Consider the following 143,505-nt stretch of genomic DNA (forward strand, 5'->3'; position numbering starts at 1 on the left):
GCTATATAAGATGGTTGGCTTTTATTGTCACCATGAAAAAAACCGAGAGTCACCTGGAAAGAGGGAACCTCACTTGAGGGTTCATCCCCACCAGATATGAGCCTGTGTCTTTCCGCATTGTACTTCTGAGGCTAGGAGTTAGCTTGAGTCTCAACCCACCTTACATCTTGTTATCACACGACCAGAATCGTTTTGCTAGGTATGGCAAAAGACACAGGGATCCCAGCACTTGGGAGGCTGAGGCAGAAGGATTCCCCAAAGCTATGGGGACCCTGTCTCAAAACAGGCAAACAAACAAAAAGTAAGCCCCTAGACCCGTACAGCGTCAACTAAAATCAATTGAGATTCCTTACAGCAGAGACCCCCGCTTCTCCACAGAGCACACGCTTTGGGGAGAGACTGCTGCACCTGAGAATGGGCGGGGAACTTGTATTATTTAAATTTATTTAAAAGTAAAAACAGGGCGGTGGTGATGCACACCTTTAGTCTCAGCACTTAGGAGACAGAGGCAGGTGGATCTCGCATATGAGGTCAGCCTGGGCTACAAAATGAGTTCTAGGGCAACCAGGGCTACATAAAGAAACCCTGTTTCAAAAAGAAACAATAAACAAAAAAATACAAAACAAAACAAACAAGCAAAACCCAAAACATCTATTTTATGGACACAGTAGCTCACACATGTCTGTAATTCAAGTACTTGGAAGGCAGGGGCAGAAGGATCCTGAGTTCAAGGCCAGTCCAGTTTTCCCAACAAGGCCCCCCACTATGTAACCTACATGGGTGGCTGAACTTTAGCCACCGGGTTCAAATGATCCTCCTACTTCAACCTCTTGAGTAGCTGGGACCACGGGCCTGTTCCACTGTCCCCAGCTAATGCAATGTTTATAAACCTTGTATTCAGTTGTCATGGATACAGAATGAGCAACAGCAGTTGTTGGCTTTGAGCCTCATTAAAGAGTCCCGATATTCATGATCAAGAAGCTTGGAGCCTGGATCAGTGAGCTTTACCACTGACCCCATGACCAACAATCGTCACCCATAACTTCCCCAGCTCAGCTGACCACCTGTGGACTTCAGCTCTGACCATCCAGAGCTCAGCCGGCTGGGATTGGCCTCTGGTGAGCTTTCAAGACTCAGGTCCTTGCAATGCACTTGTGTGATTGGCCCCACCCTCAGTCAGCCAGCATTGTTTACCCATGTGTGGCTATTTCCTGGGAATCGAAACGTCTCCTCCTGGAGGGAGGCTGTAATGTGCAGAAAGTGAATGAAATTTAGAAGTCAGGAGACTCCTGAAACATAGAAGCTTCCCAAGGCCCTACCTCAAAGCTATATGAGTAAGGATCTGAGGAGCTAGAAGGTTATCCAGCAAGTCGTGCAGAGATCTCCAGGGGTACAGTCTTCATGAGTCTTGAGCTGATCAGTGAGGCCACTAGCCAGACATGCTTCTCCTGCAGGAAATCTCTTACCCACAGTTCTGCTGGTGAGCCCAGTAAACTCACTGGTTGCTAAACTAGATATGTGGGACCCATTAGGGGCAAATGATATCTGCCCATAGTCATCTGTCCAGGGAAAACCACCCGGCACCCACATACCCCTGGGCCATGCTGACAGGTCCTAAGAACTGTGTGTTTCTGACTTCACAGACTGACCTGCTCTCCAGTGCACATGGCATGCACACACACAAGCATACACGCTCCACGCTCCAGCACCGCAGAGCCAGGGGGACCGGTTTTATTTATTAGGTTCCAGCAAGACTGCACAGCATGGTTTTATTAGGTTCCAGCAAGACTGCACAGCACGGTTTTATTAGGTTCCAGCAAGACTGCACAGCACGGTTTTATTAGGTTCCAGCAAGACTGCACAGCACGGTTCCATGCAGAATAAATGTGTGCCTTTGCCTCCCCAGGAGGGGAGCTCTTCCGTGGCCTGCTCCTTCACGGCATTTCAGGGGAATCAAGGGGATCCCTCAAAATATTCTGCATGGGGAACGGTTGGGATCATGACTGGGGGTGAAGGTGAGACTGTGGACAGCTGAGGGCCTCTGGGACCTTCAATCTTCAGAGGGTCAGGGGCTGCAGGACCTTGGTCCTTTGTTGGGGCTGGCACCAGGGGATCCTGACCCTTCAGAGGTACTGGGAAAAGTGGGTCTTGATCCTTTACAGACCCAAGGACCACAGGGCTTTGATTCTTTGGAGGTTCTGGGACTATGGGACCTTGATCCTTGGCTAGTGTTGGGATAATGGGGTCTTGGCTCTTCACCGGCTCAGGGGCCACTGGACCTTGGCTCTTTACAGGTGCTATGAACACGGAATCATAGCCCTTCATCTGTCTGGGAACCACGGTATCTGTACCTATACCTTTGACTGGCTCTGGGTCTGCTAAACCTTGCTTCTTCACGGACTCAGAGACCACAGGGGCTTCATTCTTCAGAGGCGCCGTGACTGTGGCGTTCTGGTCCTTCCTACGCTCGGGGGCCATGGGAGTTCCCTCTTTCCCAGGTTCGGGGGCCATAGGACCGGTGTCCTTCAGAAGTGCTGGTGTTGGGGAGCTTTGATCCTTAGCTCTGACTGGAACCACGGGACTCTGATTCAAAGGGCTTTGGGCTTCGGCTGGTGCTAAGGTGACAGAATCCTTGTTCTTCAAAGGCTCGGATGCCACGCGGTCTTGATCCTTGACTGGCGCTGGGGCCACTGGACCTAGATCCTTCACGGGCCCTGGGAGTACAGCACCTTGATCCTTTGGAGGGCCCAGGGGTGTAGGGCCTTGATCCTTTAAGGACCCTGGGACCACGGGACCTTGATCCTTTGACAGTTCTGGCACCATGGGGCCTTGGTCCTTCAGCGGCTCTTGGACCACAGGACCTTGGCCTTTCGAAAGCCCTGGGACCACAGGCCCTTGATCCTTGCGTGGTTCTTTGGCCACAGGCCCTTGATTCTTAGGTGCATCACTGGCGGGTTGGACCCGGCTCCTGCGAAGGAGAGAGAGGCGGTCACTGAGGGTCAAGTATTGGCCAGGGAGAGGGCAGAACACAGATTGCCTGACGAGACTCGGCCTTGTAGGGCCTGGGTAGGGTAGCTCTTAGCGGAGAATCAAGAGGAAGTTGGACTTCTGCATCCAGAGGGGGTGCAGGGTGGGAGCAGGGCAGCCCAGGGAGTCAGTTGTTCAATGTGTTTGCCAATTGATTATAACCTGCATGCAGCAGAGGGCACGGTGCCTGGGAGACAGCAGTAGTAATGCCCCTAGATTTGAACTGCCCAGTGGGTACCACAGCAAGCCCCCCCAACCCATACTCCATCCAGTCCTACTTCTTCCTATACTTCTGGGTCCATCCTTGGAGCCTCCTCTTAACTATCGACTCAATGCTTATGGAGACCCAACGGCTTTGTCATTTTCCTAGTCTTTCCCAAGGTTCCTTTTCTCCCCTGACCCTATTAAGGGGTGGTTACTGGCAAGGACAAGGGTTTATGGCATATCAGGAAAGGGTGGTTAAGAGTATCCTTCTTACCCCCTCCCACACACACAAGAGAAAGTGTATTTAATCATTCACGTTTAGAACAGTCCACACGTGGTAATAATAAAAATGAATCATTTAAATACCTGCTCAGTTCTCTGCATGCAGCGTACCCCACATTGCCTGCACCACTCCCCACACCAGCCCTCAGCAGACAATTCGGGGCTCCCCTATCCAGGCCCCTGGTGCCCTTTCTCTATCCGCACTTGCATTCCCTTCCCAGACTTTTGCATTCCTTGGTTCCAAGGCTCCCGGGTTTATTCCCCAAATCCAAATGTCCAAACCCCTCCCTAGAGCCTTACTGAGATCCTTGCTCTATGTGACTGACTGCAGTCTCCCACCCGATCCCTCGGTCCACGCTCATTGCAGAGCGCATGCGTGAACGCCGCCACCTGAGGGCAAACATCGCCAACTCAGACCTGGCCATTCTGGAACCTTCCGATCTACACCGCAAACACCTTCCTTGTAGGCCAGGCTGAAAGACGCCGCTCAAGACTGGCATTGCTCAGCTAGTATCACAAACCCTTGCACACTCAGGCACATTCCACCTGCCAAATCACTTCTTTCTACGGCTCATGCTGGCAAGACAGAAGCCCTCTGAAACACACGGGTGTGGGACAGACAGCAAGGGCTACAACACCCTGCTTGTTCAGCTCAGAAGCTGAGGTCTGGAGACAGCAAGTGAGGAGGAGGTGAGGTACCGGCAGGAACTAGATCCTAGATCTTTCTGCTTCTGGGGCCTGTGTGCTTTCTCTCCAAGGGCCTGGCTCACAGCAGTCTTCAGTACAAGACACTTCTCGGGTATTATTCATTTATACTTCATAACAACAAAATCTGTAAGGTTAGACCCAAGTTAGCATTTTAATAGACCCTGACAGGTTTATATATATACATATACATATATTGTCTGCGTGTGCATGCGTATGGGGTGTACATGTCTATCACACGTGTGTCATACCCAAGGAGGCCAGAAGAGGGCGTCAGATTTCCTGGAACTGGAGTTGCGGATGGGTGCACGCCACCTCGCAGGTGTTGGGAATCTAACCTGGCTCCACCCGAAGAGCAGCAGATGTTTTAACTGTTTAGTCAGCTCTGCAGGCCCCCTAGTCAGGTTTCTCTTATTTTGTTTCCCCTTTTCTTCTTGGTGCTACTGGGGCTGGAACTCAGGGCTTTTGGTCCTATAAAGTGAGTGCTCGGTGTACCACTGAGCCACATCCCTGAGGATGACTTTGAACTTCTGCCTCCTGCCTCTACCACTAGAATGTTAGGATCATAGGGGTGCTGCTTTTTTGTTTGTTTGTTTGTTTTCATGCAGTTTGAGAACGGAACTAGGCAAGTACTCTCCCTACTGATATTTTGCTAGCCCTTCCCTACCTCAGGATATTTTCTCGGCTCATTACAATTTAGCCCTATGGGCCTCTGGCTTCTCATCTATTCGTTGTTTGTACTGACATTAACGCAGGAATATGTAATAATTGGCAGGCAGGGACACAGAGCGTGTTGAACCACGGTTGGCATTAGGCAGTTGTATGAGTCTCTCTATTTAAATAGAAGTCAAACACCACACATCCCTCTTATTTTTACTCCACGGTGCCCACTTATCTAGCAGCTCACTGCTGTGTTTAGGATCTCAGGTTGCCTGGGGATGGCTGTCTCAGCAGATTGCACAGTTATGTTGTAAGTAGCCTGTCTCTCCTGTCCCCGCTGCTATCATTGAACGATACAGTGGCAAGAGAAGGCAAGTTCAGCCTTCTGGCTCAGCGCCACATGGAGCCTAGCTGTCCTGGCCAGTCTGTCACTGTAGAAGCTAGACTCTGAGCAGAAAGCAAGGCAGGGCTGTGAGAGGGGTGCGGAATCCAGATGTGGCGCTAACGACCCTCCAGCGTCAAAGAACTTAGAAGGAACCCAAGCAGGAGCCCTGCTAGATTTGTCTCTTCAGATCTTTGGGTGATCTGGGTGCCATCTTAAGGAAGCTCAGGAAAGAGCGGCCAGGCCAAACTTCATCTCAGGACCTCCGCTGCAGGTCCCATCCACGGGGCATTGGCGCCCCCTGCTGACGCAAAGTTTATAAACAAGGGCAGCCCTCGAGCCTGGGTGCTTGTAGCCTTGGCTCTAAGCCTGAACATTCTCTGCCACGTTTTATCAATACGGCTCTAACCCCATATTGATCTGTCAGTAAACTTTTACCTTAGTAGTTAAATATTTTTAATCATGAGTTTTAGGATTAAGATTAGAAATGGTGGCCAGCAAGATAGCCTGCTTCCAAACGTGACATTCTCTTCATTCTCTCGAACCCACAAATTGGAAAGAACCAACTCCCACAAATCCATTCTCTGACTTACATATGTGAGCTGTGGCATGCATGCTTTGCCCATATACATGCATGTGCACACCCACATAAATAAATGTAATTATAACTTTTTAAAAAAAATAAAAAAAAGGGCTGGAAAGGTGGCTTAGTGGTTAAGAGCATTTGCCGCCCTTCCAGAGGATCTGAGTTCAGTTCCTAGCACCCATGTGGTGGCTACAACTGATTGTAACTCCAGTTGCAGGGGATATGAAACCTCTTCTGATTTCAGTAGACTCCTGCATGCATGCACAGAATACACTCAGTCTCTCTCTCTCTCTCTCTCTCTCTCTCTCTCTCTCTCACACACACACACACACACAGATACACACACTGCATATTTTTAAAAGATTAGAAATGGGGACGGAGAGATGGCTCAGTGGTTAAGAGCACTGACTGCTCTTCCAGAGTTTCCAGCACCCACATGGCAGCTCACAACTGTCTGAAGATCCAGTTGCAGGGGATCTGACACCTTCACACCAATGCACATAAAATAAAGTTAAATAAACCATAAAAATATTTTAAAAAATTAAAATGAGTTAAATAAACCCCAAAATATGCCTCTTTTCTTTCTTTTTTGTTATTAGCTTTAGGAAATCTGTTTAGATTTAATTCAAAAGTTCAAGTTAGTTTGGTGAATTAGACTACCTAATTAGCTTATTACTCCAATATAAAACATGTAATGAAATAACTAAGTTACACTTATAATTATTTAACTCTTTTCATACGTAATTTTTGCAAATTCAGTCAAGACACAAACAAATAATTTTAAAAACTTCTGGGGAATTGGGGCTGTCACTCAGTTGGCAGCCTGTTTGCATGGCATGCACAAAGCCTGGGTTCCATTTAAGAACCGTATAAACTAGACAAGGAAGCCAGGCCTGTAACCCATCACTGGGGAGGAGAAGGAGGGGTGGCAGGACCTTTTAGTCCATTTAGAAGGACCATGAGTTCAAGGTTATCCTTGATGACATTAAAAGCTGGAGGCTAACCTGGGCTGTATGAAACCTTGTCTCAAAACACAAAACCCAAACCACCTTCTGGCTTATGACACTTGTAAGGAAAACCCAAGCATCTGTCTCTGACAGTTTATCAGAAGTAAAATCTGGGAATGAAAGCGGCTCTGGGGAACGAGTCATTGATCAGCCCGTGGACGGCAAGCAACACTGGGTCTTTCGGATACACAGCCCAACAGCAGGATGCTGTTTTCCCCCTATTGGCAAAAGGCAAAAATAAACTTCTGTGCTGTATCCTCAGCACTTCTGGTGAGTGCCACACGAGAACAACCGGACAATGCCAGGTGTGGAGGTGGCGCACACCTTTAACCCCAGCACTCAGGACGCAGAGCCAGGCAGATCTCTGTGAGTTCGAGGCCAGTCTGGTCTACAGAGTGAGTGCCAGGTCAGGCTCCAAAGCTACACACAGAAACCCTGTCTCTAAATACATACATACATACATACATACATACAAGCAGATATATACATTTGAACATTGTTGAATGGCTGCAATTCCCGGTGTCTGGTGTCCTTCAAGATGAAGCAGAGGTAAGTGTATCCCTGTGTGTCTGCTGGCTTTCATGGGAAGAGAAGTTTCTGGCTCAGGCCTGGCCCTGCCAGTGGCACATTGTTTCTAAGTCAGCCATTGTCTGTTAAATGAGACATGTCTTTTAACGTTAAAGAACCTGAGACAGTTTTACAAAGTTGATAATCAGAGACGGAACATTTATAACCTACCAAGCTACCGGATTCTTGTACTTAACTTAAATTATAAATGATATGGTTTGAATTATTTAGAAGGATTGAATCGTAAATCTTCATTACAAAGAGGCTGTTACTTTTTGCTGGGTGTTTGGTTTTCTTACTTTTATAGGTTAGGCATTGCTTTTGAAAAGCAGGTTGATTTTGACAGGGTTTCCTGTGAGCAGAACCGCCATCATGGGTATCGTGATCCCTCACTGTGTCTAGGCAGATGCATCTTTGCCGTCTCTGCCAGCCTTCCTCTGTGGCATGTGCCCACCACCTCTAGGGCAGCTGGGGTCACGCTAACAGTGCTGTTAGCAAGGGACAAAGGGCCCTCCAGTGGAAGCTGGGAGGGGAGGGGCTAGCAGAGAGAGTGGCTTCAGTCCCTCCAGGCTACGGGCCACCACGGTGCTCCTCCCCTTGGGCACACATAGTGTATACAACTTAGTCTGCACTCTGGGCCAGCGCCAGATCTCCCATGATATGTCCGTTCTACCTCCCAGCCTGGGGGACCCCCGCAGCGCAAACCCGCGGAAGTGAGACAGCCTGGCTTGATCTCCCCTTCTGTGCTCTCATTGCCTGAGAGGTCTTGGACAATTACTGAACCGCATGGGTCTCGGTTTCCTCACCTGTAAAATAGGATACTGGTTATCAGGGGCTGCTGTGGCAGAAAGAAAAGGACCATGATTGGAGAGCTGAGCTATGTTTGTGTGGTGCTTGGGTAAATGACACAGATACAGGTGTGGCTGTAATAGTGGTTTATGTCCTTCAACTCCCATGGGTCCCTGGGGTAAGGGGGCCTTCCTGTGACCTTTGTCTTTGTCTTCTCTGATTAGCGCCTCCTAGATGCTGCCTAGGCCTGTGGTTTCTGCTTCCTGGGTCATATACTCTCCCCTGCCTGTCCCTGAAGACTTGGATGTGTGGGCTAAAGTTCCTCACAAATTTGCGTCTCTCACACATATCACCTGTCTCACTCACTAGACCTTCAGTGCTGGAGGGCAGGCGCAGGCCTGAAGAAGATCCCCTCTCCTGCCGGTGGGTCCCACTCCCGCCACCGGCTCCCCTCTCCTGTCTGTGGGTCTGACTCCAGCTGTCTGCTCCCCTCTCTTGCCCATGGGTCCAACTCCTTCCCATTTTCCAGGTTTCACACTAGCTAAACCTCCCCTCCCCCACAACATTCCCTTCCCTCTTCACCTGGATAACACTCACCCTGCACCCATTTCTCAGCTCACTGCAGCTGCCCTAGAGAACCCGCCCTGACCCCAGTCATGGCCCCAGGGAGCCCACCAGCTCTCTCTACCCGTTTCTTTGCTTTCTGGATGTGTCCAGAGGGCGGGGTCCTGTCTTTTTGCTCACAACTGTATCTTCTGCATTTTACACACCATATCACCCACGGACACAGCCAAACTATAGGGCTGAGTGTTTGTCCAGTGAATGGATGAACTAGAATCTTTTCTGCATTGGGCTCTCTTATTTCAAATGAATGTTTCAAGGCTGTGTGAGACATGGAGTCTCAGATGAGCCACTCTCTGCCTCTCGTTTCCATGGAGACAGTCAGTGCCTCTAGAGTCCAGGGACACTGGATTCATTCTCCAAGAATCTGGGAGTGAAAGTGGGTGTGCCTGTTGTCCCAGCACTTGGGAGGCTGAGGCAGGAGGATTGCTGTGAGTTCAAAGCCATCCGAGGACATGCATTAGGACAGCTTGGGTCACAGTGAACTCTTGTCTCAAAAAACAAACCAAAACCTCATCAAAACAAACAAGTAACAATCCCCCCCCCTCTCTCTCACACACACACACACACCAAAAAAACAGAATCTAGAAATCAGGCTACTGAGTCCTGCCATGAACTAGCTGCCACTGGTTCCCGCCCTCCCTCCCTCCCTCCCTCTCCAAAAGTCTAATCCTCTTTCTTCCTAGATTTCCTCCATCAGTGATGGGCAACGTGCCTGATGGCATAGAGTCTTGTCCAGAAAAAACCCGGAGAGAGAAAAAGACCTTCGCTAACTGAGCAATCACTGTGCCAACTCAACATTGCTTCATGCAACGTAAGAATCAAACTCCGGAGGTAAGCATGTACGGGCTGGCTCAAGACCAGAAGAGCTGGGCTCAAATGCTGACCCAGCTCCTTCCTAGCCGTGGGCACTTAATTCTTCAAGCCTTGCTCTCCTAATCTATCAAAGGGGATTGGCTGGTAGGCTGCTCACAGAGACGCCTGGAACACAGGTTGTGTTTGGTAAATGGCAACCCAAAGAGAGACTCCCTTATCTGGTGAGGATGGACAAGCAGTCCCTCCTATAGCCTTGCAGGCCCCAGACAGCAAGCTGGGGCTCAAATATTATCCTCCAGCACCTTGGTGACTGGGGAGAATTGGACACAGTTGGAGCAAGGACTTGAAGGGTGGGGGCCAGGCCAACCATGCCACAGCACCCTGCAGTTGGTGGGCAGCAGACAGACTGACATCACAGCTTGGTCTTTTCACCGCCTGCTCCAAGGGTTCCCACAGACAAGCTCGCGTTTCCTGGGTACAACAGTTACAAACTCAGAGATGGGAAATGCAGCCCCCGAGGGGCCTTGCCAGGGAGACTATCTTTGGGAGACTCCATGGAGATGGAGAGGGGTCTCCTACTCTCTCTACCACGACATGGTGGGAGCCTCCACTTTAGTAAGCATGTTGTTTGGCAACTGTCTGCCTCTCCTGCTAGACTGTGGGCTCTGCTTTGTTTACCTTTGTTTCAGGGTATCTAGAACAGTGTCTGGAATACGCGGTAGGACAATAGCTGGGGTGTGACTTTTTCTCTTTGTCCTCTGATCAGCCGCAGACATAGGCTCAGAACACGACGTCGCCACCAGTGAATGGGAAGCATACCAGCCCTGCCTTGCCCTATCCCTGATTGGCCTGCGTTTTTTTCCCACAGACTCCACGGTCTCTCTAGGATCAAAGACATGACTTTGCCGGGAAGCCTTCCTTCTCTGCTCCATGAAAACACAGCTCCACACAGCCTGACTGGAGGTACCCGGGGCCATCAGACCTCCTGACTCTCTGCTGGCATCTCCCTGGCCCTCACTGCCTTCAGTGCTCAGTCCTGGGTCCATAGCCCTTGGTGACACAGTCCATGCCTTGGTATCTCAGTGGTTAGACCTGGACAATCACTTGGGTTTGACACTCGGGACAACCATACTGCCTACCCCAGAAGGGACAGCAGTCATGTCCTCGCCCCAGCTTCTCTGGGTAGCATACACCCCACAGCCAAGAACTCAGCTGCCCTCACCCTCCAGACTACTGTCCTGCATGGGTCTCGGTCAGCTCGCACCACTCAGGGCCAAAGCTCAGAACGGAAAGCTAGGCTACAGACGCAGCCTCCAGACAGAACACACCCCTGCCATTCGACCTTCCTGCTCTCCTTGCCTGCCCGGCTAGGAGATCCTCCTCAGGTGAAGATTCAGTTCTATGGCTGCCTCCCCCAGTAAAACTATCTGTGAGTCCCACTTCATGCCCTTGGTCCCCCGCAGCTGCCCTTTGCCCTTCCCATCGGGCGGCAATAACGAGGCTGTAGCTGTCTCCAGAGTGGGTCCTGTAAAGGTGTTGCTGATGCTTGCTGCTCCCCTCCCTTCCTGATTTCCCTCCTTCCTTCCCTCCCTCTAACATTCCACACATGCCTTCTGAGTGTGTGGCCACTGGATATAGTTGGGAGCCAGGGAACTGCAGCGCGGGCTGGCACTCAAGAGAACTGGCATCTTAAACGAGGAGCTAAAACTAACTTGCACGAGATCAAATCCTAACGACCACACGTATAAGACATCCATTTTCCTAGCTATGCTTGCCTCAGGGTCTCTGGTTCTCTTCACCCTGATATCTCAGAGATATCTTCCACACTATACAGCCTTTGGATTTCAAACGCACAGGCCCCGCAGCCTGGGATGGTTCTCGCTTGTATTTTCCAGAAGAGGAAAGGAGGCTCGGAGGGGAAGTACAAGCCGCCTAGTGTCACAGACAGGACAAGCAATGCCAGGGCTCCATGGAGGAGCTCGCTCCTCTCGTCACACATAGAACACATGCATAGCCTCAGAACCAAGTTTGGCTTGTGCTGCCGCTGACTAGTCCTGGCTGGCTCTGGAGACCTGTGCAGGCCCCAGCTCTGAGCTCCCAGCTTCATCTCCTGAGAAAGTCATCTTCTAGAACAGATCCTAGCAGTGGCCAACTCAGTGGCCCATCTTCCCAGCTTTCCTGAATCCACCACGCCAGATTGTGCCATCCCCACGTTTACCTCCAGATGGCAACGCACCCTTACAGAGAAAATAGCTCCAGGAAGCAGCAGCTTCCTGGCCCAAGGGCTGGCTAGCCCTGTTAGCACCATAAGCCCTACCTGAGCACAGTAGCAGTGGGGCAGAGTTCACCCATGGTGGCTCAACACACGGCAGAGCAGCTGGAATCACAGGTAGGAAGGGAGATGCTGCATCCACAAGGCTTACCCCCAGGTGAGTGCCCCCACCCTCCCCGTTTGGCTGAGAATCTGAGGCCTCTGTGTGGAAGGTCACTGTCCCTGAGAAGGGGACGGGGTGTCGGGGGGAGGTTGCTTACAGGAGAATGCAGGTGTTCTGCCATAGCAGGAATTCAGGCTGCATCCAGGGGTCAGACCCAGAATGAGCTGCAGCGTCAACCACTGACTTCAAACCCAGGTTCTTGCTCAGTCGTGGGATTTTTATCATTTAATAAACTGAGTTTTCATCTCTTTAACAAGTGGTGTAAGATCCAAATCAGTGTTCGTTCCTGTTCCTTTCCTGTGGGCTGGGCCAGCTCTGCAACTTGCAAAAGCCAGAGTCTTGGGGCAGATTCCTGGTTCCCAGGGCCCTCTAGAACTGTGGGCCTGCTTCTCTCCGTGTGGGCGTGAGTTCCTAAAGTCAGGTCAGGCTAAGCAGCTAAATGGCCCTATAAATGTATTTACTCATTTATTTAAAAACCATTAAACATCTTTTCTAGATTTGGCTTTCTAAGAATGGAATAAATTCCTAGTTGTATATATAAGAAGTATTATAAAAAGCATATTTGGTTGTGTTAACTCTAAGAAGGCAAAGTCAAGGGCAGGGTTGATCCTCTGAATGGACTGTCAAGAACCTAATAATACTGTTAATGACCCTTTAAAAAAATATAACGCATGGGACGGAGGGAGGCTGCCAGACAACAGTGGCTCAGCTCTTATCTAACGCCGTGTTCTTGGGAACTTACAAATCAATATTTTAGTGCTCCCCGCCCCAAGGTAAAGCAAAGGATCTTCAGCAATTCATCAAAGTCGGTTCCAGGTGTTTAGAGAGGATCGATATAAAAGAATTTATAATTGCAAGATTGGAATCTCTACGGGTGGTTTATGGAGGCACACAGAGAGGAGGGCATCTATGAAGGACTGGAGAGGGTGGGGCTGTGAGAGCCATCTCTAGATAGTACGGATCTCGGTCCTGCTGTGGAGGGAGCTGCTTTCCCTCAAGTGACTGCAGCTGTGTCTCAAGGCGGGCAGAGGGAAGCGGTAGGCAGCAAAGCAGCGGGAATCAATCTATTGCCAAAGGCGGCCTTTCTGCCTTTCCGTTCAGCTACTCACAAAAAGCCAGGGCAGAGGTGAACAGAGACAGGTGGCAGGCATCCTAGCTATCAGCACTCTTCCTGGCTGCCACCTCCAAGCTCCCGCACCAAACAGATTCCAAGACCACACTATTCCTGGCTGGCCCGACTTGCACTTCCTGAATTTGGGCACCACGTCCATTCGGAGGGTGAGCAGGGCAGACTAGTATTGCCGTCTCTCTGAAGCTTTATGAAATTCTGAGACTCGGTCACGTCACACAGCTAGCAAATGGCAGAGCTTTGATTTGAAACCAGGGCGGCTCGCCCCAGCTGGGGAAAACTCTGAGCCACCTGGAGATTGGGAGGACACCAAAGAAAAGGGTCCTGCTGTGAGCAGGGAGTGGGACAAGGTCATCTCTTAAGATTACTCTGTGTCTGAGAGCGCCTGGTTTTCTGAAATCATGAAATGCCTATGAAAAGCATAGAAAGGGGGGCTGGCTGCATCAAGTGCCAGGGGCTGGTGACCCAAACAGAGGCCAGCATAAAAACGGCTGCTCTCTGCTTCGTTGTCGCCGTGACCTGTGTGTCACAGGCCACTCCTTTCTTCAGAGCAGGGCAGTTATCAGGCAGAATAAAGAAGCCTTGTGGAGGCGCCATGGCAAATGTGGGGCACGGTGATTATGGTCACTCACCCACCCACTTACTCGGTATTCACTCAGAAAACACCAGACATTCACACATTCTCAGTGGTAGACGTTGGGCGGGGACATAGATGACAGAGGAGCTGACCCTTCCCCTGGAGAAGCACAATCCAATGGGGGCGGGGCGGGGCACACACAGGCATGAGCCCATGACACAGGACATGTGATGAGTTCCATGATGAAGATACACACAAGGGGCATCTTACCCAGCCTGGAGGGTGCAGGCAAGGCATCCTGGAGCGGTCCCCTGAGCCGAGTCTCGAAGGATGAGTTAGCCAGGTGAGAAGCAGGAGAAGGGCATTCTGGGTAGGAGGGACAGCGTGGGGAAGGCATGGAGGTGAGAAGCAGCATGGTGACTGAGGAGCTTCCGCAGGCCGTGGGAGCCGGAGCCGATGGTTTCAAGCAGGGGGTGACATGGTCAGGCTTGCAAGCCTCAAGAACCCTCCAGCAGCACCAGCCCGCAGCAGTGGCAACAATTTAACTTTTCTGCGTGCTTGAAATATCCTTGGCCCCAGCGAAGACGCCTGAGGCGGTCTGTGGAGACAGCTAAGTGTGATGCCTAGTGGGCAAGTGGCCAAAACCACACACAGGAGGACAGAGACAGACATTTCAGCTCGACTCCAGGGTCGGAAATAAAAAAAAAACACCAAGGAGTGGCCTCCAGTCTGCAGTAGCAGATGCTGGATCCCTGTTTTATCTTGGCTCATCCCATACCAAAACGTGTTGCTTAGGAACGGAATTTCGTCTGGATTCGTCCCACAGTTTGTAACAGGAGTGCAAAGACCTGATTTTCTCCAGTTTGCATCAGATCCCAGTATCTAGAGGAAGTGCTGGGCAAGCTCGCTGGAGGGCTTGCGATGGCCCAGCCACAGTGCGGTTTCGAGTGCTTTAGTTGTAATTGTCCTTAAGGGTCCCACTTGTTGGGAACCTGATTCACCCCAGCAAGCCCTAAGCTTCCTGTTTTTCAGGCTGGGCCAGGCTGGCCAGCAGGGCCTTCCCCTCAGAGCTTCCTGCCTCATGGCACTCATAGGAAAAATGCTATTCAGTCGACAACTGAAGCAAAAAGCGTTGGGCGCTATTCAGTCCATGGGCTCCAAAGAATCTAGTAGCTGGAATTCTCTCAAAGCAGTTGTTTTTGGAGTGCCCTTGAAACCACCATGAAGTGCTGCTGGGGTCCACGGCCTTTGTGAGATGGGACTGATGCTGGGTGCAACTGCACTAAATGTATGTATATTTGAAGCAAGAATTGAAACACATTTCTAACTAATTTGGCAATGGTGGCCTGTTTAAAACTGCATGTCTGGTTTAGCTGTTGGTTGTCCTAGGAGAGTGATATGAATAAGACATGTGTAGATGTGTTGATGACGTATAGATTCCCCTGGGCAATAGCAGGAGACACAGGTGTGTGTGGGGGTCACCTGGTGGCACAGATCCAGCCTGTCAGGCCGTCCTACCGGCCACCTCCTCCCTGGGACAGTTCCTGACCTGGTCTGGTTCCGAGTGCATCTCTTCTCTCGCTGTCTGGCTTACTCTTGGTGTCCTGATGTGTGTTTGTAAATCTCCTTTTCTCTCCTTGGCCTCCATTTGCACCTCTATCCTTCCCTATTCCGTCTCCCAATCCCAGGTGGTCTCCCTTAACTGAGGGGAGAGATAACTAACACATATCTCTGCCTTTATTTACTGAGCAGTTTCTGTGTATCCTGCCTCACATGAAATAAACGATGGGAGGAAAACATTCCACCCATCTTGAAAAGAAATATATAGTGATTTAAAATATTAATACACAGATTGATTTTGACACTGCATTCCCAAGCACAGAAGTAGGGCCAGCAATAGGCTAGCAGTACCGCCCGAGGAAGGACCTGTGGCTGTGGCATGGTGAGGCACAAAGCATGATGGCGGGAGCATGCAGGGCATGGGTGCAACCTGGGCACGTGGAATGGAGCCCCAGTTAGAAGCCACCCTTACTACCACAGAATTCTGCACCCTCTGGCCTTTGCACCCCCGCCCCTCCACACTTTCGCTTGGGCACATTCCCTCTGTTTGGCATGCCTTGGGTGTGTTCCCTTCTGTTCACCTGATCAGCACCTACCCATCTGCTGAGTCCTTTCTCATCCATGGAACCAGCTAGAACAGACTCCTCCTTCATGCCCACTGTGATCAGAGAGATGGTCTCAGTCTCCCGGCTCCCCTATTGCCCAGCATTGAGCCTGGCACACAACAGTATCCACTCGACACATGTTGGAGGGATCATGAGAACAAAGCCTTTGTCTCCTGCTTTACTAGAAGGACAACAAAGTGAGCTAATGCGGTTTTCCACTGACCCCATCCCTTCCCCTCCCTGAATCTACTCCCTTGCCTTGAGACCTGCCCCAGGTGCCCAGAGTACCTACATCCTGGCACCCTCCTTAGAGCCCTCCGGCAGGAAACTTCCCACTATTCTCACCCCCACAGGAAAACCTGTTCTCCACTCAAGCGTCCAAGTCCCCTGACTCACTGGGCCCTTGCCTTAGCCACTCTCGTGGCTGTTTTTTTCATCCCCATATCAGGCACATGCACGTCACAGTGAGCCAACCCCTGGGTGCAACCTGTGACACGGGTGTGGATTAAACAAGCAAGCAAAGGCGTCTGTGTCATCCCTGTAGGGAGGAAAGGCCAGGAGCAGCACTGCTGCTGCCCACAGGAAGGGGAGAGTTAGACAGCAGCTTCTCACCCCCGTGAGGCAGTGAGTGGAGCAGGTGGTCACTGTTCCAGAACATGGCATGAAATCGTTACACTACCTTGTTGGCCAGGGCACCTCCGGATCCATCTTCGCCTTTCCCAACATTTAGCTCTGACTGCTTGCAATTAGTATCTGAGAGGCAATCTAAAAGAGGCAAGCTGCATTATGGAGACCCCGGGAAAACTGCAGGGCACAGCTCATCTTGCACCAAGAGGCGCAGATGCCAAAGGTGCTTTCCTATACCTACTCAGCGGGGCCTCACCAAGGAAATGCGATCAAGAAGGTGGTGTTCGTCTTTAGCATTTATTTGTAACTGGAAAAAACCTGTTGGTTTGCTTTCTGAGCAAGCACAGACCACAAGACGCCACAATCAATTGGCTATACATGAATTTTTTTTTTTTGTCATTCTTTAACTAACAGCAGGAACGAAATAGCACCAAGAGAGGTGTGCACTACATGGTACATAGACAATCTGTGATATGCAACAAAACCCGGGCCACAAAATCATAGACACTTCCTCTCTGCCTCAGTGACCCAGCTGGATGTCTAGGAGCTGGGGCTGGAGAAGGGAAAACTGGGCACAGCTTGGGGGAGTTTCGCAGGCAGGCCAAGAAATAAAAAGTTTCCGTGCCAGCCCTCTTGCCCGGGATGAGCAGGGAACAGTAGGGAAATGTACAGAATGAGGGACAGGCGTGGTCACCTGCAGAGAGGCAACGCCAAACACTGCTCGAGGAAACAGTGTTACCCAGCGCTTTTGGGAGACAGAGCAAGACCCGCTGAGTTTGATTTGTAAACAGTAGAAATCAAAGGACGTTTCCTGTCAGTGGAGCGAAACATTCAAGTGTCAAAGTGACTGCAAACAGTTTTCGTGGGTGGGTGTGTGAAAAAGTTGAAGGGGACACCATCCAGGTCATCTAAAGCCTTGGGTAGGGCAGGGTAAGAAATTCAGCCCCTAAGGCTCTGGGGTCCTTGTGGTCAGCTATGACAAACTACAGTGTGCACATCACCAACTCAACTCAAAGCACATGTGAGACAGCCATGCACCTGGTGTCACTATAGAGCCCTGTCTGCCCACCAAGCCTGGCACAGTGCCCGGCACAAGGCAGAACATGAACGGTGAACGGATGATCCCCTGTGCATTGTAAACTCTGACTTACTCGATCTACAAAACACACAGCTATTCTACAGGGAAATCGAAGTGTGGCTAGCCGCAGATCTGGCTGCTGCCGGGGTTTGAGAGGAGCGCGCGCTGGCGGCTACAGTTGGAGCACTTCATAGAGTTCTCAGTAAACAGTAAGGTTGGCTAACAGGTAGCCAGAAACAGTACGGAGCTTTAGGTATTTCTGGACAGGCATTGAGACCTGTGAGTCGTGGCAACGCGACCCCTCAGTGTCTCCTCCCTTCTCTAGCACGCCTCACCGGCGTCTGTTGATGCCAAAGGCTTCATTTCTCGTCTGTTCTGTTAAAATGATGAAGGCTTACACAGCGCTGGTGAGTTAATTTACAAACGTGTCTCAACCAGCCCCAAAAGGTGCAAAGGAAACTTCACTGTCTGCAGAGCAAAACTGAGGCAGAGCTCGGGGGCTCCGCCTTCCCAAACTACAAGGACCTGAAGGGACTTCTGAGGGAGACAGCCGTGAGACCTTCCCTCGGAATCACTTTTACCACAAGAGAAAGCAAACTGGGGTGCACCATCCCACCTACTCAGAACGCTGAGCAAATAAGAACTTCCAGGACAGGAGCAATCTATACGTCACCAGAACATTTCTGGTGGACGTTTTGGGTTCCCTCATAAGTAAGGAGGGTGGGTTTCTTCATAACCACTCCCAAATTCCTACAACACAACTCTAGGGGGCTACTCACACACAGGCAACACTGTAATACCGGAGTACACAGAGAGCTGATTCTAAGCATCCAAAGGCATAGATGCTTGCTAAGCCCTTAGCAGGGCTCACCACCCAGACTCTGACTGGATGCTCAGCACGGTGGCCTCTCTGGGAAGCAGAGCAAGAGCTTGGGGCGGGAGGGGGCATCACTGTGCTTGCTGCCGTGTCTACACATCCCACCTGCACGCCTTAGGAACAGAAAGTCACAAGTATGCTATGTGCCGCCTGCACACCTGACTGTTCTCTGCTAACCAAGCGTTCTGCGACATCTGCCGCATGCTGAGGGCAAACAGAGGACAGTGGGCTCCCACGCCTGGGAGCGCCCTGTACAACATCTACAGCATTCCAAACACTCACCTTCTGCCACTTCTGACCAGCCCCAGCCAGTGGCCTATTACTTGATACACTATTCAAAGCTCACCAATAGGCACGAAACACAGGCACACACTCCTAACTGAGGGTTCCAGGAGAGGGTTACTTCTAGTTAACAGACAGAATTCCATTTCATTGACAGTAAGGCCAAGGTTGGTTTGATGTTCCCTTGTCTTGAACATTTTCACGAATTCTAACTGTCGAAGCCCAAGCTGAACTTGGGTAACATGTAAGCATCTAATGAACTTGAGAAGCAACATTTGCCTAAAGTCCAAAATCCGAAGTGTGGGAGGCACAGGGGAAGGATGCCTTGCAGCAGACACTTCCAGTTCCACCAGGAGCCGCACTTGGCAGCAGTTGAGACCTGGCCCAACCCAGACCCACAGGGAGTTCAGAGCCAGTGCACAATGCTTCCTGGTGTCCTGGGGCCCTTGACTGGATGCTGTGCCACCCATAGGAAGAGGCAGCGGCCTCAGTCTGTGAAATGTGATTCCTCCCAGAAAAAAAATTAGCTGCAGGGCTCCTGTGACACTGGAACCAAGGCAGATGGGAAGTCTCTAAGTAATTTTGTGGCCTTTTTTTGTTTGTTGGTGTAGATAAAGGGGGGCTGGGGGAGGGGGGAGGAAAGTGCAGGGACATTTACTCTTTCGCCTCAGCCAGTTTATTGTTCATCTCTTTGCTCTGCTCCTTGTCGTCGGGCTTGGTGGCACTGGGGCCCTCTGCGGTCTTTTTCTTGGCGGCTTGGCCCGATACCGCCTGCTTGTCTTTGGCCTTCCTCAGGGGCTTATGGCTCGTTGAGGTCTTTTTTGGTTTGGAACTCTGAACACTAGGTTTCTCTACCTGCATGGGGAGACAGACAGACAGAACACACGTATAGAAACACAAAGGGGGGAAGTGGGAGAGGGGTTTAGAGAAAGACATCGAAGCGTTAGCGACAGAGTAACGATAGTGACCGGTGACGGAGTGGGCAGGCAGAGCGGGGGCGGGGTTTCCACCGTGTCTGGATCTGTAGGCTTCCTGTAGCAACACCATCTCACGCTCCCTGCCCTGTTATTCTCCCCCGGAGCAGGCCAGGTGGTGGGCTAGATAGCGGTTACAGAATCTCTTGTCTCTCCTCATTGGAAGGCTGTGCCTCGCTCGCTCATGCAGGCCCGGGCATGTGGCTTGCTGTAGTCAGTGTGCAAGACACTGAGCATCTCCAGGAGGGGCTATGTGGTCATGTGGGCCCTAGACTGAAGGGGGCAGGTATGCTTTCATAGAGATGAACCACAGTTGATCACAGCAACCCGGGGGTGCTGAGTGTCAGCCCGGCAATGGACACTACCAGCCGCGTGCTCATCTCTGGTTGAATCTTGACGGCTTCTCCAGGGCAGTCACTCCAGTCTCCAGGCCCCTTGTCTGGATCTTGCCTCTCATTCTGAAGATACAGTCTTGCCTTCTCTTTCTCAGAAAACTCTGGAGTAACTGGGCTTCCTGGGCCAATATGCTAAACCTTGCAGACCATCCCTAATTTCCCCAATAACCTCTCCTCACTCACACGGAATCTTCTCTCCTTCAACGCTAACCTAATCCTGGAGCCCATTTCACCTGTGGATGGACAGAGCTGGTGCTGGGTTTCCCAGGCTGGGCCAATTACTAACTGATTTGCTTGAATTGAGGAGGGCGATTACCAGGACCACGAAACATTCAGTGCTAAAACTAGACTCATCCCAGACACACTGGGTCAGTCTGTTGTCATCTTGGCTACAAGCTGGTCCTGTCATAAAGGAAATGCCAGCTGAGTGCTAGACTTGAAGACAAAGTCGGAGAAAGGCCAGTTAGGTTCTGGAGTTATTTTGGCCACCAGCCATGTTCTGTTATTACACATAGGAAAGGTGTTTATGTGCCCAGCCCCATCTGGCCTGACTTACAGAGGTGGGCCTGTGAGCCCACAATGCTAACCCTGCCCCACACGCTTCTCCTGTTATCAAGATCATACTGAGATGAAATTAGGTAGAGCATAGTGTTAGCATAAAAACAAACAAACAAACACACCCCAAATCCTCATTCAGAAACTGCTACTTCAGTAATGAATAACCAGGAACATTTCTTGCACTCAGTGTGTTGTGACACACTTGGCACTCTGTTGGGCAGCGCTGATCGCGGAAGAGTGACGGAAGGATGTGTTTCAGAGACTGGGAGGGAAGGACCTTTCCAGGGGTTGGATCAGGGTGGAGAAGGAGCTGCAACCCTGGGCCAGCTGCTCAGAGGCTAGAGCATGGCTCCTTTAGAACAAGGGGATTTGGCCCCCAGGTGAGAGTTTTCTGTTGTTTTTATCCTGCATTTCTCTACAGAATCTGCGGAGCCAAATGTTAAGTTACTTTTATGTAATGCTCCTTTCTAATGTGCGCTTTGAACTTAACTGAGGTACCTGTTGAAGATGGCCCTGGACCCATGTGCTGAGGAAGAAAGGCATGATTAATCAGGAGTTCCGGGGGAGGGGGGCTGGCTAGAGCCCCCCTCTCCCCATTCTGCTTTCTCTCAACTGTTTAGTAAGAGCTGTCTCACCTTCGGGGATTCCTTGAAAGGCTCGCTGTAGAGGCTTCGTATTCTTCTGCGGTCCATGGCCTTGTTGTCAGCTGCCGTGGGCTTACTGGCCTCCCCTTTGAACTGGGCACTGTAGCTGGTCTCGTGAACCATCTTGTCGTCTGGGGGCTTGTACTGGGGCTTGGCTTTGATTGGTTTCACAGGCTTGATGTCTGTCCATGCTCTGAATTCGTTCCTGTGAGTCAAAGAAAGCATCAGTGATGAGAAACATCACAGGGCAGAGAAATGTCCCCACCCTGGCCACACACAAATCTGGCTCCTGATCCACGCTTGCGGTGCTCGCTGAAGCAGGGCTGGGAGTCGGCACCACTGTCTGTCGCCATGAAGACCAACAGCTTGGGGCTGGAGAAATAGCTCAGCAGTTAAGAACACTGACTGCTCTTCCAGAGGACCCGGGTTCAATTCCCAGCACCCACATGGCAGCTCACAACTGTCTGAAAATCCAGTTCCAGGGGACCTGACACCTTCACACCAATGCAAATAAAATAAAAGATAAATAAATCATAAATTAAAAAAAAAAGACCAACAGCTTGCCTTCTCTCAGAGCTGTCCCAGGTGTGGAGCTCAGAGAAAGTGCTCGGGGTCCTTCCCAGGCCCAGATTCAGGGGATCCAGGACAGGTCTCATATGCCCAGTGTCTAAAGGAGGCTGAGATACCCTGCCCAGTCAGTGCTTTGGGAGCTCAGTAAACATGGGATGCCTCATATGTGAGTCTAAAGAGCTTCAGACTCGGTGGAGACCCATGCACTGCAGCCTTGCAGCAAACACCAAGGCCCCCTTGTCACTTGCTGTGTTGGTGGTGGAGATCAGCCCAGAGCCTGAGTATGAGAGGCAGGATCCTCAAGCCCTTCTTTCCCTGCTTCTCACGGTGAGGAACCTTTGCTGTCCAGACTCTTCAGGGTGACCCCTCCAGACCACCAGCAGCCTGGTCACTTTGGATGGGAGTCTCAGCGATGTGCCTTAGTGCAGAGCACGTCCCCCACATCATTCGGACAATAGCCAGGACTTGTGTTGGCTCTGTGTGGTTAGGATGGCCACCGTATGGGTGTAAATGGCTATTATTCTGTCACTTGTGTGACAGACACATTCACCTCCCCCCATTAGTGTTTCTACTCCCAGCAACCTCATGGTTTCCTCTCATCTGACTTTGCTGTCTTCATGGTTCCGGGAACTGAACCTAAGGACTCTCACGTGCTAGGCAGGCAGGCGCTCTCTGGCTCAACTATATTCCTTCTTCTTAATTTTATCTCATTATATTGCCCAGGATTTGAATTTACTGTTGCTCAAGCTGGCTGTGAACTTGTATTCTCCCTCTGCCTCCTCAGTAGCTGAGGCCACAGACCTTCACCGTTCGGCCTGGCTACTTGGCTCTTTCTAATCTGTCATAAAGATGGAAAGTAGGTGGCCCATGAAGTTCAAAACTGTAGGTGCTGAAGGCCCAAACAATCCCCCACTTAGCGGGCAGGAGCATCTGGGCAGCAGCTCTGGGGTTCAAGAGGCCTTAGTCTGTTGTCCCTTGGAGGGTGCGGGTGTTATAGACAGCTGTGCTTGGAAGAAGGGTTTAGTGTGGACAGTTGTGGAACTGTGTTGGTCCAAGGCCCCTCTCACCCTCGGTGATTCCTTTCTTTAAGGCTCAGAGATGAGAACCGCAAACATGGAGGCCAGGGGACCACGCTCAGCGCTGTACGTGAAGCCCAGTGCGCTGGAGGTCAGGGGACCACGCACAGCGCTGTACGTGAAGCTCAGTGCACCTATTTAGCTTCGCCTTTACCTGCTGATGAGCCCTTCCGCTTTGGGCCTTTGTTTTCTCGTTTGTAAGATGAGAGCATCCGGCTAGACTAGGTCCTGGCGAGCTCCGACCTCTCCTGTTCATTACTGGAGCCACTTGCTGATCTTTCCATCTGCTCCCCGAATTTCTCTAGATAATCGGCTCCTCTGTGGAGAGACCATTGTCTCTGGGAGACCCTTGTCAGAGCTCCAGGCCCATCTTTCTGGTGCAGCCTGGGCCTTCATCTGGGCATCTCGCGGGTTCCCCCGGCTCAGCATTGCTGCACTGAGATCCTCCTGTCTTCCCGCCCGTTTCCCTTCTCTTGGACTCCCACCCACAATCGTTCATTCACTCAGATTTTTCCCCCAGTGCCTGGGGAGATACTGAACACTGTGGAACTCAGACAAGTAAAAACAGATGCTGAACTTAAGTGCATTAGGCAGAGGAATTTGAGGTTACTACAGGGCAAGATGGGGCCCTGAAAGAGGAGGGGGTAGGAGCATGGTGGAGCTGCTGCTCCAGCCTGGAAGCATGGGAGGTATCTGGACCAGAGTCAGAGAGGGCTGGAGCTGGCCAACAACTCCATCAGGAGGATGGGAGGTAGAGGAGGGAGCAGGGAGCAGCTCCAGGGCTGCACGGCTCACCCAGGTGTTTCTACTACAACAATCATGGAGAACCTGCTGGCCATGCTAGGCCAAAGCTCTTCCCTGTAACGTGACTTTGCCCAGGGTTTCAAGCCAACAATGTAGACAGATTTAATTTGGAAAAGAACTGAGGCAGAGGTGTGAGTGAGGGACAGTGAAGAGAAATGGCTACTGATGGCCTAGCAGGAGACAGCGACAAACCAGAAAGGAAGACAGAGACTGAGCCAGAGAGAGGCGGGCGCAGGGACAGAGAAGGGACACTGGGTCAAGGGCACAAATGAACATGGGTTGTGGGAAGAGACCAGGAGATGCCAGGAGTCTGGAGTACGGGTGGTTGTGCCCTCGTGTAGATGGGGAATCTAGGAGAGGAAGATAAGGAATGAGGGCGGGGAGCTTATTGTTCCTTCAGTGGCACCCCAGCCCCTGGGAATCAAGGGTCTCTGTCTCCTCCCTCGCCACCTGCCTTAGTTTCATCCGGGTCCTCATGACCTGACTCCCACTCAGTGTGGTGCTCTGTGCAGGTCAGTGTTATTGGTCCAGGGTAGTGTGGTACTCCAGCTGCCACTGCCTCTGGAAGATTCTAGAGACTCCTCCCCCTCAGACAGAGCCCTACCTGCTAGACAGACCCAAGATACAGGCCTGGATCTCCTGCTATCAACACGGTAAGATCCAGCCTCCTCAGCCACGAAGCTCCCAGAACCAGGTCTCAGAGACACGAGCACAGTCCCTAAACTCTGTTTCTTTGTCCCTCCAAGAGTGTCCCGGAAGCATTCCGCGTTTCCTCACAGATCCTGTGACTGCAGAGTCTCTAGTATTAAGCTTGGGATGCGGCCCTGTGAGAGAAGCTAGGTCACCCCCAATCTTGAACACCCTTGGTACATCAGATGAACTTTTAAGAGAGCATCCCATATCGGACTCAGCTGTAGCTCTAAGCCTAAACTCCATTTCCTACGACCACTACTGAGCTCGCTTTAAAATTCTCTTCTAATGAGGCTCTTTGTGTTGGGAAGATTTACTGAGAAGAGGTCAGGCCAGGCCCCCAACTCTAATCACAGAGACCGTTTGCAGACTTGGGGGCAAGTTTCCTGGGTTTTGGACAGCTGCTCGGTACATTCAGAGCAGCCACTAAAGTGTGACTTCTGGGTTTGATCTGGTTTTCAGACACATACAGATGTCTGCCTTCACCTCCTGTCTAGACTTACGCCCCTGCCTGCCCTCAGCACAGCCTTTCCCTGGACCAATGCTTCTGATCACAGTCCTGATGCTTCTCCCTCCTGCTGACTGGCTTGGTACATGCCACAGGTTAAGTCTGTAGTACATATAGAACATGTCTTAGTTCTGTAGTCTGTAGACTGAAGTTTCTGTCTGCCTGATCCTACAGCCATTCAGTTCCAAAGAAACACAGAGACGCTTATATTAATTATAAACTGTTTGGCCTATTAGCTCAGGCTTATTACTAACTAGCTCTTACAACTTAAATTAATCTATAATTCTTATCTATTTTTAGTCACATGGTTTGGTACCTTACTCAGTGCAGCATTCTCATCTGTATCTGGGTGGTGACTGTAGACTGAGCCTTTCCTCTTCCCATAACCCTCTTAGTCTGGTAGCCCTGGCTACAGGTCAATCAGCATTTTATTAAACCAATACGAGTGGCAAATCTTTCAGGGTACAAGAGCATTATCCCCAGCAGTAGTCTGCATGCTATTCCCTACCAAAGGTTCCCACAGGATCAGGTCCACAATCTGCTCCCACAGTTCCCACGTGCTGATTCCTCAGGGTGTCATGTGATGTGGGAGTTCCCTCTGTATGCTGTGAATATGTTTTATTACCACTGGTTAATAAAGAAGCTGCACAAAAACTATATTAATCACAATACTGTTTGGCCAATGGCTCAGGCATATTTCTAGCTATCTCTTATATCTTAAATTAACCCATTTATATTAATTTGTGTATTGCCACGAGGCAGTCAGTGGCTTACTGGTAAGATTTTGGCATCTGTCTGATTCTGTCTTCTTTCTCCCTGAATTCAGTTTAGTTTTCCTGCCTACCCACATTCTGCCCTGATATAGGCCAAAGCAGCTTCTTTATTAACCAATGGTAATAAAACACATTCATAGCATACAGATGGGAATCCCACATCAATCATTTGGTACCAAGTTACCGGCCTAGTGTCGTTTTGTCTCTGCCAGCTATTTGGGGAGCGTTTTGTGCACAGCTGCTGTTCAGGGCTCCTCAGGTGCATTACTGCACATCATCCTCACCTCAGCTCTTTGCAGAAATGCTGGCCTGTTTTAGTAGTGAGATCCCTGTGTCACGCCACCCTTCCCCAAATGCATAATGTACGCCGTCCCTTTCAAACTGCTGAGTTCTGCTACTTCAGTCCACAGTTCCAACTACCAACACCAGCAACCTCCCTTCAGCACCTTCCTCAGCCCCAGGCAGAATTCGGGGTTCTTGGCCCACCTCTCTCCAAATCAGTTGCCAAGCGCCATCTCTCACACCTGGAATTCTGGAGTAAGGGCTGGACTGACAGCCGCTAAGCCAGCTCCAGTGCAGCTGTATTTCGTGTTATAAATGTCAAACGTGGCCTTTGTCCTCTTCTTTTGCATCTTTTCTGCTCTCAGTGTGGTCCTCATCTGCCAGGACAGAGATGCAGCCTCCGTCTCCTTGGAAACTGCTGGACAGGAAGACTCTGGTCCTCCCCAAAGGGGCGGACATGAGCTTACTGCACAAACATCACAGGGCATCTCTGTCTCATTCCACTGTATGCCCCCAAATCCTTTCACATTCTAGCTTAGATGGAATTCAACAGCCCTCCTCTTTAATATGGCTGACTGGGGAGGAAATGGCATATGGTCAAAGTGAGGTGACTTCTAAGGGTGGGTCGATAAAGGTATGGCAGACTCCTCCAGTCTCTCTGGGGACAGCAAGCTGCTGCGTGAATCAAAGAGTCCAAGGGTTCATCAACCTCTGTCAGAGGGAGCATGGCTCGAAAGGATTTATAATCAGCTATAAATTCCAGAGCACCTATAGGCAGTTAAAGGTTGCTACGGGGAGAGACTCCAGAGGTCCCACCCTTCCCTGACAATCTAGTTGGGAAGTGGGAGGGGAGCGTTGGGAAAGGTGGGGGACAAGAGATAGAAAGTAAATATGGCCAAAATACACTATCCACATATGTGAAGATGGCAAGAGACTGAGGTCTCTTGGTTAAAGTCAGGGGTTTGAACAAGCTAGAAGTGAATCCTAGGTCCAAGCCAGCCTTCGCATGATCCTAGATTCAGGCCAGCCTTCGTATGACCCTAGAACCGGAACCATCTGGCCAGTTTTTTCTGGTCTCTAATCCTTAAGCTGAAAGGCTCTGGAGTAATTTGTAGCATAGCAACAGATTCTAATACAGACCCCAGTCCAAAACTAAGCTTCCATGCTGAGCACAGAAACTGAAGTTCCCAGCAGAGTCACAGCAAGCTCCTCTGGAGAGAGCTTACACACTGGTCTTAAGAAGCAAGATGGGATGAGGAGATGACCCAGCCTGTAGCTGGTGTTTTGCAAGCACCAGACTTGAGTTCAATCCCCAGAATCCATGTAAAACAGGCTGGGCATGGTGGTGTGTGCATGTCACCCTGTGCTGGGGAGGTAGAGAAGGGTGGATCGTGGGACTTGGTGGGCAGCTAGCCCAGTTTACTTGGTGAGTTCCAGGCCAGTGAAAGATGGCATCTGAGGAACGATGCTCGAGGCAGTCCTGTGGCTTCCACAGGCACATGTGCACATGTATATATCATACATACACCCATGCAAAAAATAAAAATGAAAACAAGTTGATAGCAGAGCTTCATGCCCAGAAAGCTGATAAAGATAACTCTAGGTCCAACTCACATGAGAAGCAGGGCCACACAGGTTGTCACGGGAAAGCTATCACCTTCAAGCCAAGCTAAACACATAGACACTACTACTGAGCCTGAGCCAGAACAGAGAGGGGGTCTTCAGAAAGAAATCCATAGGCTCGGTGTAAATGTGCCTTTAATCAGCACTCTGGAGTTAGAGGTGGGCAGATCCGCGAGTTCAGGGCCACCCTGGTCTATATAGAGAGTTCAAGGACAGCCAAGGCTATCTAGTGAGAACCTGTCTCAGGAAGAAAGAGGAAGAAAAGGGGGAGGAGGCACAGTCCTCTCAACTCTAGTTCTCTGGCCATTTGTGAAGAATGGCTTCACGCAGGCTGGTTCCTATCAGAGTCAGAAAGTCTGTGGTAGATAATTAGATAATAAATACATTTGGTTTTCATTAAAGTTGTTTATTTAAGAAAAATTATTTCCGGCGCTTTGTGTTCCAGGCTTGAGAGCAGCTGCTGCCTCCCCCAGCATTCTTTATCAGATGGGGAAATGTAAACAGTTACAATCAGATACATATCCAGCCATTGTTACATTTCTGACCTCCGCAAGTCAATACGCTGGTGTGTCTAGGGTGGGCAGAGTGAGGAGAGCAGCTTGGGGAGCAAGCTTACAGCTGAGCCAGTTTCCAGTCAGATTGCACAAAGCAGCTTTCAGCGACCAGCTGATGAACTGAGCCTCCGATGCTGAGCCCACTCTAAACAGATGTGCGTTCTCTTAGTGAAGCCCTGTACCCACTTAAGCACGTTGGCTGTACTGACTCAAGGGCAGAGACTGAAGGAGCAATTACAGAGGGACAGACCACAGACAGCTGTGAGAGCCCTGCCACTGAAGAGTGGGGTCCCAAAAGGGGTGGGGTGGGGTGGGGCAGTGGCTGGGGCACGGGGAGAAAGTGTCTGTGACAGAATAGGATAGAAGCCACTGTTTTGTTTCCAGTTTAAACAGAACTGACAATTACGAGTAACAGTGAAACAGGATTGTACAAGAAACAAGCTCTCCTGCTGTGACGGAAAGCGACTTGTTCCTCACGGTGGTGGGGAGTTAGGATAATGGATTGCTGCCAATTACATCATATAAAACTTTCATTTCTCTCCCCACAGGCCTCAGATTTATTTATTATGTATCTAAATCCTCGGGAAATCAAATTTTGTCCCCCAGCCTCTGCACAATAAAATTTTCAACATTTCCCAGTTGCTTTATTCAGGAAGGAGACCGTACTTAACTCACAATGGTCCCAAATCTTCCTACAGATTTTCATAAGTAATTTATGTTGCCATGGAAACATAGCAAGGCTCTGTTCAGAAGTCTTGTCTGCATTTGCTAAATGAACATGTCCTCCTCGAAAGGAAGCAGGCTCGGTCATGAACCCTGGCACGGGCAGCAGTGAGACACTGTCAGCTGCCAAGCTATCGTCAGGAGGTGGCTCAGGAAGGAGGATTTGTAGATTAAAAGGAAGAGGAAGACTCTAGGACAGGGTTGGAGCAGCTTGGAGAGCCTTTGTTCTCGAGAGGGAAAGGAAGATTGATTCCCGCAGAAACAGCTGGGTCAGGGCAGAGCTTTCGGACCTGAGCCTGGGAGCATGCTGGCACGCATCTCTCAGGATTTCTGTGTGAGCGGAAGGAGGGAAGTGCAGCCAGGGAATACCAGTGCTCGATCATAGAGGATTTTTCTTAACCCTTAACATCTAACAAACTCATTACGCCGTTTGAGTAGAATGCCGTTTGAGTAGAATGCTTTAGTAGTACTCTACACAAGGAAAGAATTCTCTCTCTCTCTCTCTCTCTCTCTCTCTCTCTCTCTGTCTCTCAAAACTATGTCATGCATGGAAGGATCTGGCATGCGTAACAGCTGGAATGATGGGTGTCAAGGTGCCACCGCACTCATTAAGGAAGCGGCATTCCACAATCGCTGCCATGGACGTCCAGTCCCCAGTTGCATGCAGCTTGCAGGCTCCTGGGCACCTGGTAAGTGGTCTCAAACAAAGAAGGCCCATGCTTACAGCAGGCATGGCCCATGAGGATAGGTAACCAAAAATGGAAACCGGGAATCCGTTCAATTCCTCAGGGATCTAATAAGAAGCTGCTAGAAGAATGAAATTTAGCAAGGTTGCTGGAAATCACACAATGTGCAAAAGCCAATATTTTCACATGCTGCACTCGTAATACGCAACAGTAACAATTGCAGAGAGAGATGGAAGAGCTGTTATGAACAGATTCAACATTGGTAAGACGGCGATTACCTAGAGACTGGTCTATAAATTAAAGTAACCGTTATCAATATCCTAGCAGAGTTCCTTATAGAAAATGACAAGCTGTTTTTAATGTGTGTGTGCATATATAATATATATTATTTATGATATGAAAAGAAATTGACAAAGACAGTTTTGAGGATTTATGATACCTGATTTCAAACCTTAGATTGCTATGACAGACCAATGTGTCGCCCACATGAGGCAGCCTCATGGGCATGTGAATGGGATGGGGAAGGAGAGCGCAGACGTGGGTCTTTGCAGATTATGGAGTGCTGAAGCTGACCTGCATTGTCCTATGGAGCTGACAGAGTCTCAGGGACCGGGTGGACTGACTGCTAAACATTTGGTAACTCTCAGCCGCTTGAGATGATTCACATCAGGAAAGTGGCCAACAACACCCATGGGGCCCCTCCTTTGTTCCAAGTAGTTTGGTAAGCATTTTTGTGAAACCACTGGCTTACAGATGTGACTTCCAGGTTTGTTCTGGACAGGAGTTCTAAGGCAATTCAGAGAGAAAAAGTCTCAGCAAACAATGTTGGGAAAGCTGGCTGTCCAAATGAAAGGAGAACAAATCTCTGCTGCTCACTCATGCTGTAGACAGCAAAAAATTAGAAATGGACTATACGTCAAAAAACAAAACAAAACAAATCTCAGAATCATAAATCTCTAAGAAAAAAACCCAACCAATCAACCAAACAACGAACCAAACAAACAAAATAGAAGAAAGTCTTTGTGACCTCAGAGTAGGCAAATATTTCCTAGGTAGGACACAAAAATAAAGAGGTTGGGGAGAAAGCTAAATTCAAATTCATCACAAACACTTTAAAAAGCCAGGTGGCCGGCAGTGGTGTGTCACACCTTTAATCTCAGCACTCAGGAGGCAGAGGCAGGAGGATCTCTGTGCGTTCAAGGCCAGCCTGGTCTGCAGAGTGAGTTCCAGGACAGCCAGGGCCACACAGGGAAACCCTGTTGAGAGCTTCTTGTTGAAACTCCCAGTACCCACATGGTGGCTTGCAACCATCCATAATCCTGATTCCAGAGGCTCCAACAGGCACACACACGGTGCACATAATGAAGGCAGGCAAAACATTGATACATATAAAATAAAAGTAAATCTTTTTTTTAAAAGGCAGTTGTGGTAATGGCACAGTCCCATAACCTAGTACTCAGAGGCAGAGGCACGAGTGGTTCCAGACAGCGGGAACACCACAGTAAGCCTCTATTTCAAAAACACAACAAAGAGTAAAACAAAACAAAGACTTCAAATCAGCAAATGATGAAACTAACAGATGATAATTAAGCATCTTGGTTTTCAAAGACACCCACCGTGTAGTAAATGAAAAGACAAGGCACAGTCTGAGAGAACACGGTGGCTGAACCATATCTGATGAATTTATAAGCAGCCCGATTTCAAAATAGGAAAACTAGGAACATTTCACTAGACAGGGGACATGAAGGGCACACGAGCACATGAGAGATGTTCAATACTATGAATCAACAAGAAAATACAAACTAAAGCCACAAGGTGACACTAGTTCATGTTCACTAACACAGCTACGAGGAAGAACACAGACGACGTCCAGTGTTATGGGGACTACTGGGTCTCACACATGCTTCTGAGGAGAACAGACAATGGTGCAGCTACTTCAGGAAAACGTTTCTTTTTCAACTTCACCGCACATGTAGCATGTGACCTAGCAATTCTACTCCTAAGCTGCAAAAAAAACGTATGTGTGCAAACAACCTGTACATGAGTGTTAAAGACATGGGTGTTATTCATAGCAGCTCCAAGGCCAGACACAGTTCAAATGTCCATCAACTCACAAACAAGAAAGCAAACTGGGTCTGTGCATACAACATGGCTCAGCGATTAAAGGAAGCGACCCTGAAGGATACCAGGCTGACTGAAGGGCTGAGGAGAGGGCTCAATCAGCGGAGTGCTGCACAAGAGCCCGAGTGGGGACTCTCAGCACCCAGGTAAGTCTGGGCGCAGCAGCACGCGTCAGGAGATGGCTCGGTCAGCGGAGTGGGAGACCCTGTCTCAACAATGATGGCAGAGAAAGACTGAGCACCTAGCTTCTACATGAACATACACACACGTGCTTGTACACACACATGTGCTTGCACACACCACACACACATGTAGCATGCACATTTGTACACAGCACACACATACATACACCATGCGTGAACTCATATACACATAAATATGCTAAGTGAAATAAAACTGACAGAAAACAGTACGTTATATGATTCCATTTGTATTAAATTTCTAGAAAGACAAAACTGTGGAGACAGAAAGAACACTAGTCGTATAGGTGTAGAGTGAGAAGAAGCTGTCCTTGGACACAGTTGCAAATGCTCACCACACTTTATCCAGATACATACAAGGGGCCCTGGAGATGGCTCTGTGTGGGTCAGAGTACCTGCTACTCTTGCAGAAGACCCGGGTTTGGGGCCCAGAACCCACATCAGGTGGTTCATTTGTATCTGTCTGTGACTCCGGTTCCAGGGGCCTCCACAGACATGAACATGGTATACACCCAAACAAGCAGGCACACACGCAGACATATAAACTAAAAAATTAGCCAGGCAGTGGTGGCGCACGCCTTTAATCCCAGCACTTGGGATGCAGAGGCAGGTGGATCTCTGTGAGTTCGAGGACAGCCTGGTTTACAGACCAAGTTTCAGGACAGCCAGGGCTACACAGAGAAGCCCTGATTCAAAAATAACAACCACAAAGTTCTTCTCGACCCCAAAATGACATCAATATTTATTTATAATTTTTCTCTGCACATTTATGAATATCATTTACAGCCAGGTCTTTAAGCTGCTAGGAATGGTCACTGTGCTCATGTAAACTGACTGACAAGGAGGAAGAAGCTTAACAGTGTCTACCGCTGCCTAGGAGGAGGGGAGAGGCACCATGGGGGCTGTGGGGAGCTGCAGGGGACCCAGTGCATCTGGGTCATTACTGACTATTTGTTCAATTTGTGAATTCACAGATAGAGCTTTTCACATTGCTATCCTCTGGGCTGGCAATTCTCCTTCAGGAACTCATCTTAAAGAAACACCTGGACAAGACAGCACATACTCACATATCACAAGCTCCGTGTCACGTGACTGCTTAGAAATGACTACCTTCTAAGCCCGGCAGCAGGGACAGGACTCAAGTTCAGAATTTATCCCATAGTTTTGAATGTGATCATATTAAAATGGTGACCCTCCCAACCCCCAAGGCCATTTTTTTTCAGCTTTAATTGCTGGAGGTGATTTCTATTAAGTTCTACCTCTGCCTCATCTCTCATCTGAGGTGATGGGCCCTCCACTTCACAGAAAGTACAGCCTGGTGCTAATGGGCCATGGACTCTGGGGAGTGAATCAGACATCTTTGTTAGGCACAAGAAAGTTTTTATGACTTAATGCCTTTCTTTTTCTCGGTTTTTCTTTCTACATAGCAATTCCACTTCTACTCAGTTTTCAGCCTCCTGTTCACTCTGAGAGAAGTAGCGGACATACTCCGTGGTGTCAGCAGCTGAGGAGACGCGTTGTGAGGTTTTGAGAAGGGAGAGGCGAGGGAGTTCAAGAGAGAGACATTGAGTTGAATCATCCTCCAAGTGAGAGATTTATTAACATCATGGGGCAGTACTCAGGGAGTCTGAAAACAGAGCGTCTACTTTATGTTTCCAGGGAAAAGGGGAGGCCTTATACCATGAGGAGGCAGGTTTAGTAAACATGTGACCTGCTATACTATATGGTCAAGGTGGGAAAGCGGGATGGATATTTAAGACTTAGGTTACATGACAGGGGCCACTCTTTCTCTGAGTGGGGGATGCATGATTCATTGACTAATGTAGGATTCATTCAGCATGACGGTAGTCAGTCCCAGGTTTCTAGGTGGCAGGCGTGTGTGCATGAACGCAAGCATGCTGAGCGTGTTCTTGCCTTGGTTGAAGTCCTATCCATTGGGCCTGTATAACTTGAAGGCTTAGGTTCTCAAACTTTTCCAGCCTTTTTGTATATATCTAAAAGAATCAGAAAGGTGATTCTATAGAAGAGAAGGTGGGGGGGCCTAAGGGATTGGTGGGTGTCGGAATCAGTCCAGCTACTTCCTGCTGAACTGGGGCGCTGTTGGGTTTGGAGACCCCCGTCTCATAGTGGGTAGCCAGGTGGTGGCCTTTGGGGCAGAGGCTGTTTTCTGTGTCCTGCATCAGGAGGATACTGTCCACTTGTAAAATCATCTGGAGTTGGGATTTGTTGGCTTCTGAAAGATATGAACTGTAAAAGTTTGTCAAGAAGGGGGGGGGGGCCGAGGAAGGAGAAGAGTGACAGGGAGAAGGACATGCGCCATGACAGGAAGGAGAGGCAGGGCATATGAGACCAAGCTTTTGGCGTATCAGCTCCCTGGAGGATGTTTTGATAACTAGGGAAGATATGGTTGTGAGGGAAATCAACAGGGTCTCTCTATGTAACCGTGGCTGTCTGGCACTCACTGTGTCAGCTCTGAACTCACAGGGGAGGTCTGCCTGCCTCTGCCTCCCAAGTTCTGGGAATAAAGGCATGTGCCACCATACCTGCAGTAAAGATGCTTTTGAAATTGGGTTGTCACAAGTGTTTCTTTTTCTTTTTTAAAAATTTTATTTATTTATCATGTATACAGTGTTCTGCCTGCATGTATGCCTGCAGGCGAGAAGAGGGTGCCAGATCTCATTACAGATGATTGTGAGCCACCATGTGGTTGCTGGGAATTGAGCTCAGGACCTCTGGAAGAACAGCCAGTGCTCTTAAGTGCTGAGCCATCTCTCCAGCCCTGTCATGAGTGTTTCTAAGGTTACTCCAGTTGAGCGATTAGACAGATTGGTAGAGATTAATAAAGTTTTCCACCTGTGGTCAAGAGCCTTTTTTACTGCATACAGAGAAAGAGATCTTGAGAGCTGTGTTGCAGGTTGAACAAGTGAGCAACCATCCACTAGGGAAGCGTACATCACTGTTTGTGGCTGCTTTAGGAATGTATGGCCTTTTGGGTATTTTCCTAAGTCTGTTTCTGGGCCAGTAGCCCCCAACTAACAAAGCACAGGAAAGATTGGCCCCATGCACTCCTTGGAAGACGGTCCTCAAGCCCATCTTTGGGCAGGATGCTGGAGCTCAGGGTCAAAGTGTAAACAAATAGCAAGAATGGGCGAGATTCAGGGGACAAGCAATTCGGCTGGCTAGGCTAAATGCAGCGGGTTCTTTAAGCAGTTTTAGTGTGGGAGGGAACTGAGGAGTCAAAAGAAAAATTGTTAGGAAATTCATGACATTGGAAGGCATAGGATCCCTGTCATTCAGAAGAACGACTCCACCCTGAAGGAAGTAAGGAGTCTCTCATGCAAAGATTGGGCACAAGAAGGAGCGGAAGAAAAACTGCCACCCAGGAGGGCGTGTCTCAGAGCTTCCCCATCTGTCGTCACTTATCTGTTTGGTTGGGGTGTCTTCTGAAGAGGAATTCTACATCTTTTACTGGTTCACGGGAGTACATTATCTGAGGCAAGCTGCTCGGCTCTTCCGGTACTGGAGTTCCTGTCACAAGGATGTCAGGTTACACACAAAGGTAGTCAATAACGGCTATGTGAGGGGCTAGGACAGCTCAGAATAGTTTGGCTTTGGGCCTGCAACAGTTTGATGCTGGAGCCAGTGCCGTTTTAAACAGTTTTAGATGTTTGACACAGGAGTGGCTTTTGTCCCGGGACCCCAGTTCACGGTTCACTCTGATGACTGAGTATCACGTTTTGTGTATGCAGAGGTTAAGTGCCGCCCCCCAGTGCTAGGAAGTCTCATTCCTGATATGTATGAGGCTGAGAAGGCAGGAAGGAGGCCTTTATTAGAGCACAGGAGGCAGTATATTGGAGGACCTGAAGTGACTCAGCCCCACCAGACAAAGGAAGGTGCACTACTGTTAAGGGCTTCTGTGGGAAGAAGTCTTACATCATAAAGAAACAGGCTTAGTTAATATTTTTCCTATACTATATGACCAAAGCAGGGAACAGGACATGCATGATTTAGGTTTCATGACAGGTTTCACTTTTTCTGTGGGCATGAGAGTGGAGCTTAGTAGTCAACAGTCAGGCTGCCTCTGGTCCTTAGGTAGTAGGGGTCTGGGTGTGTCCTTACCTTGTGTGCATTTCTATCTCTTTTAGGGTCTGGTTACCTGGGAGCAGAGATGGAAGATAGGGTGGATATAGGGTGCTGTGTTCTCCAATAGAAATGTGAAACTATTTTTCAGGCCACAAAATATAAAGTTGCTTCCTCTTGGGGCTAGAGAGATGGCCCAATAACTAAGGGCATTTGCTGTTCTGGCAGAGGACCTGGGTTCAGTCCTTGCACCCACAACCATCCGTAACTCCAGTTCTAGGGGATCTAGAGCCCAGCAAAGACCCACAGCAGAAATTCAAGTCACTTGCCTCGGATAACACTCAAGTGATAGTGACTCCACATAGCGGATGCCCTTAGGGGCCAACTGCCAGCCAGGGTCACAGCCCATTGGCTACCCTGCTCCCTCTCCATATCAGGAGAATGGGCAGCTCACATGCCCACTCTTTCACCTCCCAGGGCAGCCAGTCAGGCTGGAGATTCCTTCTCTGTCAGAAGTACAAGACGTTCATTGAGATCCCAATCAGATGCTGGAACTCAGGTCTGCCCAACAGCACAACTTAAGCTCCAAGGCTGCCCTGCAGGAGCCTGAAACACGTTCTGTAGCCTGTGTCTGTATAGCCTGTCCTTGCCTTGGATTTGTTCTTCTTTTCTGGGGAAACTACATCTTCAAGATCTATTTCACATGCATCACAGAAAGAAGTAAAAGAAGCTGAAGATACAAGCCAGTAAGAGCGATAGGCCCCACAGGAGAAGGGCCACGCTATCTATCACCTGCTCCCGGTTCAGCCAACACATGCTGGACACACACTTTGCATGCAGCATTTAGCTGCCATTTTAAGTACACTCCAAGTCCTGCCGACTGATGTCTTCAGTACACACCAGGGAAACACCTCAGAATCACACAAAGACAGAAACTGGCCTTTAACAACTTGTCAGTGGGCAGGCTGTAAACCTCGCCAAACGCAAAGACAAAGTTGTCCAACAGGGCACCGAGATGGAGGGTCATGAGAGCCACAGGGCCTCACAACAGAGGAACCGAAAGGTGGTAAGGAAGAGAGGTAAGGAAGCACTGCCCCTGTGCCTCTTACCTCTTGTGCAGCTATTCCTGGGAAAGTCAAGCCCACAGCCCTACCAACACCACCTCAGGGCTGGGTGCTGCCCGCACTGAGCCCTTCTAGGCTGACAGGGCACACAGGCAGAGACAGTCATGTCCCGAGACACCAGCTGGGCAAAGCCTCCCAATACCTAATCTTCCAGGGAATAATGAACACTTGACAAAACCATTCTCACTCCAGTATCCTGTATTCTTAGGTCGATGACCTGCGATGGGAGAGGGAAAAGGGAGAGGATGTTGGGGTCTAGAGTGAGCCAGACGCCTCACAAAAGCACACATTTATCTTTGACCTCCATGACAATGCTGTAAGACAGACTTTACCTCATCAATAATTGAGAAACCATGCTGCAGATAGACAACGGACTTGCTCAAGGGCACACAGCTAGTAACTGCAGGACCAGGAATCAAATTCAAAAGTGGATAACTACAAACCCGGTACTTTCTTATTATTTTACATTAATCTTTCTATATAGAGGAAAAAATCAAATAGACAGTTGTCCTCTTCGGCTTGCAAACCAAAACACTCTACATCTTGTTTCTCTTAATAACAAAATAAATGGTGGGACCACGTACAATCCCAGCACTTGGGAGGCCAAGGCAGGTAACACAAGTGTATAGATAACCTGGGCTATGGAACAAGACCTTTTGTCAGAAGAAAGAAAGAAAGGAAGAAAGAAAGAGAGAAAGAAAGAAAGAAAGAAAGGGAAAAACCAACATCATTTAGAAATGGGGGTGTAGCTCAGTGATACGGTGCTTGCCTAGTGTGTGTGTGAGGCCCTGGGTTCGGTTTTCAGTATGGCTAAATAAATAAGATAAATGCATGAATAAAATCATATTTGCAAATTATGTTACAGAAATAGGCCTACTTTGGGTCACATTAGAGATATTCTACCTGTGCAAACAGCCCCGGTAAGGATCTGAAGGACCAAGGCCAGGTTCCCCAACCAGATGGCTAGCCATCTAGCTTAACTCTCTAGTAGGGCCACTGCCTTCCACTCTGGTCCCTCTCACAGCTCTGGTTTTGATGGTATTACTTCCTCCCTCTAGATTGCTTACACAGTCCCCATTCTCTTTGCTTGACCTACTCAAATGTGATTTCTCTTTTTTAAAAAAAATTACATTTTTTATGCACACACATATGAGTGCCACAGGGAGCCTGAGGGGTCAGAGGAAAACTTGCAGGAGTCAGTTTTCTCCTTTGACCATGAGAGTCTTAGGATCAAACTCAGGTCATCAGGCTTGGTGACAAGCTCCCTTAGTGTGTGAGGCGTCCTGCTGGCTCTCAAATGTGACTCCTATGAGTTCACTCCAGTTGCCACCCTCCGCCCCTCACATGAACTGCTTTTGCTGTCTTTAGACAAACTGGTGTCCTTCTCTAGACAGGAAGCCCTTGAGCACAGGAGCTGCAACGATTCCCCAGATCTTGCCCATGGCCAGTGTAAAGCTCAGAGAGGGCTGCTGGGTGAACACCTCAGTGTGGGATGTTCAGAGTGAGGAGCTGAACAGTACCTGAAGACCCTCATCTCAGTCGCAGAGTTAAACAAAGTAACCAAAGCCCCTCACCTCATTCACAGAGTTAAACAAAGTAACTAAAGATCCTCATCTCATTCACAGAGTTAAACAAAGTAACTAAAGCCCCTCACCTCATTCACAGAGAGTTAAAGTACTTAAAGACCCTCACCTCATTCACAAAGTTAAACAAAGGGCAGTGGAGACCCCTGAGGTGTCTGTTGGTGATGAAATCAACAGAGTGAGGGCCTGACTCAAGAGTCTGGAGGGAACCAGGGTAGAGGGATGGTAGGTGTGGTCTGGGAGGTGCTTGGGTTGAGTGATTCAGGCGCTTGGGCACAGTAAGAGGCCAGGGAAAGGGAAAGACTCCTGGCTGCCAGCAGAGGTGCAGTTAACTGTCCTGAGGCTCTGAAACCCTGGCACTATGCCAATACTGAGACAAGGAGCTCGGAGTGTAGTGAGGGGCAAGGAAGAAAGGCAAACAATTAGAGTCGTGTGGTATGGCTTCTGCCATAACCTAGAGAAACAGAGGAGGTTGAAAAGGTTCAGGGCAGAGTACAAGCCCAGGAATGGGGCACTGGGCAAACTCTTATGTGAGAGGACAGGAAAAAACTGTCATAGATGAGAGCAAATCTACCATCTTTTTGGGGTTTTTTGTTTAGTTTGGTTTTGGTGTTTTTTTGTTTTGTTTTGTTTTGTTTTTGACTGGGTCTCTCTACATAGCCCTGGCTGTCCTGGAATTCAGTATACAGACCAGGCTGGCCTTGAACTCACAGAAACCTGCCTCTGAAGTGCTGGGATTAAGTGTGTTCCACCACACTCAGCCCTAGGTCTATTATTTGTCTCTTCTCTTTAGAGCTAAGTCCGACTGAGTAAAACCAAAGAGGAAGCAGAAGGGAAACATGTAAAACCTCACCACAACCAATCTTCCAACTCATCCTCACTCAGCACCAAGCCTGGAGGAGCCCAGATTCTGCCTCCCCATGGAGACTGCGCCATTTAGGGGAGCCCTGGGGATTCTGGGAAAGATGGCTGGTGGACCAGTCACAGCTGGCTCTCACAAGCAAAACCTTTAATTAGGCTGCTGCCAGGGGCAGTAGAAAGAGATAAACCAATTAGTGGTGGTATAGAGGGACCTGTGTGAGGTTGTGGGGCCTTTCTCAAATGGCCATTACCTTGTGTCTGGGGCTGGCTTTTGAGGCCTTCTTGTTCATGTGGCGACTGTTGTTTCACAGTGCTGAGGACTGAACTTGGTACCTCACATCCCAGGCCAGCACTCCACCTCCAAGCTGTACCAGGACTTTACATTTGTTTGTGTGTTTTCAGACAGAATCTCCCTAAGTTGACCAGGCTAGTTTTAATTTGTGATCCTTCTACCTCAGCCATCTAAGTAGCTGGGATTACAGTTTGCTCGTGTGTGTGTGTGTGTGTGTGTGTGTGTGTGTGTGTGTGTGTGGTGTGTACTTTCTTGGATAATGATAGGAGAAGGGATGGTAACAAAGACATGAAAGCCAGGTCTTCCCAGGAGGTGACTCATTTGCTTTGCCACACTGGGATAAGGGATGCCAATTAGGGCCACCAGCTCACAATCTTCTCAGAGACTGGGTAACCACCTTGCACACTGTCTTTTTTTATACCCACAAAGGCCCTGTGAGGCAGGCACTGCTATCATTACTGTCAAGTTACAGTGGAGGAGACAGGAGCTGAGGAAGTTAGGTGCCCTGATCATGGCCAGGACAATCAGAGATGCTGAGACTTAATAAGAATAATACAATTAATGGCCACATTCCAGCCTTTTAAGCGGAAATTCACCCAGGCACCAAGACAATTAATTCCATGTGAGGCCTGTGCTCCAGATTCAGGGTTTTCAAAGGTCTGGAGAGGACACTGTGGTTCTGGGGGCTGTGTGGAGAGTTCAAGGGCATAAGGGCCTTAAGGGCTGCTGTGATGGTCTGAAATTGGACTCATCTGGGAAACCCAAAGGTCAGGGAGACAGCTGGCTTGTGGGCCCAGAGGCAGAGAAAGGAACAATGGCGGTGGAGTGCATTGATTGTGCTCTGTTGGAGCAAACTGCGCAGTACTGTCTCATTGGGTTAGAGGTGATCAAAGAGGTCAACTCAGGAGCAAGTGGCTCTCAGCATCAGGAAGCTGGCCGAGGAAGCTGTGGGATGCTCAGGCGTGAGGAAGGACCATGGGAGCAGCCAGAGAGATTCATATACATTCTGACACCATATATATATATATATATATATATATATATATATATATATATATATATATATATATATACAGCAGGGTGAGCGCTATAGCAACGGGGGCGGGGAGCAGCTCTGATAGTTCTACACCTTAAACACCACTGGTCCATATGAGTGCCACTCTCGGCAAGGGCTCTCCGGCAGTGGGGCCTCTGCTTTGGCTCCCAAACGCACAGACCAGCCCTGAAAAGGATAAAGCTGGGGAGGGAGGCAAGGTCGAAGGAAGCTTCTCTTCTGGGGAGAAAAGCAGTAACTTTAAATAGATTGACTTTTTATATATAGTACAGATGGGATGTTTTAATTACTAATAGAGCCAGGCAGTGGTGGTACACGTCTTTAATCCTGGCACTCGGGAGGCAGAGGCAGGCGGATCTCTGTGAGTTCTAGGCCAGCCTGGTCTACAGATCGAGTTCCAGGACAGCCAGAGCTACAAAGAGAAACCCTGTTTTAAAAAAAAAGACGAAGAATACGAAAAAGAAAAAATTAATTACTAGTAGAGTTTGATTCACCAAGTTATGATATTTTCCCAAATGTTGTACAGTTAGGTGATGTGACTTGCCCCAAGCTTCATCAAGAACAGAGAAAGAACTAATAATTTGAACCACAGAATAAATTATCATTATTATTACTATTATTATTATTAATTGTTGTTGATGTGTGTGTGTCACATGTGTGGGGATTGCAATGGAGGCCAGGAGAGGGTATCAGATCCCTTGGATGTGGAATTATAAGTGGTTTTGATCTGTCTGGTGGGAGCTGGGTCCCCTGAAAGAGCAGGAGTCAACTCAACCACTGAGCTATCTCTTCAGTCCCTATTATTTTATTTTAAATTGTGTGTGTGTGTGTGTGGGGGGTGAGTATATGAGCACAATACCCGCAAAGGCCAAAAGAGGACACTGAACTCCCTGGAACTGGAGTTATAGGCTGCTGTTGCAAGGTGCCTAACCTGAGCAGTATGAGCCACCCCCAACCCCCGGCAATAAATGTAAAGGGATTAAAAACAGCCACCTCATAATGCCGCATTTGCTGGATGCATTTATAGCCAGTGAAGGTTGCGTGCTAGAAGCTTTAGATACGGACTTGCACACTTAATGTAATTTAATCTTAGACTAATCTCCAAGGACAAAGCTCTTATTTCTGTTTAATAGATCAGGAAATGGAGGCTTGGGGTCAAGTGACTTGCTTAAAGTGACAGAGCAAGCAAAACTCTGGCAGTGGCACTGCCTTTCAAAACCCCAAGAATTCTGAAAGTGGGCCTTTCATTAAGAAAAAATTATTTATTTTTATTTTATGTATGTATATGCACCACATCTATGCACTGCCCACAGATGAGAGAAGAGGGCTGGTATCCAACATGGAGGCTTGAATATCCAAATAGCGCTGGAGAAAGTCTCTCAGGGAGGCTCGGCATACAGAGGCATGGCTCCCAAAATGCCTCTGTTGCCTCAAAATTCTGCATCCAAAACAATTTCAAAGCTGCTAGCTGAGATTGTCCAGCCTCGCAGACTATCCAGCTAAGACTTCAGGTAAGCTCTACACTTTCCCATCACGCTGAGACTAAACAACAGATACAGCTAGCTCCCCCAAGACTTGACCATTATCCCAGTTTTCCCAGGGTCCCATAGAGATGCCATTCCAGCCATCTGTGAAGCAAGCAACATGGCAGTATGGAGAGATGAGGTAACACCACGTGACAGAATGTAGATTCAAATAAATGGGTTAATTTAAGTTATAAGAGCTAGTTAGGAACAAACCTAAGCTATTGGCCAAACTTTCATAAAAAATAATAAGTCTCCATGTCATTATTTGGGAGCTGGCTGGTGGGACAGAAGAAAGACTGGCTGCAGAGGCCATTGACTCTGGAGTAACAGATGGTTGTGAGCCACCGTGTGGATGCTGAGAACCAAACCCAAGTCCCTTGAAAGAGCAACAAGTACTCTTAACCAGTGAGCCATCCAGCTCCAGCCTGGGTCTTCCTATCGTGTCTTTGTGTGGGACTCCAGCAGGTCAACTTTAACCAATGGAGAAGTTCTTGCTAGGAACTGGCATCATGCATTTACAGGGTAATCATTCTGAATTTATTCTTCTCACATGCATTCAGTAAAGATTTCACAAAAAGCAAAAGGCTTTGCTCTTAGTACCAATATAAAATGCAGTCCTCTGTTTGGAGATTAAAAAAGACTGGGAAGAAAAATCTCATTCTATGGCAGCTGCCGTTTGAGTGCTTGTCAAAACATTAATATAAACTGCAATAGTCACAGCCAAATAGCTCATTGAAGGTCCGAGTCTAAGCTTGTAAACAGAGCTGTATGGTGGCATGGGCGTACTGTGGAAGGAGCTGGTCTCAGAGCTAGTCAGGGAAATGAGAGGAAAAGAGGGACTGGGGACACAGTGGAGATAGTGTGAAGGCAGTCTTACTGACACAGGAGCAAGGTTTCACTCATCCATAAGTGGCATATGTGTGTAGATCAGAGTGTGCTGTATGTTGCTGTCACAACCGCCACATACCTCCACTGTCCTGGCCGGGGTCTCCTCCACTGTCCTGGCTGGGGTTTAACTGCCTCCCTGTCTGCACTTCTCTGATAGCCACCTGCAGAGGCAGAGAGCTGGCAGGCCACCCCCAGCCGGAACTCCCACCTGCCCTGGAGCCTCTGTCTCTGCCTCGTTTGGTGTTGGGGTAATGCTGCCCTTGTGGGACTAGCATCTCTCCTCTTCCACTTCTAGCAAATGTTTCTGAGGAGTCAGCAGTGGTTCTCTGAGTGTTGCTTAGAATCGCCTGCTAATTTGTCTCTGGAACCTACTGTACCTTCGGTACACTTGATGTCCTGGGAAGGAGCTCAAATAGAAATAAACGTGTTTTTGTAATTTTGTACCTTATTGACTATACTTTGTTACAAATATTTTACTTAAATATTTAAAGAGCTATATATTTTTTAAATTTTATTTTATGCATATGGGTGTTTTGCCAACGTGTATGTCTGTGCACCACATGAATGACCAGTACATTCAGAAGCCAGAAGAGGGCACTGGATCTCCTGGAGCTGGAGTTACAGGCAGTTTCTGAGCTGCTATGTGGATGCTGGGAATTGAACCTGGGTCTCCTGGAAGGCAGTCAGTGCTCTTTATAACCTTGCCATCTCTCCAGCCTCCTTACTTAAATATCTGAAAGAGATTTATACATGATGCCACATAATTTTACAGAAGCCAAGACCGCAGGCCAGATGTAAGGATATTTATATCAGGACCTGAGTTTTTATAGTCATGACCTGGTCATCAATCCTTCCTCTGGGTATCAGAGAAAATCCATTCACCTGAACCCTGCACTGTATTCCAGCTTCCTATCTGCATCCTTCCCAATCCCATGATTCATTGCAGGAATCAATGACTGTGTTGAGAGACCAAAGTGGTTAACTTACAAAGGCTTTGAAAAGGGTAGTGATCGCCAGCATTTCATTAGTAACAAGGAGTTATTTGTCATCTCAAGAACAATTGCTATCAAATTGTGCATTCAGCACGATGGAGAATTTAACAACGAATTCCACTGTCTCTACCTTGCAAAGGAAACTCCAGATCTATACTTTAACAGGTTCCTTGGAGATTTTAATGTTGCCAGTCAGAGGGACACAGAAAGCCCACTTTGAAGCTGTCAAAGTCCTGTGATGAGCCAGGGAAAAGTGGCTGGGGCAGGACCCTGCTCAGGGCAGCTCGTGCCTCAGGAGCCAATACGACTGGTTTGGGGAGCAGAACTGGAGTTCAGAGGCCGGGTGAGTCAGACATCGTAACGGCTGGGGCTGCAGTCAGACCTATGCGTGCGGGCACTCACCAGTCTCCTTCACCCTGGGCAGTTCCAAGTGTGGCCATCGGAAGAGAGGGGGTTGAGTTTGTAAATCCAGTTTGTTGTTTAGAGCTGTATGACTTCAAGAACTGCCCTTCCAGGTGCAGAGACACGGCTTGGCAGTTAAGAACACACTGCTCTTATGGAGTCTTTGAGTTCTAGCTCTTTGCACACACAGTTCACACGACTGCCTATAACTCCAGCTCCAGCGGGAATCTGATGGCTCTGGCCTCAGGTACAAATGCACACACACACACACACACACACACACACACACACACACACACACACACACACTTTATTAAAATAAAATCTGGCCGGACGGTGTGGCACACGTCTTTAATCCCAGCACTCGGGAGGCAGAGGCAGGCAGATCTCTGAGTTCGAGGCCAGCCTGGTCTACAAGAGCTAGTTCCAGGATAGGCTCCAAAGCTACAGAGAGACTCTGTCTTGAAACCCCCCCCAAAAAAAAAATCTGAAGAAAAAAACCCCCTGTCTTCCCTGAGCCCCATATCCCTCATCTGTAAAATGGAGGCATCATTTACTGTTTTCTAAAGTATTATAAAAGTGTTTTGGTCTATTTATTTATTTTTATTCAGGGACATTAGGGATAAAATGCAGGGCCTCCCCATCCTAAGCATACTTGTACCATTAACCTGCATCCCAGACTCTACAAGTATTTTCTCAGAGCCCAGCCTCTGTTCCTGCCCCCTTTCCAGCTGGGATCATTTAACACAAGGCCAGCAGGAAACAGTATGAATTCTGCAGCTGCCACGCTGATGGATGGCCCTCTGGTAATTGTCTCAGCTAACAAAACGCACACAAGACAAAGGAAAGAAAAAGGCAGATTCAAAGGCTGCCTGCGATGCTGTGATCTCGCCCTCACTCCTCACAGGCCTCCACAGGAGACCAGGAGAATTCAATTGGGAGAAAACGCATTTATCTCCTTTGATATATGGAGAGGGAGACAGGAAGGGGCACAAAGGCCAGTTCTACAGAAGATCAGAGGAAACCGATCATTTCTGGTGTCCCAAGAGATAAGCACCGAGCATCCAATTATGTCACTTAGTTGGGATGATCCAATTCCATCTAGCGATGCCACCAACAAAGGTATTTCTGCTTTCCTTTGCTGTTAAGGACACCAGGCATATGAATGAGTGCATTTGTTTTATTTTTTATTTTTAAGTGTGTGTGTGTGTGTGTGTGTGTGTGCGGGGATTTGTGCACAGGAATTCAGGTCTCCAAGGAGGCCAGAAAAGGGTATTTGATTTGGTGCTGGGGATTCAGGACATTATGAGCTGGGAATCTAAATCAGGTCCTCTGCAGGAGTGGGACATGCTCTTAACCACTGTGCCAGCTCTCAAGTCCCAGATGAGTGAATTTTTACCAATGGTGAAATTACCCTTGAGCATGACAGTCAGTTCTTACTTTAAATCCATTAACTTAATCAACAAACTTCAAAATTATAAGAGCTTCTTTTGATTTCTTCTACCATGGCCTTGGGAACCAGTGTCAGCTCTGAGGTCCTGGGGAGCTGATTCTCTACCACAAGCCTCTGATGTGCTCCTCACTTCATCTACCCCAACTTGACAGAGGAAGCTCCCAGGCAGGAGGCTGAATAAAGAGGGAGAATAATCTGATGGACACAGGAAGTGTGCAACTGTGCCCAGGACACAGGAAGTGTGCAACTGTGCCCAGGACACAGGAAGTGTGCAACTGTGCCCAGGACACAGGAACTGTGCAACTGTGCCAAGGACACAGGAAGTGTGTACCTGTGTCCAGGACACAGGAAGTGTGCAACTGTGCCAAGGACTCAGGAAGTGTGCAATTGTGCCCAGGACACAGAAAGTGTGCAACTGTGCCCAGGACACAGGAAGTGTACAACTGTGCTAAGGGCACATGGGAGGTTTATTCTACTTAGGGAAGTGGGACAGTAGCAAAAAGAAAAAAAAAAGTCAAAGAAAACACAAGTTCAATCTTGGTGATTGGTGACACAATTTTTCCACAAACCGGAAGCATTGTGGGGCTTGTCACAGCCATGAGGCAGTGAAAATAGGTTCTACCAGCCATGACTGTGGGCAGAGACACTGGAAGGTAGGAAGGTGGGGAACATGGCTGTCAATGCAGCCTGAGTGTGGGCAGCCAGACCTGCTATAGTCAGGGGCCGGAGTGATTGGAACCTGGGAAGGCGGAACAGCACAAAGCCGGTCTCCAGGGGCTTCCAACCTGGTTTCAGTAGAAAGGACTCAGAGGTGCAGACTCTGGGGAGCCATGACCTAGATATGCAGTTCCATCTTGGCCTAGCATCTTTACCATTTCTTGTTTGTTTTCTTTTTGAGACAGTGTCTCAACATCTCAGCCCAGGTGGTCACACACTCTCAACCCTGCTGCTTTAACCCCCTGAGTGCTGGGTCTGTGGGTGTGCACCCTTTTCTGGTTTGGGAAAGCCCTGCCTGCTGCACATCTCTGCTGATCTCCACCATGGCCTGGGAGGTGATGAGGCCATGAGTCCACTCGGGCCGCCAGTCCTTCTCACCAGCACTTCCAACTTCCTTGGAAGTCTCCAGATAAGACTAGCGTGGGCTCGTCAGAGATGTGCTGTATTGATCAAGAAATATGCCAACACTTTTAAAAACACTGCACAGGAACCTTCTCTTAATGAGTGCTTAGAGCATTAAAATTGGCTTTGTCATTCGTAATTTTGGACTATAAAAGCATTATTATTATTATTATTATCTCATTGAAGTTTCTCACACCAAATTCCTAATGAGGTAATTGCTGGATAATTTTAGGCGGGAAGAAAAATGCAGCGTGAAACAGGCAGCTAGATGCGGGTTGTTCAGTCAGAGGTCTGGGGCTCTTCCAGCGAAGGTCGGGGAGGAATGGCTCTCGGTTCATAACATGGGAGTTTCTCAGAGTGCTGTAGGGGTAGCCAGACTGGGAGGTAAGTGGAGGGGGAGGCTCTCATGTCTCCCTGATGCTTGGTGGCCTCTTGGGGGTGACTTGGATGTAAAGGAACCCCGAGAACTGGCTAAAATTTATCTTCCAGGCAGTATTCAAACGGTGCCTCAGGGAAGGGACAGACCGTGACTTAGCTTCACTGTTCCGCAGTGAAATAGGAAACAGACGCTCCTAGCTGTTCTGTGAGGGCTGACAACCACGATACCAGGGCACAAACTGGCATCAGGGTGCTTAGTCGCTGTTAGTATCCAGCCCCTCAGTCACCACGGCTCACAGCACCAGCGAGCGGAGGACCCCATTCCCTAATTCCACAGGGCTTCGCGTGTGTTCAGTTATTTTTATCCATGTATTTTCCCTCTAAGTGGCACAAATCGCTTTCATTTAGTCTGTCAGCTCATATTTTTAAAACTCTGAGATAAAAATAGAAACATTTAAGGCTAAATAAGGAATTTGTATCTCACAGCTGCATCCACGGCTGAGTTGTGACTGGAATGTCCTCGGAGTCTGAGGGCGTGGTTGCTTGGCTTCGTGTCTTTGAATGGTATCAGAACTTCTGTAACATTAGACTCCCTGCACAGCTGGCCTGGGACAGCTGAGCCCTGAGAGGGAGGCGTTGGGAAGGGTGTGACTAATGCTGAGCTCAGCAGACTTGCAGAGGGAGGCAGCCTACACAGGATCTCCTGTGTGTAAAACACCAGCATGATAAGGGTATTAAGTACACGAAATAAATCTCCGTGGCTGTGTGGAATCTCACTCTTTAAGTTCATTCTGGAAGGCTGCTGGCATTGCTCTCTCGGGACTGGTCGAAGGCTCCCACACTAACAATCACTCTTTTGGGAATGAGGGACTTGCGCAGGCTCCCACCATCATGATCGGGCGGATTCTGGTTCCAGGGGCTGTTTAAGGAGCACTCCAGGTGATGCTGATACAGGCCCACTGATGACGTATATTGAGAGAAACACTTCATTGCTGATCTGCCCCAGCCTTGGGACAGACACGGAATGAATCCTGTTAGGGGGCTTCTTTAACTTGCCCTTGGAGGACAGCTTGCCAGTCAATGGTGGCAGCTGGGCTCCTCCCCTCATTTGCCCTGCTCGGAAGCCACCATTGCTGCATTAAGCCCAAGCCAGAGCAAGTAAGAAATCTCCCTCTTGACACTGAGCGTGTGTCTCTTCTGCCATGTACAGCTGTCACCGTACACACAATCAGAGTTAAACGGCTGCCTCACATCTGATGTTTTGGCTTCTGGAGCCTTGCTGTGCTGGCTAGTTTTGTGTCAACTTGACACAAGCTATGGACATCTGGGAGGAGGGAAAATGCCTCCAGAAGATGGGGTTGTAGGCAAACCTGCAGGACATTTTCTTAACTGGTGATTGATGGAGGGGGGCACAGCCCATTGTGGGTGGTGCCCTCCCTGGGCAGGTGGTCCTGGGTTCTATAAGAAAGCAGGCTGAGCATGCCATGAGGAGCAAGCCAGGAAGGAACACACCTCCATGACCTCCAGGTTTCCAGCCAGTTTGAGTTCCTACCTTGGGTTCCTTCAGAGAACTGTGGTTCAGGATATGTAACTCAAATAAACCCTTTCCTCCCCAAGTTGCTTTCAGTCAAGGTGTTTCATTGTAGCAATAGTAATTCTAACTAAGACACTGACCCTTGGTCAACAGGCCACACCCCACACTCAGAGATAGTAAATAACTTCTGTGAGTTTGTCTTTTGTGTGCAAACCAACCTGTCCATGCCGATCCCTAGGACCTTCTTCATTAGGTTTGCGCAGCTGAGCCCCTATCTCCTTCCCTGCCTCCTCGGGGACAGTCCCAATTGGAGCTCACACTGCTGTCCCATAGCTCCCTGGCCCACTAATTCTGCTCACCCGTCCCCTCCTAGGGACCAAAGTAGAAGCTCTTGGACCCATTCCTGCTACTGCCTGACAACCCTGGTGACAATGACATGTGGCCCTGTGTGCCACGGGGCTTCTTTTGAGAACTGTAACTCCCTGCTGGTCTATTGACCTGGCCATTCCTGAAATAATAAAACTCACATTTTAAAACAGCCCCCTAGGCTGAGTTAGAAGCCACGTAAGGACAAACTCTAGCAAATAGTGGATTAATTCAGTGTCTCATGCAGTGTGAGGTTCATAAGTATCTGTTGAATTTGTTGAAAGACTTGGTCAACAAACTTAAACAAAGCCTGCTATCCTAGATATTCACTTTGGGGTTAGAGCTTAAGATCAATTATCAAACTATTCCCAAAGGCGTTGCTTTTCTCAGACAAAACTGTAAGAGTAATGAGGTCGTGCAGAGTTACAGTTACCACCGGCTCCTTTGCGTAAATGCAAGGTTCTAATGCTACGCTGAGAAAGATAGTTCCCACCTTCTCGCTTGCCATCAAATGATGTCCAAGATTCACCTTACGTTTAATTACATGTCTATGAACATGTGAATACATGGATCCCAGAGGTGTCAGATCCCCTGGAGCTGGAGTGACATGTGTTTCTGACCAGATATGGGTGCTGGAAATTGAACTTAGGTCCTCTGGAAGACCAATCCAAACTCTTTACTACTGCACCATCTCTCACCAGCCCTAAGCACAAACATTTAAAATAATAGAAAAATATCCAATAAGGTAATCCCAGATATTCATACTGCCTGGGATAGAACGTTCTCGTGCGACAAGCAAAGCCTACGGAGGCTGCCCAGGGAGAGACCAGAGCTCAGGCCCAGAGGCACAAGAGCTTAGAGGATTTGTTGAAATTCCAACAAATCCATTTCCTACTCTGAATTTATCTCTCTGTGCCCTGGGTCAAGTCACAAATGCAGCTTGCCAACCTCAGATGTCACAACTATGAAACAGGAGGGCAGGGAGGTCCTTATAAGACTCCTTCTGGGGGCTGGAGAGATGGCTCAGTGGTTAAGAGCACTGACTGCTCTTCCAAAGGTCCCGAGTTCAATTTCCAGCAACCACATGGTGGCTCACAACCATCTGTAATGGGGTCTGGTGCCCTCTTCGGGCCTGCAGGCATACACACAGACAGAATATTGTATACTAAATAAATAATTTTTTTTTTAAAAAAAAGACTCCTTCTGATCACCAGACTGCCAGAGAACATAAGCAGTGGCTTTAAAGGTGGAACTATTCCCAAAAGAAGAAAGGGGGTGAGGGTGGAGGGAGGAGGGGGAGAAGAAAGCTAGTTTGAAGTAACAACGATTAAAAAGCTAAATCTAAGTGAAGCATCCAGTCACTAGGAGAAAGATTAATACATTTCTGAGCCACGTGATACAATAGTGTACAATCTAAAGAATGTAAGTGTTGTACCCATGTATGACAACATTGTGATGAAACCCAATTTTATACAAAGAATATACACTAGTAATTTTTAAAAAGTTAACTTACATTAAAGAAGTTTAAAAAATTTTAACATTGTATTTATTTAGGGTGGGGGAGGGGCATTGTGTACCACAGCTTGCCTGTGGAGGTCAGAGGTCACCTAGCAGGAGTTAGTTCTCTCATCCTGTGGTTCTCAGGGATAGAACTCAGCCAATCCTAAATGAATACTTTCAGTACTCTAGGGAAAATGCAAGGAGTCCAAGGAGGCCCTGTCTGAGCCTGGTTTGTTCTGTCTTTGCCCCCCAGAACTAGAGCCCCATCTCAGAATGGCTGTCACCCCCACCAAGTTCTACAATGACTGCTCCCCACTGAGTCCTACAGAACTGGAGGACCAAGGCAAGTGGTCAGGACTCCAGTTGAGATGCGGCTGAAATGGCGTCCTGGCTTCCCTGCAGGCCATTTGTGGGTCACACAGGGCCTCTGGCTATTGCCCTATTCCAGGTCACTATATCACTTTAAAGCTCAGTTTTCTACAAACAGACATTTCCAGAAAAAGCCACACCTGTGCTAAGGACACTCTAGAGCTGATTGACTAACCGGAACTCCGTGATTGTAGGGAGTTGGAGTGTTACAAATCCAGATCCCATTGTCTTAAAAGACATGCATGGCTCACTTCTGTGACCTAAGACCCTTCGGATGGTCTTCTAAAGTCAGTGACATCTGAACCTACAGTTTAGTTTTATTTGCTTGGTGGTGGCCCTCACCTGTGGTCCCCATCCATGTGCTTGGTCAATACACTGATCTATCAATTTCTTTTTCTTTGTGACTAACTAAAGCTCACATAACTATTTTTATGGTGAAACACACTAGTCAAGGAAACCCGAATCTTTGTTCCCAGACTATGACCAATTAATATTTGGCTCGGAATACCCCATCTTTTATTCCCCTTGTGGAGACAGCTGTGTTTTGTGCTGACAGCTTTGGCATCCAGTGTGGGGCCCCAGGGAACATCCACTTTGACGGAAGGGATCGTCTGGATTGAAGCCAGGCACCAGCATAGACTCCTTTTTCCCAACTGCCCTTGTGGTCTGCTGGGCAGACACTGGGGAGATTTTCCAAGCCTGGGCCTCCCCTTTGTTTTGGTTCACAGCTGCTGGTTTATTCTGGGCTAGCTGATGGATACATTTGTTTGTTTTTAGAGATTTGTTTGATTTTAGAGCCTTTGGTCAGAGCAGCTGGTCCCTGGATCTGTGCCCACTCCAACCCCCAACCCCTCAATCCCTCTAACATCAAATTCAGACTTTTTCTTTCTGATCATCCTCTTATTTATTGTATTCTTGCCTCTTTTAGTTTAGAAATTCTATGGGCGTCAGATCAAGACACCAAAACTAAGATAGTCTTGTTTCCTTCAGTTCAACAGGGTGGAGTCAGGGGGAACTCCCCCCATGTGGACAACAGTCTCATAGGAAGCCCAAGACACGGAGAAGGAATCCTGCTGGCTCAGCGGGGAGGACACATGTTAGGGGTGACATGATAGTGCCTGGAGTCCCTCAAGTTTTCATAAATATGCAGGAAAAACCTGAGACAAGAGGACAGGAAGCAACCTCCTGAGACCTGAGGTGGCTCCTCCAGCAAATTGATCTTCGTCTGACTCATCACAGATCCCTCCAGCTAGCATAGAGGGCTACAGTTTTCAAAGGAGAAAAAACACTAAAATAAGGAATAAAAATTAAAGGAAAGATGAAGCATCAAAATAAGAAAAACCATGTGGCACTCCAGCAGGTTTCATGGTTGATTATTATGAAGTGAATCTGTTTTTTTGCATACTAAAATAGGAATCCTAAACAAAAAAAAATTGGGCAGCTTACTTAAAATCTAAAAACATCTAGGAAGGGAAGATAAAACGTGTCTACCAAAAAAAAAAAAAAAAAAAAAAAACCAGAGAGAGTTTTAGAAGCCTTGAAAATAAACCCCTCCCCCAGCCCCCTCTTGTTCAAACCCTCCATCGCAAGCCCATCCAGCTAAGGTACAGACCTGCAGACTTTTAAAATTCCCACTTCACCATCTAGTTTTGCTGCGGACAGGAGCTTGAGTGCAGGACACTGGACAGCTCAGGCTCAGATAGCTGAAGCATCCTTATTCTGGCAGCCACGCCTATTAAAGGCCCCTGGACCCGTTTTAACCCTTTCTTGTCTTGCTGCTCATATCTGACTGACTGCCTATGCTATCATTATTACTGTGTCTTATTAAAGATTGCATCATCTTAGTTTATTGGTGGAAGTGTTTTTGTATGGTTCCTTTAGACTAGCGCTTTGTGATATATTTTCATGATAAAGTCCTCCCCTCCCCTAAAACATATAAGCTTAGTCTAAATTCCTTAATTCAAATTTGACTAAAGTTTTCAACTTTCCAAGCCAGGGACACCATTACTGGCTCTCCTCAATCTAAAAGCTTTACCTCTTTTTTTAAAAAAATAATTATCTCCTTATAATATAAAATATAAATATAAAATATAAAATAATTTTATATATAAAATATAAAATAATTATGGGGCATACTATAAGAATGGGAAAAGGACTACACAAGACATCTATGCTAAAAAGAAAACCACACACTTAAAATGATAAATACCAACTTAATGTTGGGAAATTTTTACATGGTCAACCAGGAGACGTAGAACTAAACAAGCCCAATCCAAAGCCAGGTGATTTTATCAATTGAAGACGGTACATTGAGGACTTCCTCCAGCCTGTGCAGAGAGGATCCCATCAGACACGCCACACCACCTCCTGGGTGAGAAACTTCTGGAGACAGCACCTTGGGTTCATATACCTCACTGCCAGCTTGTGTCAGCATCTGAGGACACACATGTCCTCAGCTGACCCCTGGCTTGCAACAACCCAAAAGCTAAGCATGCCTTTAGGTAGCACCTCTGCCATTAGGTAGCGTTTGAAACTTAGACGAGATTGTTCTCATTTTGCTGGAAGCCCCCCCACCTGTGGTTCCCATCAGTATATTTGGTTTAGAACTTGCTCCCTCGGTCCCCATGTTTAAAGTATTGTGGTGTGTGTGTGTGTGTGTGTGTGTGTATGTAGTATGTACTCTGGTATGTGTGTGTAGTGTGGTGTGTATGTGTAGTGGAGTGTGTGTACAGTGTTGGTGTGTGTGTGTGTGTAGTGTGGTGTGTGTATGTATAATGTGTGTGTGTCTGTGTGTGTGTGTGTAGTGTGGTCTGTGTGTGTATAGTGTGATGTGTGTGTAGTGGTATATGTGTGTGTGCATGTGTGTGTATGGCATGTACATGAATGCACACCCCTGTGTGTGGATGTGTGGGCTAGTTTTGCATCAACATGACACAAATTGGCATCATTTTGGAATTGGGAATATCAGCTGAGAAGGTGCCACTGCTATATTGGCCTGTGGTGTGATTTCTAATGACTGATATGGGGTTCAAGCTCCTTATGGGTCATTCCTAGCCCTGCTGGTGGTCCTGGGTCCATCTCTATGTCAGCTGAGGGTTGAACTCAGGTCACAATGTTTGCATGACCAGTACTTTACCCCAAGCCATCTCACTGGCCTTACAATCGTGGCACACACCTTTATCCCAGCACTCAGGAGGGTGGGGTAGGGGGAAATCTCTGTGAGTTCAAGGTCAACCGGGTCTACTTAGCAAGTACCAGAATAACCAGAACTTCCGCAGACAGTCTGTCCCAAACAAACAGATAAACAAACAAAAGGATGAGAGGGACAGAAGAGAGAGACAAAAGCTGAAGAGTTCTCGGATGACCCCCCTGCACACGGCCATACAAAGCCCCTCAGCCTGGCGCAGGTTCCTCTGCGTGCCCCAGTGCTGGCACGGCTCTGTTGAGGCCCGACCCTGGCCCTCACAGCTGGCCACTTCTCATTCATTGAGCACACATGAGTCTGTCATCCTTAGTTCCACTTGAGTTCCACTCTTCCTCATGGCAGCTGCCACGGTGTCCTATGGTAACTTCCACACTGGTTCCCATGGATGCCCTCCACTCCCAGACAATCAGGGCTCAGAGCAGACGGCTGCCTGCACTAGGTGGGGACCAGACCATAGGAGCTCTGAATTATCCAGCACTCTGGTTCTTCTATCTATCCCTTCCCAAACACACACTCACGCTCACATACACACATTCACATAGTTTCTCACATATACACACACACATACACACATACTCACGAATACACAAACACACATATACACACTCACACTCACATACATACATTCATATACCTACCCACATATACACACATACTCATGAATACATAAACACACATATACACATTTGGACACATATACACACATTCATACACTCACCTACACACATTCACACACACACTCATACACATACTCACACAATCATGCGTAACTCTGGCCTTTACAAGGAGCTGATGATGTGTCAAACATTTGCACAGCATCCGTAATCTGCTTGACCACGAACTGTGTGCTGCATACACAAGACAGTTTATGGAGTTCGCTTCTTCTAACCCCTTTCACGAATGGCTGTTTGGACCAAGTTAGTGTACACTATGGAGAATAATTTTAGGTTCTTAGTATTTTCTATTGCTATGATAAGACACCATGAGCAAGGCAACTTATCAAAGAAACAGTCTGTTTGAGGCTCACTGTTTCAAGAGGGTTAGAGTCCATGACCATCATGGTGGGGAGCATGACAGAAGCAGGCAGGCCTGTGCTGAGACAGTGGCTGCGGGATTACAGCTTGACCCACAAGCGTCACACACACACACACACACACACACACACACACAGAGAGAGAGAGAGAGAGAGAGAGAGAGAGAGAGAGAGAGCGCTAACTGGAAATAGGTTTTCTTTATTTCTTCTCTTTTTGTTTTTTCAAGATGGAGTTTCATTGTGTGGCCCTGGCTATCTTGAAACTCACTCTGTAGACCAGGCTGGCCTTGACCTCAGGATCCGCTTGTGTCTGCCCACTGATTGATGGGATTAAAGGTGTGCCATCACACCTGACAAAATATTTATTTATCTCATTTGTATGAGAGTTTTGGCTACACGGATGTCTTTTTTATGCATGCACCTGGTGCCTGTGAGGGCCAGAAGAAGGTGTCAGATCCCCTGGAACTGGATTACAGATGGTTGTGAGCTTCCACATAGGGGGTAGGAATTGGACTCAGGACCTCTGGAAGGGCAGCAAGTGGTCTTAACTGCTGAGTCATCTCTCTAGCTTCAGGCTTTTGAACCCTCAAAGCCCATCCCCAGTGACACACCTCCATCACCAAGGCCACACCTCCTAATCCTTCCCAAACAGCTCCACCAACCAAGTATTTAAACATAAGAGCCAATGGGGCATTCTCATTCAAACCACCACAGGCTCCTAAAGGGGGTCAGAGGAATCCCTTCACCAAGATCATATAATAAACAATAATGGGAAGGCTTAGGTTCAAGCTGATGTTTTCAGATCCCAAGGCATTTTATTGATCCTCTACACCACAGCTACCAGATCAGAATACGACTGCAGTAGCCCCCCCCCCTCCAATTCACAGGGATATGCTCCAAGATTCTCAGAGTATGCCAGAAACTGTGGGTAGGTATCTACTATCTAAAGTGTGTGTGTGTACCTATGACAAATTTTAATTTATAAAGTTGGCATGGTAAAACAGTAACAACTAATAATAATAATAATCATACAAGTATAGTTTAATGTAATAAAACTGCCAGCATCACTACTCTTGTTTTCTGAGCTTACATCAAATAAAATAAGGCTCTGTGCTATCTGACATTAGTCTGATAATGTCCAGAGATGAATAGGAGGGTAGAATTTTCTGTGTAATGCTTTTGGGCCAACACTAACCACAAATGACTGAAACCATGAAAAAAGGAAGACTGTGCACTAATTTTCTTGTGATCCTCACCTTCTCTTCAGATCTTTCCTCTTTTTTTGTCCCATCTATAAAAAACTTAAGCTAAATGGACATTTGGAAATATATATTTATTATTTTATGTTATATGTATGAGTGTTTTGCCTGCATGTGTGTGTGTGTGTGTGTGTGTGTGTGTGTGTGTGTGCGCATTACATGCACACCTCAGGGATCTCATGGAACTGGGGAGATTGATGGTTGTAGACCACCACGTGGGTGCTGGGAATCAAACCCACATCCTCTGCACGAGCTCGTAACCACCGAGCCATCTTTGTCTCCTAAAGACTTTCTTTCACAGTCCTGCAGAACCATGAGGTCGATGCCAAATCCCTAGAAAGCTCCTGGGCTCTTGGGGAGACACATTTGTCAGAGATGTACAAATGACACGCTTAGCTGGGTATCACTACAGTGCCAGAGGAAGCTCCTAACCAGAGTCTGTGCACAATCAACTCACACTCCGATTGGTGGCCCCTAGGGAGTTAAAAACCTGGACTTTGACTAGCTGGGAAGAGGAAGGGGACCAGTATGGGTGGGAAGGACAAGAGAGGCAATGGGAAGAGAATAGGGTCGAAATACATTAGCTATATGCAGGAAAATGTCATAAAGAAATCTATTTAATGCCTAACTACTATATGCTAATGACAAACATGAAGAATCAGGCTTCAGAGAAAATTAGAACATAAAGCTTTACTAATGACAGAAACTGCTGTAAATTTAAGCTTGCTAACAATCATTCATTTCTAGTTGATGTCATTAAGACTCGGATTTTATATTTTCTGTTTTAGGTGTGCAATGTTTTCATGAATAGAAAATAGCAAGGGCCTCACCTCCCTGTTTAATTTTTATTTGCAAAGATAAAGCATGAATCAGTGACTCAGATGACTGGTGGACGCCCACAGAAAATCTCACTGAAGCATCCCATGATCTCCCTGAAATCAAAGACCTTGCTCAGACAGAAAAGCAAATAGCCAAGTTGCACTCAAGACCAGAGTAACAGCAGGCAATGTTTACTGTAGGCTGCATACCACGTTAAGTACTGCACACATCACTCATGCACATGTTTAACTGTAGTCTAGCGGGAGGGCTGTGAGGTGGCTCAGCATTCCAGCAGAGCTCCTGAGTTCAGTTCCCAGCACCCACCTGCAGCTCCAGTGTCAGGGGATCTGATGCCCTTTTGTGGCCTCCACAGGCTTCTGAAGTCACACACATAGATTCCTCCTTCCTCTACACACACATATAGCCATACAATTAAAGAATAAAAAAAAATTAAAAATCTAGCAGCAAGCACATGGTGACACATGCCTGTCTTTTCAGCACTTGGAAGGACTGAGAGTTTGGGGCCAACCTTGACTGCATTGCAAGTTCCTGTCTCAAAAATAATCTATTAAGAATCTACCTAAAGGCTGGGAGGTGGTGGCGCATGGCTTTAATCCCAGCACTAAGGAGGCAGAGGCAGACTGATCTCTGCGAGTTCGAGGCCAGCCTGGTCTACAGAGTGAGTTCCAGAACATTCAGGGCTACACAGAGAAACCCTGACTTTAGAAAGCAAAACAAAACAAAAAACTACTAAGCACCAAGCTAGGTTCTGGGAGAGCCGTGATGGAGGAGGCAGGAAAGAGAAACACGGACCTGAGGGAATGTAAGGTCTGTCAACAACTGACAAAGCCGGTGTCTCTGGTATCCCTGGTTCTGTGTTACCAATGAGGAAAGAGGTTACATCACGTCTCCAACGTCTTACAATTAACAAGTCAGACAGCAACGGAACCCAAGGCCCCAGGATGCGGGGGTAAGGGCTGTGCCCTTAAATGGCCGCCTGCCCCCCACACCTCCCTGCCAGATGCTTCCTTCTGGTCCCTTCCTTCCAGTGAAGCTAGCTTCTGCATCCTAAGTCCACACAGGCAAGCTTCTCCAGGAAGTGGTCTGACCAGGCTTATCTCACTTCCCCGCATTCCTCAATGCTTCCCAAACGCTCCTCCTTCTGACCGGCTCCCTCCCGTGGCTGTAATGTTTCTGCCACATGTGCCCCTCCCTAGACCAGGCACTCCCACAGACAGGTCTCTGTGTAAGCTCTCCACCCCGCCAAGGCCACAGGTGTCTTCAGAATGGATAAAGGACGACTTCCCCCTCACCTACTCTGTCCCACGCTGTCAAAACAATAACAAGAAAGCAGCCCGCGCTGGCTCTGGCTGCTGTACAAGTGTGAACTTTTCCAGGGTCATCAGGACTCTGTGGTCTCTACTGTGTTACTGTGACCTTCCCAAGGCCACACAGATTTTAAGCTAAAGTGCATCAAACTCAGGTTGTGATGGTCACCACCCCCTGCTCTAAACACCAGGACACAGCTCAGGTTGTGAAGGTCACCAACCCTGCTCTAAATGCCAGGACATCTGACAGGTTGTGATGGTTGCCAACCCCTGCTCTAAATGCCAGGGCACCCCTCAGGTGCAAGCCACTCTTCCGCCTCCAGCCTTTCAATGGAACCACCCAGCTGTGCAGGGCTCCTGTACAGCTCTCGTCCCTGATGGTCACCTTCATGGTGGTCAGCCGGCAGCTCAGATAATGAATTCACGTCACTCTCTCATGACAGCGGTCCCCTCAAACGGGGTCATGCGCTTGTTGCCAGGAACAGAGAGGCCCAGTGTCCCAGCCCTTCAAGCTTTTAAGATGGCTGCATTGAACTTGGAATAAAACTATTAGTCCCCCTGCGTTATTATTATGGAATTAAGACCACATAAATCCAGCCTAATTCCCTGCTTTTTACAGCATAAGCCTCTTTCACAACAGACTAAAAGCCCCACGGGCCAGGGATTTAGAAAGAGGAAAACCTGAGTGAAATTGCACACTTCCTGAGTGTGGGGCTCCTGACTCAGCTCAGGGTGGGATTTGGTCAGAGCACCTGCTGTGTCCCTGCGATTTCAATGTTCAACCAGAGCTGAGACCCCGCCCCCACCTGGTAGGGGGGAAGCATCAGGCGTGGGAGCAGGAAGCAGAAAGGCCTGATCCTGGAAAGCAGTGACCTCAAGCCAAGTGTTGGGTCTCACCCAGAAGGGAGAAGGGTCCACAGAGAGGGTAGGACAAGAAGTGGGGAGACCTCTACCCCAACACACAAACAGTGTTGATGGAGGGTGACCGCATGGATTTAGGAGAGGGAGATGAGCCCTTTTCTTCTTCTTCTCCTTCTTCTTCCTTTTTGGTTTTTCGAGACAAGGTTTCTCTGTGGCTTTGGAGCCTGTTCTGGAACTCCCTCTGTAGACCAGGCTGGCCTCAAACTCACAGAGATCCACCTGCCTCTGCCTCCTGAGTGTTGGGATTAAAAGCGTGCATCACCACTGCCCGACGAGATCAGCCTTTTCTAGAACAGTGTGTGGAACTAGAGGGCTGGGGACAGAAGTGGCATAATGGAGCTGCACAAGTCAGACAGGGCTCCTGTCTGGAATGTTCTGGAATGAGGAGAAGTGAATTTCTGGGCCTGTCTGGCCACTGACAGGTATGAGAACTCAGTTCCCATTCTTCCCTGACTCTCCATCCTTATATGGCGATGTTAGTCTGGCTAACTCAGGACATGACACAAAGGCAAGTGAATCTCCGTGAGTTAGAGGCCAGCCAGGGCTACATCCTAGAGAATCCTAAATAGAAGCTGGGAAGGCAACCATAACTCAGTCAGCGAGGCACACTGGCGTGAGGGCTTGAGTTCAATGCACAGCAAGCCCATGGCATGCCAGGTACACGACACGTGCCGGAGAGGCTGAGGCAGGAAGATTCTTAAAAGTTTTCTGGCAAGGGCTGGAGAGATGGTTCAGAGGTTAAGAGCACTGGTTCTTCTTTTCAGAGGACCTGAGTTCAGTTCCCAGCACCCATATGGTGACTCACAACCATCTGTAATGAGGTCTGGTGCCTTGTTCTGACCTGCAGGGATACATGCTGGCAGAATACTGCACATATAATAAATAAATAAATAAATAAAATCTTAAAAAAAAGTTTTCTGGTGAGCTACGCAGTCCCCAGGTGCTAGTAAGAGAGCCTGTCTCAAAGCTGGGCCTCACCTGGTGTGATAGCCAAGGTTGTCCTTTGGCACAAGCACTCAACAAATGCGACGGAAGCACGCTGCTGCCTCCACGCTCTCCAATGCTCGGCCCTCTCACGGTTTTCGCTTTGTCTGTCTTTGTCTTAACCGTTGTGATTTAATTGTGAGAAAGCCTTAGGTAGGATGCTTGAGAAAATACACTGTAGGAAATGCCACCAAGTGGGCCGACGTTGCAAAGTCACGGCTAGGAAATGGACGGTGACCACGGGGCACAGCAGAGTGAATGAGCTAGTGTTTCCCTGGCTCTTAAGGGTTTTGTGGCCTGAGGTCTGGGCACAGTTTCTACCCCACATTAGGCTTGACCCCACAGAAAGCCTTTCATTCATGTGCCAATAATTACACATCGATATGGAATAAGTGAGGGCCGTTATTTACTGCACGCTATTCATGTGTCTCCCAGTGTGGGGGAAGCTAGAGGCAGGGACAGTCAGAGACGGGGAAGGCAAGCATGGAAGCCAACAGCCTGGAACTCACTGACTCACCCCACCCCGCCCCAGGAGATGGGTGCATGCTGAACTCTGGTCTCAGCGTCCCTCTCCTCCCCTCCCCTCCTGTCCTCTCCTCTCCTCTATCTCTCCTCCCCTCCTGCTCTTCCCCCGTCTCGTCTCGTCTCTTCTCTTCTCTTCTCTTCTCTTCTCTTCTCTTCTCTTCTCTTCTCTTCTCTTCTCTTCTCTTCTCTTCCCCTCCCCCACCCAGACTAACATCTCTGGGCTTGGTTCTCACCGACAGGCTGATGTTCAAATCTTTCTTTTTCTGTTCTGCTCTTTCTCCCGAGCATCAAACTTTATCTTCATTTAAATACTTTTTTTGGTTAATAGACACACACACCCCTAGAAGTCTCCATGTCCTGACCACTGACTCATGCAGGCCAATGCCATTCTCACGCATACAGAAGACATGACTTTCCCAACACCCCGGGAGGTTCCTCAGCCTCACTGAAAACACCACTACTCCAACCACAATCAGAGATTCCCGCTTGTGTGGGAACGTCATAGAAAAGCGGGCGTGCAGTGAACGCAGGTGTATTTATCGTCTCCCACTCACCACTATGTCTGTGCTCTATCTAAATTAGTGTGTGCCACGGTCTTTGTCACTGCTACACAGCCGTGGTTCTCACTACGTCTGTGCTCTATCTAAATTAGTGTGTGCCACGGTCTTTGTCACTGCTACACAGCCGTGGTTCTCACTACGTCTGTGCTCTATCTAAATTAGTGTGTGCCACGGTCTTTGTCACTGCTACACAGCCGTGGTTCTCACTACGTCTGTGCTCTATCTAAATTAGTGTGTGCCACAGTCTTTATCACTGCTACACAGCCGTGGTTCTCAGTTAGGAGTAAATCCTCGCTGCCACAGCGGTGTTTTATGGAGATACTTTTATTGCTACAACCTGGGCAGGGAAGGGTAGGAAATACCTCTGGCATGACGTGGGTAGAGGCTGTGAGTAGGGCCGGGGTGTTGCCAAATACCCTACACTGCAAAAGCAAAAGGCAGCCCTTCATGAAAAGGAATTGTCCATTGAAAATGTCTCAACGCTGAGATGAACAATCTCTCTGTGTATCAGTCTCCTATAGCAGCCACAACAAACTCTCAGAATGGAATGGTTGGAAGAACACAAGGCTGGGCCTGGAGGAAGGGACCTGTAATCCCAGCTCCTTAGGAAGCCGAGGCAGGATGGAAGATCACAAGCAAAGGCCTTTTTCAGTGAGTTCCAGGCCAACTGGGGTGACTTACTGAGACCCGGTCTGAAAAAAATAGGGCTGATGATGTAGCTCAATAGTAGAGTGCTTGTCTAGTGTGCACAAGGGGCGAGAGAAGGAAAAGGAGGAGGGAAGAGAACCCACACAAACTTATGGAGGAAGCTCTGGTGTTCAGTCATCCATAACGGGTCTTGCTGGGGTCTGTGCGGGGGCAGCCCACATTTCCCCCTTTCCCCAGCTTCAAGGCATGTTTCCTTTTTCTGGCACAGTCTTTCCTGTCTTTAAACCTAAAAACAGGCAGCCAAGATCCTGAGCCTGCATCTCCCAGACACTGACAGCTGTCTTCCTGTTTCTCTTCCGTGCTCACACTCAGTCCTCTGGGGCTACCCAGGCTATTCTCCCCACCACAAGATCTGTCTACACAGTCGCCTTTGCCTGTGTACCCACAGGCTCCAGCACTTAGAGCGCGGCTCCTTGAGGGAAGTGCTGTCCTCCCCATCGACCCCGCTATAATGCTCTCCGTCACCCGCGGGCTCTTACACACTTGCACACTTGCACTGTGCTCGTTTCTGTTAGGCAGGTTCTAAGGAAGGAGCTGTTGAGTCATAGGGCAAATGAACGAATGCTGTAACACGATTGTGCCAGGAGTATTTCCGTTTTCATTTTCTACTGAGACTCTCTTTGTAAACCTTCTGAAGACATTGCCAACTCAACTTGTCCAATACCGAAGGAACACCCCTCTTACACAACTTGTTCCAAACGACTTAAAAGAGGGACGCCTATTCATCCAATTTTATAACCTTATCCCAATACTACATGAATCCAATAGAGAAAAAGATTGAAAATGTCAGACCCATTTCATTTACAAATACACATACTAGTATTTTTTAAGTTAAAAACAGCAAACCACACTCAGGATAATAAAATCATTTCTTTTATCTAAGTAAGGTTTGTCCCAGGACAATAAATAAGCCTTAGTATCAGGAAGAAATCTATTAACATTAAAAAGTAAAAGCAGACATCAGTTGATACATAAAAATTATTCAGCGAGATCTAACGACCACCCACAATTTAAAAAACCCCCTAGCTTAAAGAGGCGAATGGGGAGTTTCCTAACCCGGTCTCTGAAAAACAGAGCAGACTCCACCTTCTATGATAAAACATCAGAAGCAGTCCTGTGTCCCAGACAGGCAGCTATTATCCCAGGCCACTCAAAACAACACTAGACGTTCTAACGAATGCAAAACACAACACAAACAAGACACAGACATGTTGGAAGCGTGACAACAGATTACCACTTGCTAGAAATATATAATCATCCCCTAGACAAACTAAATCACAGTGTGATAAGGTTACGGAACACAAGATGAACTTAGAAAAATAAATGTGTCAGACCAATGATATGTTAGTAAATGTAACCAATATGCTTCTCACCAAAGGAACAATAATTAAAGGATAGAGTAAAATAAGAGAAAACAAGAGTGTGGCATTAGCTCAGGCTAATGGAACAGAACAAGGGGTCCAGAAATGGTATCCAAGTATATGGGACGCTTCCACACTAGAGGAGAGACATCATCTGTTAATGGGGAAAGGCAAGCCTTATGAAAGGTACGGGACACACATGTGAGGGGAAGGCTTTTTTTAAAGGTTTGTTTTATTTTTATTTATGATACATGTGTGTATGTCTCTGAACATATGCATGTCAGATCACCTGGAGCTGGATTATAGGTACTTATGAGTTGCTGGGAATTCAGGTCCGTTGCAAGAGCAGCAATTGCTCTGCTAAGCCATCTCTCCAGCTACGCCAATCACTAGTCCTAGGGGATTTGATTCCTAAGTCGTTCTACAAATGAATAAAAAATCCAATGAGGTACTACAAGGACAAGTGCTCAACTATGTTCATAGCAGCGTTGTCATAGACAGAACCTGGAAACAACCTAAATGCCCCTTGACAGAAGAATAGATAAGGAAGATGTGGTATATTTACACAATGGAGTACTACACAGCAGAAAAAAATGACATCTTAAAATTTGCAGGCAATAGATGGATCTAGAAAGCATCATATTGAGTGAGGTAACTCAGAACCAGAAAGACAAATGTAATATGTACTCACTCATAAGTGATTTTTAGACAGACATAAAGAAAAAAAAGGCTATAATTTCAATCCCAGAGAACCTAGACAACAAAGAGGATCCTAAGAGAGACATACATGGATCTAATCTACATGGGAAGTAGAAAAAGACAAGATCTGAGTAAATTGGGAGCATGGGGACCATGGGAGAGGGTAGAAAGGAAAGGGGGAGAAAGGGAGGGGGGAGAAAGGGAGGGGAGCAGAGAAAAATATATAGCTCAATAAAAACAATTTTAAAAAATAAAAAATCCAATGAAGTTACTACAGACTAAACTGTAAATGGATAATATAAAACTTTAAAAAACTACATGTAAGATTATGTATCTATATAAAAACTTGTGGAGAAAAAATATGTAAGTAAAGATGTAACAGACTTGAATAAAAACCACGTTTGCATAAGGGCAACTCATCCCCTTAAAAACAGACAGTAGTGTTTTGCCAAAGAAAGTCTTAAGTCTAACTTAGCAACAGGAATAGATTTGGGGGTTCTAGTTTAAACTTGCCCAGTAGAATGTCTGAGGACATGGCCCAGGAATCTGGAGCTTGGGAAATTCTCTGGGCCGTTCTTCCACAACCTGAAGTTTGAGAACCCTGACTTAGGAAGAGGCATAACCTGGACTGGCTACAGAATCACTGAGAATTTTAGGATGTTCAGATGCAAGGCCATACCCTGGATGAACTGCATCAGAGATTCTGAGTGGGACACCTATACATCAGCATTAAAAAAATGTATGTGTGGGGCTGGAGAGATGGCTCAGAGGTTAAGAGCATTGCCTGCTCTTCCCAAAGTCCTGAGTTCAATTCCCAGCAACCACATGGTGGCTCACAACCATCTGTAAGGGGATCTGGTGCCCTCTTCTGGCCTGCGGGCATACACACAGAAAGAACATTGTATACTTAATAAATAAATAAATATTTTTTAAAAAATGTATGTGTGCCCATGTGTGCATGTGGAGGCCGGAGGTTGATATCAGTTGTTTTTCTTGGTCTTGCTCTGCCTTATTTTTGACACAGGTTCCTCACTGAGCCTAGAACTCATGAATTCAGCTAGGGTACCTGGCCGTTACGCTCCGGGATCTGTCACTGCTTGCTCCAGAGCTGGGGTTGTAGAGGTATGCTGCCGCATCTGACATTTTATGTGGGTTCTGGGGATCTGGACTCAGCTCTCATGCTTGCCCAGTGATTTACTAACTGAGCCTCTCTCCAGGCCCTGCATCAGCATCTGTGCAGCAAGGTTGAGGTGTTTGCCCCAGGCGAAGGCTTGTACAGAGAGGCCTGTGTGTCCCGCTGGCCTTTCCCAGGTGACACTGTCTTGGCATGATTCAGGCTTTATTCCAGTTAAAGGAGACACAATCTCCTTCCTTATGTAGGATTAAAGCATACTCATTGGTACCCCTAGCACCCTGGTTGGCATATGGCATGGCTTGGAGGTCATTTCATGCTCTAAGTTCAACCATGTGAAACTGAAGGGAATTTATCAAAATGTAGGTGAATAAACATTTCACTAAGCCCCCCAAATCTCACACGATCAGCAAATCCAGGCACAGAATTAGGCCATGACGCACACGAACACGACAAAGCAAAGCCCTTCTCTTTGAGTTCTCATGGACTGGGGAGATGTGTGGAGAAGCACATTCAAGTAAGCAAAGACAGAAGAGTTCATAGAGTACATTCTGAGTCGAAAGAAAGGAATCCTCCTGAAAGGCAGGACCGAGGAAGGTGCTGAAGAGTCAGAATCTCAGGCTGTCTTGAGGCATTGCTATGACTTGGGAAGTAGAAAATTAGGGATGTGTGTAGTTGGCGCATAGGGAGAAAGTCAAGTCAGATGGGCCCTCTCCAACCTTCATGCAAGGCTGGAAGGCAGGCACCGAAGGCTCTTTTTCTTTCTGAGTTCCTGTTAGTGCGTTCATTTTTCAAATATTTTGCCTCTGTATTATTAATTCTACCTCCCAGAGCCTCCGCCGACTTCATCTAGAAAGGGTTTGTCATTAGCATTTCTGCAGGGAGCACCTGCTACCCCATCCATTCCTATTAACTGACAGCCAGGGCAATGGGGCTGACTAGGAGAGGGATCTTAATCCCCTGCTTATGACTGACTTATTTCCTAATTGAAGATGCCGGGTTTAATGTCACAAATGGCGTCCCAAGAAAAATCCACCTTTAAGACACGGTTCTCAATTTTATAGTATCATCTATGTAAAAGATGTTAAAATTTTATCAACCGCATGATTATGAATAATGACAAAGATACCTCAGACACCACTTGAGTGCGAAAATCCCAGGCTGGCGTGATGGGTCATGACTCAGCTGGGCTGCCGAACAGGAAGGACAACGTCTCAAAACCAGAGAATTCCAGGGTAGCAGATGTTACTTTACTGACTGTTACTTAGCATATATACGATTCTGCATAGCGAATGTCCATTACATTACAGACCAGTAGAGCAGATGATGGATCCTATGTTCTTTTCTCTTTACTAAGCAAACGGTTCACATTACTGTCATGTGATGGATGTCGCTTTTAAAGCCCAGGAGAGGAACCAGCTGCCATGGTGTAAACACACCATGATTTATGGGGAACGGCAGAAGAAAAGGTTTTAAAAATCAAATTGTCATTGACGTGGAGCCTAATTTGGTTTCTATGGTGACATTAGGCCCCTCTACAATAGACATGGAACACACTTAAATTAAGGAGCTATCCAGAATCATAGCAAGAAAAAGAATGTCAGACAATAGGCAAGGAAAAAAAAAAATCAACGTTCCAAATAGGCCCATACATCCCAAACATTTTTTCTCCACAGCATATATGTTAATTTATAGAATATATTATTTCTCCACAGCTATTTTCACCCAAAGCCCATTCCTCTAGAATTGATTAATGTTTCTTCTGGGACAACAACAACAGCCACAAAGTAAATTCCACAACTAATTTGTCATAAATTCAAATTGTTCATTAAAGAAATGTCTTTCAGCAAGACTCATTTTTTTCATGTTTCAAAATACAGCAAAAGGGCATCAGTGGCCACAAAGTCATATGCATGTATTTCACAGAGTCATATGTATATATTTTACAGAAAAAGCGATTTTGCTAGACTTCCGGTAGCTGGTAAAAGCTGTCCTTCTCACCGGCACTGAGAATGTCCCCTACTCTGTCTGACCATCCAGTATTTGTGTAATCCGAAACATGAAGCAGGGCATGCCTACTACAGGTGAGGTTTTGCTGTAGGGAAGACTGCTACATGGAACAAAGGCACAGACCAACATCGGTAGTGAGGTGCATCTGAGAGCCATGCTCATTTTCGACTGTCTGACCCAGCGTCCACAAACAGAACAACTCCAGCCAGTTCAACCTAAACCGAACGGGATCACCCAAGGCAGTGTGGAACCTTGAGTTGGCATGATCTCTACGAAGGTCAGAAGGAGGAAGATCCTGGTGGGTGGTGGGTAAGGGTCCATCCGCCAGACAGGGCAGAAAGGAAACAAGAAGATGAAGGGGGCTGGAATCCGATGCCAGGCTACCCACAGGCTTCTCAGATAATGAGCCAGGACTTGTGAGCGAGAAAACCATGGCAGAACCAGAAAGGCATGTCTTTCTTTGTGAGTTTCTTTAAAGTCCCGGCTTGTTTGTTCCCTTCTCTCCTTTGATCCTCTGTTACTAGTATAAACATTATTGTGAAAACCCCACTTCCCTGTGGCTGTCCAAGAAAAAGGAGCTTTTCCCTTGCTTGAACCAGAGTTTTGAAAGGAAGTGACGGACCACTTCTGGGAGACCAATATGGCTGTGATACCAGCTAACCCTGAGAGAGCTAGCTGGGGGGTGGGGGGGACAGAACTCATGAAGACGTGGAATTCTGAGGCAGGAGTCTGATTTTTGCCTTAACAAGAGTTTCTACACCTCCTGGTCTTCTGCCGTGTGAAGAGGTGCTTGCCATGTCCGCTGAAGAAGACCATCGTTCTGACCTGAGGCCTCACACAGTGTTGGCGGAAGGCATTATCTCAACAGCCCTTCCCCACACCTGCAGGGGAAAGGCACCTAGCTGAATATGGCTGATAAAGGGCCCCATGAAGAGCCATGCCTGGACACCACTAGCTCACACACTCGCCATGCACACCTGCTTCCCCAGAATCCCAAGTTTGGCGTTAGACGTTCAAGTCAACTAGGATCTACCAGTTAAGTGATCTTGGTTGAAACACAAAGGAAGGATTAAAAGCTAAACATTCAGAAAAACACACTGGATAGATGAAGGGTGAGAAGGTAGGTCGGAAGGCTAAGTCTGCAGCACAGAATTCTAGAAATGTGTGTGTATGCGCGCGCGTGTGTGTGTGCATGCGTGTGTAAAACAGGGACCATTTCCATCCTTGAATGCATTCTTTTACAAGGAATGTGTATGCGCCAGAGAGGACAAGAAACACATCTACTGAACACAGGGAAAAAGAGCTGCCTCCGTACGTAAGAGGGCTGGAGATCTAGGAATCAGAAACTAGAGTAAGAAGGCATCGTGTAGGAGATTATAATGGAAACAAAAAACCACCACTGTGTCCCAGGCATGGCCAGTTCTCATGAGTCACCTCTTTCCATCCTCCCAACGGCCAGCACAACATTTGGCATATAGTCAACACTCAAAACTGTACAGAAAATGTCCTAGTGTGAACGGTCCTGAGATAACCATTATTGATTACATCTTACAGATAAGATCTTGAGGTCCAGGAAGGTTAAGAAGCTGGCCCTACGCGTCAAAGCTACTAAAGACGCCAGAGGGAAATGCCTTCGAAGTACCTGTGGTTGAGGAGACTCATTTGTAAGGATCGTGTGGGGAAATCTCGAAAAGGGTGTGGCGCTTGAGTGTCAGCCAGGGACGGGGAGAGAGAGCGAATAAGAGGCCAAGAGAAAGAAATGGGTTAGGAAGGAGAAAGGATTGCTTGGGAAGAACTGGGAAGCGAATGGCTGACACTGGAGCCAACTGGGGCGCGGGGGGTGTGGGGGGCAGGATCCAGGCTAAGGTAGCAGGTGAACTGGGTGGGGCAGGAGGAAAAAACGCACTTCAGCTGGGAGGAAACTGACAAGGTCTCTGTGGGGCAGGAAGGGTGCTGAACTAGGCAGCAAAGAGGGCAGTGTGCTCTAGGGGTGGCACAAAAAAAAACGAGCTGGGAAGACAAGGGAGGAAAATGTTAAGGATCAGCCTACAGGGTGGGGCAGGGAAGTCTGAGTGGTGAGCGTTCTGGAATGTCGTGGCTAGGGAGAGGGCGTGGTCTGAATGCAAGGCTTTCAGTGGGGAAGTGTACCCTGGGTAGTCCTAGCGAGGGGGATGAGGGTGACCAGCATCACCTGCTGCCCCTGTCTCACCTGTAGGAGCTGCTCACTGTACTCGTCACCTCCTCCCGGATTTGCCTATTGAGGGCATCTGCCACGGCGCGCCCTTTGCCACCTTCGGGCCCTGCGGCTTGAGCATGGGCAGCGGGTGTCTGCTCGTGCCCCTCAGAGCGACGCACCATCCAGGCCGGTCCCGCCTTCCTCCTGGTGTCGCGCTCGTCTGCACCAGAGGCTTTTCCAGCTGCAGGGCCGCCCTCCTGGGTCAGGGACTGGGCGGGGGGCAGAGGCGACTCATCGTGCCCTTCGGTGCGAGTCACCATCCACGAGGGCCCGGCCCTTCTGCGTGTGTCACGCTGGTCTGCACCAGAGGCCTTTCCAGCTGCAGGGCCGCCCTCCTGGGTCAGGGACTGGGCCGGGGGCAGAGGCGACTCCTCGTGCCCTTCGTTGCGAGTCACCATCCAAGCCGGTCCCGCCTTCCTGCGTGTGTCACGCTGGTCTGCACCAGAGGCCTTTCCAGCTGCAGGGCCGCCTTCCTGGGTCAGGGACTGGGCCGGGGGCAGAGGCGACTCCTCGTGCCCTTCGGTGCGAGTCACCATCCACGAGGGCCCGGCCCTCCTGCGTGTATCGCGGGGGTCTGCACCAGAGGCCTTTCCAGCTGCAGGGCCGCCCTCCTGGGTCAGGGACTGGGCCGGGGGCAGAGGCGACTCCTCGTGCCCTTCGTTGCGAGTCACCATCCACGCGGGCCCAGCCTTTCTGCGTGTGTCGCGCTGGTCTACACCGGACGCCTTTCCCGCCGCCGGCACCCCGGCTCCTCCAGCGCCTTCCGGGTCCCGGGCTTCGGCAGAGGTCTGCATGACCCCGCGCTCTTGGCTCTGCGGCCGACGCTTGGGTACCCCAAGAATAGACTGAGAAGGTTGCGATGTCGAAGGAATCTGCACCGGCTTGGGGATCCAGGGGTGGTCCCCGCGGCGGGGCAGTGGCCAGGCGCGGAAGTCCTTCTGGTACTGGGTCTCGCGCTCGAAGGGCGCGTCGGAGGGCTGGTACTCGCTGCGCGGCCGGCAGCTGGGCTCTGGCCGCTGCACCTTCCAAGCTCGGTAGTCCTGGCGCATCACCGAGTCCGCGGGGCCTGAGCCGGAAGTGGAGCCAGAGGCCGCGCCCAGACCCAGCCCGCTCCGGCCGGGGGCGGTTGCAGTCTCGCGGTCGCCGCTGGGCCCGGGCGCTGGCCCTGTTGCCCGGGCAACTACATCCGACTCACCCTGGGCCGGCTGCGTCTCTATGGCGACAGCGCGCGAGGGGGGCGCTATCGCTGACTGCAGCGGCGCTAGCGGCTGCGGCGGGGCTCCTGGATGCTCGGTGGCCTCCGAGTACTTGGTGAAAACCAACGGCACCGCAATGTCCGCCTTGTCCAGCTGGTTCCAGAAGCGGGCAATGCAGCAGGCCCTTGTGATGCACGGCCACGCCATGATGCTAGGTGCAAAACCGGTCGTCTCTCTCTTTTGGTGGTCCTAAATCAAACCTCCAGTCTCCCTTTAACCCCAACCCAGACCCGCCAATGTGGTTCCCACCGCTCGCTCCTCCTAGCAGTCGTTTGCCTCGTCCTCCTCCCTCAAAGAGCACCCGGGGACGAGGTATAGCTGAAATAAAGTCCGCAAAGTCCCTCGATTACCGACTGCAAACGCCTTCGGCAGAGAACCTGCTGTATTCGGCGACGGATGGGAGCGAGGCTCGGCGTTCCAGAATCCAGGCCTAGGGCGTCTGGGCGCGCCCTCCCTGCGGCTACGGTGTCGTGGAGACCCCGGCCGAGTGAGGAGATGTTTGGCAGGGAGGCTGTGGCCTTAAGCCATGGCGCAGAGAGAGGACTGGGCAGGACCCGCAAACAGGCTCATCTCTCCTTTCTGTCTGGTTCAAGTCGGCCGCCTAGTAGGGCTAGGCAGCGGTCACCTCCAACCCAGACAGAGCAGCAAACCCAGCTGCCTCTGCCGTCTCGATACCCCTGGTGATGCCGCAGCCGCCGCCGTCTCTGCTGCAGAGAGGCGGCCCCACCCTTTTCTGCAAGGGGTGGGGGGTGATCAAGAAAAGATGCTGAGAGTGTGCGCGCTGCAGAAAAAAATCACCTGCTGTCGTCAGCGCGCGCTGCTGAGAGGTTGCCCTCTCCCTGTCCCCTCCTCCCTTCTCTCCAGCAGCTCCTCCCTCCTCTGTTTCTAGGCAACGGCAGAACTGGGTCCTTGGTAGGTTCAAGTCCCAAGCTCCTGAGGACTTGCTGTCCTTGGGTTGCTGGCTTCTCAACATGGATCCGAGTCTCCTCTTTAGTAAAAAAATAGGCTCGACCACTGGAAGAGTGCAAATATTAAATTAAAAAGTATAAGAATCCCCCCTCCCAATGAAGTGTCTGTCTCAGAATAGATGCTTTTGTTCTTTTTTTTAATTTTTATTTTACTTTTAAATATGTGCTTGTGTCTATGGGTATGGGAGCCTGTTGAGGTCAGAGGGCCAGAGGCGTCTGGTTCCCTTGGGTCTAGAGTTACTGTTATGAACTTCCATCCCAGCCTGTGAGGGTGCTGGGACACAACTCGGGTCCTCTGGAGCATCAGAGTCTTTAACCACTCAGCTATCTCTGCAGGCCCTGAACAGACACTTTTTAAAAGGAAGCTGATGTTAGCGGCCAGTCACCAGGCAGTACTTACACTCAGCGCTGCTGGCTCCTGGCCTACACCACGCCCGTATATACACAGGGCTTCCCCAGGTGTATGAGATCGGGAGATGCAGGCTTAGTGGTATCCTGGCTGCTCCTTCTCTGAGTATCTAAGCAATCCTCAGGAAACTGCGTTCTCTACCCTCTCAGAGAAAGACTCATTCTTCTTCAGCCCAGAGACTACACAGGGGCAGAGGATGAGGAAAGAAGATTCTGGAATGGGGCCTAAGGAGGGTGGCTGAGAGTTCCCCAGAAAAGAGCAAGACCTTCCCTAAAGGGATTCTCTGTTGTGTTCCTGCCTTACTTTGTATTTTGGAGTGGATCAGACATGGGAGTCTAAGGGACCTGGATTGGCTCTGATATTCTCTTTGTGACTTGGGTTATCTCTGGCTGCAGCCCCCTGGAGAGAAAGAGAGGAGGTAATAGGTTTCATGAGAGGAGCTAGCGCTCCCAGCAGAAGCCTGTGAGCAGTCCAATCAGCTAACCAGGGATTCACATCCTGGCTTTGGGACTTCCGGCTGCAAGGCCATAAACAAATCCTGGCACCTTTTTGTCCCTTGATGTAGTCTCAGAATGAGGGTATCTACTCTGAACTTGCGAAGTTATTTTGAAAACTAACATGACACCGTTCGCTGGAGATAGTTAGCGGCAGCCCCTGGCATTAATATTCAAAAGGCCCGTCCAGGAGTCCTGCAGGCAGAGTCTCGCACATAAGCGACTCCGAAGCCTGCTCCAGGAGACCCTTTGCCTTTGCTTCCTCATTTAAAAAAAAAAATCATTTTCTAGCCGGGTAGTGGTGGCGCACGCCTTATATCCCAGCACTTGGGAGGCAGAGGCAGGCGGATCTCTGTGAGTTTGAGGCCAGCCTGGTCTACAAGAACTAGTTCCAGGACAGGCTCCAAAACTACAGAAAAATCCTGTCTCAAAAAACAAAAACAAACAAACAAAAATCTAAAAATTTCTGCGATTTCTTGACTTTTTTTTGGGGGGGGGGTGGTTTGGCTTCGAATCAAAAATCTGCCTGCCTCTGCCTCCCGAGTGCTGAGATTAAAGGTGTGTGCCACCACCACCCATCTTGTTTCTTTACTTTTAATTAACCTAATTTGTGATTTATGTGATATGTACGTACATGTCCAGGAGAGGACACTGTCTGTTCTGTTCTGTCAATCTCTGCCTTCTTCTCTTGAGACAAGGCTTCTCACTGAACTGCAGCTAGGCTGGCTGACCAGCCAAACCCTGCATTCTCCTGGCTCTGCCCCTCACAGCCTGCGCGGGGGAGGGGGGCTCCAGGTGCTCACCGGGCCACACCCTCATTTTACTTCACTGCACAGGATCAAGCTTGCACAGCAAGGGAACTGCACTAGGAGGTCAGAATTCTGGGAGGAAAGAGCACATTATGGTAAGGTGAACATGCCTTCTTAGGGGTGCTCTCCTCATCAGGCCCCTAACCTGTCCCACTGGATTAACCCTTAAGGAGGAGACAAGGTCATGTCAAGATTCCATCCTTCATGATACAGGTAAGGTCGAACAGTAAGCAGTGTTTCAGATTACCTCTGACTCAATAATAGGCCCTAAGAACCCTTCCTATATTTCCATGGGTTGGCATCTCATTTTTTTTTTCTGGACTAAGTAATATTTCTTTATATGGACACACACATACACACACACACACATATGATATACATCATAGTTCATTTATCCATTCACCTAATGAATGGCATGCTGAGTGCTTCAATGTTTGTAGAATTATTTTTTAAAAAGCTGCTAAAACAGTGTGTATGTTTTTCTATTGACGAAAGTTTTGAACGCCTTTGGGTGATTATCAAGGAGGGGGATTGTGAGCACATGGCCCAAGGATGGTTAGTTACTAACAAAACAAACTGTCTTTCACTGTGGTTGTACCAGTGTTGAGTTCTCAGTATTAACAAATGAGAGCTCCTGTCTCTCCACTCCTTGCTGGTATTGGGCTGTCTGTATTTTGGTTTCATTGTTGCTTTAATTTGCAAGTCTCTGCAACATATTATATTGAGCATTTTTGCCCAGGTACAGCTTATCTGGTGAGGGATCTGTTCAAGAGGCTGCTCCAACCTCCACATACATGCTGTGGCACATCCATACACACACATACACACTCAAAATAAATAAACACATGTAAAAATCTAACAATTAGTAGTGTTCATTCTAGAACTGAGCACTGGCTTCATAGAAGAAATGTGGTAGATATAATTCTGCCCCCAAATATTAAAGGGAAAGAGCATACGTCAACTCAAGAGCATGATCATATTTGACACCCGGTAATCAATTCTTAAAATATCCTGGAGGGTAGACCTTCCCCGGTAAATCAAAGGCGCCTACCCAACTTCACGCTTTATGGTAAAATGCTGGGCTCTTTCCTCCTTCCACTACCAACCAGGGGACCATGGGGCGCAATCACAAGCCTTCAGTGATGGGGCAATGTAGGCCTTGGAGGACTCACAGGACTTCTGCGGAGGCTGCCGTGAGATCAGATATAGGAATAAAAGAAAGCAGAGTAACGGCATCTTTGAATTCTGAAGTCAGAATAAAAGAATGATAGCATTTTAGGATCATAAAACATTTATTTGGAGTCCTGGAATCTCAAAGCAATGAAATGACATCGTTCCAGAATCATAGAATAAATGAATATTAGAAGATTAGGTCATATATTAGAAGCTAGAAACCACAGGCTCATACACACGTGTACATAAACACACACACATGCACACACACTCTTCTTCACTGGTTGCTGCTATAGGTTATCATAGACTGAACGTATATGTCCACCAAACACATATGTTGCTAAAGCCCTAACACTAAGGGACTAGCACCAGGGGGAATATAGATGAGGTCATGAGAACAGACACCCCCCCCCACCCAGATAAATGCCCTTATAAGAAGAGGAAGAGGCTGGAGTTCCATGTTTGTGACATCTGTAAAGGAGGAAATGGGCCCTCACCAGACACCACTTCTGTCAACGCTTTGATCTTGTGTTTCCCAGGCCCTGGAGCCATGGGAAATGAACACATGTTGTTTCGGCTCCGGGTCTATGGTGTTCTGATACAACCCCAAACAGGCTAAGATACACAGTAAACATGTCTTCTTTTAACTGAACGAGACCACATGAGAACATTTTGAGGACATATTTTCTCAGATTTCTAAGCATTCTGTCGTTCTTTATCATGTCCAAATATTACACTAAGCAAGATCGTGACTCTTCTGTTACTCGTGATATTTTCATCTGTTAATTTTAATGATTGATGTCTTTTCCCTAGCACACTTATCACAAGTGTTTGTCCAATGCTGATTTTTCTGACTCCGTTATCCCTTCCACATTTACTAGCTGGAGTCTTTCGTTATAACACTATTCATGAATAATTTTCTTGTGAGTTTATTTTATTTAACTTTATTTTTGGTTTTTTGAGACAGTGTTTCTCTGGCTGGCCTCGAACTCACAGAGATCCACCTGCCTCTGCCTCCGGAGTGCTGGGATTAAAGGCATGCGCCACCACTGCCCGGCTCGTTATTTCATTTCTTATTTTGAGGCTTATATTGTCCAGGTCTTGCAAGTGGGAGTCCTTGGTGATGGTGCTGAGAAACCTTAAAAAAAATGGCCTAAAGCTATAGAGAAACCCTTTCTTGAAAAAAAAAAAGTGCAGATACATTTTAAATTCCATCCTAAACAAACTCCTTGCCTGCCTTCCTCCAGTGTTGCCATCATGTGGAAGAAGGTATAAATGCAGGTTTTGTGTGTGTTTCTTAAATACATACAAATCAACAAATATGTATTCAACATTTTTTTCTGAATGATGTTGTCCCTTTTTTCTTCTTTCTTTTTAATTTTTTCTAAGACAAGGTTTCTCTGTGTAGCCTTGGCTGTCCTGGAACTCACTTTTTAGACCAGGTTGGCTTCCAACTCAGAGATCCTCCTGCCTCTGCCTCCCGATTAAAGGCGTGAGCCACCACTGCCTAGTTTATGATATCATCCCTAAAGCTTTCTCAAGGCTGAGGTGATGACTCAGCATACCCAAGTACTTGCTGGACCAGTATGAAGACCTGAATTCAGGTACCCAAAACTCACACAAAAGTTGGGTATGACTGTATGTGTCTGTTACTCTAACACTGGGGCTGGAGACAGGTGAACTAAAAATCATTAAGAATTACTTATTTTACTTTATGAGTATATATGATCATGTATCATTGGTTCCCCTGGAATTGGAGTTACAGATGCTTGTGAACCACCATATACGTACTTGGAACTGAAGCTGGGTTCTCTGCAAGAACATGAAGTGCTACTAGACAATGAACCATCTCTTCAGCTTTAACAAGTGGCTCTTTAAGGAATTGTCTCTCCACTGACATTCTCATAAGTTTTATTTTTATTTATTTATTTATTTATTTATTTGAGCTAGGATCCTTCTATATAATCCTGGCTATTCTGGAACTCACTATGTAGACCAGACTACTGGCCTTGAACTCACAGAGATCCTCCTGTCTCTGCCTCCCAAGTCCTGAGATTAAAGACATAAAAAAGATGTGTGTGTGTGTGTGTGTCTGCACATGAAACATGAATGCAGGTGCCAGAACATAGAAGCCAGAAGAGGGTGTCAGATCTCCTGAAGCTGGAGTTTAAGGTGCTTGTGAGCTGCCTGACACGGTGCTGGGAGCTGTTAGGGTCCTCTGCAAAGACTCCCAGTGCTCTTAGCTCTGTGCCATCTCTCCAGCCCCTCTCTTGGAGTTGCTTGTTTCAGAATCCTCTCTGACTGATTATCTGATGTGAATTCATATAGCAGAATTCCTGCCTTGCCTAGAGGCCTTGCCCCTGGGTTATTTCAGTTCAGGCAAACGGTGTTCTTTCCCGTCTAGACTTCCTTAGAGCCAAAGTAGTCAGGCGACATGGGTTTTCCTAGTGAAGAATAAGCAAAAGGCCCTTAGGGGTTTCCGAGAGAATATTGGCTTTCTGATACACGTATTTTCCCTTCTGTTTTCCTTCCTCTGACATCTTCATTTGTGAAAAGCAGACACGAGCTAGAGTCACATCTCCTTTCGTCTGCACGAGGAGACAAGCTTCAGGATTGTGGAGGTTCAGACAGACAGAACCTGGGTCTGCCAGTGGCTCTGGAGGAGCTACTGGCCTCATTGAATTCTGCTTTCCTTTAGTCTCTACGATTTTCTTTTTTGTTCAGCTTTGGAATTTTTTTATGAGGAAAAAAAACCCCACATTTTTGACAGGTCAGCTTCCTGTGGCTTGTAGGCAAGTACAAACCTTTCTGGAGACAACAATGCTTTTAATTTTTCCATGTTTCTTTAAGAATGTTCTTTGAGGCCGAGTGGTGGCACATGCCTTTAATCCCAGCAGAGGCAAGAGTTTGAGGTCAACTACATAGTGAGGTCCTGTCTCAGACAGAGGAGAGAGAGAGAGAGAGAGAGAGAGAGAGAGAGAGAGAGAGAGAGAGTTAGTTCTTGGAGCAGTATGCCTGTCCCTCGCTGACAATGTCTCCTCCAGCATGCAGCAATTTTTTTATGCTCATGAAGATCTGCATATAAATAATACATTCTGTTTTATTCGTTTACTTACTTATTCCTGACCAAAATGATAGAAATTACTGTGGATGTTAATAGTTAACAAGGTGAACCTCTCCTCTTCTGTCCCCTCCTCCTTGTTTTCTGTGTAGTTATTTATCTTTTTATAAATATTTCTGAGTTCTTACTAACCTCCAGGTCCCATTCCACACTGTAGGACAGGACACTAAACGAAACAAGCAAAGCCCTGTGCGCCTGCGTAACAAGTTACACTTCCTCATTCCATGTTAATTTTGGAGTCAGTCTGTCCAATTCAATGTCTGGCAACTTCAATAGAAAAAAAAGTTTTATGAAATGTTTTATGGGATTGTGTTCAATTTATTGAATATTTTAAAAATTTCTATTTTCTGATTTTTGAGGCTTTCTACCCTTGGGGACAGCACTCTGTTCATATGATTATTCTTCTGCGATGCTCCCCACCCTACCCAGGTGGAAATGGGATTACTTTGTAACTTTCTGTCTTTAAATAATTACAGGCTTGCAGTTGCAGAAACAGCACAGGGAAGTCCCCAGTGCCCATCTCTGGCCTTCTGATGATGAGGTCTTAATTATACCATACTATCAAAACAAGGAAGTTGGCACTGGCATCTCACAGTTAACTAGACTACAGACTGGATTCGGGTGTCACTGGACCTTCCTTGCGCTTTGTTCACGTGGCTTTAGGTGCTGTCCTCTGACACTTGATGTCATAGAGCTGTTCCATCGCCAGGGCGCCTCTTCCTCATCACACCCTCCCAGATCACCTCGGTTTCTCCAGCAACCACCGGTCTAGCCTCCACATCTAGAGTCTTGGCAGTTTGAGGGTGTTAAATAGATGCAATTACAGCACAGATGACCTTGGAGGCTGCCTTTTTTTTTTCATTTACTTAATTTGTGAAAATCTGTCCAAGCTGTTGCATGCCCCCTTTTGTAAGTGAGTGGTATTCCATTGTCTGGAGATGCCGTGTTTTGTTTTGTAAAAGACAATTTGAGCTATTTCTATGTGGGACTATTAAAGCATTGTGCTTTCATGAATTTCATGTACAAGTGTTCTACTTACGTCTCTGTTTCTCATGAACATGAATATAGCACGCAGGTTTAACTGTTTTTGTTTGTTTGTTTTTGTTTTTGAGACAGGGTTTCTCTGTAGCTTTGGAGCCTGTCCTGGAACTAGCTCTTGTAGACCAGGCTGGCCTTGAACTCACAGAGCTCCACCTGCCTCTGCCTCCCAAGTGCTGGGATTAAAGGTTACAGGGTTAGCTTTTAAAGAAACAGCCAGACTGATTTCCAAAGTGGCGCTACTATTTTACACCTCCTTCCATCAGCAGTGAATGAGGGATCTAGTTTCCCCATAGCCTCGAAAAGCACCAGTGGTGTGTGTGTGTGTGTGTGTGTGTTTTCAATACAGGGCTTCTCTGTATTGAACCGTCCTAGCTGTAATTCACTTTATAGACCAGGATGGCCTCAGACTCACTGAGATCTGCCTGCTTTTGCCTCTCTAGTGCTGGGATTATGGGCATGTGCCACCATGCCCGGTGCACCAGTGATTTTTATTTTGGCTGTTCCAATAGACACGTAATATTATTTTCATCAGCTTTCTGTCATTGCGACAGAATACCTGAGGTAATTGCTGTATAAGGAGGCAAGGTTTGCTTTCGTCCACAGGGTTACAGGCTTCAGTCTATGGCCATTTGGTACCCCTGTTATCTTGGTTCTTTTCTTATTGTTGTGACAAACACCTTGACTAAGGAAACTTACAGAAGAGTTTGTTTGGGGCTTACAGTTCTAGCAGAATAAGAGTCCATCACCATCTCAGCAGGGAAACAAGACAGCAAGCACGGGGCATCGGCAGTACGAACAGCTGAGAGCTCACGTCTCCAGCTGGACAGGAAACAGAACTAACTCAAATAAGCAGTCTATTGATGCCATAAACTCCCCCACCCCCCAACACACACACCAGTGATATCTTCCTCCAGCAAGGCCATACCTCCAAGTCCCCAAACAGCCACCAAGGGGAGTAAGTATCCACAAACCTGGTCTATGAGAGCACTCTCATTTAAACTACTACCCTTGCCTTTAAGGTACTTAGAGAGAGAGAGAGAGAGAGAGAGAGAGAGAGAGAGAGAGAGAGAGAGAGAGAGAGAGCTAAGGCAGATGATTGTTCACCTTGGGGCAGCTGGTCAACAAAGACAGGACAGATTCCAACAAATCCCCTGGGTTTGTTGCCCCCCAAATTCTGACTTCTTTGCAGAAAGCCCCACATCTCAAAGGTTCCACCAGCTCCCAACAGAGCCATGATTGGGAACCAGACCTTCAAACACGGTTTTGTTTTGTTTTTTTAAAAAAAGATTTTAGATTCAAACTACAGCATATTACAGGTTTTACTATGCATTTCCCTATATTTGCGACATGTAACATCTTTCCACAGCTTTCTTGAAAGATTATACGCAGCCTCAAGTTTAATTGTGATTATAGGTTAACCATCATTGTCAGCTTGACCAGTTTTGGGACTGCCCAAGAAACACACCACTGAGGGTGTCTGTGAGGCTGTTTCCAGAGAGGTTTCACTGAGGAGGGAAGATGAATGTGGGTAACACCATCCCCATGGGGTATGAACAGAAAAAAGGAAAAGAGGAGTCGGGTCTGTTGGTTTGCACTTTTATCCCATCACTCAAGAGACAGGGAAGCAGGTGGGTCTCTGCGAGTCCAAGGTCAGCCTGGTCTCCATAATGAGTTCCAAGTCAGATTCTACCTCAAAAAATAAAAGGAGGCAGCTAGAGAGATGGCTCACTCATTAATAATGCTTGCTGCTCTTTCAGTAGAGCAGAACGTTACCAGAATTCACACCGGGCAGCTCACAACCACCTATAATTCCAGCTCCAGGGAATCCAAAGCCCACTTCTGGCCTCCGAAGGTGCCTGCACACATGTGGTATACACGTACATAAAAGATAAAATGAAATGTTCATTTTTAAAGTTAAAATAAGAGAGGGGGGAGAGAGAGGAGAGGGAGAGGGAGGGAGAGAGAGAGGGAGAGGGAGAGAGAGAGCGAGAGAGGGAGGGAGGGAGGGAGGGGGGGAGAGAGAGAGAGAGAGAGAGAGAGAGAGAGAGAGAGAGAGAGAGATTGTACCAGCATTCGTTTCTCTCTGCACCCTGACCGTGGGTATAATGTGACAGCCACCATGCCCTTCCCTACCATGATGAATTGTGCCCTCAAACCATGGGCCAAAATATACCCTTTCTTCTCTTTTAGAAACAGATTTGTTTTTATTTTTAATCTTGTGTGTGTGTGTGTGTGTGTACTGCATGTGTGTATTGCATGTGTGTATGGTGTGGTGTGTATGTACGTGCATGTGTGTGTGTGTTGCCTGTGTGTGTCGTGTGGTGTGTGTGTCTGTGTATGTGTGTGTGTGTGAGTGTATGTAAGTATGTATGAATGTGTGCACACGAGTGCAGGTGACTCGAGGCGTCAAATCTCCCTGGATCCGGTGTTACAGGCAGTTGTGAGCTGCCTGGCGTGGGCGCTAGGAATCAGACTCAGCTCAGGCTCTGACCCACTGAGCTGTCTCTCCAGCCCAAACTTTTTTCTTAAGCTGCTTGTTACCAGGGATTTTGTCACAGCCGTGAGAAGAGTGACATGACAGACACAGTAAAAAGCGTGGTTATCAAAGATTCACATACATGTTCTTCTCAGAAACCATTCAACATTCCCTGCTATTCATCAGCTATAAATTGCCTTGAATTTATTGCTTATGGCTTTTTTTTTGTTTGCTTGTTTGTTTTGTTTTGTTTTTGTTTTTCGAGACAGGGTTTCTCTGTAGCTTTGGAGCCTGTCCAAACTAGCTCTTATAGACCAGGCTGGCCTCAAACTCACAGAGATCCACCTGCCTCTGCCTCCTTAGTGTTGAGATTAAAAGCATACGCCACCACTGCCCGGCTCCCCTTTCTCATTTTTTTATACCTCTCATGTCTTTCTCTTAGCCAATCACCCTTAGTGTATAATTATTTTTCTGAAATTTTCCCCCCAGTTTCTCAAGATAAGGTTTCTCTGTCTTGGAACTTACTCTGTAGACTGGCCTTGGACTCAAAGTTCCACCTGCCCCTGTCTCCCGAGTGCTGGGACTAAAGGTGTGTGCCACCACCACATGGCTTATTTCCTGGATTTTAATAAGAATGTTCCAGTAACTCCCCATTAAGCATGATGGTGAATTTTGACATAAAATATTTAGAAACTATCCATCAACTTGTATTTGACTCAGAAAGTCTTGTAAAAACCTCACAGAGAGATGATGAACTTGTAAAAATGCTTTTCCAGTCTCTTCATAGACAACAGTGTCTTTCCCACTTTGATTCGTCAACATATTTAATTGTAATAACGGTCAATCCTATTCAGCCATGCTTGCTGTTTTGATAGAACACCAGTTCGGTGGTGATGTACTTTTAAATGTGCTTCAGAATAGCTCTTCTAAATTGTTAGGGATTATTATATTAAGATTCATGAGTGAGCTTGATCTGTCATTTCCCTTTTGCTGGACTTTTCGGCAGGGTTGCTGGCTAGTGTGGCTTTCTGAGAAGTGTGGCAAGGCCTTCCTCCCTAGCTCTCTGAAGGGCAAATGGGATTCTAGCTGCACCTTTCCTGTTGACTGGATATAACCACCTGTGACTCCCCTGCACCCTGGGGACCTTCGTGTACCGTCACAGGGATTATGTCATCCTCTTGAGGACCCACAGTCAGCATCCTACAGCCCCTGGAACAACATCTACATTCCCAACTGTGGTTTTCAGTACTGTGCATGAGCTTGCTGGGGTCAGTGAGCATCCAGTTCTCGCCCAGTTTCCGGCTGTTGCCTGTACTCCAGCCTCTTTACTGCCTGTCTGTTGGTGAAACACACACTGGAAAGAGTCTAATGTGAGATCCCTTGGTCCTTTTCTGTTCCTCTGCTTCCTTAATATGTAGCCTCTTCTACTGGAGAATCACCCTACTCACTTAGGAAACCTCGTTGTTAGATGGTACTGGCATACACCTTTAACCTCAGCATTCAGGAAGCAGAGGCAGGAGGTTCTCTGTGAGTTCGAGTCCAGCTTGATCTACAGAGTGAGTGTTAGGACAGCCTTACTGTTACACAGAGAAACCCTGTCTTGAAAAACAAAACACAAACAAACCAAATCAAGCCAAAACAAAAACCTATTTGTGTATAACGCCCCCTCTACCACAGCTGCCAAACTCTCTGAGTTCCCTGGGATCTTGCTGGCTTTATTTATCCTGTTTCCATCTTACAATTATATTTATCACAAGGCAGATAGAAAAAAAAGTTTAATTAATCAATCAGGGGATCAGTAAAAGTGACACTCTGAAAGAAAACTGGTATCACCGTCAGAAAACGATAGAAAGGCATCAGCAATGACAGATGTCTGATCTGAACAAGTTTAATGACAGCAAAGACGCCGAGCAAGACATCCGGGTAGAACTTTGGAAAAAGAGGGCTGGCCACACAGATGGGAAAGTTACACTTACACTTTCATTGATACAAGTCTTCTCCCACCTGCTCTAGTGAGTGTGGTGGTAATAGTGATGCGATGGGATGGTGGTGGGGGATTAAAGAGATGGAATAGTGGTGGAGATGACGGTGGCATGGCCAGGAATGGTAGCGTTGGTAATAATTTTGGTGGTAGTGATGGTGATAATTTTGGTGGTGATGCGGATGGTGATGGTGGTAATGACGGTGGTGGTGGTGGTGGTGGAGACGGTGGTGTCTTAGTTAGGATTCTATTGCTGTGAAGAGACACAATGACCATGGCAACTCTTATAAAGCAAAGCATTTAACTGAATTAGCTGTAAGTCAGTCAGAGGTTTAATCCAGTATCGTCCTGGCAAGAAGCATGGTGGCGTGCAGGCAGACACGGTGCTGGAGAAGAAGCTGAGAGTTCTACATCTTTTTGTTGTTGTTGTTGTTGTTTTCGAGACAGGGTTTCTCTGTAGCTTTGGAGCCTGTCCTGGAACTAGCTCTTGTAGACCAGGCTGGCTTCAAACTCACAAAGATCACCTGCCTCTGTCTCCTGAGTGCTGGGATTAAAGGCATGAGCCACCACCATCCGGCTGAGAGTTCTACATCTTGATCCACAGGCAGCAGAAGGAGACTGTATACTATAGTGGTATATTGTTTGTATTTTAATAAATAAAGCTTGTCGGAAGATCAGAGGGTTAAACAGTCACAGCTGTACAGGCCAGGCAGTGGTGGCACACACCTCTATTTCCAGGACTCAGGAGACAGAGGCAGAGGGATCCCTGTGAGTTCAAGGCTACCCTGGGCTACACAAAATCAACACATAATCAGATCCAGGTGATGGTAATGGTTTACACCTTTAATCCCAGTGTTTGGGAGTCACATACCTTTAATCCCAGCACTAAGGAGGTGGAGACAGGAGCGATATGGCTGGGTGGAGAGAGGAATATTGTAACATGAGGGGCCGGCTTGTTGGGGTTTCTGTCCCGCCCGGCACCCCAACAAGTTGGCAAGTTCCAAAGAAAAATCACATACAGGACTCCATAAGGTTATAAACTGATTGGCTCATTAGGTCAGGCTACTTATTAGCTCTTATAACTTTTGTTACCCCATTATCCTTATCTATGTCAGCCACACGGTACCTTCTCAGCTGGGCAGCTTACATCTTGCCTCTTCGGTGGTCTGCGCAGGAATGGCTGAGGAACCTCCCTGCTTCCCAGAATTCTCCTGTTCTCATTGCTCCACCCCTACTTCCTGTCTGGCTTTCCCGCCTATACTGCCTGCCTGGCCAATCAGCGTTTTATTAAAATACATGATTGACAGAATACAGATAATTCTCCTGCACCATTTCCCTCTTTTTTTTTTTAAACAAAGGAAAATACCCACAGTCCATTTGTTGGGAATGTAGGCGTAGTATTTCAGGCTACTTCCTGCTGGTTGGGGGCGCTGATGATCTTATGGGAACCTAAAGAAAATTTAGAGTTATAATCAAGTCCTGACTGGAGTATCCTGTGAGAACTGATCATCTCAGGCAGTGCCTTGAATCCGTTCTGGATGAAGAACTCAGACATCTGGGCCATCTATTCCTGTTGGAGATTTTTCAGGTGGCCTCCCTTGGTCAAAGGTGATTTTTCTTAACTCTGAATAAATCCAGAGCCTCTCGTTTTCTGTGGAAACAAAAGCAGAATCTCTTCTACAAAGTAAGATACCTTTTGACTTCAATTTTGAAGCCAAGGTATTTTCAAATTACCTATCTTGGGTTAGTTCAGCAGCATTGATAAACAACAGTCCTTTAGCAGCTGTTGCTCCTTCCTCAGAGTTCAAACAATTCAAAGAGAGCATAATAGCATACAGTATCAAGATTCTCTGTGTATTTTCCATCTTTATTTTAACCTCTATTTCTTTTATTTTTACTTTTACTTTTGGAGACAGGTTCTCGGTATATATTTGTCCTGGAATAACACTGTAGACCAGGCTGTCCTTGAATTCACAGAGATCCACGGGTCTCTGCTTCCCCAGTGCTAGGATTAAAGGTGTGTGCTACCACACCTTGAACTCAGAGATCTGTCTGTCTCTGCCTCCCAGGCATTGGGATTAAAGGTATGTACCACCATACCCTATTTCTCCCTTTCTTTCTTTTTTATTTTTAATGACTTTAACCTTTAGCCTGCATATATTTTTAACACACTGTAAACTCTTTAGAGGTTTTCTTCATCTTTGAACCTCTCTTTACTGTATCTCTCTCTCTTTTTTGACTACATGAGTCTTTAAGGAGACGATTAAAGCCGTGGCTTTGACGGCTAGATCCAGCCCATTTCTTAACTTTCCAGCCTCACGACTGAGATACCAGCCAGAGCTGTGTTCACTGCCACAACTCTATGGTGTTTCAAGGTCCTTGCTAGCAAGCAAGCTGCAGCATTCTGCTCACAGACCACATTCAGTCAGACTGCCTGCCTGAAAGAGTCAGAGATTGCCTTGGCAGGACAGCCCAGAAAGCCGACATTTTAAAACAGCACAGCTTTTTTCCTGCTATAGCTTAAAACCGAAAAGCATGCGTTCAGCTTTTCATCAACACCATTTAAGTGTTTCGCGGCAGGACCTCTTAAAAGAGCTGCAAGGTTTTGCAGCTAAAGCTGAGTCAGGAAGCCTCTCTTAGACAAGAGCGCTTGCTTGCCTCTAGAAAGCAGAGTAGACCTGAGAAATTGCTGCTACCATACCAAGAAAACTTGCTTTACTCTATTCTTTTCCAAGCTTTCTCAAGCTTTCTGTGGATTCAGTTATTCACGTCTGGGCGCCATATGTAACATGAGGGGCCGGCTTGTTGGGGTTTCTGTCCCGCCCAGTACCCCAACAAGCCAGCAAGTCCCAAGGAAAATCACACACAAGACTCCATAAGATTATAAACTGATTGGCTCATTAGGTCAGGCTTCTTGTTAACTCTTATAACTTATATTAACCCATTATTCTCATCTATGTTAGCCATAATGGCTCCGTACCTTTTTCAGCTGGGCAGGTTACATGCTGTCTCTTCGGTGGTCTGCGCAGGAATGGCTGAGGAACCTCCCTGCTTCCCAGAATTCTCCTGTTCTCATTGCTCCACCCCTACTTCCTGTTTGGCTTTCCCACCTATACTGCCTGCCTGGCCAATCAGCGTTTTATTAAAATACATGATTGACAGAATACAGATAATTCTCCCGCACCAGAATATACAGGGGAAGAGACAGGAACTCACTGGAGTGTGGAATCTGAGGGTTCATGGAGACAGGTTTGAAGATCTGGTAGAGGTAAAAGGTCTCTCTAGTGGTTGGCTGCTCTGCTTTTCTGATCTTCAAGTTGAACCTCAATATCTGTCTCTGAGTTTCTATTATTTGTGCTACAGTATATCACATTGGGCATAGTTTGAGCATAGGAGACCTCAAAGCCCGCCCCACAGTGACACACTTCCTCCAACAAGGCCACAGCTACTCCAACAAGGCCACACTTCCTAACAGCGCTACTCCCTATGCAAGCATTCAAAGACATGAGTCTCTGGGGCCGTACCTACTCAAACCACCGCAGGTAGCAATGATGGTGGTGCTGGTGGGTGGTGGTAAAGATGATAGTAGTGGTGATAGTGGTGGTGATAGTGATGATGATGGTGGTGATGAGGGTATCAGTGATACTGGTGGTGGTGGTGGTGGTGATAGTGATGATGATGGTGGTGATGCTGATGGTGGTGGTGGTGATGATGTTGATGATGGTGGTGATGAGGGCATTAATGATGCTGATGGTGGTGGTGATGGTGGTGGTGATGGTGATGTTGCCGATGGTGGTGATGGTAGTATTAGTGATGCTGATGGTAGTGGTGATGGTAGTGGTGGTGATGAGGGCATTAGTGATGCTGATGATGGTGGTGATGGTGGTGGTGATGAGGGTATCAGTGATGATGACGGTGGTGGTGATGGTGGTGGTGATGGTGATGTTGCCGATGGTGGTGATGGTAGTATTAGTGATGCTGATGGTAGTGGTGATGGTAGTGGTGGTGATGAGGGCATTAGTGATGCTGATGATGGTGGTGATGGTGGTGGTGGTGATGAGGGTATCAGTGATGATGACGGTGGTGGTGATGGTGGTGGTGATGGTGATGTTGCTGATGGTGGTGATGAAGATGGTGGTGGTGTAATGGGGGTACTTGTGATGCTGATGACGACAGCGATGGAGATGATGGTAATGATAGTGATGGTAGTGGTGGTGGTGATGGTGGTGTTGCTGATGGTGGTGATGAAGATAGTGGTGGTGGTGATGGAGATGATGGTAATGATAGTGGTGGTGACATTGATAAGAAGGATGGTACCTGGACCAGTCTCTGTAGATCCTGCTCCCTGCTTATCAAGCAAGAAAATACTGCCCATTGTTATGTGAGCAGCATATAAAAATTGGTGGACAAGGGCCAGGCCAAGTTTGGCTGCCATATTTGCCGGATGACTACAGTTTGAACAGAAACTGGATACCAGCCATCCCCTTCCCGTAAGGAAGACACAGCAGTGCCAGTTCATCAGACTGGTTTGCTGACACAGACCACTTCACGATGGGTGTTCAAATTAAGTATTTTCTTCTATTTCAGAATATAAGCCTTCTCTTTGGGGTTAAATAGTAAGGTCGAGTACAGTGGCCAAGGGAAGGAGAATTCCATTAGTCCGTTTGCATTTGGTGAGTATAAGAGAGTGAGGTCTTGAACTCAGCCCAGAGGACATACATTCAGTCTTCTGCGCCTCTGCAGAAAGACAGGGGACACTGGGGATAGTGAAGGGAGAGCAGGGGCTGTTGGGAATAGAGAAACACCTCGGCCAGGAGGCTAAGTGAGGCCCCAGCACCCACAAGCAGTGAAGAAAACAGGCTTCCCGTCTTTCTCACATAGGATCAGACACCCAGGTGTCCTCATGCCAAGAACCAGGCAAGTGGGAAAGGAAGCTGGCCAGACTAAAATCCTTGGTGACTGAGCAGACTGTGGACTAAAAATAGGCGGAGGAGAGGAAACCATCGTGTGTCACACGAGCCCACGCCTTCTGACTCCACCGAAGCCACTCACCACATCCCACAGTTCTGTGAGCTTGGGACACTGGAAATGAGACCAGAGCGTGCAAGAGCCTGTGCATCTGGCCTGTCTCCACGTAGCTTGGGGCCCCGAGGAGCCAGACTTGAAGAAAACTGGAACCGAGCCAGCATCACGCAGCCATGAAGAGGAGATGCCAGAGTGGCATGAGAAGGCAACAGGCATACAGACTGGAGACGTTGACAAGGGACCAAACCTCTGCCCACTTTGTTCTCCTCCTGGAGACCTTTAAGGCTCAGCAGGAATGTCCTTGATGACTAAGAAAATGGGGTGCTAGGACACCTCCTCCCCCTGTCACCAGCTCTGTTATGACAAAGAAGCCCTAACAAACTTCAAAGGCCAGGACTCTTGGAAGAAACTCAGACACTTCAACAGCTTTATAGCTTCAGAAGTAGGATTGCAAAAACTTACACAGAGAGTAGCCGCCCGTGCCTTTAATCCCAGCACTCAGAAGACAGAGGCAGGCAGATAGATCTCTGTGAATCTGAGGCCAGCCTGGTCTACATAGAGTTTCAGGACAGCGAGAACTACATAGAGAGAACCTGCCTTACAACAACAACAACAACAACAACAACAACTTAAATTATTTAAGCTTTCAGAAGAACATATTGGTTCTAAAATGTGTAAAATGTGATCAGCATGAAAATAAACACACGTTTGGAGTAGGGAGTTGGCTCAGTCAGGAAGTGCTTGTGCAAGCAGCGGGACCTGAGTTTGGATCCCCACAGCCACATAAAAAGCCAGGCACAGCAGCAATGGGGAGAAGAGGACACAGGCTAAGCAAAATTCACAAAAAACAAGCTACTCAACAATGATTTCTGGTCTCCAGATGCGTGTGCACACATATGCACACATACAGACATGTAAACACATACAATAAACACCTATGTCCCCAAATAAAAATTAAATGTTTAAATAAATGTTTACAAGAGCATTTTTTTTAAAAAAAATAAGATTTGTTTATGGGGTGGAGAAAAGGCTTAGCAGTTAAGAGCACTGACTGCTCTTCCAGAGGATCTGGGTTCAAAATTCCCAGCACCCACATGGCAGCTCACAACAGTTTGTAACTTCAATTCCAGAGGATCCAACATCCTCACACAAACATACATGTAGACAAAGTATCAACGCACATAGAATAAAAATAAATTATTTAAAAGATTTATTTATTTTTATTTTATGTATATGTGAGTGCCTGCACGTATGTATGTATGTATGTGTAACATGTGACTGTCTAGGGCCCTCCGAGGCCAGAAGGGAGCACTGGACGGTGGAACTGGAGTCACAGACAGCTGTGAGCCACCACGTGGGTGCTGGAAACTGAACCTAAGTCCTATGCAAGAACAGCAAGTACTGTGAATATTTAAGCATCTCTCCGGCCTCCACAAGTGCAGTTTTAAGCCGACTAATCAAGAGGAACTCAGGTCAACTTCAACTCAATGACTATACATGCAAGTTCGAGTTTCAAAAACAGAATGAGTAATGGAGATAATAAAAATCCTTTTAAAACATTTATTGAGGTAAATAGGATTTAATGCAGGAGTCATTTATAATACTCATTAAGATGAAAGTGGACCTCATGTCCCAGAAGGCCTTAAGAGAACTCTGCTAGCCCGGCAGAGCAAGGTCCCTTAGGGTCACTGCAGTTGGCTATAGAGGGAAACAGAACTGAGTGTCACAGTTGAGCAGGTGAGGTCACGCTGGGGCCATGTCCACCAGTAGCTGTAGCCTCGTAAGAAACATGATGAGGTTCAAAGCTAAGGGGGCTCCATGGGCTGCACAGTGAACAAATTCTGTCCATGCCTGCCCTGCCTGAGCAGAAGAGCAGCACAGTTAGAAACGGGTCCCAGAAACGCCAGTGATGTCCATTCTGTGGAGGAGGGGACGGATGGGACGTGAAGTTCAGAGGAGTAAGGATGAGGCCAGGAAAGAAGTGATCAGGTGATGACGTTATGGTTTGGGGAGGCTGAAGTGGGAAGTTAGATTTGAGAACTGTATCTCTGGTAGAAATAACTGGACTTTTCTAAAGGACTAAAAGTGTGTTTGAGGGAGTTGTGGGCTGCAGGGGTGCCTAGATGAGCAAAATGTCCACTGTGTAGACATGATTACCTGAGCTCAGATCCCCAGCACTCCCACACAACGCTGGGCACAGCAGCGTACTCCTGCAATTCCAGGGCTGGCGGGGCAGGGACATCCTGTGGCCTTCACACTGGTGCACACATGTGCATGCACATGTGCATGTGTATGAACATGCACACCTCCTAAAAAAGAGCAGAATGTGAGATCAGGAAAGAGAAAGAGTTGGGGCCACCCAGAGTCAGGGAGCACAGAGACAGAAAATGTCACTTTGGGGCATTGAAGGCCTCCTGAAGGGGTGATAGGGTATCTGGAGAAACCTGCCCAAGACTCACAGTGACCTTTTGATATCAGAAGATGAGCCCAAGATTCAGGTCACAGAGTAGGGCATAGTCAGGTCCAGCTGAGAACAGATTTTTTTTCCCCCTCTGGAGGTCGACAAGGCAGATCTCCACGCCATTGGATATATAACTCGCTTATCCCACCTATGAAACTTCTGAAGATGCTCATGGCCTGTTGGTGTGGTGAGCCCACAAGTATTATACAGCAAACATACAGCTGTCAGATCTGTCGGACCAATCCACAGGACGAGCACACACATACACACATCCTCACAGACCAATCTGTTCTTGAAGAGCAACAGGAAAACCTGTCCTTTGGATAAGTCACTGTCCATTCTGCAAAAATCTTGTGAAATCATGGCATTTCTCCCTTCTGTAACATCCGAGCAGTGTATCAACCTGACTTCTCCTGTAAGGGCAACTGGACACCTTCCCCACACAGTGAAGCCCTGGTGTGAAAGTACCACTCAGTCAAACCTTTGTTCTCACAGCCAAAACCTACACCCCCACATTTTACGAACAGTATTCATTGATAAGAAAGCAGCCCCACACAGCAGACTCAGGAAGGTGCCATCTACTGGTCTTCTGCCCTGACTTAACAGTCTACCAATATTCTGTATTTTTCCTTCACCCTGGTTTTCGTTAACATAAGGTCATAGCCCAAGGAATTAACTATTTATACAGGCGCAGGGGCTGAGCCGCTAAAACTTGCTTCAGAGAGAAATGAACCATTACCAGGGCAGAAAGAACTGCATTCGGTCCTGAGATCCAACACAGTAGCTGTCATGCTCGGGCCCACTGGTCATGTTCTAGCAGTTAGGCAGCCAGGTTGGAAACAGCAAGGCTGAATTGTGCTGAAGCCTCTTTTCAGAGAGACTTCTCAAAGCCCCTACCACGCTGTGTTCTCCGACTTTAAACTTAGAGCCTTACAAACAGCATCGTCCGCTGTGGTGCGGACTCTGCTGCACAGCCCGGCCGGCTGCGTTGATTGTGCAACCTGAGGAAACAGAACCTCCAAAGAGTAGGTACTTTCTTCAGCTCTCGGGAAGGTTGAAGTCACGGAGAGAAAGCCTCAGTTTGACATGTCCTCATTTAGTGAGCACAGCTCGCAGTGGGAAGTGAGCAGAGGTCCCTGGGTTAGAGATTCCTGCTTGGTACCTCAGAGGAGTTCACCTTTGTAGGGGAGTGTGTTACAGCCTCAGAGCTTCAAAGATATCCTGACTTATCTGGAAGCCAGGCTGTCCTTAGAGCTGCAATAGGACAGCTCAGTCCTGGAGGGAATGTGTCCTGACTTTCCAGGAAACCAGGCTACCTGAAGTTGGGGTGTGGTGAGGGATGGTCTCCCTGCAGGATATAGCAATCCTGCTCTTCTCCTGGAGAGCTGCTACATCTTAGCTCTGCTCTGTTCCCCTAAGGGAACATCTTAGCTGAGCTATCAGCTTCTTCTCGGGCTCAAGTTACTTCTTCTGCTAAAGGGGAAGCCCCTACAGAAATGTAGCAAACTCCTCTGGTTCCCGCCAAAACTTACTACTTTTTCTGTTCAACCTTGCTCAACCCCTCTAAGGGGGTGTCCCAACAAGGTTCTGTTCTGTTCAGTCTTGCTTAGTTCCCCCCTACATGCCAGGGATGCCCCAGTCAGGTTCTTCTATTCTATGCTGGCAAATGACAATCATCACCCAAGACTCTTCTGAGAGATTTATTTGAGAAGGAGCAGGCCAGTAGAGCGGCTGCCTCTGCCAGGGGCATAAAGGGCAGCTTCCTACTGAACAAGCAGAGAGGCTTATATAGGGTTTCTTAGGGGCAGAGTTTTCCCAAGGGAGAAGAGGGATTGGTTAGTTTTCCCTGCTCAGGGATTGGTTAGTTTTGTTGGTCAGGGACAGAGATTGCTCTGATTTCAGGGCCAAACTGTGTTTTTTTCACTGGTCCTTTTTAGCCTTTGACTCTAATCTTAGGGCCAGGGCATATTTCTTTCACTGACTCTGAATCTAGGGACAAAGTATATTTATTTGGCACTGGTATCAGAGTCAGGGCATGTTTCTTTGGTCCTGGGTTCAAAGATAAAGCTATTTCTTTCCCTGACTCAGCTCTCAGATCCAGGGTGTGTTTCTTTCACTGGCTCTGAGTTCAGAGTCAGGATGCTCAGCGATTGGTTGGCTTCCTGCTCCACTTGACCCTTTTACCCTACAACCTTACTGTGTTGTACTTTTGTGAGAAGTACCACAGTCCTGGCATCGAGGGGGAAAGAGAGCAGAGTTCACATTGACCATGCTGGTTTGAAATTCCTTATAATGTCCAAGTAAAGAAGACGGTCTCACTGGGCAGTGGTGGTGCATGCCTTTAATCCCAGCACTCGGCAAGCAGAGGCAGGCAGATTTGTGAGTTCGAGGTCAGCCTGGTCTACAAGTTCCAGGTCAGGATCTAAAGCTATAGAGAAATATCAGGACAAAGGCACCTCTGTGAAGGTGCCAGGGCCTAGTGGGTTCGAGATGGTCTCGTCACAACAAACAAAAGACAAAGAAAAGAATCACTACTGTGCTAAGCCAAAGTGATTTACACCTTTGAGTTTGCTTCTCCCCCAGAAGATTAGGCAACAACTCATCCTCATAGCACCTGACCCTCAGCGGGCAGCAGCTCACCTCCATCCTGCCAGAAGAGCAGACAGCCCTTCTCCAGGCAAAGATATAAACGAGGAACCATTCAGCTGGCATCCAACTCCAACCCTAGGCCTAGCTCCTGCTTCTGAGCCATCAACCAGAAATCCTTCTGCCTGCAGATTTTCATAATGACCACCAGAGGGAGTAGCTCTCACTGTCAAAGGCTGACTCCCCTTTTCCAATTTCTCTATCCGCCCTCTTCTTCTGAGCCTTGAGATTTCATGGTATTTTCAGGGCGGGGAACAGTGGGGAGCGGTGCTGCTCTGACCAAGCAATGGAAAGTGTGATAAAGGACGAAGGAAATGCTGGATTTTAAGGAGTAATAATGACTCACACAGAACCTTCATTCTGCTTTACAAGTCAGTCTGGAAGCCAGGCAGACACCTTTAATCCCAGCACTGCAGGATGATCTTTGTGAGTTCAGGCCCAGCCTGGGCTACATACCAAGTTCCAGAGCAGTCAGGGTTATAGACCCTGTCAGAGAGAGAGAGAGAGAGAGAGAGAGAGAGAGAGAGAGAGGAAATGACATGATTAAAACACATTTAGCAACACCTGTTACCTAGTCATGATTAAAACACTGCCTCCCAAGTGCTGGATTAAGAGCCCCGCACCACCATGCCCTGCAAAACTTAATTTTTATTGGAAAACAGAAGTAGGAGATTTCTAACATCTGACCAAACAGTATCTGTGTGATGAAAGATGATGATTTATGTGAATACATTGAAACTTTGTGTATTTGTTCATCAAATAATATAAAAAAATACAAACCAAAATGGAGAGATTTCCAGTCTGTATCACCATAAGTGCATTTCCAAAAGTCTACAGGGGCCAGGCGGTGGTGGTGCACGCCTTTAATCCCAGCACTCGGGAGGCAGAGGCAGGTGAATCTCTGTGAGTTTGAGGCCAGTCTGGTCTACAACTAGTTCTAAGACAGGCTCCAAAGCTACAGAGAAACCCTGTCTTTACAAAGCCTATAGGAATTTAGGAGGACGGCTCAGTTGGTCGCATCCTTGCTGCGCAAAGATCCCCAACATCCACACAAGAAACCAAGCAGAGTGCACCTGTGACCCCAGACCAGAGACAGGAGGCCTGCGCCTTGCTGTCCATCTGGGCTAGCTGGATCAGTGAACTCTACATTTATCTCAAAAACTAAGATGGGCAGCAGTTGACCGCCGCATGTACAAGCACACACGTGAGCCCGCACACACAAGTGAAAACACGCGCTGGCACACACAAGCGCACACCTGCAACCCTACTACTCTGGGAGCTGAGGTAAGAGGACTACCAGGAGTTAAGACCACCCTGGGCTACTTAGTGAACTCTTGGCTAGCCAGGGCTCCGTAACAACACCCTGTCAAACAAACAACAGTATCTTCCAATATACTTCTTGAAAGTTCTGAAACACTGTAAAGAAATGGGGAAAATTAGAAGCAAGCTTTTCACAGAAGAGGAATATTCAACTTCAGCGATGTGGAAATGCAGAATGAGAGCATTTTAATCCTCGCTAAGAAACCAAAACCAAACCTGACTAGTCACAGCCAGTGCAAGGAGGGTGAGAAATCCAGTGTCTGACCATTTTGGAAAACAGTTTGGCCCCAGTTCCCAACTTGGATATTCACAGCCTCCTTGATTCAGCAGTAGATCTGAACATTTTGAGACTGTGGGAAAGGGATGGAAAAGTGAGGGCTGCAGCCACGGGCCACTGGGAGTCCGTCTTCTGTAGGAGAAGCTAGCTGTGCAGAAAACGGGACATTTCTATCAACAAATGACTGGAGCAAGAAACCCCCAGAAAACGATACCCAAATGTCCAGAAAGCATACTGCAGCATGCTAAACCTTAGCAGTTGTTAGGGAAATGCTACTATAAGCTCAGAGACCATTCATCAACATGGTTGCAGTACTCTGGGGACGTAGCACAGTGGTAGAGTGCTTGCCTAGCATAGGCAAGGTCTTGGGTTCAATCCCAGCACCATAAAAAAAAAATAATAATAAAAGAGTCACAGCATTGAGAAAGACCAAACCAGCAGCAACCTGAAAATTCATATTGTGCTTGTCAGAAAACCATATAATTTTGTACCGTGATCCACCAACTGTATCCCCAGACATGTGCCATGCAGAGGTGAATAAGAGAGTGCACTTCAGGATGTACAAGGTACAGACAAGATGACTCAGCAGTCAACGAGGAGGAGCTCGTTGCTGAGTCTGAACCTGAATTTAACCCCAGGACCCATGTAAAGGTGGAAGAGAACTCGTCATGTAAAGATGAGTTGCCCTCTGACCGCCACATGTGTGCTGTAGCATGCATGTACCACCAACACACACACAAAATAAATAATAATGTCATGAAATTTCTAAAAATATGTGCAAGTAACACAACCTACAGTAGGCAGAAATGTATCGGTAGGAAACTAGATAAACCAAAATGGTCACACCATGAAATATTCCACAGCCAAGAAGTACTCTACCAATATGCAATGTGGATAACTCAAATATACAGTTTTGAACCAAGTAATCCAATCTCCAGAGAGTATATACTGTATAATTCCTCTTTTATAAAGTCCCAAACCAAGACAAGGTTGGGAGGGGTACTGTACATTGTGCTTGGGAGGTAGAGGCAGGAAGAGCAGAGTCACCATTAGCTATGGGTTTAAGATCACCTGGGCTCATGAGATACTAAAAAAAAAAAAAGGAGACAAGTTAGCCATTGGTGGTGGCGCACAACTTTAATGCCACCATTCAAGAGGCAGAGGCAGGAGAATCTCTGAGTTCAAGGTCAGTCTGATCTACAAAGCAAACTCCAAGACAGCCAGGGCTGTTACACAGATAAATTTTACTTTGGAAAACAAAAACAAAAAACTCCCAAAGCAAAACAACAACAACAACAAAAAGGCCAAAAATTAAATTTAGAAACACTGATGTTGGGGTTCAAGCACTGAGACAAGAACTAGACACAAGGTCCTACTTCCAACAAAGAGCCTATCCATGATTAGTGCCCAATTACAAAGGAAGTACGAGGCTCTCCCAGAGGAGTCTCTCTGGGCTTGTTTACCACACTTCAGGGTAGTCACCACACTGAGGAATAGGTGACCAACACAAAATGAACTCAGTGGTATTTTTGTAGACTTTTGTTTCTTATTGTTTTGTTTGACAATGTTTTTATTGGTCTTTTGCTTGTTTACTTTGGTTTCAATTTTTTTGTGTGTGTTTCTTGTTGTTTTGTCTTGTTTTTTAAAGAGAGAGAAAGAAAAGGTGTATAGTTGGGTAGGCTGGGAGGTGAGGATAATCCGGGAGGAGAAGGGTAAGGGAAAATTGTGATCAGAATATATAACATGGTGGGGGGGGCTGTTTGTTATTTGGGTTTTCCTGTCCCTCCTGGCCCCCCAGCTATTGAGTCCCAGAGAAAAATCACACAAAGATCTCTATAAGTTATAATGCTGATTGGCCCGTTAGGTCAGGCTTCTTACTGGCTAACTCTCACATCTTGATTAACCCATTTTTCTGATCTATGTTAGCCATGTGGCTCAGTACCTTTTCAGTGGGGCAGCTCACATCCTGCTGCTTCGGTGATCTGGGCAGGAGTGGGAGGAATCAATTTCCTCCTCCCAGAATTCTCCTGCTCTCCTTGCATTATTTCCACTTCCTGTCTGGTTTTCCCACCTACACCTCCTGCCTGGCCAATCAGCATTTATTTAAAACATGATTGACAGATAACAGACAATTCTCCCACACCAAGAATATATTATGTGGGATTTTTTTTTCAATTAAAAATGAGGCATGGTCGGGTGGTGGTGACACACGCCATAAATCTTAGCACTCAGGAGGCAGAAGTAGGCAGATCTCTGAGTTAGAGACCAGCCTTGTCTACAGAGGGAGTTCCAAGATAGTCAAGGCTACACAAAAAAATCCTGTCTCTTGGGGCTGGAGACGTGACTCAGCGGTTAAGAGCATTGCCTGCTCTTCCAAAGGCCCTGAGTTCAATTTCCAGCATCCACATGGTGGCTCACAACCATCTGTAATGAGGTCTGGTGCCCTCTTCTGGCCTGTAGGCATACACACAGACAGAATATTGTGTACATAATAAATAAATGTTTTTTTTTAAATCCTGTCTCGAAAAACAAACAAACAAAAAGAGTGATGGTCCTCAGATGTGCCTCAGTTGGTAGAGTGCTTGCCTATTTATTGTTCATGAAGCCCTGGGTTCCATCTGATATATGCATAAACCAAGTGTGGTTATGCATGCCTGTAATCCCAGCATGGAGGAGGTGACACAGGAAGATTAGAAATTTAAGGTCAACCTTGGCAAAAAGGCAAGTTTGAGGCTAGCCTATGTCACATATAAAAAAGAATAAATCCAGAAAGAAAGAAAGCAGAGATGAGGAGGGAAGGAGCTGTGAGGATCAAGGACAGGAGGGACACAGCCCAGTGCTTTCTGCTCTTTGTTTTATTGGTCACTTACAGAGCAACAGTAGCAACTTTATTTTGTGAAAATATACCACTTTGTACACACTTTTTTTTTTTTCTCTTATGGATGGTGTTGTGGCTGGATACATGTACTGCTCCCAAGTTCCTGGTATAATGGGGTGCTTCTCTTGGAAAAGGTATAGGCCTAGTGGGAGACAGTTAATTATTGAAGACAAAAGACTTTCTTTATTAATTTTTTTGTCTCAGTTTTGGTTTTTTTGTTTGTTTGTTTGGTTGGTTGGTTTTGTTTTTTGAGACAGAGTCTTGCTCTGTAGTTCGAGGCTGGCCTCGAACTCGCAGAGTAAGCTCACAATTTCCCCTTTTCCCCTACTCCTCCCAGATCATCCTCCCCTCCCTACCATCCAACTATACACTTTTTCTTTCTCTTTAAAGAAACAATCAAGCAGGGCGGACAAGCTACTCAGGGTCCCATCTCAGATACTCTGTTGAAGAGACACAAGTGATACATTTTAAATCAATTTCTACCTTTGCAGAGACGGAGATTCTTTTCTCAGTTGTGTGAGTGTGTGTATGCGAGTGTGTATGTGTGTTTGTGCACATGAACGCTGGTGCCTGTGGAGGCCAGAGGAATCAGCTCTCCTGGAGCTGGAACTGCAGATGGTTGTGAACTTGGCCACCTGGGTAACAGGGAATAGAACCAGAACGGTAAGGACTCTTAACTGCTGAGCCATCTCTTCACCCCAAGGGGAAACATTTAGATCAAGATTAGATGTGGTGATGGATAGATGTGGTTGGGGAAAAAACCAACCTCATGTGACTCTGGCTATAGCCTCAGCAACTGGAGAAATAAAATCACTCTTTGTCAAGATAAGAAAGAGTAGAGGAAGAGCTGCCCTGGGCAGGACGAGGAAGTTAACTTCAGTATAATGAGCAGGCATTCTGGTGAAGAAGCTAAGGAACCACCTGGATTCTCAAGTCTAAAGGCTAGGGAAGAGTTCAGAGCTGGGAGCTCCAGGTCTGGAATTCCTTTCTATGGAGACAAAAAAGTCATTTGCCCAAGCACAGTCTTCAAGGGGCAAGAAGAACTGGGCCAGGCATTGTACCTGCCTCTAATCCCAGCAATGGGATTAGAGACTAGAGGCCAGTTTGGTCTCGATAAGCGAGTACCAGGCCAGCCAGGGCTATATGTAAGATCACATCTTAAACTAGAGAGGATGAGGAGGAAAAGAAGGACGAGATAAAAGAGGAGGAGGCAGAACAAAGGAACCCAAGAAACAGTAGCTTGGGAGCTGGGAGGCAAAACCAGAGAGAGTGGCTTCAGGCATGGGAGATGATCCATGGCGACCCAGGCTGCTGATGGGCCAAGATGAGATCGCATATCTGACCACAACATTTAACGGTGGGCGTGGACATCAGCGGCGAACCTGTGAGCGCAGTTTTGTGGAATGTTCCTGTGTGAAGTGTGAAGACCACCCACAGTGGGTAGGAGATACGAAGGTTCAGAACACAGCCTTTCTGCAAATTCTACTGGCTAGATAAGCAGAGGCATGGCGGATGGGCAGAGGACTTCCGATAGGAACTGTTGCTGCTTGTTTGTGGAGGGGGAGAAGGGATTTGGGAGAAAGAAAGGAAAACAGCAGGTGGTGAGGGGCCCGCCACTGCATAACTTTCGGGGTTTCACTGTAGTTAGAGCAGGATTCCGGACGCCAGGAAGGTGGTTTGGTAGATAAAGCATTGCCTTAGATGACTGATAAGGGCTGAACTGGTCTCTCTACCTCCTTTCTTCTGGTCCCAGCCGCTGGATTCCAAGGTTTCCTCTAGGTAAAATCTGGCGTGGGCGGAGCAAGGAGGCCCTAGCTAAAGCTGGGCTGGGCTGGGCTGGGCTGGGCTGTGCCAGCTCCTTCGGCCTGGAGCACAGCGGTGTGTGGAAGGGACCTCCGGAGCAAGCTCAGCATGGTGGAGTTCGCACCCCTGTCGGTGCCATGGGAGCGCAGGCTGCAGACTTTCGCGGTCCTGCAGTGGGTCTTCTCCTTCTTGGCCTTGGGTAAGAGGGTAGCCACGGTTTTCTGGGAAGGGCCGGGCAGCCTCAGCGGGAACACAGGATGCTTGATAAGAGAGATTCAGAAAGGGGCTTGGCGGGGCTCAGAGCTCCTGTGCACAGAGGTTCCTGGGGTCTGCCAGAGTCTTGTGTGGGTAAGTAGGGGCTCCAATATCTTGGGAAAGCTTTAGTTTCCGGGATTGGGGGCGGACAGTTTCCCCCAGGCTCTTGCTGCGAGCTGCGGAGGGGTAGGGAAGCATCCAATGCTGGGAAAAGTGCTGTGTCCTGCTACTCGGACCGGGAAGCTCTCCCTCCATTTTACCATTCAGAAAAAGGCGGGTGGAATTGAGGCCAGGAAAAAAGGGACCAGCCTCAGCTTCACCAGCTGCATGGTGGGAATGTCGGGGTCACCCTATGGGGTCTTTGTAGAGGAAACGCAGGGAGGTGGGAACCCAAGGCAGACCTGGCCTGCCTCCTTAGGTGTGGATCTGACCCCTGATCCACCACACCCCACTGATGCATGGCTGCATTCCAGCTCTGCTGTGGACCAGGAAGAAAGAGTGGCAGGGAGCTCACGTAATCTCCTTTGCTGGCAGTGGACTGGGGAAAGACTGCTACCGCAGAACTGGGGTTCATCCTGGGTCCAGATACTGCTGGGTGCTGGGTACATGTTAGTCTCTCTCTCTCTCTCTCTCTCTCTCTCTCTCTCTGTCTCTCTCTCTCTCTCTCTCTCTCTCTCTCTCTCTCTCTCACACACACACACACACACACACACATGTACATGTGTGTACATGCTCCCTTAGGATCACCTCACAATTCTTCAGCTAAAGGGTTCATTTCTGCAGAGTGGGCCATCCAGGGACCCTGCCTCTAGCACCCTTTTTAATTGGTCTGCACCTCTATCCCAGGGTTTGTAAACATTTTAAGTACTTCTGGTAGCACAGCCAAGCAGAGAAATGGCATACCTGAAAGGCCCAGCTGCCTGGTCCCTGCTCCTTCCAGAGGAAGAAGGGCTGAGGGATGGGCAGAGGGCCCTGGGAGGAAGTGTAGGTATAGAAAATAGCTGATGGGGGCAGAAAGCAGAGGGCAGGAGGCCTAAGCCTGGGGCTGGCTTGGATCAAAGGGCATTGAAGACCGAGAGCCACAGAGGCCATAGCCACATGCTCACAGGAGGCTGAGGGACGCCAAACTCAATCTGCCACCTGTGACCTTGAGGGGAGGTGTATGTCTGACTGAATGAGCTCACCCCATCCGTGTAGCTTGTGGTACCTGCCTGGCCCTGCTCTTACACAGACCTAGCAAGACCATGTAGTATAGGACAGAAGCCAGGGCTCCCTAAGCCAGAAGGAGCTGGAGAGAAGCAAGGAAAGGGTTCTGGGCTCTTCCATGGCACGAGTGGGTGGTTTTACTTTATACCTTATCCTGAGGGCAAAGGAGAACCATAGTCCCAACTTGGAAGAAGTGGTAAAGTTCACTTTGTGTTAAAGGTCCCTGTGTGCCTACGGTTGAGTTTCTGTTGTGTGGGATGTGGAGATCAAAGGGAGGGCAATCGAAGTCTATATCAGTAGTCAGGGCCCATGGGTCAAAACCAGCCCGAGTGTTTTGTTTGTTTGTTTGTTTGTTTTGTAGTCTAAGATCCAAGAGTTTTTGTCATTTCTAAAAGAAATTTCTAAACCGCTACTCAAATACTTTCATAATGTCTTCTAATTTGCATCTTACAAGTTCTAAAATGTCTAAAATATTTGCTATCTTACCTCATTTTGTTTCTTTGATGATGATGATGATGATGATAATGATGAAGGAATGGCCTCAGAGCCTCGAAAGCATAAGGAACTGAGTTTGAGTCCCAGAACCTCTGTAAAAATGTCAGGCATGGTGACACATACTTGTAATCTCAGCACCGGGGAGGCAGAGTCAGGAAGACCCTTGGTACTTGATGGCCAGCTAGCCTGGCCTCATAGGTGAGCTTCAGACTAATGAAGGACATTGTCTCAAAAGGAGGTGGGCATTCCTCCTGAAGTTGACACAAGGGTTGTCCTCTAGCCTTCGTGCACATGTCCACCCACAGGTACCACCCATATGAACGTACACATGTGTCATATCGGAGATGAGGAGGAGGAGGGGTAGGGCTCCACAAATGTACTACCTAAGGGGGGTTATAAAGAATAGTGAGGGCGGTGCTGGGGAGATGATTCCATTGGTAAAGCTTGGCTAGGTTGGCTGCACCGTGGCCCGACTATAATGTCAACACAAAGTGAGCAGAGACAAAGGATCCCTAGAGCAAGCTGGCTAACTAGTCAAACCCGTGAGCCCTGGATGAGAGAGAGAGAGAGAGAGAGAGAGAGAGAGAGAGAGAGAGAGACCTGCTTCAACATCAGAGAGTCATAGATAGAAAAAGAGAGAGGTCAGAGAGTCAGAGAGTGATAGGGGAAGGCACCTCGTTCCTCCACAAGGGCATCTGAACACACGTGTACCCACATGTGAACATACATTCACCCATACATGCATACAAACCATGTACACACCAAGAGAAAATACAAGGTGAGTCTAAAGCCTGCCTGTATTCAGCTTCCCAGACAGGGAAGTGTGAAGGAGGAAGAAAAGACTGTGTGATCTGAACGAACAGTTCAACTGGTCATATGGGACGTATTTTGTAAAATGGCATGGAGTAGCTGGGAAAGTCAATTAGGACCAGGCTCCAAGGGCTCAGATCCAGAGCCAAAAACTTTCCAGATGGGCTGCTCATTTGCTTCTGTTTCTTTTCCTCTCTCACGTCTCTCTCATGGGAGAACAAGATCCCCCAGTGTTGGTCTATGCTGTTCTTAGCTGGTTTTGTTTTATATTTGTTGAATGAGTGAATGCCATGCATGGCCCAAGCACTGACTCTCAGGTTTTACCCTGTTAGCTTGCTATGTGACCTTAGCCAGTGTGCATACCCCCAGTCTCTAAACAGTAGGGGTTTAAGAAACCGCAGGCTCTCCCCTCTTCTTTTCCCTTCTTTGTTTAATCTTTCCACTCCAGTCTCTTCCCTGTCTCTCCATAACCTATATTCTATTTCCCCATCCTTGGGAGAACCTCCCTCCTCCCGAGTCCCTCTATACTTAACCTCTATGGTTATAGGAATTATAGTCTGCCTACTGAAAGTTTCAAAGCTAACATTCACATATAAGCACATATGTATTTGTCTTTCTGAGTTTGGTTTACCTCACTCAGTGCGATTTTTTTTCCTAGCTCCATCCATTTACTTGAGATTTATTTATTTATTTATTTGTTATATATACAATATTCTGTCTGTGTGTATGCCTACAGGCCAGAAGAGGGCACCAGACCCCATTACAGATGGTTGTGAGCCACCATGTGGTTGCTGGGAATTGAACTCAGGGCCTTTGGAAGAGCAGACAATGCTCTTAACCGCTGAGCCATCTCCCCAGCCCCTACTTGAGAATTCTGTGATTTCATTTTTCTAAAACAGCTATTAATATTCCATTGTATAAACTTAACACGTTTTCTTTATCCAGTCATCTGTGGATGGGCATCTAGGTTGTTTCCCATTTCTGGCTATGATAAATAAAACAGTAATAAACACAAACGACTAAAACAGAAACCTCAGGCTAAACTGGGAACAATGGCACACACCTCTGATTCCAGCACTTGGGATCTTTGTCAGTTTGAGGACAGCATGGTCTACATAGTGAACTCCAGAACAGCCAGACTGTTTTCCAAAGATGCCAAACCAAACCACGTACAGCAAAAGAAACTGCAGGCTTGGAGAGACTGACTAAGGGAAGCAAGGGCCACCTCCCTAAATCACCAGACAGACCCCTCCTGGCTTGTTGTTAACAGGAGGAGGGAGAAATCTGGGAGTCAGGATCGCCAAGTAGGGAAAAGTGCTTTTGTTTTCTCCTAAACTTTGTTTCTTTTTTCTGTCTGCAAAAGTTACTCATTCAAACATTTGAACCTTTAGGTAAACCATAATCCTCCCCTCAAGATAGTCACTGTTAATAGTGAGTTTTTCTTTCTTCCTTCCTTCCTTCCTTCCTTCCTTCCTTCCTTCCTTCCTTCCTTCCTTCCTTTCTTTCTTTCTTTTTTCTTTTCTTTTTTTCCGAGACAGAGTGTCACTGTAGTTTTAGAGCCTGTCCTAGAACTAGCTCTTGTAGGCCAACCTGGCCTCGAACTCACAGAGATCCGTCTGCTCCTGCCTCCTGAGTGTTGGGATTAAAGGCATGCTCTACCACTGCCCAGCTGAGTTTTTCTTCTTGAGAGAGGGTCTCATTAAGTAAGAGCCACTGCAGAGACTTTTGGTTGGCCCAAATGGAAAGAGCTGTAGCTGAAGTTTTATTTATTTATTATTTTACATAAAAAAAAAATTGGGGTTGTGCTGGGGAGATGGCCCAGTCGGTAACCTGCTTGCTTGTTTAAGTATAAGACATGAGTTGAGGGGTTGGAGAAATGGCTCAGCGGTTAAGAACATTGCCTGCTCTTCCAAAGGTCTTGAGTTCAATTCCCAGCAGCTACATGGTGGCTCACAACCATCTGAAATGAGATCTGATGCCCTCTTCTGGCTACAGGCAGATACACAGACAGAATACTGTATACATAATAAATAAGTAAATAAATAAATATTAAAAAAAAAAAAGACATGAGTTGATTCCAGAGAGCACACACCAAGCTGGATGTGCAGCACACACTTGTTTGCCCTGCTCTGGGAAGACTGAGATAGGAGGATCAGGGACATTGCTGCCAGTCATCCTTGCTGGATCCATGAGCTCCAGGAGACAGGGGGTGTAGGGGTGAGCTCCAGGAGACAGGAGGATATAGGGGTGAGCTCCAGAAGACAGGAGGATGTAGGGGTGAGCTCCAGGAGACAGGAGGATGTAGGGGTGAGCTCCAGGAGACAGGGGGATCAGGGGCATTCCTGCCAATCATTCTTATTGAAGAAGTGAGTTCCAGGGTCAGTGAAAAACTTGTCTCAAAAAATAAGGTGAAGTGGTTAGGAACTTAGGGCAGTGGTAGAGCACCTCCCTGCAAGGGAAAGGCTTTGGGTTAGGTCCTCAGTTCCAAGGAAGAAAAGGTAGACAGTGAGCCGGTGGGGTAGTGGCGCACGTCTTTAATCCCAGCACTTGGGAGGCAGAGGCAGGCTTGTAGACCAGGCTGACCTTGAACTCACAGAGATCTGCCTGCCCCTGCCTCCCGAGTGCTGGGATTAAAGGTGTGCGCACTACCGCCTGGTAATTTTCATAACATTTTAAAACAAAGGACATACATGGACTTAATCTAAGTATCTATTAATGGGGAAGCAAATACACGCGCTAGGACATTAACGGAAAGGGGATAAATTCCTATGACCCCACACTCTGGTGGGCCTGGAGTGGTTGGAATTATAGTGAGAATGGGCAGGTGGGAGATACTGGGGAGCCGTGTCTCATGAATATGGCTAGAGTTTCTTCTGTACTTAGTGGCGCTGAGCTGTGCACGCATGTAGTAAGGTGATGCTCTCTATGTTCAGTACATTTTATTAGAACCTCAAACCTTAGACCAGGTCTGGGGAGAGGACGCAGTGCAAATGTGAGAACCAGTGTTCAGATCCCCAGAGCCTGTGGAAATGCCAGGTTGCACGACAATTTGCCAGTAATTCCAGCACATAGAGGGAAGAGATGGGGACACCACAGCAGGGCAGACTAACCAGCACTGGTGGGCTCTGGGTTCAGGTAAGAATAAGGTGGGGAATGATGGGATAGTATGAGGAACAGTTGGTGAGGATCGGCATTGTCATACATATGCATACCCCACACGTATGAACACACATATACATGCACACCCAGCACAAACAAATGCAAAAGCAAAACCAAAACAAACAAACCTTTAGAACAAAACATAAAGAGCCCCATACACTAAACTGGAAAGAGAGTTTCCCAAGGGCAAAGTTTTATTGGTTGTTTATGGCTGGCCCACCAGAAGTTGGCATCTTGTAGATGCTCCGTGCAGAATGAGTATTTGTGGCCCTAATCCATACCCTCTGACTTCTAAACCTTTATTGTTTACACTAGCCAGCAACACCCCCCACATCAGCAAGTCTGTCCACTATTGTGGAATATTAGTTTAAGATGTGTTACATTTATTTTTGCTGGGGAGTATTTGTTTAATGGCGCAAAGATGTGTTGCATTCTTTCACGCTGCATTTGTTTAACTCTGTGAAGCTGTGTTACTTTGCCTGTCTAAAACACCTGAGGGTCTAATAAAGAGATGGACAGCCAATAGCAAGTCAGGAGAGAGAAATAGGCAGAGCTGGCAGGTAGAGAGAATAAATAGGAGGAGAAATCTATGGAAGAGAGCAAGGTAAAAAGCCCAAAGGCAAAATAGATAATGTAAGTTAGAAAAGCTGGCTAGAAACAAGCCAAGCTAAAGCCAGGCATTCATAAGTAAGTAAGAATAAGTCTCTGTGTGTTTGAGACTGGGTGATGGGCCCTCAAAGAGGAAAAAAAAACCAAACCAATAACTACAGCCCCTATGCTCTCCAAGTGAGCTTCACAATTGGCTCTTGGCTTTCCTTTAAGAATGTGAAGGCTGGGGAATATAACTCAGTTGGTAGAGTAATTGCCTAGCATGTGCAAGGCCCTAGGTTGGACCAATACTGCACAAACCAGACTTGGTGGACACCTATAATCCCAGTGCTTGGGAGGTAGAGGTAGGATTGGAAGTTCAGTCATCCTTAGCTGTCCAGGGAGTTTGAAGCTAGCCTGGGATACTTGAGGCCCTGCTTCACAATAAAAGTAACAAAAACAAGCCAACAGAAAGAATCCAGGGGGCTGGGTGTAGCTCAGTGCTAGGGAGAGCACTTGCCTAGCATGTATGAATCCATGCGTTTGATCATGATGCTAAAAGGGAAAACATCAGCAAATAAAAGGTGCTGCCCTGGTGAGGTGGGGTAGCAGTCTATGGGAAAGATGGTCCACTAGATGGGGTGTGGCCCCGTGGACCCGCTGCACCTGAGATGACAGGGATTCGCTTGGCACAAGGGTGACAGGAACATAGGCAAGCGAGACATCTGCATCTACCCTGGTCCTAGCCTTGCAGTCCACAGTCCCCCAGGGTAACCAGGACATGTCCCCGTGACACACAAAGCAGAGTGGGCTGGAGCCCTGGCCACGTAGGAGGGTAAGGTGGCGTGCCAGCTCATAGAGCTGAGGTCAGGCTGAACTGTCAGGCTGTGCCTTGCAACAGTTGGACGCCATGGCAGGGCCTTGGGAAGGAGTCCGGGCTTAGCTTTGACTGAGAGTGGACAGAAAGGGGGCCGGGAAGAAAATCGTCTCCTTTTTCTCTAGGTTCTCAAGTAAGTAAGTAGAAGGCAAAAGCTAATCCAACCCATGGTTCCATTTACAGAGTGTGTGCTGAATGCATGAGGGGTGAGGGCATGTAGGTGAGACACTTGGTGTAGAGGAGGAAAATGACTTTAGACCAGACCCCTTGCCAGTGTGGCACGTCCTGATATGTGAGGCATGGAAGTTAATCCTCTCCCAGTGGTGTGGGCCGGACGGGGCAGAGCTGCTGGCATGGGGGCACAGTCATGGAAGAACTAAGTTGGCGTTGGGACTGCCTTCCTTACAGCTCTCTCTCTCTATCTGCTTCTCTCCCAGCCCAGATCTGCATCGCCATCTTCATAGGCCTCCTGTTCACAAGGTTCTGGCTTTTCTCTGTCCTGTATGCCACCTGGTTGTACCTGGACTGGGACAAACCACGCCAGGGAGGCCGGGCCAGCCAGTTTGTCAGACGCTGGACCATCTGGAAGTACATGAGGGATTACTTCCCCGTCAATGTGAGTACCGGGCTTCGGGGGTCCAAGGGCCTCTGGGCCACTCATCTCTGTGAGCACAGGGAATCTGCAGAGCAGAAGGCTGGCTGGGAGGCAGGAGCTCGAGAGGCCTGTGGAAGAGCGTGGTGTCTTTCTGGCCATGGGACTCGACACCAATATGGGTACTGATGGATACATGTGTCTTGAAGGGGATATGTGTGTCTTATGGGGCAAAGCCAGCAGCAGTCAAAATTCTGGGTGAAAATGATATGCAACAGGTCTTAAGAGACTCCACATTATACTCGGCAGATGGGGGTGAGACCCGAGTCACACAGCGAACTCTCCTACAAACTTAATGCTTCTGCACTGGTCTAGCACTGCCTCAGAGTCCATCCTGCCTTATCGCTGGCAGGCTGTGTGTTCTTAGGCAGGGCTGGGCTCATGCTGGCTTCAGTGTCTCTAAGGCTTAGCAAGCACTGTGACATCTCCTACCTTGAGTGTCCTCAGATCCTGGCATCTTTAATTCACTGCCCTTTCAAGTCAAGTCATCGTGAACATGTGACCTTGAACGTGAAGCTTGGTCCTGGGTGGAGCAGATTCCTGAACTGGAGGGAGGAGATTCTGGGGTTCCTTCAGTGGGTGATAGATAGACACAGCCCTGAGAAGCCCATGCAGTGCTGGTTTACTGATGGGATAAAAGAGCCACGGGGATGCAAGAGGCCAGGCCTGGGCACTTGGAGTGTGGCGTATGGAGCTGGATGGACTAGATCCTCACCTATATTTGCCATTGTAGCAGGAGTGTGACCTTGAAGTAGGTTGCCCAGTCTCTCTGTGCTTCTGCTTTGGCATATTTCAGATCGAGATAACTGCATAGTGGTACACACCTTTAATTCCAGTGCTTGGAAGGCAGAGGCAGGAATTGCTCTGTGAGTTTGCGGCAATCTTAGCCTATGTAGTGAGTTCCGGAACAGCCAGGGCTGTCTCAAAAACAGACAGATAGAAATGCTGCTGTATGCCTTCCTGGACAGTGTGGATTCCAACAGACAGTGCAGACAAAGTCCCCAGACAGTCTTAGTAATAGCTGCTCTCACACAAAGTCACCAAGTCAGTAGGACACGACCTGACCTTCTTCCCCACCCGACTTCTTCCTCCCCATGTAGAGTCCCGCCTCTTCCTTTGGTCCAGGACTCAAGTCCCCTGCTATCAAAGGGGGAGAAAAAGGCCCATAGAGGTTAAACAATTTGCTTGCATCATGGGAACTCCAATCAAGGATCCTACCCTGTGCCCTTTTGACAATCCTGAGGTCCCACAAGGGCTGTCATATTGGGTGACAAAGGCATGGGAGCCCCTAGCTCTCTAGAAAGCAGGGCCTCCAAGGCATGAGACCAGCAGGGAGTACAGAGGGGCTAACAGAGACTGTCACTCAAGGGTATTGAGCATCTTAGTGTCAAAAGAGAAGAAGTCTGGACTAACTTGGGGGACTCAGAGGAGCGACAGACACCTCTGCCTCTCGGATTTATTTATTCTACAGGAACCCCTCCCAGTATCCAGCACACAGCACCCCACCCCACCCCACCGCACCCCCACAGCGCAGCACAGCTCATTGGGACCCAAGAACAACCATGGACACGTCCTGGACAGAGGCCCCAGTCCCCGGCCCTGAACTTCTGAGCTCTGTGACTGAAGTCCCTTCCCTGCCTCACCTCTCTCCAGACTCTGTCAGGAAGGTCAGAGTTCTCCAGGAGAGTGTGACCTCTGTCCTGGGGAGGTGTAAGTGACTTCATGTACAGAGCCAAAGGAAGCCTTGGTTAGTTCTGGGTTCTGTTGAGTTTCTCAGATTCTGGCTCTGGCTTCCTTTCGTGGGTCCTGGGCTCAGCAGAAGAGAGGCTTCCTGCAAAGTGGACCCCATAGGCAGAGGCCAGGAGTTTATCTAGAGACCTCATGAGTCCCTGGGTCAGGGTTCTCAGTGCCACCAAAGCAGAAGCTAGCCTGAGCTGTAGGGCTGGAGAGGTGGCTCAGGTCAGTGGAGCCCCCTAGAGGCCGCTTCCCAAAACTGGGATGGCTAGCTGACATTTTCCAGGTCCCAGAAGCCCCGGGACTCTGGAGGACGTCTGCCTCTTCCCACTTGGATTCCTGGCAGCAGGGCTGACAGAAGTGATAAAGAGGAAGTCCACGGTCTTCTTCATCCGTCCACAGCCAGGGGACTCCCCACCTGATTTGCAGGAGTTCGAGTGTTGTTTGTTACCTATCCCAGGCTCAATGCGAAGCGCCAGCCAGGGTCAGGCGATACCAGTGAGTGGCCAGCAGAGGGAGAGATGAAGCCTCTTAGGCTGTGCCTGGCTTAGAAAAGGAGCCAGCAGAAGAGGACTGAGAGTATCCTGCAGACTTCTTTTCCCACTGACCTCCCAATCCCTCTCTTCTGGGGACTTTTCTTTCCCAGTTCTGCTGACCCCTCCCACGCCCATCCACAAGCCTCTGCATCAAATGCGGTCTTCTGATGACTTTCAAGTTTTGTTTACAAAGTTGCTTGGGGTGGGGGGCATTATGGCTGTACTGTGGAGCTTTCCGAGGTCCTCTTTACTGCTTCCCTAAGAGCTAATGGTGAGGAATCGGGCAGTTTGTGTAGAGGAAGCTGTCCCTATCACGTGTGTCCTGGGCGTCCCCGTGGAGATTTCATCACCCAGAATAAACACCCCACACAGGTCAGGTCCTTGGAGGGACCACGATCTGTGACCAGGACCATGACCCGGGGTCAGGGAATGCTGCACACACCACACTGCTCACTGACAGAGTCAGCTCGCTATAACCCTGATCACCTCTCACCCCACCCCTGTCCCTGCCCCTGTCCCTCCCAGTAAGTCCCTTCCAGGGGGCTTTCTCAATCCCTACTGATAAAGTCCTTGTTCTGACCGTTCTTACTCCTGGCAGCTCCCTACTATCACTGTCTTCTACTGTGACAACCAAAGCCCTTAGTGAAGGCTGCTGCCCCAGAACTGTGTTCTGGGTCCTAAACTCGCCCCCCTCTGACTCATCCCTCCTTCCTTGTACCTTAAGTCCAACCAAGAACCGCTCCTTTTCTGTATTCTGCTTGCTCCCCCGACCCCACCCCGTTAGCCATGTTGGTACGGTGCCCCCTTCCCCACCACCTTCCACACAGAGCTCCGACCTGGCTTTGCATTAGGAGCCTGGATGCCTGGGCTCAGGCTCAGGCTGGGCTCTGCTCCTTCAGTAGAGTTCATGTGTGAGCCAGAGAATGACACAGGTCTCGGTTTCCTCCTCTGTACACTGGGTCACTGGTACCAGAACAGCGCTCAGGGATGACAAGGGAGGACAAAGTGGATTGGTGTGTGTGCTGTGCCTGGCACAAAGTCAGTCCTGGGACCGTCCATCCACTCAGACACTCTTTCTAGCTGTGTGTCTTCAACTCTATTATAGTCTCAGTGGTAAAACGTACAGTTTTGTATGGACCATAAAACACACCTTCAGTTAGGATTGCGTAATGTATCTTTGATAACAGGAGAGCGGTGACACCTCGCTGACAGGCTTGTTGTGGGTTCCCAGGAGGCCAAGGAAGAAGAGGGGAGTTGGTGAAGTGCCCTGGTCTCTCTGTAGCTCCCCCAGTTCTGCTACCAGGAGGGGTGGGGTGTCCGAGCAAGGTTGTTGAAATATGCAAATTTCAAGATGTTTTGTTTGGAGGGGGAATATAGCTCAGAAATGAGGGAATGTATCCATCGATGGCAGTGAGCATCAGCCAGATGACCCCATGGTGTGGCAGGAAGGTGAGGCAGAGACTTTAACTGAGAATCTAGGGAGGTCAGACCTGGACCAAGAGCCACATGGGGGAACTACAAGCAGCGGCAGATAGAATCCCAGCCTTTCCTTCATCCAGCCGTCTGGCTGTGAGGGAGGATACAGGGAAATCGCTCCAGGCCCTAACTATACACATGTGCCTATCCAGCCAGCCATATACACAGGCATACACATACATACACACTTGCACAATCCACACACCCAAGGAATAGGCTCTCACCCTCCAGAGCCAGCACCAGATGTACTGGATCAAACCCTGTCTTCCTGCCAGGTAATCTAGGTGCACAGTAGGGCCATGAACTACTTCCCTGTACAAGAACATCGATCCGTTTGCCCTGGGGCAGTTGAATAGGCTGCTGATGCAGGAGCCTGGGGGAGGGACCCTAGAGTCCTGTGTTTTGCAAGATTGACTAGAAAGTTCCAAAGCTGGTCCCGAATGCCCTTCATCCCGAAGCAAAGGCTTTCTGGATCCGTCCTGTACTCTCTGAAGGAGATGGCAGGTCTCAAATCCAAGTCACTCCCGTGGTTTTGGGCATATCTCCCATTCCCTCTGCACATGTGTGCTCATTTGTGCAACGGTGTCAACACACTAAAGCCAGTCCCTATGGCCCTGATAAGTGTTACAAGTTAGCAGGACTGCTGCTTCGTGTGCCCTAAAGGAGCCAAAAGAAAAGTGGACTCTGGAGCATGTGAGCCGTAGGAGGGTTGAGCAGTGGTGTGACCGGGTGGAGTGAGCTAAGCGCTAAGCTAGTGTAGCGGTGCACGGTATGATGCTCGGGTCTTCTGTGCAGGCACGGAGAAGGACTTTGTAGTTAAAAGTAATATTTCAGGACCTTCTTCAGAACTGAAAATGTTCACACACGCTGAAGCCCACGTGGTTCGTAACAGCCAAAGAGTAGAAACTACTGAAGTGTCCATCCACTGATACGCAGAATGCAGTCTGTCCATACGGTTGAGTATTATTTGGTCATAAAAATGGAACCAAGTACCCATCTGTGACATGGCATGAAAGAGCCCTTGGGAACACACCAGTAAGTCCAAGCAGCCATTCACCAAGGTCATATGTGTATGGCTTCATTTAGACACTGTCCAGAACAGGCAAACCTGGGGAGCTGAAGAACAGATTCGTGGTTACCAGCGCTGGGGAAGAAGCAACGAGTCATGGATATGGGTTCCCTTCTGGAGCCTGGGAGTCTGCACTAGGGTCGGTGGTGTGATTGCACAGCTGTGTCAAAGTGCGCTTGACCACACATTTTCAAAGCCTGGACCTCATGGTATACAGGTGACACCAGTAAAACATGAGTAGTCCCAGAGTCTAGTGGTCTGGCTGCCCCCTCTTCTCTCACTCCCACGGCCCAGTACCAGACCCAGCCAGGATTTCTCCAGACACCCACAACCTTGCTCGGCCACCCTACGTTCCTGGTAGCAGAACTGGGGGAGCTGCAGAGAGATTGGGGCACGTCACCAACTCCCCTTTTCTTCCTTGGCCTCCTGGGAACTTACAACAAGCCTGTCAGGGAGGTGTCACCACTGTCCTGTTAACAAAGAGCGACTGAGGCACCAGGGAGCCAGGAGTCGGGCGACGCAGCCCTGATGAGCTCCCAGACTCCTAGCTTAGTGCTCTCTCGCCTGCGGTGGAATCCAAGTGAGTACAGCATTGGGTTGGAGGTGTCTACATTCTGAGGGAGCTACGCCTGCCCCTCCCACTGACTTTCCTCCTTCTCTCCCTCATTCTATTCTTCCTGAAGCATCTCCTCTCTCCCATCATGTGTGGGACACGGTAAGCAGGACACACAGACTCTACACCTCACAGGGAACAGTCAACACAGAAGATACCAGTAGAAAAGTGCAGACTGGGCCTCAGTGGGACCACAGTCACCCTCCAGGGCACACGCTTGCATGTGTGCGTGTAAATACATGTGCAAATGCCAGCTTACTTGGCCCCCATCCTCACCGGGTTATTTCTCTATACACAAATGCTTTGTTATCAAGGGTACAGTTGTTCATTTATTTACTTAAAATAGAAATGTGTTCTTGTTCAAAATTCAAGAGAACAAAAAAATCAGGTGCGAAAGACTCCATTTTAGGGCTGGGGAATGGCTCAGGCAGTAACACGCTTGCCCCACAAGCCTGTGAAAATGCCAGGTTGTAGTGCTCACTTTAATCCTGTCGCTGGGGCGTTTGGTGCAGCCGTAAGCAAAGGTGTCTCCCCGCTTCCACTCGGTTGCCATACTCTGCACACTGTCCTGTTCCTTGCTGTTCACTTACAAGCTATCCTGGCTTGCTTCATGCTCTCCTGTGGCTGTATTCCTTCTTTGTCTGCCACATCGCCAATTTTTCCAAGCAAGCCCTGTTGGTGGACAAGTTTCTGATATCAGCTAAAGCTGATGCGTCCATAAATGGCATTTTTTTTGGGGGGGATGACATTCGGCCAGAGTGCAGACAGTTCTGTCGGCTAAATCCCTCGGCAGTGGAACCACTGGGATGAGAGATCTGTTCTCTTCTGTCTTTTCATAAATTTCCAATTGTTTTCACAGAGGTGCGGACGTTAAATAGCAAGCGTTCCCATGTATGGAGCAAGGGATGAATACCCTAGGTAGCCCCCCGTGTAGGCACCTGTGTGAGCTGGAGCTCTGACCCTGCAGGGGTTTCCATCACTTCCTTGGTCTCCTTCATACTAAGAGAAGGGGCTGGGTCTTGTCTGGGAAGGCAACAGCCCCTCTGCCTGTGTCTTCTGCAGTCTTTTCAGGGCCCTATGGTGCTTTGGAGGGTTTTGGTGAACTATGTGTGGTAAGAGGTTTTTAGAGGTCAAGCCAAGACCGAGGACAGGAGGATGGAAAACTCTGCAGCCGGCGTAGGCAGATAGGCTTGAGGCCCCATTTCCACCTGCAGGCTGCTGAGGCCCCAGAGGCATCAAGAAGAATCCTCGGGGAGGCAGCCTCTGGGGGCTGCAGCTTGCTGACAGGATGACCGTTCACCTGGCAAAGCTTAGCCAGTGGAAAGGGCTATCCGTCTCCAGGAAGGTGCAGAGTCCCTGCTACCCATCCTCCCAGGAAGCCTCCGGACCAGGGATGCCAGGGGAAGATGGGCTGCTTTTAACTCCCATAGCTGTGGCTCCCAGAGCACAGGGCACTGAGAAGACAGGTTCCTGGCAGAGAGGGAAGGGACTGGTCCCACCTACAACATGGCCTTCAGCCATGATCTTTGGACTTGGCTACCACCCAGGCAGAGGTGTGTGTGTGTCTATGTCTGTGTGCATGCATGCATGTGATGGCCCAGGCAGAGGTGTGTGTGTGTGTGTGTGTGTGCATGTGTGTACACGTGTATATGTGTGTATGTGTGTGCGTGTATGTGTTTGTATGTGTGCATGTGTGTGCATGTATGTGCACGTGTATTATGTGTGTATGTGTGTGCGTATGTGTTTGTATGTGTGCATGTGTGTGTGCATGTGTATGTGCATGTGTTCATGTGATGGCCCACCAGTGGAGATCATAGAACAACCTAAGGAATTGGTCCTTGCCTTCTATCTAATTTGTGACGGGGCCTCTGCTGCTTCTTCCCTGACATGCCAGGCTAGCTTCTAGGGATTCTCCTGTTGCTGGCCGATCTCACTGTAGGTGCCATTCACGCTGTGTATCTGACTTTGATATGGGTTCGAGGAATCCAGACTCAAGCCCTTACACAGCAAATGCTTTTACATGGTTAGCCATCCCTTCAGCCCCCTCCCTGTGTATGTCCTTGCCCCACTTCACCTAGAACTGTTTAGCGATATGCAGCTAGCTCTCAATCCCTTTCTGGTGGTAACTCTGGGCTCTTGATGCATCAGGCGTGACCAGTCAGGGTAAGTTTCTGCTCTGGCATAGCGGAGAGAGTTAATACAGTTGGAGTTAGGGTCTGGCCTTGGGACAGTAGAGACACTCCCATGACCCACCGGTTCCACAGGACTGGAGGCAGTCTCAGGCCCACAAGCTCTGTCCACGAGGTCAAAACCTGATTCTGATCTCTCTTGTGATCACTCACTCCTAGAGGGGACGGGTCAACTTGTCTTTCCAGTGAGGTTGAGATAAAAGGACCCTAGCATGGTGATGCCCATGTGGCCCTCATATCCTTCCTGTGTCTTCACTACCTTCCTACCACTCGGGAGAGACACTACGACCAAGGCGGAGGGTCGGTCCGCAATCGTCATGGTAGGCGGTATAGCGGCATGCAGGCAGGCCTGGAGCTGGAGTAAAAGCCAAGCGCTTATCCTCAAATTGGAGGCAGAGAGAAAGCCGCATTGGGCCTGGTGCGGGCTTTTGAAATCTCAGTCTGTTCCCAGTTGCACACTTCCTCCAACAAAGTCACACCCCCTGGTCCTTCCCAAAACTGTTCCACCAACTAGGGACCAAGCATTCAAATAAATGAGTCATTCCCATTCAGACCTATCACAGCATCCTACCCAGTAGTCAGGAATCCAGTCCCTTTTCACTTGAATCTCTCAGCAGAAGGGGCAGGTCTTCCTGGGACAGGGTCAGATGTTCCAACTTCACACCTCGGCAGGGGGTGAACATTTTGCCCAAAGTCAGCGCCCAGTCTGTGAAGCCTCCGGCTCCGGTGTATCACCCACTGTCCCACACAATGCCAGTAGCCGCAGAACCAGGACTGGCGTTCAGGTCCCGCTGATGGTCACCAGCTTGCTGTCTCCCGCAGTTGATCAAGACGGCTGAGCTGGACCCTTCCCAGAACTACATCGCAGGCTTCCACCCCCACGGAGTCCTGGCTGCAGGAGCCTTTCTCAACCTGTGCACTGAAAGCACCGGCTTTTCCTCGCTCTTCCCAGGAATCCGCTCGTACATGATGACGCTGCCTTTGTGGTTCCGGGCCCCCTTCCTCCGGGATTACATCATGTCTGTGGGTGAGTCTCCAACCCAGAACCAGGTAGCTCAGAAAGACATGGCTTCTGGGTGTGCAGGGGGTTCTGGGAGAGAGTTGTCAATAGTTCTGCAGTCCTTCCAAGTACTTGTTTAGCAACAGCAGAGGCAAGACCCAGAGAAGAACTTCCCGTATGGCTGTGCTGGGAAGTACTCAGAGACTCCCAGCTGGTGGGGGTGTTGTTGGGAGGAATCCTGACTCCGTGGACAATGTCATGGTCTCTTTCTTGGGCCGCTCCTATCTTCACCGTCCTGTCTCTTCACCTGGTATCTGACCGACCTTGCTCTCTCCCTAGGACTGGTCACATCAGAAAAGGAGTGTGCTGGTCACATTCTGAGCAAGAGGGGTGGCGGGAACTTGCTAGCCATCATCATTGGGGGCTCCCAGGAGGCACTGGATGCCCGGCCTGGAGCCTACAGGCTGCTGCTAAAGAATCGGAAGGGCTTCGTCAGGCTCGCCCTGATACATGGGTATGGAACTCTGGGGGATCACACTCTGGGGCCATTGGAGGTTTGTGTTTTGTTGGGGAGACAGCAAAGATGATTGTAGCTTCTGTTTTTTGGCAAGGAGATTCTCAGGCCATACGGTGAAAATTGTAAGTTGGTGTCTTGCAGCCAGGGTTCTAGATGCATTTCCATAAAGGAGACTTGGGGAATAGATGGGCAGTGTTTTCTGGTGTGAGCACTGAGACCTTTGGGAATCTGGAAGGATGGGGCTGGGAGCTTACTGCCGAACTGCTCACCCATCATGGGGGCGACATCTTTGAGGAAATCAAGTCAGTTGGCACAAGAAGATTCTTTCTTTCTTTCTTTCTTTTTTTTTTTTTTTGGTGAAAAGTAAAAATGTTTCATACCTAGGTGTAACATGAAGGGCCGGCTTGTTTGGGTTTCTGTCCCGCCCGTACCCCACAGCCGGCAAGCCCCAAAGAAAATCACACACAGGACTCCATAAGATTATAAACTGATTGGCCCATTAGCTCAGGCTTCTTGTTAACTCTTATAGTTTATATTAGCCCATTATTCTCATCTATGTTAGCCTTGTGGCTCAGTACCTTTTCCAGCGGGGCAGGTTACATCTTGCTTCTCTGTGGTCTGGGCAGGAATGCGGAGGGAGCTTCCTGCTTCCCAGAATACTCCCGGTCTCTTTGTTCCACCTCTACTTCCTGTCTGGTTGACCCGCCTATACTTCCTGCCTGGCCAATCAGCGTTTTATTAAAATACATGATTGACAGAATACAGATAATTCTCCCGCACCATCTAGGAAGATGTCCTAGGACATTCTGGTCTACCCGTGGGAACCGAGAAAGGCTCTCTGAAGGTCAAGGCACGTCCTGTTCTGGCTGCTGGCCCTGCTGGGTGTCCTTTCCATCCCTGCCTCTCAGGGTGCCCCCATACTCCCCCCCCCACCGTGTCCCTCTAGGGCAGCGCTTGTGCCGATCTTCTCCTTCGGGGAGAACAACCTGTTTAACCAAGTGGAGAACACCTATGGCACCTTGCTGCGTCGCGTCCAGAACCGACTACAGAAGATCATGGGCATCTCCCTCCCTCTCTTCCACGGCCGTGGTGTCTTCCAGTACAGCTTCGGCCTCATGCCTTTCCGCCAGCCCATCAACACCGTAGGTGAGCTGAGATCCAGACCAGCCTGGGGCGGGTTGGGGGAACAGGGCCACCTGAGGATGGGAAAGATACATCCTTATCCTTATGGGGCTCGTTCTAGACAGGGATGCACAGCCACACACAGGTAATCCTGCCTGTCTAAGATAAGAGCTGTAACAGACACAGAGGTACTGTGGCTGAGTACTTATTCTCAATGAGAGGTACTGATGGCTGAGTACTCATACTTGAGAAGAGACAGGAGGAGACCTGCTCTATGTTGGACATTGTTTTTTGTTTTCGTTGTTGTTGTTGTTATTTTGTTTGTTTTTCAAGACAGGGTTTCTCTGTGGCTTTGGAGTCTGGCCTGGAACTAGCTCTTGTAGACCAGGCTGGCCTCAAACTCACAGAGATCTACCTTTCTCTGCCTCCCGAGTGCTGGGATTAAAGGCATGTGCCACCACCACCCAGCAATGTCAGATATTTGTCAGTTGCCATACTCCATCTTGGTTTGTCCTACCAACCTTTGAGGTAGAGACGATTATCTCTAAATGGTATTAAATGAAGCCCAAAGAAGTTAAATTACTTCCAAAAGCTCATGTTGCTTTTGAGAGACAGAGCTGAGGTTGTAACTGGGATCTATCTGACCTTCGTTAGGCTGGAGAAGGAGGGTTTAATTGTGATCTGGATGATCGAATGGGGCTTGGGAAAAGAAGGTAGAGAACATAAATGCTAAAATTCTATGCCGGGATGGGGAGATGACTCAATCAGTAAGGACATGCTGAGCAAGCATGACTTTGACCTCCAGTACCCTTGGAAAAAGCAAGGCACACGACCCGGTAGTGGGCACTGTAATCCCAGTCCTGGGGGCGGGGACAAAACAGGAGGATCTGTAGGGCTGCTGACTGGCAGTCTACCAGTTGGCAGGTTTAGTGAGAAACCTTATCTCAAAAAAGTAGGAAGCATGACTGAGGAACATGCTCACCATGCTTGACCTCTGGGCTTCACATATGCTCACACATGCAAACAAATACATATGTGTACAGATGAAGAATGTTTTAAAATTTATGTGCCAGCTAATAATCGATAGACTCTGAATTAGCTCTGGGGACTCTCCCTGTGAGAAGTTAACATGAGCTTCGGTGTCTAGACTTAGCAAAAGTTTTCAGCTATTTGTGTATCTCTTTTGTGTTCTTGAATTCTCATTTGACATTTGTAGAGAGAACTCGGTTCGCTTCAACTCTCCCATCCTCCCATCCACCCACCCCATCTATTTGTGAGTTGAGCACAGGTTTGGTAATCCTTGCATCAAGGCCCTGCTGGGTTGCATGGCAATGTCCTCGTGTATCTGAATGTTGTTGCTGCTGCTGCCTCTGGAGATATTTCCAAGAGGAGAGGGCACTGCTTTCCCAGCCTCTTCCTGATTCTTCCCTACGACCAGGGAGCTTTGCACTCAGTGTATATGGCAGTGAAGGAAGGCTGAGACACCCCACCCCAATTCCAGAAGTGCAGACACCTCTAAAGTCGAATTCTCAGAATCACACACCCCGGAGGTGGTGTGCACTCCCAGTGTTTAAAACCTAGTGCTGCTTACGCCTAGTTACTTGGATAAATTACTTCTCTGAGTCTCATTGTATCCCCTATCAACAAACAGGTTTTGTTTATGTGGAACTAAAGGGAGAGAACACATATAAAGAGAATGCCTATTGCCCAGCATATTGGAAGCTGGCTGCTAGGATACCAAGAGTCTGGGAGTTGAGTTGTCCTAAAACCTTAGAATTTAGTTCTTGAGGGCTGGGGAGATAGCTCAGTTGGTAAAGTGCAAGCTAGAGAAACTGCCTAGTACCTATGAAAAAAAATCTGGATGGGATGGCACATGTTTTAGTCCCAGCACTTAGGAAGTAGGGACAGAAGGATCCCTAGGGTTCACTAGATGCCAGCCTAGCCTAACCAATTAGTCCCAGGCCAAGGAAAGACTTGTGTGTCTGTAAACATGGTTGATGGCATCTGAGGAACAGTACCCTGAGGTTAACCTCTGACCTCCACATGCATATATGTGCTTATGAATTTACACTTAAACACACACGTGGATTGAGGGGAAGTGGGGCGAGTGGGAGGTAGAGAGAGAGCCCAGAGCATTTGGAATCTGAAATCACGGGAGGAGGGGCTGGGAGTGGGACTCCTTGTGGGATGACCGCAGGGGTGAGCCTTGCTCCCGGGGCTCCTGAGACTGCAGCGGTGCTCCCTCATGGCCCCTGTCCTCCTCTGTCCCTTGCAGTGGGGAAGCCCATCAAGGTGCAGATGACACCACAGCCCTCAGAGGAGGAGGTGAACCAGCTTCACCGGCACTACATGCAGGAACTATGCAAGCTCTTTGAGGAACACAAACTCAAGTTCAATGTTCCTGCTGACCAACATCTGGAGTTCTGCTAAGAACCTCGAGCCAGAGGACAGCTGCAGCCGAGAACCTGCAGGAGAGCTGTGAGGAGAGGAGACTTTCGCAGTCACCCGGATTCCTACAAACCCAGCCACAGCTGGCAGGATGAAAGAGGAGGCAGCTCTTAACCTGGGATTTGCGCCTGCAGCTGAAGTTCTGAAGTCTCCCTGTCCTTGCTTGGCCCATCGGTAGGATGGTGGGAAGGAAGCAAGCAGAGAATGATTTCTGAGGTCTCTACCCATGGTTGTAATGTCGCTCAAACATGACCAAAGGGCAACCAGGGGAAAAAGAGAACAAAATTCTTCTTCCCCCACCCTTAAGAGATGGTGCAAGAGAAGCCAGCACCCCAGGCCTCCCCTGTACTTGTTCTTCAACCTGCTCCCTGGATGTCCCTTCTTCCCCTCTGAGCTGGAGGAGGTGTAGCCAACTACGCCCTATGTTTTTTCCAGACTCTGTGTCCTCCAAGCTGTGACATCGACTTCAAAGGAGCCCAGTCCTCCTTAACCACTCGACTATGATCAAGGATAGGGCTCCTTGCTATCCTTCTGAGTCTCAGTTTCCCCAGCCTTGATGACCTGGGAGCCTCTTCCTCATGCATCAAAACTAATTCCAGCCCCTGTCGTGGCACAAAAGGGCAGCTTCATACAGGTTACTTCAATAAATGAAACAATTCTGTTTTATCTTCCTTCTCTTTCTTTCTCCCAACCAATGGGATTCACTGGAGCTTGAGCCCTCAGCCTTGTCCCGTGTCCCCGACCCCACCTCAGAAGCTGGGCCAGCGAATTGTAGAATCCTTTTTCCTGACTGGTCACCCTGAGTCTTTCACCTTGGAAACAAGTAGGAAGGTACACACCTGTGGGAAGACCAGAACACTGGAAGCCAGAGGTGATGGCATGGGTGGCTGTGTGTCTCCCGGTAGGGCCATACTCTGGCCAGGACAACCCTGGATTCCTGGGTTGGAGATACTGCTCCTGCAGGAGAGTCCAGGGCATGGCTGGATTGAAAGACTGCCTGACTGCCCCTCCTCTGGAAAGGGAAGCAGAACCCTTCCATGTAGGTGAGGTTTCTACAATCGCTGGAAAAGTTTGCGTTGGGATCCCAGCCCCAGCCCCACCTATCTCCGTTGACCACAGGCAAATCATCTACCTCTAAAGCTCAGGGTTAGCATCTGACACAGGTTGTGAGCGGTTCCCAAGCCATGGAGTCACACCACGCCCTCCGTGGCAGGCTGCACAGTACATAGAAATGAGGACTTCGGTGACATGGGCACTCAGCACCTTGTGCAGGCTCCTGGGATTGAGAAGGGATGGTATGGGACCAGACTCAAGCAGGGTGTGGCGGTGCACGCCTTTAATTCCAGCACTCGGGAGGCAGAGGCAGGTGAATCTCCATGAGTGAGTTTGAGGCCAGCCTGGTCTACAGAGTGAGTTCCAGGACAACCAGGGCTATGTAGAGAGATCCTGTCTCAAAATAAAATAAAATAATCACATCCGAATGCTGTGGGAGCTCATTCTGCTCCTTCAGTCAATAGCCTTTAAGATACCCAGCCCATTTGGGCATGGTCTCTTATAGTTTAAAAAGCAGCGGGAACTCTGTGTGTGTGTGTGTGTGTGTGTGTGTGTGTGTGTGTGTACCTGCTCTCTTGCTTCCGGCTCATATTCCGGCTACTAGACTCTTTCTTGTTTGCGCTCAGAGGACTGTTATTTAGGACGGTGATCTGTAAGTTTTTCCCCTTAAATAAATAAACCTTTTTTATAATCAATAATTCTGAACTGGTGTGGGATTGTTTTACGGCATCATCTGAAAACGAAGGCAGAGGATTCAGAGAAGGGAATACTGTCTTCAGGTCCAAGGAAGATTTGAGAAAGTGGTCGTGGGAAGGGCCTCAAAGAAAGGGCAAGACGGAAGGAGATGGGGATTAGGGGCCCACCAGCAGTTATCTGCCAGTGAGTTAGAGTCACCTAGGAGCCTTTATTTCTCCCAGGTCTGGGTCACGAGAGGCTGGGGTGTGATGGCAGGACCCAGGGCCCAGCTTTATCCTGACTGCCTTAGTGTTGGCTGGATTTCAAAGGAATGAGAGTTCCAGACTACCCAGAATGCAGTGCCAATTCTACCGCTGCTTCTAAATGGTCACAAGGTCGGGACTCAGAAATAGGCTCCACCTGAGTGTGAAGAGGAGGGCTGTCCTATCACCAAAGGTGCTGGAGAGTGTTGGTGTCCATTTTTGCACACTCTCTACAAAGATTTAAAAGTAAAAACCTATGGCCGAACGCCCCCCACCTTTTCTGCCTGGTCCACCTGGTGTCTCTGACCTGTCTCCATCTCTTCCTCCCTCTCTCTGACGCTACTCTCCCGACTCAAAATCCTTCCATGACCTTCCATTGTGCCAGGCTAGGGTTCATGCTAGTCTTGGCCTCAGAGGGAATCAGAGGACAATCTGTGGAGGTTGTGCTAAAGATACAATGTCTTGGGCTGAAGAGATGGATCAGTGGTTAAGAACACTGGTTATTCTTCCAGAGAACCTGAGTTCAAGTCCCAGTACCCACACGGCAGCTCACAACTGTCTTTAATTCCAGTTCCAGGGAACCTAACACCCATGGCAAAATACCAATGTGCATAAAATAAAAATAAATTAATTTAAAATAATTAAATGGTCAGCCTGGGCTGCAAGACACTGACTGGGGGGTGGGGGTGGGGCCTTCATTCTTCCATTTAAAAAAAAAAAAGAAAGAAAGATATAATGTCTTGAGGTACCTACAGGTGTTGGGAACCACAATGGGTGAATGGGTGGTGCTGTAAACAATAGCCGTCACCAGATGATGTCACCACCCAGTGGCCGAGCCAAGATGGCCAGGACACAGGCAACTTTGAGAGACGTGTCAGACAAAAGCAGGCTTGGTCTCTCCCTCCATGCTGTCTCCCTTCCTTCAAATGCCTGCTGAGTCCCTGGTGCGAGTTCAGAGGAGACTGGCCTGCGACTACATCCAGGCAGGTAAGCTGCAGCCTGGGAGCAAGGCTCAGAGGGGTCAGTGGAAAACAATGATGTCCAGATGATGTCCACCTTAAAGCCCAGTGTCAGCTTGCTGCTCGCCATGCCCTCTCTAGTCCTGGGTGTGTACCTTAGTCCTTGGCCCTAAGCGTCTGTCACAGGGACACCGTGACCACACTCACAGCCACCTCTGTTTTCTCGCCTCAGCTGTTTCTCAGGCTAGAATGCTTCCCTAGGTCTAGAATCACCTTCCTGCTGCCTGATAATGCCTCCTCGTCCTTCAGCGTGACTGTCTAATCCAGGAAGCTTCCCCAGTGCCCGTCGGGGAGAAGCGTGTCCTCTGGTCTCTCGGACTGCATCCTCTGGCTTCCTCTGACACGGCTCTCAGCACCAGGGGGACACTAGGTACCACAGACAGGACATGAGTCCACTCTCTCAAATAAAACCCAAGTTTCCGAGGTCCTCTCCGGTACTTGGGATAACACCTACGTCTCTCTTCCCTCGGCCTGCAAGGCCCCTTGTCATTTGCCCCCAGGCCTGGCTAGTCTCGGCTTAACCTCTGCACCCTGCACTGCACATCAGGGCATTGCCATCTTAGGTCCCTTCTGTCCCTTCAGGAGTCACCCGCTGTGCCGTCCCTCAGTCTACTCTTCTCTGCCTTCTTCCCTGAGTCAGAATGGACCTTTAGTTTTGAACCAGTAAAGGGTCTTGGTCACCAATACATGAAGGGACTTTTCTGTCCTCAGGGGTTTGGACTCCTCTGAGAACCAATACCCGTGCTTAATGTCTACACAGACAGACAGACAGACAGACAGACACACACACACACACACACACATAGAGTCTAGACTACCTCAGCATTTCTCTTAAGTGAAGATGACACATTGGCTGATATTGCATTCTGGGCTTTTTTTTTTTTTAAATATTTGGAGGTGGTCAAGATTGTTACCTATTGTGGCCCATAACAAATTATTTTGCAGGTTAGCTGTTTGTTGAGTGATGGTGGTGCATGCCTCCAATTCCAGCACTTAGGCAGGTAGGTGAAGCTCTGTGCATTGCAGACCAGATTCTGGTCTACAGAATTAGTTCCAGGACAACCAGGGCTACAAAGAGAAAATTTGTCTCGGGAAAAAAAATTGAAAAAAAAAAGTTATGTACTTTAAGTCACACTTCTGCTAACTCCAAGTTGCTGAGGATGGGCACCTGGGAGTGACTTAGCTGCGGACTGTGGCTCAGGGGCCTCCTGAGTGACAACAAGGCTGCTGGCTAGGCTGAGCTTGCACCCTCACTCACATGACTGATAGGAGCCTCTCTGTTCCCTACCAAGTGGGCCTGGGCCTCTCCGTGGGCCGCCAGAGATGGGGCCTCTCCTAGAGCCAGGGAGTGGGGGAAGAGGGCCACCTGCCTTTATGACCTCTGAGTCACATGAGTCTACGCTGCTGCCTCGGTCTGTTGGTGAGGTGTGAGTCATTCTGTTCACACTTCTCTAGGGTGGGAGGACAAGAAGGAGCCACAGCTGCCACTGTAAGGGAGTGAGTCCTCAGATACTTAGCTAGGCTTTCTGACCCCTGTGCGACGGCGTGAGGCAGCCTGCCTGGAAAACACTGAAGTTCAGGACAGACAGTTCGCCAAGGAGGAAGCCTGAAGATGGGTGGGGCAGATCTGAGCACAGGTTGGGAATGGGAATGATACCCGTGACCCCCGGTCTGGCTGGTGTGGAGGGCAGGGTGACCTTTAGACTTGAAACTGTCAGGACGGAAACAGGAGAAGGAGAGAGACTGGAGGAAGAGGACTCGCCTTCCTTCACATGACCTGGGAATCCCCATGTTATGGACTCCGGCAGCACACGCCAGGAAAAGCGTGGAGCCCTGAGCTCAGAGGAGGGCTTTGTGTGTTCATGGCTGCTTAGCATGGACTGAGCCTCTGAGATGGAGAATATTGGTTTCAGCAGTTGGTTTCCCTAACTCTATGCATACAATGGGCTCAAGAACTACTTTTAATGTTCCCACACCTCCTGGCCCTCTCAGGGACTCCCTTGCGATGCCCCACTCTGTGGGGGAAGGCAGTCTCTCCTCCACCTCAACACACATGCAAACACACACAAGATTTGTCAGCATGATACCAGAAGGTCAGAAGTCCTGAAATGACGGGGACAGCCCGGAGTCTCTTCCGGAATCAGGATGCCCTTTGACCTGGGAGAAGTTCTCAGACATCGTCACCCAGATGGACAAAGGGCTTGCCGAGGCCCAGCTTGTCTGATACGGCTTTACGATGACTGAGCAGGGGTGGCAAATAGGGCAGGGGTCATTTGGTACGGTAGAGCCTGTGGCCATGTGGCATGAGTCAAGGCTCACCCCCCACCCCACCCCGGGAGCTCGGCTTTCTTAAGACCCAGAAGGAGGCAGGAGGGTTGTCACTTTGCTAACTGAGCAAAGACAAACAGGAGGAACACTGTGGGGATACTGTCCAAGGATACGGTCAGAGTGCAAGGGTGAGACCTTGAAGAGAGTTTGAGGGGTAGGTCTGTGTTCAGCAAACTTCTTTCAAGCCCTCACAGTGGGCCCAGGACGGCAGTTGAAAGTGTTAACTCCGGGAGAACCAGTCCCTAGCTTGTCCTTGCTGACTGTCCTATAGAACCCCAATGTTAGGGAGGCAGGAACTCCTTCACAAAGTTGAAGGTGGCCAGGAAGACGCTGAAGCTGGTGTGGGGCCTGGACCAAGCTACCTGGGCAGATAGAATGGGTTGAGCTGAGCATCTGTAATTTTGTTTGTTTGTTTGTTTGTTTGTTTGTTTTTGTTGTTGTTTTGAGATGGGGGTCTCACTATGTAGCCCTGGCTGGCTTGCCGGGGTTAAAGGTGTGTGCCATCACACAGATGTTTATTAAAGACACCACCCTGCTCACACTTAGCCGATACCCCGGGGCCCCCAAGTCCTCCTGTCTTTACCTGTCATGGCTGTCCACAGATAGTTTGGGGGAATACTCACCCTTCTTGGGGAACTCCAAGCATGACTTTGACAGATGTGTGAGTTGGTGCTTCTCACAGACCATGTCTGGGTCTTTCGTAGCTTCTGTGACTTCCCTTCCCCACTGCATAAAGCCCACCAGAACGTTTCCTTTCAGGCTCAGCTGGTACCGGGTACATCCAGGCTCATCTTCAGCAGAGAGTGAACAGACATGAACCCACAAAATTGAAGACTTCCACTGTTGACAGCTCCCACCCTCTGATGTTGCTCTGACTGGCCTCAAATTTTCAATCCTACTTTAGCCTTTTAGTACTGAAATTACATGCCTGTGCCTCCATGGCTGGCTAGGGATCAGCCTGCCTCTGCCTCCTGAGTGCTGGGGTTATAAGTGTGCACCACCACCGCCTGGTTCTGACTTAGTTTTTGAATTGAAAAAAGGAATAGGATTTGGATCAGCCAGAAAGCACAAGACTGTAGTTTGGATCCCTCACACATATATAAAGTTGGGGTAATGGCCACCTGGAACCCCAGCACTGTGGGGTGAGGTAGAGATGAGCAAATCCTTGGGGCTCACTGGTCAGTTATGTTGAACTCCAGGTTCAGTGACATGCCCAGTCTCAAAAGCTAAGGCAGAGAGTGATAGACAAAGACACCAGGCATCACATGACTGCCATGTGCACGAGCACATGCAAACACATGCACAAACAAGAATGCACATATACATAAACGCATAAAACAAACAGATAAATAAAAGTGTCAAAATTTAAATTATTGTGTGAGTTTTTGCCAGCCTGCTACAAAATAGAGTCATCTAGGAAGAAGGAAACTCAACTGAAGAACTGCCTCCATCAGGTTGTCCTGTGGGCAAATCTGTGGGGCATTTTCTTGATTAATGCTTGATGTGGAGGAACTAGCCCACCTTGGGCAGTGCCATCCCCGAGCAGGTGGTCCTGGGTTGTAAAAGAAATCAGTCTGAGTAAGCCATGGAAAGCAAGTCAAGAGGAAGTCAAGAATCGGCCTTCCTCCATGGTTCCTGACTCTACTCCTGTTCACCTCCCTACCGTGACGTCCCCCAGTGATTGATGGTGAGCAGGGCTTATGAGCCAGATGAACCCTTTCCTCCCCAAGTTGCTTTTGGTCATGGTGTTGATCGCAGCAATAGAAAGCCAACTAGAACAACTCTAGAGTCAGGTTGATGGCTCACGTCCACAAGACCAACAGTTGGGAAGTAGAAGCAGTAAGATCAGAAGTTTGAGGTTGTCCTCAACTATAGTGAGTTCGAGGCCAGCCTGGGACAAAAGGCGCCGTCTCAAAAGCAAACAAACAGAAATGTGCTTTAAATTTGGGGATTCCCAGAAGAACTGTGGACGGTGATGATAGAGTTGTTTCAGAATATATTTAGCATTTAATGTTAAAATGTCACCAGAGTAGGGAAATAAGGTACAGAGCAGACTTAAGCAACCCTAGAACTTAGGACATGGAGGAGAGGCTGCAGGGCTAACATCAGAGTGGAATGAACACAAACCTCCACTGTGTCTGGGGATGCTGAGTTCCTCCAGGGATGCCAAGTTCCCATTATCTGAAACTGCTGGGCATCTAGATGGGAATAAACATCTAAGTGGTCACCGGGAACCAGTTTTCTCAGTGCTGGAGAAGGAATGATTCATGTAGTCAGGAGACAAGTCAGTGTGAACTCACCATATCTCACAGCTTCTGACGGACAGAAAATAAAATACTGGTGTATACGCGGGCTAGTATACACAGGTGGCAGCCCAGCTGTATGCGCGGGCTAGTACACACAGGTGGGCTGCCCAGCTGTATGCGCAGGCTAGTACACACAGGTGGGCTGCCCAGCTGTATGCGCGGGCTAGTACACACAGGTGGGCTGCCCAGCTGTATGCGCGGGCTAGTACACACAGGTGGGCTGCCCAGCTGTATGCGCGGGCTAGTACACACAGGTGGGCTGCCCAGCTCTGGCTTCTGAGAGAGCCTAGAAGCAACAGCACCCACTAGCAGCTAGCATGCCTTGAGCCCAGGTTTTAGTTCCTATTACCATTCTCAAAAGAAGGGCTGTCCTAGGACCATTGTGATGGCACAGTGGATAAAGGCACTTGGTGTCCAGCCTGGAGACCTGAGCCCCACGTGTGGAGGGAGAAAACCTACTCATACAAGCTCACCTCTGTCGTCCATATGTGTATTGTCACACATAGGTTCACACGCACATATGCACATCAATGAATTAATAAATTAATCAACAAAAAGGAAGGAGATTCTTGAGATACATGAAGAAATGGCAGATCCTAGGGCTGGGGCATCTTGGAGTGCCGGAAAATCAAGACCAGCTAAGAACCTAACAAACAGAAAAAACAGACATACAAACAAACAGCAATACCTACCCCCCCACACACACACATGATAGTCAAATGATAGTCATCTTACACAGAAGTCAAATGGGACGATTTAGTGGCCATGGCAGGGGACAATTTGCAGAAGAAAATAATAACATAGCATTGAGATGCCAACCTGAAGAGTAACCAAGACATCCTTGAACACATGCTGATAAATGAACAATAGTCCCCCTTTCAGAAAGACCCCCCAGTACTGCATGGCTGTGCTTCCCTTAAGGAAATGGAGTTCGGCTCTCCCAGTTGAACTGAAGCTATGTGACAACCTGCTTCCAAAGGTAGGACGTTCAAAGAGCTGGGTGAGGGGGAGGCCTGGGAAGTGACTTCATATGGAAAATCCTGGCAAGCACTAGCTTGAGCAGGTGGCTGAGGCTAATGTGACCCGTGATAAGCCAGGCTGATAGCGTGTTCCTCTGATATGTCGGGATGACCGTGGTACTTTATATCTCTGGTCTTTTTCCTAAGCCTTGTAATCCCTGTGTAATCGCGAGGGGAAAAAAATTAGACAAATGCAGTTTTCCTGTGTGAAAGGAGACTGAGAAGATGGAACATCCCGCAGGAGGTCTCGGGCAGATAAAAATCATCAGAAAAATCAGTCACTAACATACGGTGTTTAGTCAATAATAATAACAATGGACCAGTCTTGGCTCTGTGGATGTGACTAAAATATAATAATGTAAAATGTTATATAGGGTAACATTTTAGGGTGAAGGTATGTAGGAACCTTCTGTTCAGTATTTACTACTTTTCTATATACCTAAAATTATTTTAAAATTATTAGTTCACTTACATTCTAAAACATTGCTATGAGATGCTGTGTTATTTTTCTGGGCTGTTTTAGCAAATAACCATAAGCTTGGTCACTTGAAATACCAGACACCAGCTGGGCAGTGGTGGCATGCACCTTTAATCCCAGCACCCGGGAGGCAGAGGCAGGTGGATCTCTGTGAGTTTGAGGCCAGCCTGGTCTACAGAGCGAGTTCCAGAACAACCAGGGCTACACAGAGGAGCTGAGTCTCGGTGTGGTGTAGGTGGGGCATGGGGGAGCCTAGACTGGTGCTGGTAAGATGGCTCAGTGAATAAACTTGCCTACGAGTTTGACCCCCAGGACTTGTATGACAGAAGTGGGGAACTAAGTCCAGAATAGTCCTCTGAACTCCTCAGGTGAGCCGTGGTGTTTGCATATATACATACACAGAATGAGCAAATAAAACCAAAAAAGAAAAACCCATCACGTATTAGCTGAGGGGTAGTTCCGTGGCAGAGCTTGTCTAACATTTGCTAGGGCCTGGGTTCAATTCCCAGCACCGTGCCATGATTGAACAAAATAGGTCTGTGGACTGGAAGTCTGAAGCTGGTGACTGTGGCGTCACTTGAACAAGTTTCCAGGAGGGCCACTTTCCCTCAGAGGCCTTAGAGGATTGACTATTTGTCTTCCTTAATCATCTTCTAAAGCTGTGTTCCTTGGCTTCTGGCCTTTCTGCGTCTTCCATAGCAGTAATCCTAATTTTAACTCTGTCTCTGCCAGCATGTCACCTCTGACCTCCTGTTTTTATAGAAATTCTTCTCATTTGTTCTTTGGTCTTTGTTTTTCGAGACACTTTCTCTGTGTGGCCTTGGCTGTCTTGGAATTCATTCTGTACACCAATTTGGCACTGAACTCAGAGATCCCCCTGCCTCTGCCTCCTGAGTGCTGGATTAAAGGTATATGTGCCACAACCCAGGTAGAAAATCTCATCTGTAAGGGATACAAGTGACAGAATTGGGAACCCATCCTGACAAGTCAGGGTAATCTCATCCCAAATTCTTAATAGAATCATATCTGCAAACTTTCCTTTTTGCCACACAGAATAAGCATTAACAAGTTCCAGGGTCTAGGATCGGCATTTGGTATCATATTTTAGCTTACTAAAATGCCAGGCAAGTTATTTCATTCTGTCTGTATGAGCCTTAGACTCATTAAGGAAGTTACACAAATTAGATAAGTTAATTGATCAGTCACTGGGTGAGTTAAGGGGAAGATGGGAGCTTGAGACTCCCCTCTCTTGGGCACAGGAGACCTGGCACTCCCCTCAACAAATTCCATCCCCACACAATCGTGGCATCCGTGTTAGGACATAATGGTTGCTCAAAGAACTGGGAACGGAATTCTGAGTCGTCAGTTCAAATCTCAGCGCTGCCCGCAGCTCTCAGGGTAATCTCAAGGACATCACTGTCCATATAATGGCATATAAAACAATTCAAGAAGCGCATGGGAATGCATCTTGCCCCATGACAGGATGTTCCTACGTCTAGTGTCCTTCACTTGTCGATCTCGGTACCACCCAGGAACTGAGTAACGCTGAGTAATGGTAGGAACGACAATGACACAGGCAAGATGGCTTCGAGGGTGATGAGCAGAGGGGAGAGTCCCCTTGTTTCACACGGTGTCCCCAAGCCGCCACAAGTCTAGGCCAGGGTTGACAAATGACAACCCGCTCTGGAATGACTGTGAGCGAAAAGGAGTTATCAACAAGGGCTTGCAATCAGTCTGGTGACAGGAACTAGGACTTTGAGCCCAAGTTAAGGGGAATGTCATTCTTTAACAGAGAACTCCAGGGCCGGTGGGACGGCTTAGCAGGTAGACGAGTTTGCGGTCCAAGCCTGATGACCCGAGTTTGATCCTCTGAACCCACAGTGGAAAGAGAGAACTTCTGAGAGATGTCCTTCAGTGTCCGCTCACATGCCTGTGTGTGCACATGTGTGCACATGTGTGTACACACATCGTCTCTCACTCTCACACACACACACACACACACATGCATATAACATAAAAAAACTAGAGAATTCCATTCTATTTGTAAACCTCTAATAAACAAAATTATACTTGATTATTTATTTAGAGTTTAGACGGTCATATTGCGGTGGGAATGCATTCTTTTGTTCTGCCTGCTAGAACACCCCCACTATCCCCTGTTGCCCTGCGAAGCCTCCATGACCATGTGGCAGTCAGTTTGCCCAGTAGTCCTTAGCTCCCCCTTTGACCAGCTTGATGCAAGCCATCCCATGCCTTCCTCCCAAAGCAGCCAGAAGCTGCTTTGCTTTCCGGTGCTATTCGGTGTCACCAGTCCCCTGCAGCAAACGTCCTTGAGTCCTGCAGCACTCTCTGGATCCCCAGGGCCTTGGTTGTGCATACTCCTCTCTGTTTACTGTTTTCTCTGCCAGCCACACCCTCCCCCTCAGTCAGGATGGATGTCCTCTTCAGAGGATCTTCCCCAGCACCTTGCACAAGCTTCCCCCTCTGCCTAAGACACATTTTCTACCTGATGCCAAGTCTTCTTGGTCTTCCAGGTCATTGAAAACATGCCCTGCCTCTGGAACGCTTCCCCAGCTCCACTTCCCTCCTTAGCGCCTCTGCTGACCTTCCACAGCCTCTGCTTCCTGCCATTCCCAGTGATCACACTCTTTCAATGCCTGTGACCTCTGCTAGACTGGGAGATCCTCAATGCCAGCTGATCCAGCAAAACCGGTGGCCTTGCTTCTCAATGACAGGGCTCCTGCTCTCCCTTGCTACTTGAGTAAGGGGCAGGCAAGGGCTGGGACTGGGTATCCTGAAGCCCAATTTGTTTCCTTCTCTGGGCTGCTGTTCTTCATCTGTTCAGTAGGGGTAAAGGGTCCTTTGCTGGCTCTCAAGCCTGGGTCAAAGGTGGAAGTGGAGCCTTGTGTGGGCTTAGTGGCATCAGCTGAGCTCCCAGACAGCTTGGTCAGCCCTCACAGGCAACCCCAGACTAACACGAGCCTGGGCCCTGCGACTGGCGTGATCAGGGTCATCGGAGTCAAAGGTCAATCCTCTGTGACCTTGTGCAACTGACCCTGGTCTGGACACTGCCTGCTACCACCTATCCCATGTCATCCAACCACCACCCGCAGCTTCAGGAGTCAGGAATGAAAAGGACCTTGGAAGGCCAGGCTTCTGACATGAGATGTGAGCCTAAGGGGACGCGAGTTCAAACGTGTACTCGGGTCTGTGGATGCTTCAGCAAGAGTCGCTGTGTGCACAGGCATGCATGTGAGTGGACAGACGTCTTGGATGCATGTCTATGCACACTGGTGTGCACACTTGAGTGTGTTCCTGTACCTTAGGAATAAGAGTGTGCATCGCTATGCACGAGTAACAGTGTGGTCCCCTTAGTTCCTCCAAACTGTTAAACTGGTTCTTTGTGAGGCTCCAATGGCCCTGTACCCCTCCCCAGTGTTCCAACTCAACCCCTCGAGGATCCCATTTTCTAGGGACTCTCACCCATTTCTCGACCAGCCCAGTGCTGTCAGTAGAGACCAGAACCCTGAAGTGACAAGGGTGAATCTCAGGGTGGGGCAGGGGACGGTGGCATGTTCCAGCAGACTCTCTCGAGCCCTTTTAGGAATTCTATGGTGCTGGAGATTAAGCCCAGGGTCCTAAGCATGCCAGGCAAATGTTCTGCCACTAAAATTTGCATCCCCAACCTTCAGCCTTCTTTTTTGATTGCTAAATATTCAGTTCTATGCATCCAACCATGCTGATCTCTTTGACTTACTGGGACCACTGAAGGCACTTTTGGTACTCAGGATATGGCAAAGGCCTGGTGACCTTCAGCCAAGAAGGAAAAAAGCTGCTGTCTCACTTAAGCTGGAACGAACTCTAGGGCACAAGCCACATTCCAGGGTCCCCTTTGGGGTTAGACTGAGGCTCTGGGCCTAGCTCAGTAACCGTTCTGCTTAGCGTCCTCTCCTGCCCTGCCCTGCTCTGCTTTCCCAGCACCATTCTGGGTTCTTCTCGGGGATTTCCTTTTCCATTGTTTTGTTTGCCCTGTTTGTCACAGGGTCTTTCTATGTAGCCCATGTTGGCTGACACTCGTGACCTTCCTGCCTTAGCCCTGCAATGCTGGGTTTATAGGCATATACCACCACACCTATGCCTAGCCAGGGCAGTTCCTCAGTTAGCTGGTCTCACGAGGGACTCCTCGCCTTAGCAGTTATGCTTGGATAAGCCAGGAGCAATGGGCCTAGAACTTACCCAGACTCCAACAACAGGCTGCACAAAGAAGGCATGTAGCACAAAATGGGTGCGAGCTTTTAGAGATCCTCGCTTGCCAGCTGGGCACTACATGCCCACTTTCACCTCCTCTGCAGGGTACAGACCGTCTTGGTCACAATCTCCCAAAACCCTGGGCTTGGAAGTTTCCCGATCCAGCTGGGGTACCCCAGAACTAGAGTGGTCCCTTAGTCAGGCATAGTGGCTCATGCCTTTTATCCCAGCACTCAGAAGGTAGAGGCAGGCAGATTTCTGAGTTCAAAACCACCCTGAAACTTACTAAGCAAGTTCCAGGGCATTCAGGTCTATACAGAAACACCCTGTCTCAAAAAACAAGCTGGGCATGTTGGCGCATGCCTATAATCCCAGCACTTGTGAGGCAGAGGCAGGTGGATCTCTGAGTTTGAGGCTGGCCAGGGCTAAACAGAGAAACCCTGTCTTGAAACACCAAAAGAGAAAGGAAGGAAGGAAGGAAGGAAGGAAGGAAGGAAGGAAGGAAGGAAGGAAGGAAGGAAAGAAGGGGGAGAGAGAAAGAAGCCCTATCTTGGAAAAACAAAATAAAACCAGCCAACTAACCAGACAACAGAGAAGAGGACACAGGTAAATTAGCTGAGAATTTCTCTGCAGGCATCTTCACCACACTGCTGTCAAGATGGCTACCAAAAAGGCTGATGGACTCTGGGTGATGAAGTTTTGAACTCCTCATTCTCAGGAGGGCCTTGCTCGACGGAAGGCCACTACTCTAGAAAGCAGAGGCTTGAATTTCAGCTTTTACTCTCCTACCAGTGGCTGAGTGGCTTTAAGAGCAGCAACCGATTCCCTGGAACACGCCAGCCTCTTGTGAGCAGAATGCCAGAAGGGAAACATGGCGAGGTACGGCGTTTCAGAGTACAAGACTCAAGTCTCAGGCTGGGAGTGTGGCTGAGTGTGTGTTTGTCATGCCTGGAGCCTTAGGTTTTATCTCCAGCACCTACAAGCTAGCATGGTGGTTCGTGCATTTACTCCCAGAGCTTGGAGGACGGCAGGAGGGTCAGAAGATCAAGGTCGCCAGGGGCTACGTGCGCCTCTGTCTCAAAACAAGAGAATCGAGCGTCACTTCCACAGCCCCTGCCCATGGCTCTTTGAATAGCTGAACCAATTACTTACCCAGCCTGTGACTTAGTTTCCTCATCTGTCAGTGAAGACCACCACCGCAATGACCTCACAGGCTCTGGTGAAGATTAAATGGGATACAGCCCACAGAACACTTGGCAGGTCCCTGGCACACTAAGAGCTTTGAGATCTGGTGGCTATTTTTGCTCTTGTTATGTACCGAGGTTGTATAACTGACTCTGTCCTGTGGCCTCACTGACTTGACATTGCTTCCAGGCTTTGTGACAGCGCAAGGACACTCCAGAAAGGACACACGAGTGGAAACTGGTCTTAAAGGGTTTCCCCTCCCTGGTCCACCTGCCTGGCCTCTAACGCCTTTCCAGTGCACATTGCAGGTGAGCTAGCCTGGGTTGGGGTGGGCGTGTCTTGGTATCTGCAGCATCCACTGACTGGCACAGCCCAACCTTGTTTTCTTCTTGTTGCTGAGGCAAACAGAAGTCAGGCAGCGTTCACCTTTCCCCTATTTCCCTGGCAGCCCTCATCCAGACAGGGTCATGTTTCATTTTGTTTCTTCAAGGTAGAAATGTATTGATTTTGATAAGATTCCTCTTCTCAATCTTTTATTATAATTATTTACAGTTGGTGGTGGGTGGGTGGGTGTGTCTGGGGTGGGGCTGCACACCAAAGTGTGCTTGTGAAGATCAGAACACATCAGTTGTGCCCCTCCACCAGTGAGTTCTGAGGTTTACCTTGGGGGAAAGCTCCCTTACCCACCGAGCTGTCTCACTTTTCAGTCTTTAATTACGGCAAAGGACAGGCAACATAAACCTTATCGTTGTCCAAGTACTTGGATCCACCATCCACCTGCAGAACGCTTGTTCTCTCAAAGCCCAAGCACAGGTTTCTTTCACACCAGGCAGTGGTTTTCCATTCTCTCCAACACCCTGTTTCTTCTTTTTCAATATTTTATTATTTTACAAGTTTGAGTGTTTTGCTTGTGTGCACTACGTGTTTGATCTGGTGTCCAAGGAGGTCTGAAGAGGGTATGGAATCTCCTGGAACTGGAATTGAAGACAGTTGTGAGCTGCCATGTGGATGAGACTCAAACCCAGGTTCTCTGGAAGAGCAGCAGGCGCTCTTAACCACCGAGACCACCTTCCCCTAGTTTCTGCTTTCCTCATTCATGAGAGGATTGGGTTTGGTTGTTATTTGTTTGGGTTTTGGTTTTTGAAACAGGATCTCACTATGCAGCTCCAGCTGTCCAGTAACTCACCCTGTAGGCCAGGCTGGTCTTGAACTTAGAGATCCATCTGCTGCCTCTGCCTCCTGAGTGCTGGGATTAAATGCATGTACCACTAAGCCTGTTTGGTTTTTTTGTTTGTTTATTTGTTTGTTTTTGCTTGTGTGTGTGTGTGTGTGTGTGTGTGTGTGATATTTTTATAAATACTTACTGAAACCAGGTGAGGTTAATCCCAGCAGATCTCTGAGTTCAAGGCCAGTCTGATCTATATAGTGAGTTTCAGGACAGCCAAGAGTACTGAGTAAGGTCCTGTCTAGGAAAAACAAAACAAAACAAAAAAAATCAAAACCAACCAACCAAATAAACAAACAAATACACAAAAAGCAAAAAAATGAAAGATATTTGTTGGTCATCTCCTATATGCCTGATGCCTAGAACTCAGGAGAGACTCATGAGTTACCACCAGCTCTCAAGATTTAAGAGTCAATGAACTTTAAAAAATATAAAAGATAGCCAGGCAGTGGTGGTGCATGCCTTTAATCCCAGCACTTGGGAGGCAGAGGCAGGCAGATCTCTGTGAGCTCAAGGCCAGCCTGAGTTATAAGAGCTAGTTCCAGGACAGCTAGGACTATTACACAGAGAAACCCTGTCTTGAAAAACCAATGCATATATATACTATATACACACACATATATATAAACATATAGATACACATAGATATACATATATATGTCAGAATAATGGAGCCCGCATCCCTACACTTCTCTGCTGAGCTAGTGCCTAGTCAAGTAAGGCACAGCTACTAGGGAGATCTGGGCAGCAGGCGCCATGTTCTCTGGATGTCGGGGAAGAACAGTCCCTTGGGAGCTGAGATTACGGGTCCAACCCAACTCCAAAGGAGTTTTGCGTTGTTGGATTAATTTCTTCCCCTCCTTCCTGTCAACTAGGAATGAGTAACACGCTACTCACACATCCTTGTCTCAGTGAAACTGGAGCATGAGCATGGTTCAGCTCTGACAATCGGGGCGCCCAGTGGATCACGAGTATGGTTCAGCTCTGACAATCGGGGTGCCTGGTGGAGACAGGGCTCTGACTGCCACCATCTGTGGATGGTAATTTGTGGGAGTTGTTTAAACAGGCGACCACCATCTCTGTGCCTGACCGCTCCAAAGATGTCCTCGATGCCCCTTCGCCTGCTCTTTGACACAGATTCACACAGCCCCAGGTTACTTTCTGGTTCACCTCCACAGTACAGACAGACAGTATGGTCCAGAGGCAGCCGGGGACTGGGCCAGAGGTCACAAAGCAAACAGGCCTGGCTTCTTCTTCCCAAGTGAGTCACTTCATTACCTGGCCCTACCAGATCTTCCCACCAAAACAAACAAAGCAAAAGCCATGAGGCCTCTAGTAGCTAGTGCTGCAGGCCATTCATCAAGGGAGATTGGATACCTTTGCTACCATGACCAAGACTACTGAAGCAGCAGGGAGCCGCCGTGGTGACTTGCCAAGACTTTATTTTTGAGTCTTCCCTGGTTGGTCCTATGCAATGTTCACACCATCTCTAGGAGGCTGGGTAACACTCTGGACAGAGAAAATCACCAAGACACAGAAAGGGGAAATAACTTGCCTGGGCTAGACCGCACTACAAGATACGGTAAGGCTAGATTCACACCAGGCACCCACTTTTCCAGACAGCCTAACTCCGGAGCCCCTGCTGAGTACTCACTGTGGAGATGCACCACACAGCTCAGGAGGCTGAGGGGGACCCCCAAGGTCATGCCAGTGGGGGTTCTCACAGCTATGTAATTAGGAGAGTCCTGCTGGGGTGCTGTTCTCTTTTTCTCTGCTCCACAGTCCTGTTTCCCCTTCTCTGCTTCCTTTTTCTTCACTATAACACTAGGAATGGGAACTGGAACCCTGCACGTGTTAGACAGGCGTTCTACCCCTGAGATGTCCTCCCCAGTCTTTTGACTTTATTTTGGGACTGGAACCCACTAAGCATTCCAGGCTGGCATGAAGTCACTCTGTAGTACAGGCTAACCTTGAATTTCAAGGGACATTAATCTTTCTCTGCAAAGTTTAGATTTCTGCTTGGATGGAGTTCATGTGACAAATTCTCTGGGGCTTCCCACAGGAACACGGAGTGTCCTTCAAGGGAGTCTCTCCGGGTGGCCACACGGTGAAGACAGCCGCTTGCAAATGAAGAAGAAGCAATCCAAAGACATCTTAACTGGTCAGGTTTTAGCATCGTGGTGGGGAAGGGCAGAGTTTGGACTTACCAACTCTTCTTCAGAATTCTAACTGCCAAGAACATGCATGAGGATGCAAGGGGCATTGCGCTGTTCTGCATAGTCAAGAAGTCTATCCCTTGGTCTGACCCACCATTTTGCAAAGCGAAAGTCTGCTAGAAGCCCTTTGGGAAACAACAGTAGTTGGTCGTTCTCAGGGCCCAGGCAGCCTCACACTGCCTCAGGGAAGAACCTAAGCAGCTCCCAGAACAGTTCCTTAGCCGTACCAAGAGGCTGCTGTAGGAGTGACAGACACAAAAAGCCCTGTGCCTGGGAGGGGGGGCAGAAACCTTCTATATCTTCGCTGATACCAAGCAGAGGTTGGGCCCTCAGTAGGGAGGATAACTCTCTTCCACCAAAGACTAACTGTGGATCCAAGGTAACAGGTGGCTGGCGTGAGGAACACATGTGTTCAGGAACACAGGGAAAGCTTGGGAAACAATCAACAGGGGATGTGAGACAGACGGGGTGTCGGGACCGTGAGTTCCCATGTAATGAAAACAGAATCCAATTGATGTAAGCGAAGAAATTGCAAAGCAATATCTAACTGGGGACTTTCTATGGTCTGCCTCCTGTACCCCCAAAAGGGCAAATGTCTTACTGTAGTCAATGTTCTTACTGGTTGGCAACTTTATTTCTCTTTGTTCAGCCTATCAAAACTTACCACTGTGCTGTTCCACTGGGTCTTTCTGGGCCTTTTCTAGTTTTGAGCACTGCCCAATTGATGAGCCCTTTAGTGCTCTTAGCTGGGCAGTGATGGCACACCCCTTTAATCTCAGCACTCGGGGAGGCAGAGGCAGGTGGATCTCTGTGAGGTCAAGGCCAGCCTGGTCTACAAGTGCTAGTTCCAGGACAGGCTCCAAAGCTACAGAGAAACCCTGTCTCAAAAAACCAAAACAAACAAACAAAAAAGTTAATTCTTTAAGAAAGCCCCAATTTCAAGCATCTACCAACTGAGCTACCTCCCCAGTCCCGGGAGATCCAGATCTTGAACGGACTGTTAATAAGTAGCAGAACAGTGGAAGGAAGAACCTGGTTTGAGGAAGGGGTTAGTTTTTGGGAGGTGCATCTCAGCCCTTTCCTGTTCTGTTCACTGCTTCCTAACCACCATGAAATAAGCAAGTTTCCATAGCGCATGTTCTTTCCACCATGACGGTCTGCCTCGTCACAGGCCACGCAATAGAGGAAGCTTATTCTGGGCTGAGCGTGACTGAAAACGAATCCATTCTTTTTAAGTAGTTCTCTTGGGTGCTGAAGTGCTGGGATGAAAACTGTGAAGAACCTTTACAATTCAATAATAAAAGGGTACTCAGTTGAATTAATTAGTCAACTAAAAATGGCCTAGGCTGAGCATGGTGTTATTCCCAGAAATTTAGGAGTCAGGCAGTCAGACTATGAGTTCAAGGTCAGCCGGGTCTAAATAGTGATTCTCGGGCTAGCCACAGCTACATAGTGAGATCCTGTCTCAAACAAATAAAAAAATATATAAACAAATAAAAAAACAAAAAGTTTTAAATAAACTTTTTTCTACAGAAGATGAACAAATGGCCAATAAACAAGGAAAGAAAAACAAAACACAATGGCTCACCAGGGAAATGCAAATCAAAAGCGCAATCAGACAGCACTCACACCAACTCCGTGCCTCCAGTCAGAAAGTCAGAGAGTATTGCCAGGGATGTGAAGACATGGGGCTGTAGGGATAGCTCAGTGTTTAAGACGACTTCTCCATCTGATCAGAGTTGTATTCCTAGCACCTGGAAGCTCACAACCATTCATAATTCCAGTTCCAAGGGATCTGACGTCTTCTTCTGGTATCTATGGACACCAGACATACATGTAGTACACAGACATACGTGCAAGGAAAATGCTCATACACATGAAATAAAAATCAACACATCTTTATTTTAAAAACAGGATGTGAAAACATTGCAACTCTCAGCCAGTCTAGGGACACAGGCCCGTCATCCCTGTAACATAGGAGGTTGGAGAGTTTGAGGATTGGCTGGCCAACTTCGTGAGACCCTGTTTCAAATTTAGAAAGTAAAAAGGAGGCTGGGAGTGTAGTTCAGGGTCAGAGTGCTTGTCTAGTGTGTGTGAAACCCTGGGTTCAGTCCTGGGTCTCTCTGCAGTGTGTACCTTCTTCCCCAGTAGTGTTTCCTACTAATGTAAACTCAGGGAAAGAAGAGGCCTTGTGAGTCTGGAAGGTTCTAGGGCTTTCCTGAGCCTTGTGAGTTGTCTTCTTCCTTAGTCTTCAGGAGTCTCCTTCAAGGCTGGATTGTTTCAACTGGAAGTAAATCACTACACAGCACATGTGTAGCAAGAAAAGTGAGCCTACGTTGACTTAAAATCTCTTGTGCAAATATTCACAGTCACATTTTTTTCATGGTAGCCCAGAGGTAGACAGAAACTAAATGTCTATCTACTGATGGACAGCTAAAAAGAGGCAGTATCCACAACACCAAATAATGGGATCATGAAAAGAAGCCTGGCGCCATACGTGATTTAACGTGGGCGGATCATGAAGTTACATGAGAGAGGCACCACAGATTACGTGATTTGACCGCCATGAAAATGTCCAGAACAAGAAAATACTGAGAGTAGGGTGGATAGAGCTTTCTGTTGGAGTTGGGAGGAATGAGTCAGAGAGAAAGATGTGTAGTAAAAAGAGCAGTGGGCTGTGGTCCCGGTGCCCAGCTCCCAGACGATGCCCAGCTAGCTTAACCCCCGAAATAACCGCACACAGATTGTATTCATTTAAACACTGCCTGGCCCATTAGCTCTAGCCTCTTATTGGCTAACTCTCATATCTTGATTCAACCCATTTCTAATAATCTGTAAGTCACCACAAGCTCGTGGCTTACCGGAAAAGATTCAACATGTCTGACCTAGCAACTTCATGGCGGGCGGCTCTCTCTGACCCTGCTTTCTTCCTCCCAGAATTCAGTTCTCTCTACTCCGCCTATCTAAGTTTTGCCCTATCAAAAGGCCAAGGCAGGTTTTTTTATTCAACCAATGAAAACAACACATAGAAAGAAGACCCCCCTATACCAAAGATGGATGAATTCTCCTCTCTCTCTCTCTCTCTCTCTCTCTCTCTCTCTTTCTCTCTCTCTCTCCCCACTTGGCTCAAGCTTTCAAACCCATTTATGGTCCAGTGGATGGAACAGAACATTGACCACAGTAAGCCTCTGGAGTAGTGTGACAGTCATTGTTGCACTAGTAATGCTGGGTCGAATCCTGGAATTTGAAAATCTACAAACAGGAACTCTTCTGTGATTTGTCCTTACCTTCAGTTCCTGGCAACAGTAGGGTTTGGGGTCCCCCCCTGTGATGAAATGTTCTAAAAATAGACCGTGATGATCGTATGATTCTGTGACATAATAAAAATCCATCAAACTGAGTGATTTTAACAGTGAAAGGCGTGGTGTGTGAGTTAAATCTCAGTGCAACATCACAAAACAGGGTGTGTGTATGGAGGGGAAACCAAGACATCCCCTGAGACTGTCCTCAGCATAAGTTAATGGCTACCACACTGGAAAGGCTGTAATGAGAAGGTCGGTACACAGCGATAGACTCAGCCCAGAGCTGACTGGGTGACTCCGGTCCCTGTGTCCTGTCTGAGAGAAAAGTCAGCAGTGCCCATTTCTAGGCATAAATTCTTCTTACTTCAGTTTTACTTCCTGTTCTGTACGTGATGTTTGGCATTCCATCAAGAAGAGGTGGGGGGGGCAGTGGTGGTGCACACCTTTAATCCCAACACTCGAGAGGCAGAGGCTGGTGGATCTCTGAGTTTGAGATCAGCCTCGGTTACAGAGTTAGTTCCAGGACAGGCTCCAAAGCTACAGAGAAACCTTGTCTTGGAAAAAAAAAAAAACCAAAAGAAAAAAGAAGAAGAAGAAGAAGAGGAGGAGGAGGAGGAGGGATAAATCCTTCAATTGTCAAAAAATAAAGCACACAGCAAAACCAGATCATCAGACAAAGTGCAAATGGAGAGGATCAGAGCTGTAAGATAAAGACTTAACTCTGGTTGAACGTGAATGGTTCTAGGATAAACCATAATTGTCCTGTATGAGCTTATGGGGAACTTACAGAGACACAAAATCTATTCATCAAAATGATTAAACGAAACGCTAGAAGTAAATAACATATCAAAGAAGTAGTGGGCTGACAGATGGCTTAGTGGGTGAAGGAACTTAGTGGGTGTGACGACCTGGGTTCAACTCCTGGGACCCACATGGTGATGAGACAGAGACAACTCCTGCAGGCTTTCTCCCCTGGCCTCCACACAAGTGCTCTTCCATATGCAAT

At 48.2% G+C, this 143,505-nt stretch overlaps 2 protein-coding genes and 1 long non-coding RNA gene across 4 annotated transcripts; 1 reads left to right on the plus strand and 2 right to left on the minus strand.

The window, feature by feature from the left end:
* Positions 1-1,717: 1,717 nt before the first annotated feature.
* On the minus strand, positions 1,718-72,331 carry Map6 (microtubule associated protein 6). The gene is made up of 4 exons (XM_087901594.1): positions 70,272-72,331; positions 21,379-21,592; positions 19,475-19,671; positions 1,718-2,968 (listed from the first exon to the last, which is right to left on the minus strand). The coding sequence occupies exons 1-4, from the start codon at positions 71,699-71,701 to the stop codon at positions 1,954-1,956; spliced, it is 2,856 nt and encodes a 951-aa protein (XP_087757720.1). The 5' UTR covers positions 71,702-72,331; the 3' UTR covers positions 1,718-1,953.
* Positions 72,332-100,475: 28,144 nt separating this feature from the next.
* On the plus strand, positions 100,476-121,848 carry Mogat2 (monoacylglycerol O-acyltransferase 2). Its single transcript, XM_087901293.1, has 6 exons — positions 100,476-100,635; positions 108,264-108,442; positions 116,918-117,122; positions 117,435-117,609; positions 118,559-118,758; positions 121,010-121,848. Exons 1-6 carry the CDS (start codon positions 100,545-100,547, stop codon positions 121,162-121,164), a joined length of 1,005 nt encoding a protein of 334 aa, XP_087757419.1. The 5' UTR covers positions 100,476-100,544; the 3' UTR covers positions 121,165-121,848.
* On the minus strand, positions 118,088-136,032 carry LOC146889855 (uncharacterized). 2 transcript variants are annotated; one of them, XR_015736289.1, is made up of 3 exons: positions 135,724-136,032; positions 127,144-127,311; positions 118,088-118,808 (listed from the first exon to the last, which is right to left on the minus strand). It is a non-coding gene; the product is annotated as an uncharacterized LOC146889855 (long non-coding RNA). The 2 variants fall into 2 exon arrangements; XR_014999562.2 differs by lacking the exon at positions 118,088-118,808 and adding an exon at positions 122,007-122,194 and having other exon boundaries at positions 135,724-136,031.
* Positions 136,033-143,505: the final 7,473 nt, after the last annotated feature.

The sequence above is a fragment of the Myodes glareolus genome, chromosome 24 (assembly GCF_982192425.1).
Source record: "Myodes glareolus chromosome 24, mMyoGla1.1, whole genome shotgun sequence".
Classification (NCBI taxonomy): Eukaryota; Metazoa; Chordata; class Mammalia; order Rodentia; family Cricetidae; genus Myodes; species Myodes glareolus.

Excerpts from the sequence above, each read along its gene's own strand:
- Map6 (XM_087901594.1), bottom strand. The coding sequence starts at position 71,701 with ATGGCGTGGCCGTGCATCACAAGGGCCTGCTGCATTGCCCGCTTCTGG. Across the intron at positions 21,593-70,271 it reads ACAGTGAGCAGCTCCTACAG|GAACGAATTCAGAGCATGGA; the intron begins GTGAGACAGGGG and ends TTTGACTCACAG. Across the intron at positions 19,672-21,378 it reads CTTTCAAGGAATCCCCGAAG|GTAGAGAAACCTAGTGTTCA; the intron begins GTGAGACAGCTC and ends CTCCCCATGCAG.
- Mogat2 (XM_087901293.1), top strand. The coding sequence starts at position 100,545 with ATGGTGGAGTTCGCACCCCTGTCGGTGCCATGGGAGCGCAGGCTGCAG. Across the intron at positions 108,443-116,917 it reads GGGATTACTTCCCCGTCAAT|TTGATCAAGACGGCTGAGCT; the intron begins GTGAGTACCGGG and ends TGTCTCCCGCAG. Across the intron at positions 117,123-117,434 it reads GGATTACATCATGTCTGTGG|GACTGGTCACATCAGAAAAG; the intron begins GTGAGTCTCCAA and ends CTCTCTCCCTAG.